Source organism: Thermobia domestica, chromosome 1 (assembly GCF_964235325.1).
Source record: "Thermobia domestica chromosome 1, izTheDome1.hap1.1, whole genome shotgun sequence".
NCBI classification, from domain to species: domain Eukaryota; kingdom Metazoa; phylum Arthropoda; class Insecta; order Zygentoma; family Lepismatidae; genus Thermobia; species Thermobia domestica.
Genome location: NC_137454.1, coordinates 205,210,118 through 205,312,809, shown reverse-complemented (window position 1 = coordinate 205,312,809; position 102,692 = coordinate 205,210,118). Strand labels below are relative to the sequence as shown.

At 35.5% G+C, this 102,692-nt stretch overlaps 1 protein-coding gene across 1 annotated transcript; it reads right to left on the bottom strand.

Annotated features, from left to right (window-relative positions):
• Positions 1–235: 235 nt before the first annotated feature.
• Positions 236–102,318, bottom strand: LOC145693182 (exportin-4-like). Its single transcript, XM_081768954.1, has 22 exons — positions 102,163–102,318; positions 94,854–94,959; positions 87,141–87,319; positions 80,643–80,750; positions 75,796–75,912; positions 74,893–75,049; positions 72,084–72,208; positions 63,942–64,099; positions 49,947–50,121; positions 45,666–45,842; positions 39,148–39,240; positions 36,191–36,353; positions 35,859–36,039; positions 31,156–31,315; positions 27,752–27,921; positions 27,381–27,549; positions 25,709–25,826; positions 22,699–22,874; positions 20,002–20,182; positions 12,632–12,978; positions 5,073–5,165; positions 236–533 (listed from the first exon to the last, which is right to left on the bottom strand). The coding sequence occupies exons 1-22, from the start codon at positions 102,289–102,291 to the stop codon at positions 339–341; spliced, it is 3,477 nt and encodes a 1,158-aa protein (XP_081625080.1). The 5' UTR covers positions 102,292–102,318; the 3' UTR covers positions 236–338.
• Between the last annotated feature and the right edge of the window lie 374 nt (positions 102,319–102,692).

The window sequence follows — 102,692 nt, the reverse complement described above, 5'->3', positions numbered from 1 at the left end:
ATTTTATATGGATCCTATTCGTAAATTTGTGACACACTGGAATAAATGTTTGAGTGTTTATGGTGATTTCTTCTTAAACACAAATGCTGTGAAACACTCATCATGGATGCCTTTACATTGTATATAAATGACAGTTAAATAGGACTTGCTTGCAAACGGACTTCAGTTAATCATACCATATATTTTAGGCACATGGATTTTAAATGCAAGATAAGAAGTAAATAAAACACATTAGTAAGAATAAAGTAGACAACTTATAATTATTTTTACGCGTAATATACAAAATACATGACAAATAAATGCGTTATTTAGGAAAATATAGCAAACAGATGGCAGTCTTATTTTACAAGTAAAAACCCACGAACATTTACAATAAATTTTTCAAAGTTATCTCTAAACTTTGCTTTGTTCTGTCTTTCAGTGTTTAATGGAACATTAGCAGTAAGATCATTAAAGGCTTTCACCAGCCTCTGGGCTATCAATGGATCTTGTTGCATTTGTAGCAGATTCTGAACCAATTCTTGATACAAATCCTGAAAAGTAATAAATACGTCATTATATTCGTAAGTACAAAGTGGAATAATTGGGAATAATTCAAAGAGAACAATGGTGAGTCTTTAAAGTTTTCGGCAATTTGAAACAAATTGGCGATGGAATAAGCAATATCTTGAAAATATTAGGTTTCTCTTGAAAGGATAATATAGTTAACTAAGTTATTTATACTGAGCAACGAATGGTAGTAATATTCTTGAAGACCATAGGGAAAAGCAAGGAATGTCATCACCAATAAATGTTGAGAAACAATTCTCCAATACATTTAACAGAAAATGTCCAAAAATGAAACATATACTAATCGATAGACCTTCTTGAGCTTACCACAATGATATGTGTGAATGCAAAATCTCATTAGTAATTTTCGAAAGGAAAGAAAAAAAAAAAAAAAAAAGAGAGAGAAAAACTAATTTCCTTGTAAACTATAAACATTAATGTTATACGAAAATCAACTATGCCAATATTTTTTTTTATAATACTAAATCGGTAATTGAAAAAGTGAAACTGGTACTTTAAATTCTTCATTATAACATTAGCAAGATGACAATCATGGTATGGTTAATAAGATGTAGCTTACAGTTATCATTAACTCTCAAATATTAATTTAAAATTAATATATATATATATATATATATATATAGTCGTTGATGGATCGAGCTGAACAAAATTTTATGGATGAGAGTATATTTTCATTCGTATATTTCAAGAAAATAATAATAATAAACGAACTTCTATAGTGCTAAAAAGTATGTCGTTTGGTGTCAACAATAATTGGCCGTTTCATGTTGCTGGAAGAAATTGCTATTTACTGTATATTGTATACGTGGCACAATTAATGGGTGAGAATTTGCCAATTGTACTTATTGTTGTCTGTCTTTTACTAACGATGATACAAATGCTCCTTCACACACAAACTACGGAACAGTACAGGAAATAATCATCTTTCTGTCACAACAGAAAGATACCTAAAGTGACCATCACATCTCAAAATTAGCTTTTTTTTCCCCACAATTATGTGACATTCCTTGCTTTTCTCCCTGCAGTCTTTTGTTGTAAATTTTTTCATATTAAACTTATATCAACTTCAATTTTATTAAAATACTTGTTGAGAAAAGCAATATTTTTATTATTATTTAGAAAGTAATAGCGTGACATACACTCGTACTCATAAATTAAGGATAATGCGGATACATGGTGAAACAACGGTCTGGTGGACGGTTTTCGGTTGGAAATCACCTCGGGATATGACCATGCAGTGCATTTGACCATTCGGTGCGGTCGTCGCACGGTGGCTCTGGCAGCAGTCCAAATACGCAGAGGTGTATTGGTGCATGTCAGAGTACGGTGCAGCGTGTAAGTGTGCAGATGTTGTCAGACGTACTAATGGTGACTTGGTATTGAAAATGGCTCAAAGAACACATATTGATGACGTTATGAGGGGTAGAATAATAGGGCGACTGGAGGCTGGTCATACACAGCAGGTCGTAGCACGGGCCCTCCGTGTACCACAAAGTGTGATCTCAAGATTATGGCAACGATTCCAGCAGACAGGAAACGTGTCCAGGCGCTACAGTACGGGACGTCCACAGTGTACAATACCACAAGAAGACCGATATCTCACCATCAGTGTCCGCAGACGACCACGGAGTACAGCAGGTAGCCTTGCTCGGGACCTTGCCACAGCCACTGGAACAGTTGTCTCCCGACACACAGTCTACAGACGACTGAACAGACATGGTTTATTCGCTCGGAGACCTGCAAGGTGCATTCCACTGACCCCTGTTCACAGGAGAGCCCGTAAAGCCTGGTGTCAAGAACACACAGTACATGCTCAATGGAACAGTGGTCCCAGGTTATGTTCACGGACGAGTCCAGGTATGGTTTGAATAATCATCCAATCATAATCTCGCCGGGTTATCATCAGGCGTGAACCAGGAACCAGATACCAATCCCATAATGTCCTTGAAAGGGATCTGTATGGAGGTAGTGGTTTGATGGTGTGGGGTGGGATTATGATTGGTTCACGTACACTCCTGCATGTCTTTGACAGAGGAACTGTAACAGGTCAGGTGTATCGGGACGTCATTTTGCATCAGTATGTTCGCCTTTTCAGGGGTGAGGTGGGTCCTACCTTCCTCCTGATGGATGACAACGCATGGCCCCACCGAGCTGCCATCGAGGAGGAGTACCGTGAAACAGAAGATATCAGGCGAATGGAGTGGCCTGCCTGTTCTCCAGACCTAAACCCCATCGATCATGTCTGGGATGCTCTCGGTCGACGTATCGCTGCACGTCTTCAAACCCCTAGGACACTTCAGGAACTCCGACAGGCAATGGTGCAAGAATGGGAGGCTATACCTCAGCAGCTGCTCGACCACCTGATCCAGAGTATGCCAAGCCATTGTGCGGCCTGTGTACATGTGCAGGAAACAGTGGCGTTGTGTAGCACATGTGTTTCTCAACTTATCACCAATACCGTGGATATCACCAATACCGTGGATATCACCAATACCGTGGTATAGATATGTTTCGTTTGTTCGTATGTTGTGTTCACTATGTGCCTATGCTATTAGCGCCAGTTTTGTGTAGTGCCACGTTGTGTAGTACCACAATCTGCAATTATCCTTAATTTTTCAGCATGAGTGTAGTTTCGCGAACTATCCACTTTAGATTCATCAGACACTATCGTATACCCCACATTTAACTTTGATTTATACAAAATATTGAATTCATGCTGTTCTGAAAGAGAGATACACTCTTTAAAAAAACAGAAAATTCATTAACTGTATCCATTATTTTACTAAATCCTTAATCATACATATCAGGTGTTATTAGTTGCACAAATTGTCATTATCATTCAAGTTCATCCAGTGGAAGTTCTTGAAGGAAGTCATGCCAGTAAAAATTAAAATTTTATCACTACATGCTGAAGAAAGAAACTTACCTAATGTTCTAATTACTGTACCCAAGAATTAGAATATTAGCTAAATTTTATTCCTTTATCTTGTAGCGATAAAACTTTAATTTTTGCCGGAATCATTTCCATTAAGTGTTGCCACTAACTTAATGAAAATAAAGATTTGGAGAAGTTATTACTAACAGTAAGTGTAAACGGATGCGAGACAGGGGTTTCCAAATATGACAAGGAATATTAAAGACAATTTAATTTTACTAGGGAGAAAGCTAATCTAGTGCATATCTAGTTCAATACAGAAATGGTCATCGTGCCCGACGAGTGTTTTACTGAAGAATAGTATTTGCACCAAACAATATGGATAAAAAAATTATGTTTTATATCTTTTGTTTACTTAGTTTTCATAAACATGAGGAAAATAACTAGTTAATAGCAAAATAATACATTTAAAATAAAAGGTACGCACCACCGCACTAAACTTTCTCGTTCTCTCTTCTTAAATTGAGTCATATTATGCCGTAATTAATACGAAAACACTTATTTGCGTTAAATAAGATCACTTTGTACCTTGCTCATGATATCAATCACTCTGTAGATACTAAACGATGCCTTCTTCCCGATTGTTTATTAGTTGCAGAGGCATGGATTTTATTCTACTTTTTTAATTTTTTTTATTTTGCTACACTGACATCTTTTGAACTAGAACACTTGTAGAACGCCTTACTTAGTTCTCAACCAAGCAATTCCCTCTGAATTGTTGGTTGTCTACCGATCAAGGACGTGAAAAATTGGAAATATCAATGCACTTTTGTTCGCTGTAATACCTACACCTTTCACTCAATCTCCAATTCCGATTTGCCACCTGCTTAACTTATTATGTTGCAGTCATTTGGAACCACTCTAAATCTACATCTAACATGACAGACGCCAAGACTGTGGATAGTGTTGAGTGCGAATCCACATCTCACCCTACTCATATCACTTATTGGTTAGCCTCAAAACTACATCAGTGCTGGCTGATACATATAAATTACACATTCGAGATTTTTGGAACAGTTTGGATATAATCTTACTTTCGTTTCGCTGACTCTAATTGCCTATCATCAATGTGTTTCTTTCGTATCCCTTTTCAAAATCCAGTTTCCTGTGGAATGCAACTTTTACCACGATTTAATACATTGTTAATTCGTCTATCGGAAACGCAAAACCCTTTCACTCTGTAATGTATCCTTAGTTTGACTGCAGGAGCATATGGTCTCAGAAAGAGAACAAATGTACCCCTCCTAGAAAAATATAATTTTTGGCGAAATGTTCGCACGGACGTCGCTTGTAAACTGATAAACTGTGCTACTTAAACCCGTGTAACTCCGGCAAGCAATAAGCTGCAATTTCGCTCTGAACATTACTACTAGACGGCACTGAAAATACATACGTATATATAATTATTTCTTTCTTCTCAAAGCCAGAAATGGCAACACCACTCGCTACACTTACTAACTTATCTTTACCGAAATTTTACAAAGTCTGGCTCGACATTATAGGAAAGTGACTTAAGAGACTTACGTAAATCCAAGCGGATAAAAAGAACAAAATTCCTATTACTTACCTTGTAACAACATATGAGGACGTACAATGCAGTACTAGCGTTAAACAGCAGATCTGAATTAATTTGTTGAGACAGCAGAAGATCTAGGAAGACCTAATAAAAAGAAGTAAGAGTCGGATTTTATCTACAATATTATTTAAACATTGCATATGACAAATATTTCAAAACTTCTTTTGAGAAGCAGAAACATTATTAATGTGATATAAAAGTACCGTACATCAACTACATTATATATATATAAAACACAATCAGGGCCGGATTTAGGGGGGTGCAAAGGTGCACGTGCACTTTAAGGGAAGTTTTGCAAAACCAGTAGTTTAAGCCAATTTTCTAAAAGTTGAAATAAAAGGATTCACCGAGAACAGACACTTAGCTTTTCCAGGTCATTTCCTAATTCACACCAAAGATGCCTAAAGGCATTTAGAAAATTCCAATTCAATTCAAATTTACTGGTAGTTATTGGTGCACCCCCCTCACCTGGATCCGACCCTGTACACAATATAATTTACCAGTAACACGTGAACAATTTCTCGTAATACTCCACTCCTGAATGTACGACAATTTCTATGCAAGTTCCATCACTAAATGTCTCAATCTCTCATTGAAAGCTTATACTGTTTACATCATGCTGTAAGGAGTTTTCATTTTCTATCACGATTTGCTTTACTTAATTCATGGCGTTTCAAAACCAACTTATTGCTTTCTTCATCCGAACTAAAGTACAATTAATACTGTTTGATAATTACTGGGGAAATTCGAGCTAGACCAGAGGAACGTACAAAATACACACTTTTAAATCAATCAATTACTTCACTTTAGCGCAACATACACTGGAGTATACGACTGGTACGAAAGAAACACAATTTAAGTTTAGTAGCAACAACATGAATAAAGTTTGAAGTCCCGTTCAACACCGAGACTACATGAGCCGAAGACCTACATTCGGGTCTCTCGAGTTGAGTTATTTTGGGTTTAACGTCCTTTCAGCACCAAGACTACTGATTCACGTTGACCCGAGTCAAAGATGCGTACGCTAATCATATAGCCATGATTATTACAGAACACCGATTAGTTAGTCTGAATATTATTTGACCTCTAATGAAAAAACAAGTTGCTTATGAAACACAGTTAGGAATAAATAAAACAAATCGTGTGTGAAAAACCAACAAAGTTCACGTGAAAACTACCATTATGTTTACAATGTAATCATTCTTTATGTTCACCACCTCCCACATTTGTGGAAGTTGTCATACAGTATCAGTGCACTCATATCTGCTAATGATATGGAAGTATCTTCCTATACCAAGAACAATCGCTTCTCGGGGAACTTGCTGTTTCCTATGCAGTAGCTCTTTCGTTTTCCCAAGAACGTCACAATCCCGCGGACTAACTTCAAACGAGATTGGCAGATACTTCAATATTTACCAATGCCAACGGCGAGACACTATAGCGTCAGAAGTGTCATTCGACACACTGAAATGCAAGACGATAGAAGTTACTGCCAACAGATGTCATCGCCTTCTCTTAAGTAATACACAAAGGTGGAATACCAGAAAATGACATTAGTATGCAGTATTTACTATCTATCGTTCAGGTATTGCATACACAGTATACCACCATAGGCACCATTATACAGCCCAGTGACCACCGCCTTGTGCACAACCAACTTTCTTTAGACAAGGAGATCTGGGCTGCTTCCATACAGTTGACTGCCATTTCGAGTCTGGTAAGTAGAAGAGAAAGCCTCAGATTTCATCTCTAATGATGACTGTTTCTAGAAATTCTTCATCTTTCCTCTGGTACCGTTCCAGTAAGTACTGTGCAAAGACACAATGGTGCCACTATTGCACCTCAGACATTTCATGAGTATTCAACGTGCTGCGATTTACTGATATCCAAGAATGTCCTGCAGAATATGGAGCACAGTTTTATACAATATATTTGCGTCGGTGGCTAAGTCAAGCATAGCTCATCAGCTATTAATATCTTTGCTGCGCACTGATCAAATGATGGTCCATGTATACTTAGTTTCCTTCTATTGAGTTAAATTAATTATTTTCTGGTATCAATTAAAACTTCAGTACTATGTCTCTAACAATATAATTTATTCACTTGCAATAACATTGTTGAAACTTAGCAGAAGAATTATATTATGATTGTTAAGAGCAACAAATTTCATGCTCAATTCTAACAAATGCTTAATGATAATATTGGAAGCATATTGAATCGTTGAGAGAGCCCACTTTTAAGGGAACTTTAAAATAAAAATAAATTGTATACGATGATTCACTATCATCATCCTCGGTGCGGTATGAAAAAAAAAAAAAAAAAATACCGCTGCTTAATGAACTATAAGATGAAATTTGAATCTCATTTCTAGAAAATGAATAATTATCTACAGAAGGATATGTATACAAAATACAGAACATATATATTGTTGGTATACGTAACCAGTATTTCCGATTTTAGTGAGTATACTTCATACTTGTACAAGTTTGATCACACACATGAAGTTTTTCATACACTACACCGAGGATGACGGTAGTAGATAATCGAAATCGTATGCATTTTATTTTAATTTAAAGGTCATTTAAAGGTAAGACTTTTTAATTCTAACAAAACACGTCCAAAACATTAAATTATATTCTTTAACAAATTTCTGTCCCAAACCACTTAAAAAAAACTGACGATAATGCCCTTATCTTTTTCGAGTAACTATCATTCATATAATTTTTTTTTTTTTTTTTTTTCGCTTTCCACCAAATTTATACTTACATTGAGAATTTAGACACTGAACGCGTTGGGTACGCAAATTATGTAAAAATGTCATATTTCTTCCTAGTGCTGCTCTGATAATAATGTGATGATATGCGGTGGGTCCCTACCATATTCATCTGATCATTGTATTAGTAAACTGTAGATGCCTTCTTATTTAGAACATCTTGTAAATTCTTTAATTATTTAACAATTAAAATACTATTCAACAATTAAGAAGTATTTGATAATTACTCTCGAGAGTATCAGTCACTGATAGTACAGTCTGCTGGCGAACAAATGAAATGTTCACTAGTAGAACTCTACAGAAAGTTTAAAACGTCTGTAAATTGCCAAATTAAGTACATAATGTTACACTTCTAAAAATAAAGTTATACAATAAGGTAGAATCTTCGAACTACTGAAATGTAACTATGATGGTGGATATATGTATAAGGGTAAGTACATCCAATCACTTCCCATCCAACCACACATCTTTCACTTTTAGCTCGGTCCTCAGCCACATAGATCACATGAATTATTGTGCTTGAGCATCACAATTATTAGATTATTAAGAATACCTATAACGTTTAATTAGATGTTATATGTTAAATGAATAATAATAATAATAATAATAATAATAATAATAATAATAATAATAATAATAATAATAATAATAATAATAATAATAATAATAATAATAATATCTAATTCAACTGTCACAGATGTCACTGGGTTAGTCAAGACACAACAATCCATGCACAGTGAATAGCTGAGTATCGACTTCAAGAAAGGAAGATATGTGACTACATGGCTAACGACTGGGCAGCATAGTGTTAACAGCACCAGCAGCGTAAGCCGAAGACCTAGATTCGATACCTAGCCCAATCTTGCACTTTTCATTCGAACACTTCGTTGAATATCAAGCCACCTATGGTTTGCAACAATGGTGAAATGAAGTTCTGTCAAAGAGTCGTTGAAATTATCAAAATAATTATAATGTCAGAAGAGGTAAAGCCTTAACACAAACGAAACCAGCCTTTTTCTGGCAGGTCTGAAGGGTAACATAATTCAAGGGAAGAACAGGTCGGTCTTTCTTGTGTCTCCTGGTGTAATGGCAAGTGACTAATTCTTTATAACGGTAGCCACATTCGACTCTCTGAGTCCACATGTGGCCTATTAAAAAAAAAAAATCAACAATTTTATCGCAGGTAAGAAAAATTCTGTAATTCCACAATAAGCTTCTTTCACAATGAGAACTACTTCTATTCCGAACATGGATTTACTCTTCATTTATATTTCTCTCTTGTTTTGGTAATGTCACAATTTTAAGAAATAAATTAATCCATAAATTAACTAACTGTCCCAAAAATACAATTTACTCGATTTATGATTAAGGATCACTCTGAATAAAAGTCGTAGCTTTTAGCAGATTTTTGGGAAAATGTATTTGCTCACTCGCGATTGGGTAAAATAATCTCAGGATTCATCCTGTGTAAATACTCGTGACGACCGAACTAAACAGAATCAAATTCTCAATACGAATCATTCTGTAACTAATGATTTAAGGAGGTTTAAGCAACAGAAACGACTTAACTTCTCTGGAATCAAACACGGAACGATCAGAAGAAAACGAACGTACCAACAACTATTTGGACCTTCCAGTTAGAACGACAATTCTGGTTGCTTCTGATTCAACAGCCACATAAACTGAAGAGTGAAACACTCCACTCTCTCAACTACGTTAACACAAAACGTGCTAACATTTATTCTGAGCCAGCTGTTAGAAACCTGAACTCCAACTATGTGGGCTTTGTGGTGAATGCGGGTGCGTGGGTTCTCTCAGAGTTCTCCTGTTTCCTCCCACTTTCATCATTCCACCATTATTATCCGACTTAATATCATCACCTCCTTTAGACTTGGAGCATAATCGTGAAAAAAAGAAAAACCGAAGAAGACAATAAATTTACAATAACATTTTAATAAGAGGTGTGTTCAAAAGTTTCGAGCCGAGAATGCTGTATTTGGTTAAAAGTGTCAATTAGATACTGACTCCTTGATCCGCGATATGCTCGTGGCATCGTCCCGAAACACTTGTTTTTGGAACCTGAGAATCGTCTCTACTGGGTATCCTCAAGCGTTTGGGAAAATTTAATGCAAACTGTGCTCAAGTCGTTCCATTATAAATTGAAAATCTAACAATCGCTCACTACACGTTCGCCCTTACAGGATGACTGCTCGTGACTGATGCTTTCTGCACGTAAGCAAAAATTGACACATGCATATAAATGTCTACCGACGAACGGCTCCCGTACTTCATTTGTTTACGCCGGGTTTCTCAACCTAAGGGTCGAAAAATGAAATGATTTTTTTAAAGTTTAACGTCCCACGGTTATGCCGGTTAGGCTAAAGGAGATGATGATAATAAGAAATGAGTGAAATGGTGGAATGAAGAAAGTGGGAGGAAACGGGAGAACTCCGAGAAAACCCAGGAGCACGGTGTTTGTCCACCAAAAAGTCCACACGGCGCGAGCTGGGGTCGAACCAGGGACCCCAAGCACCGGAGAACCTTCCCTAGAGGAATCACCAAAGTAATACATGGAAGTCGCGATGGGAGGTGAAAAAAAGATAATAATTAGGATCCAGTAGCGCAACAATATATTTTTAAAGATGCTGAATTTCGTATTAAGATAAACACATTTTCATTTCCATAGTTGTTGTCGAATAAAGCAAAGAATATTAAACAAAATTTTAAACAAATTAAGAATCGTTTAAAAAATAATTGGAATAAATTTGTATAGTTTCAGTGTATAAACAACTGTAAGTGATAAGCAACAATAACCAAAAATACTTATTACAAATCGAACATTACTTACGGGGATCGCTGGCAAGAGATTGTGACATAAAGATAACCAAGAAGTTCTGTCGCTTTTTCACCCACCACCTTCGAACATCGATATGTCAGCTAGGACGTACCTGGAAGATCAAAGATAGTCCCCATCAGCATCGACGACCTTCTGCTAACGTTCTGGAACGGTAGAACATGGTGGGCTGTGAAGCGAAGAAGGTATCAAGTGCATTTTGCACCTCTACTAGAGATTTATCCAAGGAATGGAACAAATAATAATCCGGGGAGTATGGCGGATATAACAGTGTTTTCCATTCAAGGCGTAGAATGGTGTCCTGGGCCATCCTAGCTACGTGGGGCTTTGCGTTGTCCTGTAACAGTAGGACCCCTGTGCGATTCAGAAGTGCTGGCTCCAGTTTTCAGTTTTTCTTGAACACGGCTCAATTGCTGACAGTACACAGTTGTATTGATGCTCTGACCAGCTGGTAGCAGTTCCCGATGCACGATGCCACGAGTAGTCCACCAAACACACAGAAGGGCCTTCTTCTGGTGCAGTGCTGGTTTCGGCTATTTAGGAACTGGTTCTCGGGATGCTAACCAATGATGACGGAGCCGTGGAGCATCTTACAGGACCCACTTCTTATCACATGTTAATACCCTGTCCAGAAAGTTCCTTCCTCAGACGAGACAGGAAAGAAACACAAGTGTCTGCTCGCGTTGCTTTCTGGTCTGGAGTCAAATCATGTGGGACCCATCGACGTAACTTGTAGTGCTTCCCAAGTTTATGGAGGTGCTGCCGAATGGTTTCTCCACTCACACGAAACTGTACTCCCAGTTCCTCCCATGTCTGGCCACTGTTCGCCTCGATTGTTGCCTGCAGATCTTCATTTGGTACATGTGTTGGTCTTCCGGTACGTGCTGCGTCTACAAGTGTTTTGTCACTGTCCCTAAACTTGTTAAACTATCGCTGCACTGTCCGCGTACTCACGACACTCTCACCAAAAGCCTGACATATCTTCCGCCCCGATGCAGCGGCGTTCGACGCTAATTTGAACTCGTACGGCATACACGCCCTTATGACGCTCTGTGGAGGTCCCATGTTCACTTTGTTTTTACGCAGTTCACGGTGTTACTTAATTGCCACAACTAAGTAATATGTTGGATATACCCACACCAACCACTTCAACTTATCTCCATTCGCATTTAACTTACGGTGTGAGGGCCAATTGAACACAGACCTCCACAAAAAGCGACAGAACTTTCTTAGTTACCTTTATAAAAAGGAGTTGAATTGGGAACTACTTGCGCTAGAGTATTGAGAAGGCAATCAGAAGACAATTCTAGAAACTGATCTCATGGAAATGGGTAGGATCAAGCTAAGCAATATCCTTTAATAATGTTTTATTGTAGATAAATCGATAATTTAATTGCTAATTGCCGTATCTAAAATAACACTGAAAGCTTTTATCTCGAAAACACTTCTGATAGGGGATTGAAAATTCTTGCCGTTTATGACAACTGTACATGTTGGCAACGAGCCTGCTTTGCAACTGTGGCGCAAAACAAACACCATAATGTTCGAGGGATCGATCGTCAATGAAACCTTTTTATGTCGATAAACTTGAAGAAGAAAATGTTTTGTTTCGAAAATTGATTTACTTAGTTTCGTGAGCAGATAGAAGACAATGAGGTGTAAGTTAGCTAGAAATATTTTTCATGATGGTTCGCTTTCTGAGGTTTAATGGGGCTCACCTCTACACAGAAACTATTGTTAACTCAAAATATATGAAAACAATGATTGAGCAATTTTTTAACCTACGAACTAATAAAATAATAATAATAATAATAATAATAATAATAATAATAATAATAATAATAATAATAATAATAATAATAATAATAATAATAATAAACATATGAAAAGAACTCGTTAATTAACAAGTAGATTTTATTTTACCTTCAAAAACGGTTTCAGAGCTTCATATACTGGAGTTCCATTTAAGTTCGACGTATAAATATGAGATCCTAACACCACTATAAAGTCACAACACAAAGTTGTAACTTCAGTGCCAAAAGACGATAGTCCAAGTTCTAAAGAGGCTAACAAGTTCTTGAACAAGTCCTCAGGTAACTGACATATTTTTTCGGGATAGATTTCACATACAAATGTGATCATCTTAAAATACTGTATACACAACGAAGGAAATCTCAACAACTCAACGCTCATTAACGGCATTATAACATTAAGTCCATACAAACACACATCAGCAGCAGACATTGCCTGTTCCCCATCTGCACTGCTATCTGCAATACAATCAAAAGTTCTTATTAACAGAGACAAACAGAAAATTTAACACAACACAGAAGAACAAACAGTACAAACTGTGTTCAAAGGAGCCTGCTGTTAATGTAAAAATTGTTGTTCCTTTTTTTAAACATAAATTCACATTACCTAGTACTCTACGAACAACTGAAATAAACTGTGACATCGTACGATTGTGTTAGACTTTTTTTTATTGTATAATAAAAAACTGTGCAAGACAGACCAACAAACAGAAATAATATTATTGATACTTATTTTAAAGAAAAATAAAGTTCGCTTTCTCACTGCTTTTATCTTTCCAATATTTGAATCAGAATTTAAGTACGTAAAATACTTTGATATGATACAAAATGTTTATTTACTACAATCACCATCAGTACTAATGAGAGTCTAACAGTACAGTTACGTTATATGTCAATGCTGCTACAGTACTCCATAAATCATCGATGTAGACGCAATCACGAACCTACCATAAGATTCCCTTCAATACTAATACTAGTTATAATTAAGGGAAAAAGAAAAATTAAAGAAAATGAACAAGTTATCCACAACATCATCGAAATTGTTATTTGCTTACTTTTATTCATGTTTGAACTGTATTCGTATTGTGGAAAAATTAGCTTGTTTTCGCCCCAGGAAATTTATCTCCAATAAACGAATTCTGGAAATTTATTCGTTTCGGGCGCTAATATAAAAGTAAAACGAATTTAACTGCAAAACAAACAAATAAATATAAATTAAATAAATAAATAAATAAATAAACAACATCCGAATGAGAAAAAAAAAGTAAGCGTCAAATGTCATGCAAATGATTTAATGGAAACACAATCTTCTTCAAATAATTGTGAGATCGTGATATCCACTACCTTAAAATGAAGTAAAATCTTTCAGTTTAACATCTCACGATTATACTCCTTAAGGCTGTTGCTACCTCTTTGTCAAGTCGAGTTTTCCCCTATCTAATAACATTGGAACTTTTTTCGAATTTTTCTCAGTAAGCAATGAACAAATCCCTACAAAAATTTGCATGGAGTCAGGTCAATAATAAAGGATTCCTTATATGAGCTTATAATTTTACTAAAAGCCTCCAATTAAGTTATTCATTCCCCTCTTTTTTTTTTCATGTGAAGATTTGCAACAGTGCGATCTCTCTTTCTTCCTGTTTGTGTTAGCAGCGTGCGAGAAATCCGGGCTAGCCATTTAAAACAGGTTTTAAAACTCTGTCCATAACGCATCTGCGGAATGAATGTTTCTAGCCCTGTCGCCTTTTTCAAGGACAGATTTATGGCACTCAGGAAGAGTGGGCGCTCTTTATTTTCTTTGCTGAACCTATTGCTTTTAGTATATTCGTCCAGTCTTATTGGAAGTTTTTGCGGTTACTTTCAAACCTAGCAAGGTGCCTCTTGCATCTCGTGTATTTCGAAGTTTTAGATTTAGTGATTGGTTATACAAATATAAATTAACAGACGGCTGTGATACCAGATCAATCTCCTGTGTGGAATAATAATAATAATAATAATAATAATAATAATAATAATAATAATAATAATAATAATAATAATATTATTATTATTATTATTATTATTATTATTATTATTATTATTATTATTTGGTCTAGGAATTAATTCGTGCGGTTGGTACGCACACATTAAAGCTGTAGTACAAACACAAAATACATAAATACCTTAAGAAAAATATTGTCCATCGCTAGCCACCACTTTCGCCCATCTGTCAGGCAATGTACGGATTCCGTGGCGAAAGAAGTCCTCATCCTTGGAAGCGATCCAGTCAGAGACCCATGTTTCGATATCTTCTGAAGAAGTAAACCGCTGTCCAATCAAATCGTTGTTCATGCAATCGAACAAGTAGTAGTCCGAAGGAGCAACGTCTGGTGAATACGGCGGGTGGGGTAAAACTTCCCATCCGACATTTTCTAAATAGGTTTTGACCGGTTTTGCGACATGTGGGCGAGCGTTATCATGTTGAACAATAAGTTTATCATGTCTGTTCTCCCATTCTGGTCGTGTTCTGGCCAGAGCTTGCTTCAAACGCATTAATTGTCGTCGATAACGTTCTCCATTCATAGTTTCACCCGGTTGCAGCAGCTCATAGTACACCACACCTTTCATATCCCACCATATGCACAGCATAACCTTTGCACAGTGAATATCTCGTTTTGGTTGTGATGGACCTGGTTCACCTAGGCCTTTTTTCGTTTAGGGTTCTCGTAATGGATCCACTTCTCATCACCCGTAATAATTCGATGCAGAAACCCCTTTCTGCTCTGTCGTTGAAGCAGCAATTCGCAAATGGTTTTTCGTCTTTCAACGTCTCTGTCTTTCAATTCATGTGGAACCCAATGTGACATCTTTTGAATCATTCCCATGGCTTTCAAGCGTTTGGAGACTGTTGTTTGATCAACGCCTAATGCTGCTGCAAGTTGTTCCTGCGTTTGACACGAATCCTGCTCGAGCAATGCTGTCAATTCTTCGTCTTGAAATTTTTTTGGCTGTCCAGCTCGCTCTTGGTCTGCCAAGCCGAAATTACCACTTCTAAACCGTGCAAACCACTTCTGACACGTTCGCTCAGCTAGAGCATGGTCGCCATACACTTCCACCAAAATACGATGACTTTCAGTCGCACTTTTCTGCATGTTAAAGTAATGCAGCAGGACACCCCGCAAAAACACTTTATCAGGCACAAATTGCGCCATGTTCACTTAACTACAAACTGGTGTTGTTGACGCTTTAATCCACTGCCCTATACTACGAACGATACGCGATGACAGGGGTTTGCAACACATGTGTGGATACACGGAACTGTGGGACGCTCCGTTCGTTGCGCCATCTCTTGTCCACCCGCACGAATTAATTCCTAGACCAAATATTATTATTATTATTATTATTATTATTATTATTATTATTATTATTATTATTATTATTATTATTATTATTATTGGGAATCCGTGGAACAAGAGCCTGTAAGGAGCAGGGAATCTCGGTGCGGCTTTGACACTAGTAACCTAGTTAAAATGTGAGGTCACCCCATCGGTTCTCCCTTGCCGGTAATGCTCGTTTCCCTGCCGCCTTTAGCGTGGGAGATCCTTATTCGATTCCCGGCGGGAGCTCATGTGGTTCGGAATCCACGTTAATCAGTAGTTTCGTTTCATATAGCCTCGCTGCTGAAAGGGACGTTAAAATCAATTCATTGTTTCCGTGCCGACACCAGCTGGGTTGTCACATTGAATGCACTAGCGCTCTTTCACTTTTGTAACCTCACGGAAACAGGTAAACCAGTTAAGGTAGCATTTTGGACTAATAATTATAATTATAATATGTATCGCTTTAACAATTTTGAATACTATTATAGAATTTTTATCCTAAATAGTAATAATTTTTTTTTTTTACCACATGCGAAGAAAATTTAGAAATAAACCTTCTTTTGTTATACAAATTTGTTCTTACCGTGAATGCTATCGAATTCTATTCCTAGTGATGACAAATTTTTCGGTATTGATTCAGTATCGCGAATCAATTGGGAAATTGAGGAACTGACCACACATTACCCTTCTTACAGAGCGCATTTGTAGGAGAAAGTGAACTGTAGTATCAGGGATTCTTTTATTACACAAGAAAGACATCTATACATAATGAAATAGGTACTTTTAATGTAGATACAAATATCATTTTCTATTATTATAACTTTTCGAAATATGAATAGGAATTTATTTCTTGGTTACAGGATATAGTGTAACCTGATAATAATAACCTTGAAACTTACGCATTCTACACATGGAATATTTATTTCCAAACGGTGGAAGTGAAATTTTATATATGGCTACAACACATACAGTATTATACAAATAGTACAACATATATTATTAACAGAATAATTTTAATTTTATACATTATCTTTTGATGCTTCATTTTAAAATACAGGCCTTACTTTTTATTGAAGTACACCCGTTTGTCAATGTCATACTTATTCAACTAAAACATTTTCGCATGAGTATAAAAATATGTGATGGAATACTGTTTCATCAAGCTATCACATTAATTAAATTCGAGTCGAGACAAAAAATATACAAGTTAAAATATACACACACATCAGGGAGAACATTATGACTATCTACCTAATTGTCAGTATGTCCACCTTTGGCACGGATAACAACGGCGACACGTCTTGGTATGGACGCAATGATCCTTGGTAGATCGCTGGAGAGAGTTGGTACCACATATGCACACAGGTCACCTGATTCCCGTAAATTCCGGGAAAGGGGCGATGCGCTCAGACGTCACGTTCAATCACATCCCAGATGTGTTCGATTGGGTTCAGATCTGGCGAGTTGGGCGGCTAGCACATCACTTGGAATTTATTTTTGGGAGAATTAGTTTTAATGAGCAGCTTTTCCCTCTTTCTACCTTTGATTTATTGACCTTTGAAAACAACAGTAATAGATGTTCTTCTCGTACAAGGTTTTTAAGAGATGAAGAAAATATTATACCGTGTGCCCAATATAAACGTAAATAGGAGCCCAAAGGTAAGGAACACCCGAAAATGAGACTGCTTCAATGCGGCCGAATTCCAAGATAGATAGATAATCAATTTACACGGTAGCATGTAATGCATGTCTTGATCAATGAGAAAATGAAACTTCTACAAAACTAAGGTCAAGTTGGGCAAATGGCCAATTTTAGGGTTACCATATTCTGAAATGTCAAAATGTGAGCATACTTCTACGTGTACTCCCCTTCTTACCTGAGTAATATGCGGAAAGCTTATACTAAACACAATAGTAAGAAGTAGAGTCCCGGTGTGATTAGATTTAGCCATGTTCAAGACAACGAAACAATTTGATCAGGAAATGTATGTGGATGGAAATTTTAACTCTCAAAATGCGGACATATCTGTAAAAATGCTAATGTATGGTAACCTTACCCAACGTACTTAGAGATGTGGGCAAATTAACAGTCTTATTTCTGTAATATGAAATCTGTGGTAGTTTCCATTAAGTTTCTTGGAGTTTAATTAGTATAAAAGTGCGGAACATTTTTTTTTTTTTTTTTTTAAATAGTATACGAAATTGTGACTATAACTGCAAAGGCAGTTATTTATACATATGCAGTAATTTATATTATGCATGAAATATGATAATAATGCATTTGAAATTTGTTTCAGGTGGAAAGAAAAGACAAAGAACAGTTATCGGATACAGATATAGTGATTATACATAAAAATCTGCTCCTAGAAACGCTTTAGTAAATAACGTTGTTCAATACAGATTTTCTAATGGAGTTATGAATAACCATTTTTAGACAATTTTAGAGTGCTAAACACGAAAATAGCACTGAAAAAGCGAGATTAGTTTTTGTTTTGAATTGTCGCGGAGAAAAGGGTGAATCTAAAAATTACACTATTCTCCAAACTTTAGTAGGTATTGTGTAACGGAGACATAAGCAGACATTATTGGATAAGGGTGCTGAAGACGAAAATGGCAAAGGGGTTTCTTGTTTTGATGTTACAGAGAAAAGGGAGGAAACGGAAATAATGGAAGGTTTACGTATTTTTCCGACTTTCATGTGGGAACTTCACAAATTCTGCACATTTTTCAAAGCCACGCATATTATGGCCTTTGTACTATTTTTATATGTTTTGTATGCCACTTTATTCAAAAAAATTATAATAATAATAATAAAGTAATATTCGCTTTCGTATACACTAAAAGTATCTTTATTCAATAGAGACAGTTCGCTTCTAATTGCTTACAACTGTCTATCCATGAACGGGGGAAAAGCTAATGTAAAAGAAGAATGGATTTGTTCTCATTGTTTTTCTTTCTTTTTTTCTGCTTTCAGCAAAGAAAACGTACTCCAACGCCTCCTCACTGAAATGCCATAAATATGTCATTCTTGAAAAGGGTCCCCTCGCAGCTGTGGACAATGTTCAACCTCAAAGTAACCCTCCGCAACCTGCTAGAAGAGAGAACCGAGTGTCGTCAATGCGTTGTTGCGAATCTTCACATGATAAAAAAGGGGGGAATGAATAACTTAATTGGAGGCTTTTAGTAAAATTATAAGCTCATATAAGGAATCCTTTATTACTGACCTGACTCCATGCAAATTTTTGTAGGGATTTGTTCATTGCTTACTGAGAAAAATTCGAAAAAAGTTCCAATGTTATTAGATAGGGGAAAACTCGACTTGACAAAGAGGTAGCAACAGCCTTAAGGGAGTCGGATGATGAAAGCAAGTGAATGATGATAGAAGTATTGATGGAATGAGAAATGGGAGGAAACAGGAACACCGAGAGAAAACCCTCAGACATGATATTTTTTCCCACAAACTTACTTGGCCAGGGATCGAACCAGAGGTAAGCGCTCTACCACTGACCCACACTGACCCAGTGTACCTTTCGCTTTACCTCAATATTGTCTGCTTAATCCAAAGACTGAGTGAACGTAAATTATCTCGTACCAAATTGTCTCTCCTGAAGTGTTTTAAAATTGCTTAAAGTCATACCAGGAAACTAGCACTCCATAAACCTTCGTAAAAGTAACTCCACTTTTTTTTTAATGTTTAGCCAAATATTACAGGTAACTCACCACATTGAATGTACAGATAAAGTAAGCCCAATATTTAATAATATTAGACTCTGTAATCGCCACAAATCTCACATATAGTGAACCTAATTATAACAGATTCCACCATTTATTTATCGAAAAAAAAAGAACATCAAAAACATAGACTATTTCAATGAGACTTATGATTCAGTTATTACTCTTCTTGCTTTTTTCTATATTTCCTTCTACTAAACAAATCTAATAACTGTTTCCATCCCAATATCTCCAACTATTCTACAGAAATATTTTGGAGCAGATTCGAGTTTACATAAGGATGTTTCAAGTATCTACATGACAAAAATATTTCTAGTTTAGGAAAGGTTTTAAACTATCGTATGCTTTTAGAAATTTTGTGAAATATAGTAAACTAAATAACATTGCTTACCAATGGGACTTAGGTCAATGAAATCTTTGGATAATAAATTTGTAAGTAATTCCATTAGAAGAAGAATATCACGAAAAGTATCCTCTTCTGCTGTTGTTTCAAGACTGTGACGTCCAATATTGCACCTGGCGTAAGTTTGAATCATTTGCAAACAAGATTCATACATTCTCTTACTGTCTGCCTGTAAAACACAAGCAAAGTTTGTAGTATATTTGCTGATAGATGTTATAAGATACATAATTCAAGTAAGATACAGTCATACCTTATATCTAGAATTTTTGTAACTGACAGTTTCAGTGTTCACTGACACTGTTTTCAGTGACGTCTAACAATTACTGAAGTGCACGCATTGCTAAGGTTTCTCTCTGACTGGAACTTTTTCGAGAAAGAAAGAAAGAAAAAAAAAAAAGTAAATCTCAATCCTTAGGTTATCTATTTTTTTTTTCCAAGAGAACTTTATAAGAAGAGAGGAACCTTAATACTGCATCCACTTTAGCAATTTTCAGTCACTGCAGAAAGTGTCAGAGAATACTCCAACCACATTAATCACAAAAATTCAAAATGCAAGGCAAAACTGTTCGAAGTTTGTAATAGTTTATAACAAAAAGTATTTTTAAACATAAAAGCTTTTAAACGAAATATTTTTCATAACATACGTAATTGTTTATCTTAAAGCAGTTTCGTCCAATTCATTTTCGTGTACTTATTGATTCGTTCATTCTTCACGTAAAACACCAATTTACACTTTCATCTTTGTGCAATTACAATGCACCATAACACATAAAAATCTCCCATCACTTAGTCTTTTTGTTATTGCGTGTGTGTTCAAACAGTGATGTAATTATGATGATAATATTTTCTGAAACTCTTCAACACTGAAATCTTGCTGGCTTCATTTACTCATGTATATTTTCTTATAATAGACACAGTAACATTAACTAAACGGGGTAGGGAAAATAAGTAACTAATCACTTTAACCTGTAATTTTTAGTCTTAAAAGTTGAGAAGTTTATTCCACAAACAACAGCACAATATCCTGCATCATATATACGGCCATATATTTCTTTAAGTAAAACGTAGCCTAAATTTGGCTACGTGGCGTACGGCTGTTATTGAAGTTACGATTGACAGTGAGTAGTTATATGATGAGAAAGAGCAGGTTAATAGCGCTGAGTGATGTGCCGAAGATGGATGAAACAACATGAAATATAAATGGCCGAAAAAGTACTTTAAAAACTTCGAGTAAAATACCTTGAGCAGCTTTTGTTTCTAAAACACAGCACAGACTTTAATTACATTTTGTACACTTGATTGTTGAATATCCATTACAACAACGTCGGCTTTTAGGTCTGAACTAGCTGAAATGACCGTTCTTCACAAAAGGGAGAATAAGTTTATGGAAAGTTGTTGAACCTCTTCCCTCCTTAGAAATGAAAGTGTAATGATAAAAATTAGTAATGTCATCTCTTTCCCCTTTCACTTCCCATGTCAATGGGGCTGAGTTTGGACTTAAACGATATTGGAAGTGTCACTGTTCATCTCAGCGATTCCGGAAACTATTGATTGGATACCAATATCGGTATTTTCGATTATCTTTAAGTCACCCCCTCTCCTTTCCGCCTCATCTCGTATTACCTTCACGCCGATAAAGTGATAAAAATCAAAGTTATGCCATGGTCCATTCATGTACCAAAAATCATAAAATTTGATGCAGTGGTCTAGAAGGAGTTGGCCGCCAAACATCGTTACAATGATTTTTATTTATATAGAAATGTAACCTGCCCCTCCTCCTTTAAAATAAAAATTTTCAAAAACGTTGGGACATGTTTCCCCTTATTTTTAATCATGAATTTATATATCGAATTTCATCTTCCTAACTTGAAAGTCTCGTTAGATACTGTATTTTTTTGGGGGGATAAATTTTTGACCCGGTCTACCCTCCGCCTTTAGGATAAATATTGGAAAATTAATATGATAAGAACCTGAATTAAGACAGGCTCCACTTACGAAAGAAAATAATCAAAATCGGTGGTCCAGCAGCGGTGTAAAAGGTAAGCGTCAAGCATATATATATATATATACGCAACGCCTCCTAGCAGGTAACAAAAGAAAACATGTGGTCATACTAGATGAAGCATATATTTCTACTATCTAATGGTATTCAATTATGGACTACTATCTACTATCATAGCGTTGACGAGGGATGCCGATACTTTGTCAGCACTGCAGATTAACTCTCCCAAAGGGGTTCCCAGTTGCCACGAGATTTGGGTGCGCTACGTAATTGATGGTCCATAAGGTTAAAAAGAAATATGAAGGTAATATGCCTTACATACCAAGGTGGTGCCGTCCCCTGGATGTTTCACAGTTACTTTTCCTTTCTTCTACTTCTTCCTTTCATCTCAGAGAGCATACGTAGAAAAATGAAGAAATATCGAAATAGCAAGATAAGAAAAAGAAGAAGTAAGAAATGTAAGAAATGCCCCACGTTCATGTTTAGACTACTTGATAGTTTCTTAAATTTGGAATATATTTAATCTCTTGTTGTTAATTAAAGTTACAACAGTTCAAGGAAAACCCTTTGCTTCCATCCATTATATCCTTTTTAAACGTTTAGCAGACCATAAGCATAAATTAAGTAACCGCTTCGACATTCCGAACAAAATAGTAACAATGCACTGTAACATACTTACTAACCTGTGTCAAATAACAAAGCATTCCTCTAGCACATTCACAATAGAATTCCAGAATAAGTTCTACAACTTGACTATAATTATGGTATACACCAAGAAGAGAAGCGAACTCCGATATCATTGGGAAAAGAAACTGGAATAATGACTGAACAGTTTGTACTTGTGCTCCCTGCGCAACACCTGAAAAACGAAGAATTGTCAAAATTGATTTCTGATTATCATTATAAGGCACTCCATTAATAAAATAATTGTGTCCGTGGGTTTATGCAGAATTTAAAAATTCTACTTATCAAATACGGGGAGAATATAATTTAAATTCATATTCTTTTCAATACTCACAACACCGATAAGCACTCTATATATACAACAATATTTTCACAGATGTCTAATTTTTACAAATTATAAATGGGCTATACAACAGTTCAAAGTGTATCCTTTACACCTTTTCAGATACAATGAATAATTTTATTTACAAGAATTGATTCCAGGAACTAAAACGGGAAGAATTATTTCACAATGATTACGAGAAAATAAAATATATAAAAAACAATTAAAGTTCCTGAAATCCCTATGAAAAGAAATTTTGACATTTGCTTTAAATAAATATTCTTACGCCTAAAATTTTTACGTATTATTTGTAAGACTCTCAAATGTAGTTTTTGGAAGTTTATCCACTTCCAAACAGAAGTTTGAGAATAGAAATAATGAGAATACGTATTATATATATATATATATATATATATATATATATATATAGATAGATAGATAGATAGATATAGATATATATACACGGGATGTTAATGAACTATACCGACAAACTTTAAGAGATGATTCCTCACATCAAAATAAGAGAAAAAAAAGTTCATATGGACCTATGACGAAAAGTGCATAGTTTCAGAGCTAGAGCTGTCCAAAAATCGCGAAAAAGTTAAATTTCAAGAGACCCTACTTCGAATTCGAGAGACTGTGGATAGTGGTCCTTATCCACGTAAAGGAAGCCATGCATACTCAATCCAAAAGTGCATATTTCATCAACTGTCAATAGGTGTAAAAGGTATTTCCTACAGGGTATAATTCTCAGATATGTTTTCAATAGCGTTTTTAGATATACCCTGATTTCAAGAAGGGTCCCAAGTAGACAGGAGGTAACCCTTCACAACAATGGACATCCAATGCTTCGGAGGGAAGTCGGAAGTGTTAGGAACCGGGAGCTTCATGTTTGTTTGTGTTCGCAATAACGTGTGATGATATGTATTTCGTCACGGTATATTTCACGTTTTCTTCACTTATAAGCGTGAAAGAAAACATCGCACCATGTGTTTTCTCGAGTACGAGAGACTGTGCTGCTGACGATCCTTAACACTTTCGACATCACCCTAAAAGATTCCGTGTTCACTGCTATCAAGGCTTATCGTTTGCATACTTTGGACCAATCATAAAATCAGAGTTTATCTCAAAATTCGGTTGATGGAATGTCTGGGAATTTCACCCTGCAGGGAATAATCCCTACACCCACTGAACATTAATCAAATAAACATTTTTGGATTGCGTATGCGTGGCTTCCTTTACGCTGATAAGAACCAGCATCCACAGTCTCTCGAATTCGAAATAGGGCCTCTTGAAATTTGGCTTTTTCGCGACTTTGGACAGCCGTAGCTCTGAAACTATACACTTTTGGCCATAGGTCCAGATGAACTTTTTCTCTTATTTTGATGTGACAGTTTGTCTGTATAGTTCATTAACATCCTGTACATTTACGTAAAAATATATGCTCTTGCTATAACAAATAAAACTAAACGTAATTTTAAAAAACCGTTGTAAAATATTCTTCAAATATCCGCATTATAATACAAAGACGTAATTATTAAAAAAAAAAAATAAATAAATAAATAAAAAATAAAAAAATAAAATAACGACACTGGATTGAAGGGCCCTCAAGCTCCGATTTTTTCCAGGAGGTTGACTTCTTTGAGATAGCATACAATAATACTAGTTAACACATAAAGATGTCTTTGAACTAACCATAGTTAACACAGTAATATATATAGTCTTTGAAGTAACAAAACCATAACAATGAGGTTATGATTTTTAAAAAAGTTTTTTAACTTTTTTTTTTTTTCCAAGAGAATTTAGCTTCTTAGAGATTAAGTAAAATGCTATTAATTAATATTATAACACATGACATTTTTCAAGTAACCGATATCGACAAGGTGGGTAATATTTTCTAAGAAAATGTTTAAAAAAAACAAGTGAACGCGCCTGCTTGCAGACGATATTCAACGGTATTAACTAATATCCTAATATGTGAATTTCTCTTTCAAGTAACCGAAATATGACAAGAAAGTAATAACTTCTATTATTGGACCTAATATCTTCTACGTAAGACATTTATCTCTGGATGTTTTAATCATTTGAAATATTTAACCCTCCAGATTTTCACTTATACATAAAATACTATCTTATTACACATAATATACCATTTGATATCATCTTCAAGACGAAAGATGACCTTGTTTCTTTTTATATCCTAACCAAAAATTTTAAGGAGTAAACATTTCTTAAGAAATTATTACCGATATAATAGAATTTGGTGGTTTCATACTTGAAGTCACATGACACGATATTAATGTATATGTAGTTTTATATCATTTATAGGGTGACGCACTCACTTGAGTCTTGCTTGTTTTCTACTCAAAAATCTGGTCTAGTAGCTAGCCTAGTAGAGCGATCTAAAACACTTTGCTGGTGATCACAAGATCTGTCTGTCGTAGGTTCGATTCCCGCTAAGGTTATAGGTTTTAATGTATGTATTGCCCTTTCACCATTCATTTCATAATCAATGTAGTTTAAACATTATCAAATGTTTTGTTTACTCAACATGCGAACGGCATCCAAATAATCCAATAATTAAAACACAAGAACTTTAAAAAATAAGTGCAATAATCTTTAGAAATAGCTAGATCCATTTTTCGTGTACGTAACTGTAAATTATAAATTATTTTGAATGCACTCACCAATGAAAGACTCTAAAATATCAACAATTTCTGCTTTGATAACTTCCTCGTGAAAGTTTCTGCTAAAGCTTTCTTGGCAAATAATACTTTTGAACTTGTCCTGTAATGGCTTCAAGACCTAAAAAATAACGAACATAAGTACATAAGTGCATTCAATTGCTTTTCAGTCTGGGGGATGAGTAACAGAAATAATTTATTTTCGTAGCACTCAAAAATCAACAAAAGATTTAGAAAAGACGCCTTAAACAGGACTCTTCATTGCTAACATGATACACAACGATGTTAATTACTACTATTTGCTACCTACGTGATAAATACAAAGATATAATGCACCTTTATCTTCAAAAAACAAATCGGAAAAAATACTAGTGTAACCTACAAAAGATCAGGTTACATGAAAATAAACTACCAAAATGTAATCCTCTTTTACGACCACTACGAGTATATTGAAATGAAGAAATCATAGGCCCTACATCAAATGTAGGTAGATATCATAGAGCGTACTACAATAAGCTTTGTAAAACATTGAGCCTGAGTGATTATCAGCGTTGTCAGGTTCAATTATAAGCATACTTTCAATTATGAGCATACTGAATTTAGGTTAAGTTACTAAAAAATAAGAATTATCATGCGCATTTGACTCAAGAAGAGCAATTTTACGAATCTGTGGTTACGTTTATATCATAAATAATAATAATAATAATTCAATTTTTATTTACAGCAGTGTTTTCTATTTAATACGTAGTGAAAAATTCACCGGAATCAATCAATTTGATATACTCATGAATTACATTAACAGTCAGCGTATACGAAGAAGAAAACAGTACATTCGGTTTCAGGTGGAACTTTCATTTGAAACTATATTGGGATCAAAATAAAACAAGATGCATTTCTAGTATAAGTTTTTTTTTTTTTTTTTTTTTTTTTTTTTTTTTTTTTTTTTTTAATTAACATCATGCGTCAGTTAGTACTTCAACATACTTTTAACGTATCACACTAAGTTTTGTCTTGCACACTAATGGAAACGAGGAAAAATACAAATACATATTGAAACAAATGGGGCAGCAGTCTAAAGAAACTCATGCGCTAGGCACTAATGCACCATCACTAAGCAGCCCATGTGACGCAATCTGGTATTGAAACTCTATATGAACGCAAGCACACTGTCATTGCGTCGCCGAGACCAGATTTTACACTGGCAGTATCAGCAGTACCTTTAAACCATTGCTTGAAATTTTATCTTTAAAAACCATGGCTTGAAATTTTATCTTTAACTCCACACATACTTGCAAATACAGGAGACATTGAAATAACTTTAAGCCACTGTTAAAATTTCAATAAATTATCTTCGCTTGGAAAATCTGTTCTGCTTTGTTTCTAAGTATAATTTTAAAAAGCCCCTTGGCTATATGATATATATTTTCCAGCGGAATTAATTGTAATACACACAATCCAGTTTTTTCTTTCTTTCTTTTGGGTTACGAATATGAGTCAGAAGGGTTTATTCTAGAAATGAGATTCACGATCTGTCAATAAAGTGAGTACTCTATGGACTATTCAAGCTTCTTGTGTTTATCTCCTCGTAAGTTTATATTTCTACAATACAGACGAACAATTAAGATTAATTTATGAATTGATTTAAACAAAATAATTTCTAAATATCAAGAGTTACCTGTGTCCAATACTCGACACGTGTTTGTGCGTCATCAGTAGCTGCTCCAACAAGAACTAAAGCTTTTAATAATCCTCTTTTAGCGACTTCGGGAAATCTCCCTTTGCTAAACTGCGACTCGATTTTCACGAGATTCCACAAGCGTTCGCTTTTCAAAACGTATACTCCTCTGGAACAGACACGAATTTAAAAATTGAAATTGAAATATGATTGATTACAAAAAAGTTAACATTGTTTTACTAATATATTTCAGAGCGTTATTGGTCTTAATTAACAAATCACAAAATGCATTGCACACAAATAAGGAGAGTGATAGAAGGAGGAAAATATATGCATGCAAAAAATAACTACTGTTATACCATGATACTCACTTTTCTCTGACATCAACCAAGGCAATCAGCAGATTAATTGTATCTTTTATGACACCCGGTTCTGAAGTAAAATTCAGCAAATTACACTCAATTTTTCTAAGTAAGTAATCCGTAGTCCAAACTGCTCCTTGAGAGTCTTTTCCAAAAGCAGCAACAATCGCAAGGCTCATCTAGAAAGTACATATCAATTACTGTACGTAATTTTCTCGAATTAATATACATAAAAATGCATTGACCAGCCAGAACATAACGATCACCTAGCTAATATCTGTTATATCCACTTTCGGTTCGTAGAACACCAACAATGCGGTTTGGTATGGAAGCAATGAGATCTTGGTAGGTGGCTGGAGACTTGGCGCATCACATCTGAACCCACAAGTCACTCGTTACTGTAAATTCTGCGAGGAGGCTATGATCTCGAATCTGACGTTCAATGATATCCCGAATGTGTTTAATTGGGTTAAGGTCAGGTCAGTTTGGGGGCATTGTAGCAATTGAAATTCACCGTGTGCTCCTCGAACCACTGCAGTACAACGTTGGCCTTGTAACAAGGAACATTGTCCTGCTAAAAGATGCAATTTCCAGCTGGAAATATGGCCGACATGAATGAATGTACGAAACCAGCAATGAGCCATTATGGTGTTCTTAAAACGCACTACTGGGCCCGCGCATTACCATGTAAACGTTCTTCAAATCATACTGGAGTCACCAACAGTTTGTCATCCTACTGTGCACGTCTCGGGCAGCTGTTCCGTTGGAAGACGACGGATTCTGACCTAGGCATCGATGTGATGAAGGCAGTATCGTAAGTCATCGGACCATGCAACGTTGTATCATCGCTCTGCAGTCCAATGACGATGAGCGCGTGCTAATTCCAGTCGTTATCTATGATGTTATGCTGCTAATATTGGTACTTGTATGGTATGTCGGCTGAGAAGGTCCATATCTAACAGTGTACGGTGAACTGTGTGTTCAGACATACTCGTGTTTTGCCCATAAAATCTGTTAACGCCTGCTAATAATTGTGCCACAACTTGTGCCCTATTCTGTTATACCATCTTCGATAGTTTTCGACGTCCGACATCTTTAGTGAGGTGTGGCCGCTCTAGGTTTGTGGTTTGGTACTAGTTTCACATTTCTTTTCTTTTATCTTAGAAAGACATTAACCACAGCAGATCGCAAACACCTCACAACTCGCGCTGCTTCCGAGATGCTCATTCACAGTCGTCTGGCCGTCACAATCTGGCCCCTATCAAACTCGGATATATCGCGGGCCTTCACCATTCTATACACAAGTATCACGCTGACTGATCGAGTGAGATCTCTGTCACCGCTTGGCGAGCGATTCTGCTGTACTCTCTCCCTCTTACTTTAGCCCAACGACTTCGTTCAAAGTGTAGCAGGTAGTCATAATGTTTCAGCTAGTCAGTGTAAAATACATGTTTATATTTAATTAAGATACATACTGAATAGTGGAAGGTCATTTATTTAAGATTCGAAAGTCATGTCAAAAATGTTTCAAATTGAGGTCATAAAATAAATATAGAATTTTCAACTTCAATACACTTGTAGGCGCATATTTGTAACTAATCAGTTCCTGTTTGGATAAATCTCTACATATTCGAACAAGCCAGTACGTACGGCAGAGCCCAGCGTTGCGCAGTAAACATAATAAAGAGCAGATTCATGTGATGAACTATGATTTAGAAGTGAAATACTATGAGCACGTAAACACGGATTTGGAACTCCACTCCTTTGTGACTTCACAAGTAGAGTAAATATATGTCTAATGAACATAAGAATGAACGGCCTGCAACAGCAGTAACTCCTGAAAATAATGCTGCTGTGTAAAAACTAATCAGAGAAAATTCAAGATCAAACTATCAAAAGTTAGAGGAAGAACGGGAGATTGAAGTGATTTGCATGGTTATTTGAAGGTTTTAACCCAATCCATATACAGTGTGAGAAAGAAGACTGTTGCTGTTCCTTATTTATAATAATAATTATTATTATTATTTTGCAAGATTAAGTTTGGTGAAAGTGGTTTTTGTTGATCACGAAGTGTGCCAACAGTTCATACACAACAGGTGTACTTTCCCTAAGGTTTCGAGGTATTAACGTAAACGTTGACCAAAGGCAGAGATTCGTGGAATTTAGCTTCACTACAACACTATCTTACAAATGGGTGCTCGGACATATGACTTAACTGAAAAACAAGGTGCAACTATAATCACATTTCCTTTTCCGTCGGAAGGGGCACCAGGCGATTACTTTGTTTCAAAGATTTAACGAAGGACACAGAGGATCAAGACAAACAGTGCAAAAATCGAGGGTCTTTCTAAAAGACTGCTTAAAATGCATGTTTCAAGGATAAACAAGTGTACTGCTATGCGTTGGAAGAAAAATAAAAATTTTGGCAAGACTCAATGTAATTCAAAATAGGAAAGAATCGTAATTCGGCTAAGAATAAAGGTAACTTTTGGTAGCAATAATGTAAGTCCAGAAATGAAGGAGAATCGCTAGAGGATGATCTAAAGAAGTTTTTTCAGATATATACAGTAATGATTGTGTATATATATATATATATATATATATATATATATATATATATATATATATATATATATATATATATATATATATATATATATATACAATCAAGAAATAATTATCCAGTTCTATCTGAGGTACGAGTAGTCTTACTGTCAATTAAAAATAAGTCAAGTTGAGTAGTGATGGTGGTCCAGTCACAAAATTTTAACACCATACATATCCAGCAAGAAAGACCCAATTCAGGTTTTCTCTTACAGAAGTTGCAGTCTTCTGAATTACACCCGAACACAAATATATAATCTCAACAGAAATGAAAAAAATACTACTGTAACATTTTGAAACTGTTAGGTTGAAGAAGTTTGATGGGTACACTGTGTCTGTATATAAATACATTAATAGCTCAAACTGTACGTTCCATACTTCAATGTTGCAAGGATTATTAGCCTTACAATAGTCCAATGCTGTTAAATACAGTGTCAGCGCTTTTATGTGTTCATGCAAACAGTGAATTATTCCCCTTGTGTATGACTCTGTATCAACCCTTAAGTTTGATTCAGCGTTTTATAAAGCGGAAGTTTATCGAACTGGAATACCAAAAAAGGGTTTGTGATTTATATATATATATATATTTCACTATAAGTACAACAGTTTTCTGTATGTATAACACATTAATGTGTTCTTGACTTAATCTTTTATTATTATATTACGGAAACTGTAATTTTAAATGTAAGAATAAAATTGTTGGAGGAGTCCAAAGTTCGATTTAAGTTTCTACTTTATACTGTCTTCTTGTTTCACTCGTATACCTTAACACTAGACGCATACGCTTAAAAATGAGATGTTTCAAATACCTCAGCGTAGTAAGTTTCGTTAGGCACAAGGTACGAAAGTGACCATCGCCTCAGAAACCACATAATAGTAGAGGCCACTTCTGGACTAAGTAGGTTTGTAAGCTTGGCTTCTACAGCTCTCGTTTCAACTTCAGCAAGACGAAAGACTGCAGCTACAACCCTGAAAATAAATAAATTCAACAATTCAACATTATTATTAGTGTTTAAAACACACACACAAAAGATGAGACATACTTCAACAGACAGATCTCATTGGACTGAACACAATGATATGAGTGAGTATAAATTCACATGCGTAGTTTTCGAGAAAATAAGGAAAACTTTAATATATATATATATATATATATATATATATATATATATATATATATATATATATATATATATATATATATATATATATATATATATATATATATATATATATATATATACAGTGGCGTATTTACGATTTTGTTTCGGGAGGGGCTTTGCCTGGAAATGTGAAAATTCTGCAAGATATTTCATTTACTTTACTATACTAAGTAAGATTTCATATAACTAGTCCAGAAGTGGCCTCTACTATTATGTAAGGTCAAGTCATATGACCATAGTAATCCGGGAAGAGTATTAGATTTGTTGCTGACAAATTTGGATAACAGTTCTATGCATTTTGACATCCCACCACTGACTAAAGTCGATCGCTTCCATCCCCCATTCATGTTTGAGTGGAAAATTATAGATAGTGGCAAATATTGTCCCGTTCCTCAGTACGATACATATAATTTCAAACAAGCAAATTTCCTAGGTATTTACAAGGGCATTAGAGAAATTAACTTAATAAATAATTGCAGTAACAGTGTCAATGAAACCACTGACCATTTATATAATTTAATTTATTCTGTATTTAACGAGCATGTATCTAAGAAGTCAATTGGTTGTAAACAAAATTATAAGGATCCATGGATGACGCGCGAGAATTGAAAGCACTAATAAACAAACAAAAAAAAAAAAAAAAAAAAAAAAAATTGTTAAAGCCAAAAGAACAAATGATGACGTATGGTATCAGAGATATTCAGACCTAAGGAAACTTGTAAAAAAGAAATACATTGAAGCAAGAAAATCTTATTATTCAGATTTAGAAAATAGTATTTATAAGAACAGCTCATATTTTTGGAACGTTTTTAAAAAGTCTGACTGTAAACAAGTACCAAAGCAAATAAATTGTAATGGTATGCTAATTCGACACTATTGAAATTGCTGAAGCATTTAAGGGTGTATTTTATAAAGCTTTTAACTTAGAAGTAGGTCAAGAGGTACTGCCTGAGAATATCGTTAGTAATAGTGCTCTAATCGGAATTCCTACCGTTACTGATTTAGATGTAATGGAAGCAATTAAACTAATTAAACCGAACACTACTCCAGGTCCAGATAATATTCCTTATTATGTAATAAAAGCTTGTGCAACCGAACTTTCAGCTAATTTAGCAAAAATATTTAATGTTTCATTACGTACAGGTGTGTATCCTTCAATGTGGAAGCAAGTATATGTTGTTCCGGTATATAAATCAGGTGATAGACAGATTGCAAGTTACTACAGGCCAATAACTCTTGTCAATGCATTCTGGAAGATATTTGAACTAATTGTCCATAAACACATATATTTTAATGTAAGAAATATCTTAAATGAGTCTCAACATGGTTTTTATAAGGGCAAGTCAATTGTAACGAATCTAATTCATTTTACAGACTTTACCTATAACGCACTGAAAAATAAATTGCAAGTCGATGCAATATACATAGATATATCAAAAGTTTTTGACTCTGTCAGTCATAAGTATCTCATTAGCAAGTTATCAAATATTGATTTGTCACCTTTGTACACTCGTTGGTTTGAAAGCTATCTGTCAAACAGAACTTACGAAGTTAAAATCGGACCTGTACATTCTAGTGTAGGCTATGTAAAAAACGGAATACCATAAGGATCGCCCTTGGGCCCTCTCTTATTTTCTTTATTTTTAAATGACCTGACAGAAAAAATAAAATACTCTAAAATTCTCCTATATGCTGACGATATGAAGTTGTTCAGATTAGTCAACAATGAGTTCGATAATTATTTACTGCAACAAGACTTAAATGCAGTAAACACGTGGTGTAGAAATAATTTTCTAAAAATTAACGATAAGAAAACAAAATTTATGACATACACCAATAAAACTCAATATTATGTCAGTAAATATGAGGTCAACGGTGTACAAATTGAGAAAGTAAACATTATTAAAAACCTAGGTATTACATTTGACAGTCAGTTAAAGTTTTCTAATCATATAAATTGTATTGTACAAGGTGCCAGAAGGATAATAGGTTTTATTTTTAAACAGTGGCCTGTATTTGAAAGAGATAAAACGTATGTATTTCTATATAAATTACTTGTAAGACCAAAATTAGAATTTGGTTCGGTAATTTGGAACAGCATTTCTAAAACTTTGACAAACAAGATTGCATCTGTGCAAAAATGTTTTATTCGACTGCTATGTTTTAAAATGAAAATGAGCTATTACTCACATAGTTATGAATATTAAATTGATTATTGGGGTTTAGAAAGCCTTATGAATAGACGAAAAAATTTCGACAGAGTATGCATGCAAAAAATACTAGATAACATTTATATCAGTGAATATTGTTTACAAAACATAGGTTTTAAAGTGCCAAATCATAGCATAAGAAATACCATGATTTTAGTTCCTCTGAATTGGAAATGTGAAATTTTAAAAAGATTGACACATTCTTTAAGCTCATTTTAGACTTATTGTATTAAACAATGTGAAAGTTTTATGTGATCTGACTGATAGTTTTTAATCAATGACGTTTAGAAACATTAAGCCAAATGTAATTTTATGACTGCTGTTCTTAGCTTCTTGTTGTTTTAGATGGATGGAAAACTTGATAACTTTTACTGCGTTGACAAGGAATTATTTCTGCTTAACTGACTTTTATCTACATTGTGTTTTATATTAGTACCCTTCTTTTTATTGTTTTCTTTCTTATTATTTATTTTTAGCAGTATCATTATTCCATTGCATACTCTGATACCAAGTGCTGTATTTTTGCCAAAAGCTGTTCGCAGCACTAAAATAAAGATTATTATTATTTCGGGGGGGCTTAAGCCCGGAAGCCACCCCCTAAATACGCCATTGTATATATATATATATATATATATATATAGTGAACTTAACAACCGATACTGCACAAAAACCACGCAACCTATTTAGATGAAACCAATTCTGAAGTATATATCGCCATCAAGCTTTTCATTATAACACTACGAAGATAAGCCCTCACTGCTTATCTTGTAACTAGCGCGTGCGCCTTTGATGCGTGTGGTCCCTGGTTTGGTTTCAGGAGGGAGAGCATAAAAATTTAATTTCATTATCATTCCAAAAACCACACCAAACCATTTGGTGTAACGGCCCATTTGTGAGCCTCTCCAACGCCATCCGCTAGCGACCTGCTGAACTACGTCCAGTCTAGCGGCGAGTACATGGTCAGCGCGCTGTGATGCTCTGTTTCTAACAGGCGCATCAGAGCTTTCTAGACCTAGTGGTCGTCATATCTTGTTTTCACGTGACTCCCCAGTTTGCCTCACAACGCTGGGTGGACGCCAAAATTGGAAAGTACCGGCCGGGAATCGAACCCGAGACTACGCGGACACGAGTTCAACGCTCTAACCGCTAGATTACGGTATTCCCCTTTCACTACATCAAATATCCATCTCCTTTAGCCTAAAGTGCATAACAGTGGAACATTAAACTTTAAAAAAAAAAAAAAGTAATAATAATTTTACTTTATTAGAAAGATGAAAGTATACACTACATGCTTAATAAGATATAGCTCAAAGTTAAGATCGGCTTTTAAACTTTAATTTTTGATTTAACTACAATATTGTCCAAAGATGATACAGAATATCAATCGCTAAATCATATCGAGCTGAACAACATGACATGCTTGAGAGTAAATTCCCATGCGCAATTTCCGAAAAAAACGAATGTATCCAGCGCTAAAAATATATCGTTCGCTGCCAACAATAATGCATGGTTTTTATTCCCCTGGAACAATTTATTTATTTATTTAAGTACTATTTAAAAAAACACCCACTGTTAACTGACAGATTGTGGCCATTATTATCTGTCTTCTAACAGTGATACATACTGTTAACAGTTACCCATATATTATTTGTAAATAAATAAATAAATAAATTTCTTCTTATTATTATTATTAGTATTATTCAAACAGTGGACCCTTAATATACTATACGGCATAACGCATTCGTGCCTTATGTTTCGGATACAAGTTTCAAATTGTAAATATTTGATAGTTAGAAAGGAACTTTCTCTCTTTAGCAACGATGTGATAATAGCGCGAAGTATAATTCTTTACTTTCCACGAAGGATGTGGTCGAAAAATTTGATAATCCTTATTGCAATCTTGTATACACCTGGTTTATTTTCCTCAAAATAATGTAACCATTTCAATAATTATTAAGAATTTAAGCATAAGAAGTTACTCAAAAATCAATTGGAGCAACTAGTTGGAAGATGTGATTTTACACACCAATTTATAACTTCAATCGCTTTCACCGAACAATTTGCTACTTATGGGTTATCAACTCTTTCGACCACACCTCTCACTTAACGAAGAATGTAGCTGTTACCAAATGACCTCACCTAACCAAATGATCCGAAGATTCCTCACATCCAGGTATATCTGTGACGCGACAATCTGGAGATGCCAGCAATTTAAGTGTTAGATCCACATTTACTTGCTCTGATTGAAGAATGCTATGATGCATTATTTCGGACGGAATAAGCGCAGTTTCTCCTTCGTTATCCATCGAAACGACATGCCCTAAAAGTAAACAAGGATGACAAATTGTGTTGTATTCATATGCTACTGCTATAATTTGTATAAACTGTTAATTGATATTATATAGTACTATATTGTAGAATAGAACACACAACAGAATAAAAATCTTATTTTGTCAAAGAATATTACTTACCTGCGATTAAAACCAGCCAATGAATATCTTCGAATAAATTATCTAGAATGCTCGTATCAGATATATTTATCGCTGTTGTACACATTCTCTCTAACAGCTCGCGAAGATGACTAGTTCTCTGTTCTAGCAGTTTTGCTAGCAAAGGCAACGTATGACTTGGAACCTGGAACAAAAGACATGTTCTTGTCTTTTTTTCAAATAGTAATCTTTTCATATATACATGCAATAATTGCTAAGAAAACGTCATTATAAAGCTCACAAAGAGATTGTTTCCGAACTATGGTGACAATTTTGAGATGCATCTACTTCAGGAAATTACATGATGCCACCATCGGTTATGTTCTGTTTGTTGGCTTTGCATTCTAGCTATTGCCCGGCATCAAAGCTTCCATTGGAAGAGGCTGATGCGCAGTGTACATATGCCCAGTCGCAATTACTTCTCCTTACAGAATTTCCTCGAGCGCCAATAATGTGGGGTCTCCACTGTGCCACGGTGCGTTTGCGAGTCAAAGGCGCAACAGTCCATCGGTGAGGCATTTAGAAATTTCACTTATACGTAAGAAGGAAATGGCATGGATATCAGTTTCTTCTGCCGTAAGGAAGAGGACCGTCGAATAAAAGGTACGGCTTGATGCAGGCATACCGACTTGTTTTCCTCTCACAGAGCGTTAATCTCATCATAATTGGAATTCATCTTGGTATCTTTGGCTACATGGTGTATCTTTAACTTTCCATTGCAACAGAATAGACCAAGAAACCCTAGCTAACACTATGCTAGAACTACCAACTTCGGAAGTCTTTAACACGTTCTCTGTTGAAAATTGTACTGGCCTGTTATACACATTGAGGTGTATACAAACCTAATGTGTCAGGTACGACTGTTAACAAGCGTCTCTGAACACATTCATTTCAACGCTTCTAGAATCCAAATCACGATTGATTAGTCTAAATTGTTTTGGAGGATGTTCCAACACGGTTTGCAATATCTCTCTGTGTATCTGGGTTCTTCCCTATGATGAGAACCTGCACTTTCCTGATAGTAGCTGGCGTACTTCTCGTAGCAAGATTGGAGTTAAATCGTTTTCGCTCTACAGAATCGCCCCATTCCTCGCCGTTCCTGTCCCTTTTTAATACACACAGTGAATTCACGTTGCCTGCATATCTTGACTAGGGCACTGTATAACTGTGTTTGCCATAACAAAGTATCGTTATGTAGCTTTCTCAGTGGCAACATTTTCGTGTTTGGTGGCATTCCACTACACGAAAATTTACCATACCTATCAGGAATGAACTGAGGCACAATGTATTTAAACTACTGGTGGTCATTCATTTCGCGCTAGGCGGAGCTACTATTGCTTGTCAAAATCATCACTTAGATCGGAAACTATCTCTGGAGAAACCTCAAAAGTAGAGAATACGGAAAATCAAATTGCTAAACTTTAAAATAACTAAAATAATAAAATAACGCATTCTTCTTGTAGATATTAGCATATGAAATAATTAATTTCCTTCCAGTATTAATCGGTTGAAATATGTTATTACGTTATTAAAATGGATCTCCATAACAGCATAGACGGGAAAAAATCCGCAATTACATTAAAATAAAATAAAATAGAAACACAAGAATACTCCTAAGTTCAAGCACTATTTAATTAGAAATGTACTTTTAGGATGAACTGACTCTATCTATTTTGAAAATGGAACATACTAACCACTCCATAGACAGGTAAACGGTTCCTCTTCATAATTCGGATTAAATGTGTTCTTTTCCAAAAGGACTAAAGTACTCGCGACAGAATAGAGGTAACTATAAGGTTAAAAGTGAAAATAAGGTGACAAATAAAAACGCCATTACTACTTTCCCATTACAATTTATTCTATCACTATGTACCAATAAACTCATAGGTGACCACATTCCCACATCCACCGCGTCATGAACAACCACACCATTATCTTGCACTGTTATTTTGTTTCCGTTTTATTATTATTATTATTATTATTATTATTATTATTATTATTATTATTATTATTATTATTATTATTATTATTATCGAATAACTAACAACGTAACCGGAAAGATTCCCTCGTCATTTATTTAATGATTATAAATGAACTTAATAGTATTATTATTACTTCTATTTATTCGAATATTCCAGGCTTCGTTAACTTGCCTATTTACAGTATTATCCCACGTAAATATGAAAGCTTCACCATTCAAAATATTCCAGGTTTCAGATTAACGAAGACTGGAACATAATTAAGAAATTCAATTGATTTCATTGAAACTTGGGCTATTTGGAAATCCTAACTAACTTCGATTGTAATTGAAATAAGCAATATATTAATCTTATTAAGTACCAGGCAAGTTTTCCGATGAGTAGCAAGAGCAAAATGACACCAAACGACATGCACAATGTATACAGAAACATAGTCACCCTAAAGATAGCTATTTTTAAATAGTGATCAAACAAAATTCTGATTAATGATCTATAGAGATTTTCATTTTAACTTTGTGTTTTACTTCAAAAACCTACATTGTACTCGTAAATTATTTTGCCCTTTCGAGAAGGGACAAGATTTGGTTAAAAATATAAAGAGAAATCTTGTAGAAGCCTATGGTACGTTCATTTTTTAATTATCTGTAAAATGCTCCAGCGTAGATTTGACATGATTACCTTGTTGAAGAATGAGGAATAGCATGCATTAGTAAGAATACATACCAATGATATTACTCCTTGATTATTAAAATTTTAATTCAGTTGGATATCAATTTCGGGACCTCCCGAGCACAATAACGCACAACACTTGTGCCCCCGTTCTACACTTCACTCTACTTCACCACGTTCTACACGTCTTGAAAAATTCTGAACTTCTCTCAGCACAAACAATGAAACTAATAGCTATATTTCATTCAATCACAGCACTAAATCGAAGAAATAAGAATGGATCAGACCAACCTGCCTTCCAAATACACCTATTGTTTGCAACTGTTCTTTAAATTTTATTCTATCATCTTCTTCGGTTTCCTCTATGTCTTCTGCTTCTGGTCCCTGAAATTTAGAAGAAAAAGTAAGATCAATATGAGCAGCATAAACAATAAGATAACTGACGTCAGAAATATCGACAAAATTGAATTTCTTTTTACTTGTTTAACATCGTATTTAAACTACTTTACACTGATATGAGTGGTTATACATACACTCTTCTTGAAACTCCCTGAAACATAAAAACAAAAAGAGTGGGTTGCATTAGTTTTATTTGCACAGTCCTCCCCGCTTGTCTAGTGACTAGCGCGAACGCCTTTGGTGGACGTAGTTCCGGGTTGGATTACATTGAAATTTGAAGGCATTACGGTGGTTAGAATTCCACCTTAAACTATAGGCCACGTTTCACATAGTTTCGATGCTCAAAAAGAACGCTAAATTTCATTAAACAAACTTTATTTCTACAAGTCTTATCTTCATTTCCAGTACATGCAAAGTTTTACACAGCTTTAATTCCTCCAAGGAGCAAGGAAAAAACTTAAGACAATGCAAGATCTTTTCTAACTCACTGGATTCTATTGGAGCCTTGCAGCCTTCCTGCAATGATAAATACTCATCATCATAACACCCGATTACAGCATCTTGCCAGGTCTGGGTAGGTACATTAGTCTCTCTAGCTAGTTTTCACTCCATTACTCTTAATCCTATACCTTTTCTAATTTTATTCTTCTGTTTACATCCTTTTGTACTTCACGAGGCCAAGTAGAAACTTTTTTGGGAAAACGTTTAATTCCTCCATTCTACCAGGGAAGCAAGAAAGTTCGTGCGCTTTTATACTATGAAAGAAAACTGTCAATTACAGGGTTTTAACGGTTTATTTATTCGGCAAAATAGCCTCCATTTGCTTCTACAACCTTCTCTCAGCGCTCAACAAGCTTGTAAATGCCAGTTTTGTAGAATATTTGTTCCCGAGACTCGAAAAACTCAGCAACTGCATTTTTGACGTCTTGTTCAGTCTTGAACTGCCTGCCATGCATAAAGTTGTCCATGGCCAAGAATAAATGGTAATCCGAAGAGGCGACATCCGGGGAGAAGGGAGGATGAGGTAGAAGCTCCCAACCAAGTTCTGAGATTACCTCCAGCATCTGTTTTGCGGTGTAAGGGTGCGCGTTGTTCTGGTGATAGAGCACACCTCTTCTGTTCACTAGTACTGGCTGTTTCTGGGTCAGTTTGGTGGCTATTATTCTCAGTTGTGATGAGTACACATCTTTGGTAATTGTCTTAACACGTTCCAAGAATTCGTAGTGCACGATACCGTTTGTAGTCCACCAAACACAGAGCAAAACCTTGCGTTGATGGATGTTCGGTTTTGCAGTCAAAGGCTTCGGATCATTCGGTGATAGCCAATGGTATGACCGTTTTTTATTGTCATACATGACCCACTTCTCGTCACAAGTTAATATACGGTCCAAAATTGGACAGATTTTGTGTCTCGTCAACAAAGATGAACAGATATTCAGTCTTAGAACTTGGCTCGTAGCGGTCAGGTGGTGAGGGACCCACTGACCCAGTTTCCAAGTCTTCCCCAACTGATGCAGACTTACCCGAATGGTTTCCCTGCTTACCTTGAATCGGTGAGCAAGTTTCTCACATGTTTGACTGGAATCATCTTCAATAGCGGCCTTCAGGTGGTCCATATCCACTGATTTAGGCCTCCCAGAGCGAGGCTTATCTTGCAAGGTCTCGTCACCAGTTGAAAAGGTCTGTAACCATTTTTGTGCTGTACGTTTGCTTATTACACCCTCTCCGAACGCAACACATATTTTTCTAGCTGCTTCTGCACCATTTGTCCCCAATTTAAACTCGTAAAGCAAACAAGCTCTAAGAACTTCATTTGACACTGACATGATCACGAGCGATTTTTACATACTAACAAATGCGTTGTTGTATTCACCGTGGCTGATGCGTCAATGAATAAGCTTTCCCAAACAGTCAAAACTTTCATGCTACGGCGACATATGTCCCCGTATGTCCGACGGGACGTCCCCGACTTCATTTCTACTGCTGATTGGCCTTCTAGCAGCCCGGACCTTAACCCGTTGGACTACAAACTTTGGGCAGTCCTTCAGGCAAAGGTCTGCCATAAACGGCATTCATCTGTTGACAGTCTGTAACAATCCTTCCCCAGAGCAGTGAACAATCTCCCCATGGACGTGGTGCGTAATGCCATTGATCAGTGGCCGGACAGACTTCGTGCCTGCATCAAGGCCAAGGGGCGGACATTTCGAAAAATGATTCGTGCGTCAGGTGTACAACATATCAATGTAAAACATGACCAAAATAAATTGCCTTGGTGTTAATACTCTCTGTGTTATTCACATTCAAACCTGTGACAGTATTTATGATATATACAAGGTGAGTGAAAATAAGTGTTACAAGCCAATATCTCGCGAACTATACATCAAATAAGAAAAATGTTAAGAGTCAATGTATAATACAGAGGGGCCTAAAAATGAGTCAAACACGAGGTTCCCCCGCCCCTCATTTTAGGGGGAGGGGGTGTAGGTGAAATTTTCAAATGGGAACATAGGTCGAGTGATACCTCGTTCGAAAGAGCTTGGAAAATTGAACAATTTTTATAGGAAACAATTTTTGATATGGACCACCGTTTTCAAGATGCCCCCCCCCCCCCCAATAGTCCTGTAGCAGATAAAATTTCCAGTACTTATAAATCTGAAACGGCTGAGTAGAAAATTATGAAACAAAAAATGAAAAAGGAAAAAGACATAGGCAACGTAGAATGGTGTTGTCGCGGTGTCCCTAGGCCCCCATCATGGGGCCCCGGGACCAACTTGAAAATTTCAAATGGGAATATAGGTCGAGTGATACCTTGATTGATAGATCGTGGAAAACCAAACAGCTTAGTACAAAATTTGTTTACATTTCGGACAAGCCTGTTTCAAAATGGCCGCTGGAAATGGTTCCTCATTCAGATACAACGCGCAGTGTTCAATCTGAGTGTTACAAGTCAATATCCAGCGAACTATCCATCAAGTAAGAAATATGTTAAGAGTCAATGTACAACACAGATAGGCCTAAAAATGGGTCAAACACGAGGTCCTAATTTTGTACTAAGCTGTTTGATATTTCACGATCTATCAAAGAAGGTATCACTCGCCCTATGTTGCCATTTGGAAATTCCACATACACCCCTTCCTCCAAAATGTAGGGCGGAGGAACCTCGTGTTTAACCCATATTTTAGGCCGTCTGTATTGCACATTGACTCTTAACACTTTTCTTATTTCATGCATAGTTCGCGGGATATTGGCGAACAAGGAAGGTATTACTCAACCTATATTCCTATTTGAAATTTTCAAGTTGGTCCCGGGACCCCAAGATGGTGCCCTGGGGACACCGCAACAATACCATTCCACGTTGCCTATGGATTTTTCCTTTTTCTTTTTTTGTTTCACCGTTTTCAACTCAGCCGTTTCTGATTTACAAGTACTGGAAATTTTATTAATACAGGACCATTTTTGAGGGCCATCTTGAAAACGTGCCCCATATCAAAAATTGTTTCCTACAAAAATTGTTCAATTTTCCAAGCTCTTTCGAACGAGGTATCACTCGACCTATGTTCCCATTTGAAAATTTCACCTACACCCCCTTCCCCCAAAATGAGGGGCGGGAGAACCTCGTGTTTGACTCATTTTTTTAAGCCCCTCTGTATTGTACATTGACTCTTAACATTTTTCTTATTTGATGTATAGTTCGCGAGGGATTGACTTGTAACACTTATTTTGACACACCCTATATATATATATATATATATATATATATATATATATAAAATTTAAATTACAGTTACATATCATAGACTGAAGAGCAGAAAATGGAATCAAGATAGAAGACAGAAAGAAATAAAAACATCTGGATGATGTACGAGAAGGCTATTGCAAAGTGCCAGAATGAGATCGAAAGAAAATATTAATGAGACACGTGAATTAGTAAAAGTGTAGATGTGGGAACAAGAAACTCACTACTGTAAAATCCTCTCTTCCTAACTTCCTTACACGTGAATTAGTAGAAGTATAGATGTGGGAACAAGAAACTCACTACTATAAAATCCTCTTTTCCTAACTTCCTTACTCAATATCATTTTTCTCCATTCCCTATAGAAACTAATGAATCTTGCTTCGCTCATGCACAACTCAAAACATCATCGGAGACCAGAAACGCTTCCATATCCAACCCAAAATGGTTTATCAACGGCATCTCAACTCTCACGCCCACATTACGTAAAAATCGTGTTTATGTCCTCATCTGTATATATAAAAATTAAATTGATACTGTATGTCGTCTTTTCACCATAAAACGGCTGAACCGATTGCAATTAATTTTTGAACATAGCACCTTAGTCGAGCTGGATTTTTTATTATTTCACTTTGGTAATCAACTATTCACAAGTTAAGATAATTGATCACCAAAGTGTCCATTGTATTGCAATGGAGCTAACTCCTCATTATTGCGGCTAGTCACTCACTGTGCATATGAACTGAATTTAATTTCCATAGAAACTTGTACAGACGTTGTAAGATACAACAATCAGGCCAACCACGTTGTTTATATTTTTCATTATTGCGTTGAGTTGAATTTCAGTTTAGCGTCCCTTTCAGCAGCGAGGCTATTTGAGACGTGGACCTACTGATTAACGTGGAATCCGAACCACATGAGCTCCCGCCGGGAATCGAATCATTATTGCGTTATTGCCCTATTATTTACATTTTTATTTTATTTCTCCTATATACGTAGGCTGATTAATAAAGATTGATCATCAGTATTTATAAGGTGAATACAATAGCAAGGCACAGAGAGCAAAACACGTCCGCGTAGTGGAAGAAGAGACAAATAGATAGAGCAAGTTTGAAGGCCATGACGTCAGGAACGTTGGCAGCCGTTCAAGCACATGCAGTTTCAGTTTTGCATAAAGCAACATGGAAGTGACACGCGAAGAACAGTACAGATATTCTGTTGACTATCTTGCAAAGATCAACGTTTCGTGTGTACCCCCATCCTCCATATAGTCCTGATTTAGCAACTTCTGATTTCTTCCTTTCTCAAACTTTGAAGAATCATCTCCGAGGACGGCGTTTCGCATGTTCAGGGGCAATCGTTAAACCTGCGGAGGCGATTTTGAAGGATCTGTCCAAAAATTGCTTCCAGCATGTCTTTGATGACTGACAAATGTTGTGACAAATGCATTGCAAGTGATGGGGACTACTTTAAAAAAGACCATCTACATTTGGAGGATTAGTAAGGTAATTATGTTTTATTCATTTATGATCATTCTTTATTGATCAGCCCTCGTATTAATTTTTCTTCGTGTTAGATCTTTTTCAGACCATGCAATTTTCAGTTAGAATGTTATTTTTTTCGCTGATCTCAGAGAAACAGGCTGAATGAAACTTCCCAAGATAAGCGACTGAAAAGATTATCATTATTTGTGTACGGATACTGTTCTTAGGAGGCCAAGATAGGATTTATTGTATTAGTAACAATTATAGACAATTATAATGTTCGCGATACTTGACCACCAAAGTGTCTATTGAATATCACTGGAAAGAAGATGGGCACTCCGGCCAGTGCAACAACAAAAAAATTGCCAATCTGTTCAAATCATTTTCAACTTTCATAGATCAATCATAGTTTTTAAAGATTTTTATTATTACTTTCACTTGCATTTAGATCTATTTATACATTTATGAAAATGCCAGCCAGAAAAGGTCAAATCTTGAACATATCTCAGGAGAAGCTTATCAAATGAAGGTAGTCCGCAAAAAATGAGCACAGCTCGATTACAAGTCGCCGTTTGATGTCGGAGAAAACTAAATCACAGAATGAAAGCAACACAAACAGTTGAACAATGGCAAAACAAACTGACAGTAGAATTTCAACAAATTAAAGACAGACCAGATTAAGATGGGCCCGTTATCGAAACATAGACGTTCAAAGACGTTTTCGGACGTGGCATTCCTATATTATGTTCAACCAACTTTGTTACATCCAGATCTCTTTGCTATCGGTGCTATGTAAGTCACATGCACACTTGCAATGCTTTGAAATCAGAAAGTGAAACAGTAGAAATGCATTACTCCAAAGGGAAAGTGACACTGCCAGAGATGAACGCACTTTTAACTGGCAATCATTCACAATCAAAGTGTTTTATCACGAACAGAAAACCATAATAGCTAATTTTACATTATATATCTTGATACAACTAACTATAAAAAATAAGCAAGAAAGGAATTTCACGAACGACCAAAGAAACCGTTACCTTTGAGAGCTCAAGTGTGACATTGTTAAACATTAAATAAGATGTTACATAAAACTATTTTACTACCTTACGAAAGGCATATTCGCTCTTTCCAAATGTATAAACCTACATGCACTACGAAAGTTTTAAATTTTTACTAATAAAAAATAAACTTACCAAACCTCTTGTACCATCAGGTGGTGAAAGGTGACACTGTAAGTAGGAATTAAGAATCTGAATTGAAGACTGTTTACAGTATTCCTTTGGCAAAACTTGACTATCATGTAAAAGTGAAATCCACGCTTCCAACATATGATCAAATGCTTCCATATATAGATGATCTTCTGAATGCATCTGGAAATAGAAATAAAAATAAATAAATAAATAAATAAAGCAGAAATATGACAAATTTAAGGATTTTGTATGTAGCCGAAGTATATTTAAGAAAGGAAAAAAAAAATCATTTTTCTACTACTTGAAACTGTTCAAACTCAGGGGCAGCTTCGGTTTACCACATTCTCCCAATGCACAGTGGTCCGAAACGCCGCAAAACCTGCGCAAAAATCCAAAATGTCAAGTACTGGAGTATGGAGTATGAGTAGCATACACGTTTAGTCCATACAATAGTGCATTCAAAAACAGCATTAAGTATTTTTTAAATACGAATAGAACGAACATGTAGAGAAGTAAAGTTCGTGTAATGTGTAATTAGAAGTTTGCTGTACAGGAACTGGAAGCAATACTACAACACCACTCAGCGTCTCCGTTTAAGAACACAAGTGAACGAAAAGGGAAACCCCATGAAACAGAAACTGTAGGGAAGTAGCAATGAGAGGAAGTATATAACTGCTCTCCAGAAACGAACCTGGAGGAATAATGTCATATACAATCTTAGCATATAAGTAGTAGGAGAAATTGACTGTAGTGGTGATAAATCGTTGAATTATAAAAAAAATTACCAAGAGGTACCAGTAAGATTCCTGCATAGGTGTGAAGGACAACATGTATAGGTAACGTACATAACAAAAATTGTTGCACATGTTTGCACATTTTCAGACTAGTCACCTGTTAACATGGGTCAGTACATAAAACAATGCATAATTTGACCCATACTATATCCGCATTATGTACTGTCTTGACACGTTTCGCTTTTCATTTGGTCTTTATCAGAAGGAAGATAGGTGAATTACTAAACCGCACATCGTTCGCTGCACTTTCGAGGGAGAATGGTTTGAGAACAGTATGTATAGGACGTGCAATAGTGGAACTTTCTTTAGCTTCAGTTGCCAGCTCCACAAATGGTAACTTTGCAGGTGCATTAACCCAATCAGAATATCGTTCAAGAAACCTATCAACCATTCTGGAACAACTATCTAGTCCCTGGAAAATCTTGGTGCAAAACACTTTGATAGCTGTCTTTATCTCTTTGCACTTTTCTGCATTATCCTGAATTCGCAGCTTTCCTATAATGTACTCTTCCAAGTGTCCTTTTTGTTCAGAATGATGTTTGTCAGCCTTTACCCTCATTACGTTCAAAAGGTATCTTCTGGTAGGCCTAAACGCCATTATTCCTGAAAAAAGCAGATAATAAACACCACTTTCTGAATTTAACAAGCACAAAGACTAATGTGTACAATATCAAAGCAATTAGGCCTGAAAAGAAAATCTACATTAGATTGCGATTTCCACTGTTGCACGTCCTATACATACTGTTCTCAAACCATTTTCCCTCGAAAGTGCAGCGAACGATTTGCGGTTTAGTAATTCACCTATCTTCCTTCTGATAAAGACCAAATGAAAAGCGAAACGTGTCAAGACAGTACATAATGCGGATATAGTATGGGTCAAATTATACATTGTTTTATGTACTGACCCATGTTAACAGGTGACTAGTCTGAAAATGTGCAAACATGTGCAACAATTTTTGTTATGTACGTTACCTATACATGTTGTCCTTCACACCTATGCAGGAATCTTACTGGTACCTCTTGGTAATTTTTTTATAATTCAACGATTTATCACCACTACAGTCAATTTCTCCTACTACTTATATGCTAAGATTGTATATGACATTATTCCTCCAGGTTCGTTTCTGGAGAGCAGTTATATACTTCCTCTCATTGCTACTTCCCTACAGTTTCTGTTTCATGGGGTTTCCCTTTTCGTTCACTTGTGTTCTTAAACGGAGACGCTGTGTGGTGTTGTAGTATTGCTTCCAGTTCCTGTACAGCAAACTTCTAATTACACATTACACGAACTTTACTTCTCTACATGTTCGTTCTATTCGTATTTAAAAAATATTTAATGCTGTTTTTGAATGCACTATTGTATGGACTAAACGTGTATGCTACTCATACTCCATACTCCAGTACTTGACATTTTGGATTTTTGCGCAGGTTTTGCGGCGTTTCGGACCACTGTGCAATGTGGCAAAAAATACAATTAATATGTATCAAGAATAACTGCTATTTCGATTTATGGAAAACTAAGGAAAGAGTTCAGTCTTCGTAATAGTACCTTCAGCTTATTAAATTATTAAAATTGACTACACACAATGTAACCTTTCTAACGCGAAATGGGGTTCAACTGGACCCCAGCTCTTATTTTTAATATATGAGAAAACAGTATTTTGAAAGATATCGATTTATAAATATTATAAATGTATTCTACTTCATGATTAAATAAATAATATTTCCCATAAAGCAACCAATATTAGTATTAAAAACTAATACATCCATTTAGGTGACACCTCCTAGTATTTGGTATAAATAGTAATAAATGTTCTTTGAAGTTGGCAATAAATGTAGAGAAATACAGCATGAACACAAAAGTAGTCTCTGATTTTAAGCTGTCGTATCAATAGTTATATGAATATTTTTGGAGAAATTTTGTCGGAACCTCAGTTAAGTCAAAACATTTTCACATCTTTCTTTTCAGAATCACTAGTTCAAACTTAGGCAGAGGTACCCAGAGGGCAGTGATGTCGAAAATGGAGTTTACTCCACAGCAAAGAAGCTGATACACGCTAGAACTTGCCAAAAATGTTGTGACATGCAGCGTTTATTTAAACGGAACTTTGATGTTGATCCACTTATACCAAAACTCCATTGTGAAGTGGCATAAAACATTCAGTAAGACTGGAGCATCTGTATTTTTTGTGTGGTGTCAGAGCGTCGAGTGAACAGTCCATTTTTCTTTGAGGAACAATTAATCACAGGTGAAAGCTACTTAAGAATGCTACATGACTGGTTAATTCCTTAACTTGCTGCAGAAGGAGGTATACATTATACAATAAGATGGGGAATCTGGCGTCATCTGTACGCAGTTTTCTGAACGACAACTTACCAAACTGATGGATAGGATGAGTTGGATCCAATGATCAGCATTTTGCAAGTTGCTCTGAAGATCACTGGACTTAACCATGTGCGACTTTTACCTTTAGGGGTCTATCTACCTCCACTAACCCAAAACCCTGAATGATCTTGAAGAACGCACCTGTGCAGCTGCATCACATCGGGTATGCTTAAGGACGTGGTTGGAGTTCCATTACCGTCTCCATGAAAGCCGGTAACAGGTACAGCGCACATCGTGTTCGTGATTCTAATCAAAATAATTTAAAAAAAACTTTTTGAGTTTATGTAAATATTATAAACGTTTGGGCAGGATAGCCCTTGCGGTACTATAGTTAATGAATTTCGAAATCATAATATCAAACTGACTATTTTTGCCGACTGACATTGGCTGTCGTGTGTTTACTTTTGTCATATCCTTTTTTTAAAATACAGTTTTTTTTTTTTCCAGTATTTAATGCATTAAGTGTACGTCAACTCAATCTGGTTTCTGGATTTCATAGATCCAGTTAATTATATACGTAAACTGCACCTTAGGTGTTATTTAACAGAACAGAAAATACCTAACTCAACAAACATTAAAAAAGGTGCTTCAGTAGTTTGTGTGTCGAATGTCCTCTTTTTCTACTTGTGTTTATCTGATTTTTGTTGTGTTAAAATATGTTATCCAATTTCTTTACGATTACTTCTTAATGGCATTGACGTGTGCAGCTGAACCAACGAAAATATTAGAGATATGAAAACTACTCTTTTACAAAATTATTATTATTCTAGTTTTCCATATACTGTTTCTGCAAAAGAAAAATAAATGAATCTATAAATAAAAATAAAATGCATTCAGAAATGTTCAAAGGAATCATAAAATATTACCTAGGAATAACATTTTTATTACTGTTTCTTGACTATCCTATAACTTCTGTATATTTCTACTTCCGGTCACAACTACTGCACTATACTGACCAGAAACACTAATACGTATCGTATAAATTATAAGGTTGGATTTCCGTGAAAGTACTTTAAAGTGGGATTCTAATATTTGAGCTTGCACTTAATAAGCACACTTGTTGACTTCACAGAACAACGTACAAAGTGAAATAAGAAAACTTACAGCTTCTTCCTGTGCAGCTTTCTCCGCAAACTTGCACGACAAATCAGTCAGCTGTTCCAGAAATGACTGCAATAAATCTGCCGGGAGTCCGATAATTACTGTTGGTGGAAAAAACAGAACAAGCTTCCTTACAATGTTTGATATTCCCAGAGCTTCTTTGTCCAGAATGTTAACCCTATACGAAGTAAAATAAAACACATAGAGTTCTTGAAACAAACAAAGCTATAAATATTATTTCAAGCTATAAATATTATCATATGGTTCAATTTTCTTAATATATATCAAATAAGAGCAGGAAGCATCTTACGTTTGGTATCAAATTATTAATGAAGGGGGGGGGGGATATTGCAAAGACTGTGTATTTATTTTAATGATGTGCATTACTTCAACAGAAACATGATACTCAAGAGTATCAAACAAAAACATCAAACATGTTTCAATTATTTTATCAATACTCATTATTTCTATTTTTTATTATATTTTTAACAACATTGCTGATATTTTGTGAGACTTCGAGAAACCGTAATCCGCTTCGCTTCTGGGAAAGTTATGGAATAAAGCCCATGTTAAAATACCATTCCCCGTTCGAATTCGAATTTTATTTTCTGTCAACCTCTTTTGTCAAAGAGAGACTAACGAAGCACGCAAACTCTTTCATCACAGTGTTGTAGAAAGGACTTCACTCTTTCGTTTATGACTAAATAAAACGGTTATATCAGGATGGGATATCTCGACGCAATAGATTTAATTTGAACTACAAATCGGTGCATTTGTTACATCGATAGACTTACGCTTTGAAATACGTTGGGCTTTGTTCTTATGCGTTTTCTTAACGAACTTTTTTGATTCGTTACTTCTAATCTTCGCACCAGAACAACAAGGTTTATGAAAACTACTTGTAAGTATACACACAAACTTTTCTGATTTTCAAGATACCTGATAAAATATATCTACTTATAAGAGCTATAGGACACATATAGAAAAGTGACACCTTATGACTCTGTGTTTGTTACTTTAATTGAATATTGTTTTCCTCTCTGGCAACATCTTCAGCACCATTTCTATTACTGCGTTACCGGATCCTTATCTTTATATCTCTTGTTGTAGTTTTTGTTTTGTTTTAAAGAACAATTTGTGCAGAGTATTCCTTAGACTTAATTTCGGCCTTTGATTACCTTGAATGACTGTCCTTGTGTTTACAGTCAATTCGCTACTTTCAGAAAAAAAATATATTGTTAAAATTTATATTTAAGGGAAATTTCACAATATGTCATTAACTTATTGTGGTTGTTTCTAAATTTACTTTAGTTTGCTAGAAGAAATGTCACACAATAAGAGTCCAACCACTTAACTTCTAAAAATCACAAAGTTTGCGGAGTGTTAAATCTGCCAGCGAAATTAGTGTTCACAACAGCCAGAAAGTGAATTGAGGGACAACCATATTAGATCAATAAATTAGAGACATGTTGTGGAGTTCTGCATAAATATTAACAATAGTATTTTCACACACACACACAAAGTGAACTGACTATAAATAGCGAGATAATCATTAAGGGTAATCAAAAACAGAAATTAAGTCTAAGAAATTCTCTGTACGAATTATTCTTTCACAAAACAAAAACCACAATAAGAAATGTAAAGGTAAGAATCAGGTGACGCAGTAATAGATATGGTGCTGAAGATGTTCCCTGAGAGGAAAGCAATATTCAATTAAAGTAAAGAGTACGGTGGGACCAAGTAAATCACTTTTCTTATACTTCATGCAAGTTTGATTTTACTGGAGTCATGTACTTATAACCGTCACTAGGTTATAGAAGTTTTTTGTGGACGCTCTGTATATTTTGGAAAGACAGTAATATTTTTTTCGATTTATACTATATTCTGCGACGCCAATAAGTTCTTTCTTCGATGGGAACAGTTTTCTTCCTACGCAACAAGAAAAAGGACAAGGAAGTCTTTCATCGTTTATTCATATATATATCTAAAACGCTATTTTGTGGTGAGAACATTTCAGTGAGCGACGAAACTTCTCAGTGTTTCTCCCTGACTTATTAATATGCAAAAACTATGTTCTATGGTGATTTGGAACTGAATTACGTGTATTATCTAATCATTTATGGAAATACTGCGATCTAGAGCACATCAGGCGCAGAAACGACTGGATGGCACCAGCCATATCGCTTTAGCAGCCCGTTATCTAAATGTTCCCACAGTCAAGTTATCGCAATGTCTTGTGCATCCTGGCCAGTGGACTAACATTAACGTTAACTCTTTTTTATGTTTTATTTGCATGTACATACAGGTGATTTAACCTGAGTGCTTTTGAGAATGAACTGCCAACATTGATCAGTGGCTCATTGTAGCTCGTATCTCAAACCTCTAAGTTCGAGATGTGTTACTCCAAGTTTCGAGGCAGCAACCACACAAGTCGCGTCGAGCATCAAGTATAATGTTGTGGTAAGGGGTATACGTTATTAGCCACTAGCCAATGACTTAATCGTGGCTAGCCCCAATCAGTAAGTCCTAGGTTCACATACCTTGTGAGTCAAAGTTATAAACGTGCCCTCCAACATTATCATTCCACTTTGGAGATTACCTATTTTTACTGAGGATAAACGTCAACATTTGAGGATTGTTTGGAGCAGCAACTATATTACTTCCTGGGATTATCCAGGCGACTTTTCCCCAGTGCTAATCCCCCAAGTGCGTTAGTGGTGTGAGAAAAGTATATCTAGTGAATCATCTTTATCTTCAATCCTAATACATAAAGTGACAAAGGGCTAAAGTATAATGAGAAAGTAAAGTGTGATTTTATTAAAGGAAATAATTATACATATGCAGTGTTGAGTGTTGTGATTATTTTTCTAATCCGTTATTTTTTTCTTTAAATAGTATTTTAATAAATAAGCATAGTGTCGTTTAATCCAGTGTGTTTTTGTTGTGGGTATGAATAATGTTTGTGTGTGTTGTGGTCTGAGTGACCGTCTGATCGTCCGTGAGGTTTTCGAGACGAGACATCCGAACCTCTCCGTGTCTAATAACCATCTCATTATTTAGACGAGCAGGCAATTTAAAGATAATTTTGTAATCCCTTTTAGGAGATGTCCTTCAACGCCTTACCCAGGTAAGTCCAGGTATCCGGAACATACTCATTGATAGGACCACGGAGGACAGACCCCGGAAAATAGTTATATAAATAAATGGTACAGCGACCCGATACCAGGCGATCACAGAAAATGCCGCCCGAACAGAGACAACGAATCGATTATAGAAAATGGCGACCGAACCAGTGACCAGAATCGAGACGGTTGATGCTCGAATACTTATAACATCAATATTTTAATACATCATTTCTTTTCAGCTTAGTACCAGGAATTTGAAAAAAAAAAAAAAATTTCTTTTAGGTGACTCTAATCATGTTATAGTGATAATTTATATCATTTTGTTCAAAATGGTAACCACAGGAAAAAAGAAAACAAACAATAGGCAACTTTCAATTTATTTTCAGCTACCACGAAGGAAAGGCAGAACTACGCATTTTTTTAAATCTTTCTTTCAACTGTTAGGTGATCAACATGTATTAATTTTCCTTTCCTTTTGTTTTCAGACTGCTACGTTCAGCGAAAAGTAGCTATCACGTTTTTTTTTGTTTTTTGTTTTTGTTTTTGTTTTGATAAGACAGCCGCTGGATTTTCGACCACCTGTGTTTATGTTTGCGAATAACGGATTCTTTCCTTTTCCCATTTGTTTGCTCATCCTCATACCTCATACATTCAGCTAAGTATTAGAGTTGCAAACCTTATTAACAACTTACTTTTAGTTTAATGTCATTCATTTTTTATTTAAGATGTTTGAATTTCAGACTTTTAATAAATATTTACACGCATCTTATATGCGTAGGGAAATTGCATTTATCCAAAAGCAATTTGAGTTAGTGGCGTAGCTCCGCATCCCCAGCTAGTGGGAAGATACTTTTGGCCTTATAATAGAATCTTTTATTGTTTTAAATTTATTTTTATTTTAATTTTATTTTATTTTTTTTTAGAATCCCTTCCCACTTTCTAAATTCTTAAATGTGTTACTATATGTGATTTATAATTAATATTTGATTTTCATTTTAGAATCTTTAAAAAAAAATGTATCGAGATGCCCAGGATAAGAAAATTTTTAGTTGTTAATTATATATGCATTTGTATATTTGTAATTGAAATTTAGTAGTAATTTCATGCGTGGAATATGAAACTTTAATATTGTTTTTTTTTTTTCCTTTACAGTAACCCGTAACTAAGCATGTGTATTCTTAGGTTAATTTTTTTCAGTGTATTTTATCGTCTAGTAATATTCCGGTGAATATTTTAGTGTTTATGAACCGTAATTATATTATGTGTACTTGTATGGTAATATGAATTACAAGATTAGCCAGTTTAGAAGTTATTCTAGCCCCTTCATCAAGCATATGATTCACGCATTCATCAAAGCCGTCTTCCGCAAAATATATTTCCATTCTTGGCTACTCTCTCCAGGGTTTCCTCAAATTTTTGTAAACTATTTTCCCGGACAAGTTAGTTTAATTATTACGTTTTTTTCGTAACTCCATTACATTATACAATGAAAAACCACACTCAAAAATTCTATCATTCTACTTTTAAATTTCTGTAATTCCTGAATTGTCCTTAAACTTCCATGCTTTCGACTCTCCGTCATATTTTAATTTGCAGCATATTCATTTGTTGATCACTAACGTACTTGACAACGTGTTTCTGTACCACACAGCTCTTCCCTTGGTAAATCCGTTCAATTTTTATTCCTTGATGTTTCCACTATTTTTTTTTTCTGCTTTTAATCCCCGTGACCAAGATTCCAGGAGAGAGTCGAAAGCTTGGAAGTTCAGGAATTACAGAAATCTTATAGAATGACCGATTAGTTTAGTTAGATACCTAAACTAAAAGGGCACTAACTTTCTCTTAATTAGGTCGACCTAGAAAAATGTGTTACCAAATATATATATTAATCGGACTATGCGATGAGATATGGAATTATACGAGAACATATACACAGTATTAAGACTATCAGCTGTTGAGGATTTTCACGGTTCAACTCTAAAGACTGTCATTAGATATTGACAAAATTTATATGGAACCTGCCAGAAAGCATACTCTTTGGAATTAAAAAAAAAAGAATGATCAAAATTAGTACATCCGTGTTGAAGTTATGCATGAGCATGTACATAATGAAGTCGGTTAATTACGATATTAACGCTATCAACCGTTCAAGTGTTTCATGGTCTAGCTCCGATGACTATAATCAGATTCTATTGAAATCTATATGAACACATTTTTTAAAACAAAAAACAAATCAACAAAATTGGCGCACCTATGTCGAAATTATGACTAATCATACACATAATTATGGACTGAACACTGTCAGTCATTGACAAATTTCATGGTCTAGCTCCGAAGACTACTGTTAGATCCTCATGACATTTACGTGGTACAACCAGAAAAGAATACTCTTTCAAACAAACATAAAATCATTAAAATCGGTGCACCTGGGTCGAAGAGTTATGCTTGAATATACGCTCAACATACACACACATATATATATAGGGTTATTACAAATGATTACTCAGGTTTTAATTAAATATTATAACTTCAAATATTTAATGCTCACCTATTTGTACCAATAACCAATTGTGGTGGGACAGTAGCCCGCTTAATTATTTTTTAACACGCTAGGTGTCCGACCTAGTAAAGGTGTGTGGCACAGGAAGAGGGGAAAGAATTTATATGCAAACATATGTAAAATCCTTTCCTAACACCTTTACCTTCAGGAATGTATATATTTTTATAAAAAAAATATTTACTTTACTTTCAAATAATATAAAAAAAAAGAAAATTTTGAAAATTAGCCGGTAGAGCAAAAAAACTGTTTACTTTTTATATTTTTGGAAGCGTGAGCTCCATGTTTAAAGTTTGGTATTCCTTTTAGACTTTTTTTGACACGTGGACTTATGACTTATAACTGCCACCTTTAGGTATTAAAGAATATATGCTTTTATGTGATTACCATAAGATTTTGAAATATTTGGCATTGATGAAACCAGACTTTATTAACCTGAAAAAGAACAGATAAGTAAATTTGGTACTTACCAATACTGATGAAACAAACGGCTAAAAGACAACTACTTCATATTTACTAAAATGATGAGGTATTTATTTTAAAACACTACCACTTGCACACTATTTGATATATATATATAACTTGGCGATTATATTTGAGATATTTAGGAAAAAAAACGAAGTTTTTTTTTTTAAAGCGAGATTTGAAAAAAAAATTATATAGATATATAGTTTAGCGCTGTAGATTTTACTTAGATTTTACTGTAGATTTGAGTACTTTATAAGAATGTTATTTCACTTTTTTATTTTATGATAAATTGCACCAAGTTACTGTTTATTGTGCTTGCAGTAACGATGGTTTTACAAGTCTTTATATGAAATTTCTTAATAGTAGCATTTAGGCTTTTAACAAGTTCTTTTTGCCTGTTTTATTTTAATGCTACAATAGTGAACCGAAGCATTTACAAAGTTTATACATTGTGTGTTTATTTGGCACTGAGGAGATTGAAGAAACTTAAAAAAAAACTTGCTCTTAAAAAAATGAAAAACTGAGTTAAAACTTGCTTTTGGATACTGATATTATTATAGATGCACATTTAATGTTTAGTTTGCAGTAATGTTTTTTTTTTTTTTTTTTTTTTTGTTTTACATTATTTTATTAGGAAACTAAGAAAACTGAAAAACAATTTTTTTTTTCTGTAATTTTGAATTGAGCAACCATTATTAGTAAAGACACTGTTTAAGTTAACACACAAAACACTTTTCCTCCAGAGAGAGACGAAAAACGAACCGTGTTGTCCCAAATGCGGAACCTTCAATACCTTTTACTAGAGGCCCGCAGAAATTTATGCAAATATACTTTCCAGGTCGATCTGTAAGTACTGGATGCATTTTTCCTGTGTAATAGCAAGTGGGTGGATTTGCCTTTTGGCAAATTGGGCATGAATTACAATACTTGCGTATTGATTGTTTTATCTTAGGCCATACATAATTTTTACTGAGTTGTGGGACTAATTTACTGGCTGACAAATGGCCATTTTTATTGTGATAATATTTTAATAGAGGATTTATTATTACTTTTGGTATACAAATGCGTACTCCTAAATTATTTCTTTTACATAGTTTTCTGTTTAAAACTTTATATGAATGGTATTTTTCTCGAACATGTTTAGATCCAACATCTCTTTTTATTTGGGATTTAATGCTGCCATAGAACGAGTTAGAAGTTTGTAATTTTGGCAACATTGATATTAGATTTTTTAATTTACACGGAATTTTTTCAAGGATGCTCATTAGAGATTTTTTCAAAACAGGTTTGGCATTGATATTAAAGTTAAAATTTTCATTAGGTACTCCAGTTAGAGCAAAATAATTATCAAGATCGAGAAGAAAATTATAAGTGTTTGTTTTATTTTCAGTGCCTTGATAACTAGGCAAGCTTAGATCCCGATGAATATAGGAATTCATCGCTGTTGCTAGTTGTGTAGACTGACTATCAATATTTAACACAGATGTTACAGGTTGCATAATGGCAGGCGAAACTATTGTATTTGATACAGTTTGAGTACACGATGGTAAAGACTGTTTTAGTGGAATGCCTGTGTTGGATACTGATTTTTCGTGATTTGATTCCAAGTTTAATCTAGAAGAAATCATTTCTTCTATTGCTTCCATTTTTTCATTTACTCGTGTATTTACACTTTCAATGTTCTTGCGTAACTGTTCGGTTACATTTGCTTGCACTGACGTAATGTTCGTAAGTTTTTTGTCTACATTTGCCCTATTTCTCTCTACTTGATTTAATACACTTTGATTTTTTTCCTTTAGACTAGCTAATTTAGTGCCTACATCTATTTTAATTTTTTTGATAATTTTGTTTGTGCTCTCAAGGTTTCCGGCTACCTCTCCTAACGCTCCGTTTAATTGACATGCAGTACGTTTAAGATCATTACGAAGCTGTTGTTTTGTACTCTCTAATGATCTGTTGAGCCTACTTTCCAACTTTTTATACGCATTCTTTAAGTTATGCCTAGTATTTATTACTTCCACGTTATTGTTTTTTATTTTCGAATTCAGTTCCGAAATTTTATTATCTAACTCTTGATACGTTTGGTTTAACTTCGTCCCTAATTCCTGCACTTCTTTTCTAATCTCTACATGTGTGTTTTTCATTTTTTGCTGTATCTCAAGCTGTGACCTGTCTATTTTGCTGTTCAATTCTTGTTGCATTTTCTTCAGGAATTTTAGTACTGGGTCAATATGATCCCTATCTCTATTGTCTACTTTATCTGTTTTTGACTTATTACCCTCCATGTTACTACTGCTTTCTACATTAGTATTTCCTATCTCTTCTTCTATCCTATCTTCTATTACATCATTCATAAGGAACGATGAAGATTGCTCATCATTTAAATTCCTAAGCTCTTCCATTCTTCTGGCTTTTAATTTTGTAATGACCATCAATTCCTATTGTAATAGTGAGTATCTTAAAATAAAAATTCTCTAAAATTATCTCAACAATATAATTTTTCTAAATTTATTTTCCCCCTTGAACTATGAAACTTTTTTTTTTTTTTTTACACCAATACTCTTAGTTAACACACATATATAACATCATAAAAAACATTTATAATAGCAATCAATGTTTTTGGAAAGTATTTTTTTTATTAGGATAAAATATTAAGCAACAAATTTATACGAATCTACTGGTAATCACACTCACTACTTATGCGTTTTATTCTGAAGCATAATCATTGCTACTACGCTGATGTACCGAATTTGTGTAAAATAACTCTGGACAGAAGCGTAGTAATTGCCCCACGCTGGGCGCCAATTTATTTTGTGGTGGGACAGTAGCCCGCTTAATTATTTTTTAACACGCTAGGTGTCCGACCTAGTAAAGGTGTGTGGCACAGGAAGAGGGGAAAGAATTTATATGCAAACATATGTAAAATCCTTTCCTAACACCTTTACCTTCAGGAATGTATATATTTTTATAAAAAAAAATATTTACTTTACTTTCAAATAATATAAAAAAAAGAAAATTTTGAAAATTAGCCGGTAGAGCAAAAAAACTGTTTACTTTTTATATTTTTGGAAGCGTGAGCTCCATGTTTAAAGTTTGGTATTCCTTTTAGACTTTTTTTGACACGTGGACTTATGACTTATAACTGCCACCTTTAGGTATTAAAGAATATATGCTTCTATGTGATTACCATAAGATTTTGAAATATTTGGCATTGATGAAACCAGACTTCATTAACCTGAAAAAGAACAGATAAGTAAATCTGGTACTTACCAATACTGATGAAACAAACGGCTAAAAGACAACAACTCCATATCTACTAAAATGATGAGGTATTTATTTTAAAACACTACCACTTGCACACTATTCGATATATATATATAAAACTTGGCGATTATATTTGAGATATTCAGGAAAAAAACGGAAAGTTTTTTTTTTTTTAAAGCGAGATTTAAAAAAAAAAATATATAGATATATAGTTTAGCGCTGTAGATTTCACTTAGATTTTACTGTAGATTTGAGTACTTTATAAGAATGTTATTTCACTTTTTTATTTTATGATAAATTGCACCAAGTTACTGTTTATTGTGCTTGCAGTAACGATGGTTTCACAAAAGTCTTTATATGAAATTTCTTAATAGTAGCATTTAGGCTTTTAACAAGTTCTTTTTGCCTGTTTTATTTTAATGCTACAATAGTGAACCGAAGCATTTACAAAGTTTATACATTGTGTGTTTATTTGGCACTGAGGAGATTGAAGAAACTTAAAAAAAAAAACTTGCTCTTAAAAAAATGAAAAACTGAGTTAAAACTTGCTTTTGGATACTGATATTATTATAGATGCACATTTAATGTTTAGTTTGCAGTAATGTTTTTTTTTTTTTTTTTTTTTGTTTTACATTATTTTATTAGGAAACTAAGAAAACTGAAAAACAATTTTTTTTTCTGTAATTTTGAATTGAGCAACCATTATTAGTAAAGACACTGTTTAAGTTAACACACAAAACACTTTTCCTCCAGAGAGAGACGAAAAACGAACCGTGTTGTCCCAAATGCGGAAAACTGACCATTACTTCCCTTTGCTCCCTGCTGTTACTCGCTTTTTTTTTTTTTACCCTCGTTCTTTTCTTTGGAATGTTCAGACCCCTTCAAGGTTGGTGGCCTTACAACTTTTTTTTTTTTTTTTTTTTTTTGTTTATTTCCATTTACAAAGTCAAGGGGATCGTTTTGCTGAGGGTTTTCTTGCTTCTTATAACAAGCAAGCGGTTTAAAATTGGACAGTTTACAAGTTTAATTAATATAAAAAAATGTTTTTTTAAAATACACAAAATAAGAAAAAGAAATGAAATGTTTAAATTTTACGTCCCATGGACTACACAAAGTATAAATACGAATAGTTATATATACACAATTATTTTTATGAGATGTGGAGTTGTATTTTTTAAAAAAAAATGAGTTGTGTGGCAGTTTCCAGTTATCTGCTCTTAAGCAGGCTGACGGATTAAACCCACCAATACCAGAGATATAGTTTTTGTTAAGCGACTAAAAGAAGTTTTAAAACAAATACGAGGGGCGTGTTGGAAATGGAATAAATATATACTTTGCGGCACTTTAAAAACAGAGTTACTTTTATTACTGTATGATTCTTTATAGACACACATATTTACCAAAAGAATTAAATATTTAAATATTAATGTTTATTGGAAATTAACATATTGATATGCAAATTATATTAGAACGATATGATTTAAATATGAAATAATTTGCATACGTAGTGCAAAAATTCCTTTCACAAAATCGAAAGAGCATACTTTTAAGTTTTGTTTATGTCATTGCAGGTTCCGCTGTGACTTACCAGGTGGCAGGGTTTTAAGTATGCAAAATGGCGAATAATCAACAGAAAGCATTTTGTGTGATGAAATATGTGAAGACAAAATCTATCACCACCGTGCAGCGTGCGTTCCGAAGACAGTACAACATACAACCACCAACCCACCAAAGCATTCTGCGATGGTATCGACAGTTTAAGGACACAGGCTGCCTCTGTAAAGGAAAAAAGGTCCGGGCGACTACCTGTCTCGGAGGAAACAGTGGAGAGCTCGAACGTGTATGGGCTGAGCTTGACTATCGCATACAAGTGTGTCGTGTAACACGAGAAGCGCACATAGAATATTTGTAATGATAGGTAAGAAACTAGAAAATGTGCTTTTCCAAATTATGTATCAATAATCATTTTGTATTTAATACTTTGTAAAATATGAATCGTTTGTAATAACCCGCTGAATCATTTGTAATAACCCTGTATATAAACGGGTCGAATTGAGAACCTCGTCTTTTTTAAGTCGGTTAAAAAGAAGTATGTCTCAGTTCAGCAAGTCAGAGACGCCACACCCTGTGTAAGTTAAAGAATTCAAGATGTTGATTTGAGAGTTATAAACTTAACCACAAATCATGGCACAACACACCTTGATATAATTTAATACATCTGTAACCTATTATTCTATATTATTATATTGTATGCTCTCTAAATCCCAAATCTAAAGAGCATAATCGTGATACCTTAAACTGGAAGATTTCACTTCATTTTTCTAAATCCCAAATTGCATTCATTATCGAAAATGAAATGAAATCTTTGTTTAACGTCCCACGGTTATGCCGGTTAGGCTAAAGGAGACGGTGATAATGAGAAATGAGTGAAATGAATAAAGTGGGAGGAAACGGGAGAACCCCGAGAAAACCCACGAGCACGGTGTTTGTCCACCACAAAGTCCACACGGCGCGAGCTGGGATCGAAGCCTTCATTATCGAGAACGACTACTTACTTTCCATGACATTAAAGAGCTTTTCAATAATTTCCCCTGACATTAAAGAACTTTTCAATAATTTCCCTGATTTTCCCTGACAAAAATCGAATTCCCTGATTTTGCAGCTCTGTGGAAAACCTGTCGTCACTTGTGCACACAGCAATCATTGAAAGTTCCCGTTATAATCCATCATCATTTCTCGATAAACTGAGTCTGTATTATGCGCTTTCGCCTGCAAAAATCGAAATATATCATGTAGTGGACCTTGGCGGGCGCTTCAATTGTACTCGATATGGTTTCAAGCCCGCTACTCCACAATGATTGAAGATCAGAGTCTGTCTTTTGGTATAGAGGAGGTTAGATCTCCAATGAACAGATCTGACTAATCCGTGTTTCGCCGTCTCACGTAGCCCTCCTCTGGTGGCATAATGGAAGTTGAAAAAGAAACCGTAGTCTTATATCGGAATCCCTTAAGATTAGAGACATAAAATTTGACGTGTGGATTTTCGTATGTTTCATCGTTTTTTGATATTTGCCTTAGAAGAGAAGAAGTAAGAACAAAAGGAAATAGAGGCTATAACTAACATAATAAGATACATATATATACAGGGTATAACATAAACGCATGGCCAAAGGTGACGAGGTGATTGCGGACATCCAAACAAGTAAAAATGTTCCTATAAACATGGGTGCGATGCTGCTTCGTTTCGGAGATACAGGATCTTCAAATGTCTAGTCCCTCAAATGGTTCATTAAGGGAAAGTGAATGGAAATGTTCAGTTTTACAGGAGTAACACAACCAAGTGGAATTATGCTTGAGCAAATACATTTACACTAATATAGAGAATGAAACTAATCAACATTTGAGGTTATTTGGTTGTCAGTGTTGCCAACCTGGTACAAAGTGTTATGTTTTTAAATAGCACTAGACATTCACACAAAGTGGGCAGCATTGTTACCTAATATCATTACTTTGTGGCTTTTAACATTTAATTACTTTGTGGGTTCATACGTAAGTTATTCTCATGTGCATTCATCTGTAACAACACAATTACGCTTTTTTGCAAGAGTTGTAATCTATGAACCATTATTTCCTATTGTGGACCGTTAATTGACTTCACACGTGTACGCCTTGTCTTTCGAAAACGATGTGGAATCTGCCCGATGTTTAAGAACGTTTTGAAGTTAGCAATAATATGCTAACGTGTTGATGTCTAGTGCTATTTGAAAACATAACAGTTTGTACCAGGTTGGCAACACTGTCAACCCAATAACCTTAAATGCTGATTAGTTTCATTTTCTATGTTAGTGTAAATGTATTTGCACAGGTATAATTCTACTTGGTTGTATTACTTCTGTAATATTCAACATTTCTATTCACTTTCCCATAGTGAACCATTAGAGGGGCTCGACATTTAAACACCCTGTATCTCTGAAAAGAAGCGGCATCGGACCTATGTTCATTGGAAAATTTTTATTTATTTGATGTCCGCAATCACCTCGTCACTTTTGGCCATGCATTTATGTTCCTATGAACATGGGTCCGATGCCGCTTCATTTCATATAGTATATTGAGCTGGAGACATGAAGTTCGATGTTTTGGACTTTTAATCTAAAATAATTACACACATGTCTTTGCATTTTAAGATGTTTGACCTAGAATGGAACAAAAAGCGGAGGAAGTGCTTCCCTAAGATTCCCATATGAGACCTTCGAATTTTTCGACTTCAGGAGAATTCCATATGAAAGGTATACAAGAAAAAACTCAAAATATTGCCCACAGTAACAAGTGGGGACATCTGCTAGTATGGTATAAAAGATAACATTATCATGCATATTCTAACGCTACAATTTTCGGTATTACACTAGTTACTGAATTTTAATTTTAAAAGTGGCTACAAAACTTAAACCTCTTTTAAAATTAATTAAATAAATAAAATTGACAAAGAAGTTTCTTATAACAATACTGACAGAAAATTAAAGAAAAAAAGACAAAAGTATCAAAAGCTCTATTCTTAGCAATATTTACCAAGGCTTATTTACTTACCCTCGAACCAGCTTAAGGAAATTCTGCATATAGTTGGATATGTACTGTAACCTAATATCCTTATCGGACACCACTGTTCCGTTTAAAGAGGCTAGCTGCATTAAACAGATCATTGAATGATGTGCTATGTCAGTATGCTCCCTTATCTTCCAATGTATCTGTTACGAAAGTAAGTTATATCGTTAAGCGTAGTACTCTTGTTCCAATGTCCATTCAAGACAAAAAGAGTATATCAAAATATATTTGTTAGAATTAATACTAACAATCCATATTAAGTAATTTGTACACATTATCATTTTTTAAAATTCTATTATAAAAAAGTACTCTAGCACTATCAATTTCTATGAAACAATTCTTTAGTCAATTAATATTCTGGTCAATCGTTCTGAAACAGCTTCAATATTATGACCTTATGTGGTATAACACAACCAGCGAACGAGTGCGGGCGGCCGGTTTTGGAACTAAAATGCAAGCAGCAGTGTTTCTAACCGGACTACTTGTAATCAATCTATCACAGTTCTGTAATCAATCTATCACAATTTTTTCGTTCTTGTTCGTAATAAACCACTTCACGCATATGCTCAAGTCAGGGGCGGAGCGATCGGGGTCTTGAGTAAGAAAATTCTTTTGCATTGACATCATATTCGGATGTACTTCAAAAATTAGGTGAGAGAGAGAACTGATAATCTTTCACCGCCACCCTCCTAACCGTCTCCCCAGGGGTCCTGGGTCCACCCCCTGATTGAGATGGTACATAAAGATAATTTTGTCTAATCTCTGTCATTATTTAGCATGGTTTAGTCATTAAAAAAAAAAAAAAAAGATATTTCTGCCACATTTTGAAAACTTTCAAATAAAGTTTTCAAAATGTGGCAGAAATATAGTTTTTCTTTTTTTAAAAAAAATATACTAAACCATGCTAAATAATGACAGAGATTAGACAAAGTTATTTTTATGTACCATCTCAATCAGGGATGGACCCAGGACCCCTGGGGAGACGGTTAGAAGTGTTGCATTGACGGCGGAGAGGGAGAGATTAAAATGGGGTGCCTGATAATTGAAGGTTCCTTATAACTCCGTAAAATTCAGACGGAATCTCTGAATTACGTAAAAAAGAAAACATACAAAATACATCTTCAGGGTAACTCTTACAGCCATTACGTTATTCTAAGATTAATGTTACTTCTGAAATTGATTAGAGCGAATATGTATTTGAATAACAAAATCACTTTCATAAGTTTTTCAAAGTATCAAGTTTGAAAAGAACGAAGTTTGTCTTCCATTGTTATCTCATTGCTCAAAGATACAGGTGATGAAGTAATTAGCTGGAAATCAATTGGCCGTTTCTTACATCAATTTATAAAGAAGATGAGTGCCAATGTTAGATATGTCAGTTCAGTATTTTTAAAAAAGCCACCCAACCTCTTGCAACCATACTTACACTTACACTTGAAATAAAAATACAACTGAATAAAGACGACTGACTTTGCCTTTGAATTTCATATGTGAATAACAATATAGGACTTTTCAGATAGAGGACAGGGAGGAGCAGGTTTTATTAAACAAGACCGTACATCTGATATGTTTGAACTATAGGCAACTTGTGTTTACGGGCTAAACTCGGTCCTCTGAAGTCAATCGACAAATACCTTTAAGAGGTTCAACAGAATAACGTATCAGCATTATTATATACTACAGACACAAATATAACACTAGGCTCCCAAGTTTCAAAATTATATTGTGTGTGAAAACAGTTAGTAGATTTAATTCTTTGTGACCTTATAGCAGAAACCTGAGAGAAATTCAGTTCGTCCAGAGGTAGTTTCTTTCCTCATAAATAAAATTTATTGTGTGCTGAAGCAATGATACTTACTCTTACACTACCCATACGCTGATGTTTTATCAATACTTTTATTCGAACTCTACCAAAGGGCTGGATTTCTATAATGATCCTAAAAGAAGGGTGCACTGAACCAAATTGTACAAATCAATCCCTAAAGGCAAGCTATCCAATCCCATAAATCTTTAAAAAATGAAGGAAAAATTTCTTCACCTCCTTTTCCTCCAAAGGGTTCACATTTCTCGAAAAAAAATGAAATTTCTTTATTTTAACGTCCCATGATTATGTTGTTTATGCTAGAGGAGACAGATGATTAATGAAAGTGAAGGATTGTAAAATTAAATTTTGTTCTCTCAATAGAATCAAACCCAGAACCACATACAATAAAAGCACATGTGCTGGCTAATAGACCAGCGGAAAGGACTTTCACAGTTCTCGAGAGGAAACGTTTCGAGATTCCTCCCTGGCTAAAACTCGAAAAAGTAATTTATTTGTCAATCGATAAACATACACTTAAACAGCAGCATCATGAGCCTTAACCTTAACTTGATTTAAACTTACAGTTACAAGATATTGCGCAAAACTTTAAGCTATCAACCCAAAATTAATCTTTTAGTCACTGACATGTCATTCCTGCGTTTTACAGGCTGCTACTGTTTTATAATGAAATCGAATAAAACGTAATCATTTTTTATACAATCTGCTTAATACACGGTAGAAGCTCACTGAATTGTCAACTGTGCTATGTTGTTCTTAAATTGGTAATTTCCATTCATAAATCACTATTCACAATACATCTGCATTACTTCAGGGATGGTTCACTACAATACATACATTTTTTATTAAGTGTAAAGAGATTAGACTATGCACAACATCTAAACTGCAACTTTAAAAAACCGTTGGATACACTGCAAAGTGAAACTCTCCGCTCCCCTGTCCCACCGCGCTTGCCAAGAAACTGATGTAAACACAACAGCAGCGCCATCCTCCCAAAACCGCACTGCTATCCTGGTCAGGTTATAATATATTTATTATTTTCTGGTAAATAATTCATTCATTTATATATGAACGAATTGCTTATCAGGAAATAATGAAAACAAAACGAAAACACAAGTGCTTCAAGTAAATGATTCATCACATACAGAAGGGCACATTGATTGATTAATTGAGGTATTTAATAGGAATATCAGCGCGAAGGCTACTTCTCTCCTTATGGAAAGGTCATTAGCGAACAGCTGCTTCTCATTAAAAAAAAACTACCACAATATAAACAATTATTACAAATAACTTCTAGAATGATGTGAACCGAATACAAACTAGACGAAACAGCAGAATAAAAATTAAAACAGAGGCCGTGAAAAACCTAAAAGAATAAATCAGAAAACAGAAAACATGCAACGCGGAAAGTAACTAACGGAACAGTAATAACAATAAAACAGAACAAATAAAAACATGAAAGAAAAGTCTAAAATAATGTTAATTATTTCAAAATACTGTAACTAAAAAGAGGATTTTTCATCAAAACTTTACTAATATTATTAGGTAGTTAGAAACGTTCTCTGAGATCTGAGTATTTTCGAGATTCTGTAAGAATGTACCTAATACTCAGTGAGACGATATACACTTTACAATACAGACAGTTGATATTGTGCAATACATGCGAATGTGTAAGATGAGTGTATCCGATACGTAGGATCACGTCATACTGCCCAATATGTTTTACAGAATGAAATTTATTTCGTTGTCCTAATTCCAGTTCACTTGCTAGTGCGAACGTATCCGTTGGACAAATTAACTGCAGGAAGTTAGTGTTTATGTGTAATATCTGCCAATACGACGTTCTTGGGTGCTATGTCACTACGCTCGTTTCCCCGAATTTCGATGGTGTCAGCTCGATGTGTCAGCTAAACAAGGTGTGGCACACTAAATACTGAGCTATCTTTGTCCGTTACGAACAGTCAACAGAAGACTCATTTTTGTAACCATCCGTACACACCTTAAAATTGCAGTAGCAATGATCTGAACTCGACTCTTCTTGGTATTTCTGAGTATTTGTGTTCTCTTTGATAAGAGACGATAACTGGAGGTTGAGTATTGGCGGAATCAATAGTCATTGTGGAACAGCATACAGAACAGCACAAACGCGCAGTCTATAAAGAGACGATTGAATTTCGCGATGGATTCTTGTAAGTAGAAACGTTATCATGACAGGAACGTTATCGTTGCAGGAATCACAAAACCATCACGGTCTGCTCTATGCATGCTTCCGCATTCAAGAGTTTACGGTATGGCAAGTCTGCGCGCTTGTAAACACTTAATGCTTATGCACACCAGTGTCCACTCCCTGTATCGCACTTGGCATGAAAGTTCATTAAAACATCTCTATACAAGGTACCATCATCACTTGCGTCAGGGAAAAGCATGACTTCCGTCTCACGAACAATGGATAACGGACAGAGGATCAGGTGGAATACCATATGTCGAAAGGGTCACTCTTTCGGAGCAAAATGATGATTCCCATGACCTAATGTACCCTAAAACGAAGAACTGCATCACTTCGACTACACGCCTCCTACGGCTACCTTCTGCCCTAATTTCGGCATGACACACTCATAGTCATTTTAGTTTGAGGTGCACCTATTCCGCCCTGCCGTTCTACGATTACAGCATCATCACTACTGTAATGTAGTGTTCACATAGTCAAAGGATTGATTATCTTTGAAAGAACTCTTACTGAAATTGCTGAAGTGCCATTAACACTTTCGCCTGACATGTTTAAGGAAAATACCAGTTAGGAAGACAACCAAAGAATGGAAATCAAACTTTCCTAATATTTGCTTTGCAGGTAGCGAAATCTTTCTCAAACCTCTTTCAGTTGTCTGATAGCTCATTGTAAAGTATCTTAGTAACCTAAACACTATCAAGTACAACAAATGAAACTAATCAAATTTCAAGAAATGAAAGAAAAAAGTGAGGATGGGTTCTGTATATTCGTATAATTTCTGGTGTAAATTATCTCAATTTGTTAACAATAGTCAACAAGCAGATACTACGCATAATTACGTTTCTAATTTGCTTCCACGCATATAGGGAAGTCCTGTACAATATGAATTTTTATAATATGAAAATATATTTCCTCACTTATTATAAGCTCAATAATTATTTTATTGCAGTACTTTTAAAAGACAAATGTGGAAAGCTATTAGCTTGAATGCAATCAATTTTCATTTAAAAACTCAGGTCTGTATCATGTCTGCATATCAAAGAATAAACTCTGATGTGACGACAAAATTAACTTATTGAATGGAAAGTAACTAGCGAACCATATTATGATTTATTATTTGTGTATATTTCATACTTCTTAATTTGCATTTCCATTCAGATTAATTTAAAATAATTCAACTAGTAGTATTTCAAACAAGGAAAACTTGAATTCAAATAATAACGTTTCTCTTGGGGAGATTGTCAGTACAAAAAACTTATTGATAGTTTGGGAAGCCTAAAATCATCAGTGCCCATTCTTCGTCGTGTTCCTCGAGGAGCAAGACATGCAGTGGCTGAAGCTCTTATTGAAATTCTCCAGAAGATTGTAACTTCAAATAATATTGAAGATTGCACCGAACTCCTAATATTCCCATACATTACTCTTTGTATGCCTACCCAATCCGAAAAAAACTCTAATTTCACCACATGGGTGAAACAGAGAGTTCAACTCTGGTCAAATAGCTCTCACGACGATAGAACGAACTCAAACAAGTTTACGACAAACAAAGACAAACGCAACAGAAGTCTTAACAAATCACTTAACGACATCTTCATTAAACATATCGAAAATAAACTCGCTGATGGCGACATATATGATGCTGTCCGACTTCTCATTTCTGAGGATTCTTTTGCTCCATCAGATCCTGCTATTTTAAGATCCTTAAAAGAAAAACATCCTCCGCACTCGTATACATTTACTGCACCCAATTTAGCAGATCATATTACAGTTAATAAAGTTTGGTCCAGCGAGTTTTTAAAAGCGCTCAAATCCTTCCCTTCTGGTTCAGCTGGAGGAATAGACAGCATGTGCCCTTCAGTTCTCAAGGACTTAGTTCTTTATAACATTCATGACTCTAAAAATCGCCTTACCAAGATCACTTGCGAGTTTCTCTCTATGATTTTGTCAGGAGATGTACCCGTAGAAATAAGGCCAATTTTCTTTGGAGCTTCTCTTATTGCACTGAAAATGAAATGTGGAGAGATTAGTCCAATTGCCACAGGAAACATATGGTGAAGACTTTCTTCTAAAATAATATGTGGGAGAATTAAAAGTCAGTTACTTCAACGCCATTCTCCACACCAACTAGGAGTAGGCATTCAACATGGGGCTGAAGTTGCAGCACATGCTGCACGTATGTATTACTCCCACCCACATCAAAAGCCTAAAGCCTTCCTAAAGATTGATTTTAAAAATGCTTTTAACGAAATAGACTGGAATGCAATGTTCACTGCCGTTAAGGACAATTTTCTCCAACACTATAAATACAGATCTAAATATATGGTACTTGGACGATGGCAATATAGCTGGAGACCCGATTACCATACTAAATATATTAAATGATATCGATACAAAGGTATCTTTAATAGGCTTCCAACTAAACTACTCCAAATGTGAGATTAGCTTCCTGGAAACACCTCCAGAACAGACAAATATATTTTTCACCATGTTTAATAAGGCGGCTCCTCCAAGCATTCAATTAATGACGCCTTCAAACGCTTTTCTCTTGGGTTCTGCCCTTTCTTCTGAAGCAAGGAAAGCTTTATTAATTGAGAAGACTGCCAAGTTGGAGAATTATTTCCAACGATTGTCATTAATGTCAGCACACCCAGCTTGCTATTTATTAACAACTTCTTTTACCATGCCAAGGTTGCTATATTTTCTACGGTGTTCACCATCTTGGAGAGAAGATGATTTACCAACGTTTCGATAACTCCATCAAATCTGGATTGGAATCCATCATTAATTGTTTTCTTCCTCATAATGCATGGCTACAGGCTTCTCTTCCGATCAGATTTGGAGGATCAGGCATCCGACGAGCCTTAGATATGGCTATTCCCGCCTTCTTGGCATCATTCTATGGTTCCAAATGCCTAATCGAATCGCTTCTCCAACACGATATAATTTCTCACGGAATTCCTGAGATTGAGGATTGGTCAGCATTAGTAGGCTTAGAATAACCCGAAATCAACTCCAGATCAAAACAAATCACATGGGATATGCCTATCATTAAATCACACCTCTCCTTTTTACTCCAGTCGGCAGACAACTTAGAAGACAAAGCCAGATTAATCTCTGCTTCCTCCTTAGAAGCAGATGCCTGGCTCAAAGCCCTGCCTTCGCCCACGCTCAGCCTTCACTTAAGTAATGAATGCTTCCGAATAGCCATTGCGTTACTTCTAGGGGCATATATATGTGAAGACCACAAATGTCAAGCATGTAAGAGTGAAGTAAATAAAAAAGGTTTACATGTCCTTTCATGTTCCAAGGGCGCAGGTAAACATTCTCGCCACTCAAATGTTAATGACATTATAATGAGAGCACTAATCTCAGCCGGTATACCTGCAATAAGAGAACCCATTGGGTGTAGCAGAACGGATGGAAAAAGACCAGATGGGATGACTCTGTTATCGTAGAAGAGAGGTAAAGCGGTAACTTGGGACTTTACATGTTCAGATACGTTCGCTCCTTCCAATCTCCCCTTTTCTTCGATTCAGGCGGGAAAAATAGCCAGCCGAAATGAAACGGAAAAAATGAGAAAATACAGTTATCTTGCGGAGAAATATCATTTTTGTAACTATCGGTATTGAATCCAGTGGTGCATGGGGCAGAGAAGGTATTAACTTTATAAAAGAAATAGGCAGACGGATCACGCAGTTATCTGGCGATGACAGAGCAAGCACCTTCCTCATACAAAGAATAAGTATGGCAGTTCTAAGAGGCAATGTCGCCTCAATACAGGGTACCATACCCAAAGGCAGAGAACTGGAAGAAGTATTCCTACTGTAAGAATATATTTATTCCATTATGTTTTTATTTAATGTTACCATTTTATGTTCATTCAAACATTTTCAATTTGTTTGTTTTTCATTTTGTTTTGCTGCTTTCATCAGTGTAAACGTTTTAGGATTTGCTAGATTTACCTATTGTGTTGTTAAGCTTAGACTAAAAATATTGTGAACACAGAATATTTGTAAAATTTCGTATTATGAAGAGTTTTACTGAAATAACTCAGTTCAGCTTATCATTTATTACATACCTTGAAGAACAACTCTACAACATGGGGCTGAAGGATAACTTCTTTCCACTGGGGGCCGGGTCTAAAGGCAGGATTTTGGTCCGCTTCAAATACAGCCTCAAATACTCCTATCAAACGCTTTGGTAGTACGAATATGTTAAAGAAAATTACTAAACAGCAGTTTGACAATAAAAGTGGCACATTTAAAAAAAAAAAAAAAAATAATGAAAAATATACATAAACAGAATTTTGAGTGGTATTCAGTGGAGATTTCTTAAGAGAACGCCTTTGACCAAGACGACCAGTTTTCAATTTCCAATGGAGAATCACTTTGTTTTTGGTTCCACATTAACGTGTACGTATGGTATGGTATAAGTCACCATTGCGAACACTTTGAACATCTCCTGTGATGTGTCTGACGAACGTACGTTTGTGTCTTTCCGCACGTCGATATCTACTGTTCCGAACTTACTGTTTCTAAGCTTTCAGTCCTCGCTAACTCTACCAATATGGCAAATATGTTATATATTCATAGCTCTGTTTTTGCTTACCTAGTGTCAGGATTCACCTTCCGACATTTGTTGCATTAATTAATACCCTATATATATGGGGTACGGGCATATAATTTGAAGTACTCACAAACTACCTCTATAAAAATTATTGTGGAAGTACCGTAATATTCTAAAACATGGATATTTAGATAGGGCATATATTAGTCCCTAAGTGAAGTCTTGACCCGACTACGGTAGGTCTCATAGTTTTAGAGCTATGGACCTTTAAAGTTCATTTTTTCATGTTTTCGGCAGCCTGTAACTCCGAAAGGAAGCATTTGTGCACCCAGGTTGGTTCATACTTTTTGTCTTATCTTGGTGTCAGGAATCACATCCCAAACGTTGTCGGTGTTGTTTTGAAACACCCTGTATATATATAAATTCAATAAAATTAAGACAAATGATCATGTATTAGTAGAAGCAGCGTCGTTAACTACCTCTTTAACAACGAGGACGGATCTGTAAGTAACGCAATTTTCTCACGCAATATTATACTGGTCTGGGACGAAAAATTGAAACAGAAGTAGTTTGAAGTTCGCACTGTAGTCAGCAGTTGTTCGATCGGCTGTACTTCTAGCGGTAAATGCATAAACAAAGAGGCTGCATGTGTTACAGTCGTCTACCTGTAAAAGGCAATCAGGTGTAGCTCGTTTTTACTGGTCAAACGGACAAAACTTCAGTAATAGGGAAATGAAGTGCGTGTATGGAGAGGACTCAATGGACCGCTGCAACATTTCCAGTTGGTGCAAATTCTTTGAAAAGGATCATATGAACCTTAACGACTTGCCATGCGCTGCACGTCTAGTAACAGCGTCAAAGCAACAGAATGTCATGACCACTGAGGAGACAATTCGTAATGATCTCGAATTCATCTTCAAACATTGTTCAACATGTTCAACTTTTCGTACAGTACACGGATGCTCGGGTGAATGAAAATCTGAATTTCGTAAAGTGGGTACTCAGTGGGTACCAAAGCAGCTCACAGACATCCATAAAGGGAAGCAACTGATGGCATGCCTGGCAACACTGAAACACATTTTTCTGGAAGGTTTCGTTACAGGTGATGAGTTCTGGGCGTACTACATGCCTGAAACAAAGTGGGCATCCATGGAATGGATACATGCCGATTCCCCACGAAAGATGAAATTCAACATGATTCGATCTGCGAAAAACGTGCTTATGACTATATTCTAGGATGTGCAAGAAGCTTTACTGATGGACTTCCTAACATGAGAAGCCACTGTGAATCCTGCACCATATGAAACAACATTGGCACAGTTATATTACGCGCTTCGTGACAAATGCTCCAACATTAATGCTAGAAATGTCAAACTCCTTCATGACAATACACGGTCCCATGTTGCTGCTAGTATTCGAGAAAACCGAATAGTTTCGGTGGGTGGTACTCGAGCACGTGGTTTACAGGCCTTATCAGACATCTTTAGACTATCATCTTTTTGGCTCGATGGAAAATTTCTTGGCTAACGTTACAGTTCCGATGACGGCGTCAACTAGGTTGTGTGTAGATGCCTATACTCCCAAAAGATGGACTTGTATAAACAAAGTATTTTTAAACTTGTTGGGTGATGGGACAAATATGTTGAGAGACTTGGTGGGTATGGTGAAAAGTACCTATAATATGAGCCTTTACTTATATATTCTGTATATATTCTCGGTGTGTTACATTACAATTTCTTCAACATAAATTGTTGTGCGTTCTTACTGATCTGCGTTCGCATATCATTCAACATATTAAGTATTGGACATATTATGAGGGAAAAAAAGTATGTAACGTAGTAAAACGCGTACTTGTAAACACTAAATTTTCCTGAAGCATCGGTTTAAAATGTAGATATCAATAGATGTCGCAGGCAAGTGAAAAAACTATTATTAGAATAACCCACCTTAAGTATAAGAGTATAATGTCGAAAAATGAAAAGAAACCATAAAACACACAAAATACAACAAGGTACATTGCATAGGACTTGAAGACATTCCAGTTATATTACATGCTGAAACTAATATGGAAAACATAAGTGACTATTGTTAACTCTTCGTAGAGGTCCACTAGTGAAGGCAGGCTGATTTCTTGAATTAGTAGAACTCTAGTGTATACATTTGAAATTATGTAAATCCGTATTCTTTATGTCCAACGGCATTATGCATCAAAATGCTACAAGATTTACATCAAAGAACATTTTAAATGTTCTTAAATTCTCCACTTATTATTTTATTATTAACAAGTATATAGTTCGAAAGATGTTGGTCTAAAAGGATATAGTTAATGGACACGAATCCCCAACTTAAAATGCCTTCACAAATGGTGAGAAGATGCCTGTATAAAGTCAATATCTCTCTTGAATAGGGCGTCTCCATCTTCACCAATTCGTCCAACACTTGTACACAGAATTGGAATATCCTTTTCAAATCTGTTGCCTAAAAGCAGAGAATAAGATAAATTTATAAAATCATACATATTAATTTTTACACGTTACTTTAATATATAACAGGAAACAAAATCACAGTACAGGATAGGATACAGGAATTCAAACGTAAACAATAGCAGAAAATTACATTATTTCCACACTTCAGTTACTTCACTCTACCGCTTTTAAAGTGATCGTATCTCCACTGGGACTTAAATTTAGGTTTTCATGATTTTTTAAACAATTTATTCAGCATATTTGACTACATATATCATTCTAAATCCACAGAATAAGTTAATATCAGAAATCAATACGTCCTTCTACGGTATTTCACATAAAAACCTCGCCCAATGGAAGGAATTGCTAACCCTAATCTATAGAACGCAGCTGAGCTTGTACTACTGCACTCTTTCCCTCGCAGACATTGGCACAAGTCCTGAGTTTTGGAAGCTACAATTTCAGTGCCTAAGGCAAGTTTGAAGTTAAATTCTCAGATTAAGAGGAAGAGAATGTATTTTCAATTCTTGAGGTATGATAGAATAAGCCTTTTGATCTCCTTAAACATTGGCTAAAGAACTCAGAAGATGATTAATAACGAATCAAATGAGCTAGGAACAAAAAAATTATATTAATGCTTCTCATTTATATTTAAATCATCTAAAACAACTCCAGTTGAAAAAAAAATGTTCTTTACAATATAGCTAAATTGAGTTCGTCAATTAGGAATTGAGACATTTATCATACGTAAGTTTTTACCTCAAATTGTTTCTTGGCCTTGAAGTGTGTTTCCCAAGTTAAGCCAACATCCGAGGATTTCATTGTTGTCGCATACTCTTGCATTAGGACAGAGATTATGTTGCACCCAACTATTTGCTGAAAGAAATAATTAGAAAACTTAATAACAAGTTTCCACGAACGAGAGGAAAAATACAAATTAAACATAAATAATAGAGATAGAAAGAATGGAATACATATCATACTTAGAGCTCAAAACAAATCAATGCATTTCTTAGAAAATGCACATTAAACATTTAGAAAAGAAGACAGCTCCAACATGAGGTAATTTATATAGCTTCATAACTATCATTTGATGTATTTATGTATCGTCTGGGAACAATTAAACAAATAAATAAATAAATAAATGAACTAACTCACTCATTCACTCACTCACTGACTGACTGACTGACAGACAGAGAGAGAGAGACACACACACAAAAGAAAACATTTGTAGTACTATAACAGGCCAAAGAACAAATAAATAAAAACTTAACAAAGTATATGGTATGAAACATAGCTAATCCAAATTTACACTAAGTTACTAAAACCATAGCTAATCCAAATTTACATTAAGTTACTAAGAAATGAAAAAAATATAGAATCAATCAAGATATTTAAAACAAACAGAAAATACTTCTGATACCAACATGTGGAAGAAAACATTGCTTTGGTAATAAATACAGATCAACGCGACTTAATATAAAACTGCTGTTCTGAAAGCGACCTCCTTTATGAGCTATGGCTCATTTGGAACTTTCAGTAGACATTAAATACCTAAATTCTCTATTTTATTCTCTTCTTTTAGTTCTTTACTCCTTTTCTGCATTCTATTACTTCGCAAATTTGTAAAACTAATTCAGACTTCTTGCTTTCTTATTACTGAAGCGAGCGTTAGCGAAGCTTCTACCATTCAACTCGATTGGCATTTGTGTGTCAGGCTTCCCAACATTCACTCTGTTTTCTTCTTCTAAGCCTTTTCCCCAGTTAGTTAGGGTCGGCTTTTCCGATCGCTGTCCACCATCTGTTTCTATCTTGTGTCATATCCGCTATGACACCATACTGCATCACATCGTTCTTAACACACACTTCTTCTTTGGCTGGCCTCGGGCTCCTTTCCCCCTCTCTTCTATAGCATCTACTCGATGAGCTACGTACTTCAAAGGTCTTCTTCTTGCAAGCCCAAAACATCTCACAAGTAAAGGTTCTCTCCCAAGAATCGGGGATCCGGAAACTGCGCATATATTTAGAGGAGGGCCACGAAGGAATACTGGTGAAATATGCCGGGCCGACAGCAAAGGATAAATCCAATATGGCCGCCCGAAGTTCATGCCAATCGACTTTTGCAAGCAACCTCTCATCCACTTCCCATGGGCAGATTGACTTAATATTTTGCAGATTGATACATGTATGAACACTATACATCTATTGGTTTAAAATTTCGCGGACATTGACGTATTGAACCCAATATGGCCGATCAAAATGTCAATGTGTTAACGACTCGTGTCTGGAAAACGACTTGTACTATGGAAGTACAGTATCACTAGACGTGTACGAAAAGCATTAAACGGTTCAAAATATTGCCATCTGAAAACCAATATGGCCGAACAAAATCCTGAACGAAATAGTTCGTACTACAAAAACGAAATTTGGTATAAAGGTCCATTACCACTAGTAAGTGAGGAAAATAATACAAATGGATCACAATTTCTACATCGTGTATCCAATATAGCCGCGAAATACGCATATAAAATATACACTGTGGTTTCGCATGAAAATCACGTACAATTCATTGGGACAGATTTTGCAGGTGAAATGCCAGTAAGTTAAAGATGTTGCCACTGCCTGTGTTATCTGTTTGAAGTGTTACACGCAAACATATACTGTTCATTTGGGAAGGTCTAGAAGCACTAAAGGTATACCACATTGACTTGACACCTAGTCTCCCATTCCAAGCGCTGCAATCGGCTGAAGGAATTCCACTCTTATTCGTCATCCTCTCACTCGCTTAGCAACAGCTGAACCCTTATTGGCTCAACGCATGGGTGTGAGCTTTAGTTCGCATTTTTGCCACGGATCAAAACAATTTGGCAGCACAATAGCCACAAACGTCCTATAATACGCGTGTTAAAGTTTCCAAACCATATCATATATAACAAAACTCGCCCTTGCCAACACTGGCACCGTGACTACAAAGGTAACATCGTGGTTTACGATCCAAGGGTTCTATGTTCGAACCCGGCGCAAATCAAAAACATATTTTGTTCGGCCATATTGGTTTTCAGATGGCGATATTTTGAACCATTTAATGCTTTTCGTACACGCCTAGTGATACTGCACTTCCATAGTACAATTCGTTTTCCAGACACGAGTCGTTAACATATTGACATTTTGATCGGCCATATTGGGTTCAATATGTCAACGTCCGCGAAATTTCAAACCAATAGATGTATAGTATTCATATATATATCAATCTGCAAAATATTAAGTCAATCTGCCCATGGGAAGTGGATGAGAGATTGCTTGCAAAAGTCGATTGGCATGACCTTCGGGCGGCCATATTGGATTTATCCTTTGCTGTCGGCCCGGCATATTTTACCAGTATTCCTTCGTGGCCCTCCTCTATCTAAATATGCGCAGTTTCCGGATCCCCGATTCTTGGGAGAGAACCTTTACTTGTCAGTCTACTTTCTAGCAGCTTTTCCACTACTAGTCTCACCTTCACTGTTCTCCTATCACTTTATTCTTAATTTTGTCCTTCCGCGTCACTCCATATATTTGCCGCAGCATCTTCATCTCCGCAATATGCAACTTCTGTTCCTCTCTTCCTCGTCGTCCAACACTCTGCTTCATATAATATGACAGGTCTCACTACTGTTTTGTAAACTTTTCCTTTAAGCCGTATTGGTACTTTATGGTTACACAAAACTCATGCCGCTTCTCTCAATTTCGTCCAATTGCTGCTAATTCTGCTGTTTACATCTTCTTCTATTCCTGCATTTTCCTGCAGAATTGATCCTAAGTACTTGAATTTCTTCGTCCTTACTACCTCTTTTTCGTCAAGTTGTATTCTTGTATTCTCGATTACATTTTCCCGAAAGGACAATGTAAATATTCTGTCTTAGTTCTACTAGTTCTTGTTTCCAATATCCTATTAAAAAGTCGAGTGAACAGTGTATGGAGCTAAAATAAGTAAATAATAAAAAAGAGGTATTAACATTCTCCCTTTTCTATTTTTTCTTCTAGCTACCGTTCCACGGTAGCTTATATAAAATTCATATGGTCCTGATTTTTTTTTTTTTTTTTTTAACTTTTTCCGTAATCGCCAGTGCTTGGAATTAAAATCAATCATCAGTGAGCGGTGAATTATGCTCAAAATGTTGGATCACTTTCCCTACCCTCCGATTAAAAAGTATGATCCAAGATATCGTTCATAAAAATATTAGATCATGAAGGAATATGGCATATACTTTTTGAGGCTTCGGAATCATTTGCACTACTTGGATTTAAAATACATGGAGAATGAGAGAGAATCTCCCACCCCCACCTCAAGTTAAAAAAAATAAATAAATAAAATCTATGATAACTTTCGTAAATTTTATTCGATTTTAACACAATATGATGTATGCATTTATTGAGGTTTCCATATCATATCTACTCTTACAGTTGAAGTCAATCAAATATGGAGACTGACTCACTCTCAACCCCACCCCGCCTCCGCCCACCACATTCCAAGATTTAAATAAAAATTCTACAACTTTCGTAAAAAAATACAATTTCGTCGAACAGCTCCTGAGAAAATTTTCAATTGTCTGAATTGTTTGCAGTTAAAATAAACCAATAATGAGAAGAGAGTTTTCGCCAATTTTATAGAACATTGTGTGTGTTTTGTCGAAGATTTGAGATTTACTTCCACAGTTTGTGAATGAAATTAGTGAGAGGAAAGATCTCTCGTTTCAAGAATGTACAGTATCACTAGTTATTATTGTGTTGTTATTAGTATTTTAACATATATTAAATGTTGTAATATTAAGGCAAGCAGAAGAAAATACAAACGTAACTGTATTTTTTTTAAAAATAAATGAAATCTTTGAGTTTTATGTCCCACGGTTATGCCGGTTAGGCTAAAGGAGACGGTGATGATGAGTAATGAATGAAATGGTGGAATGAAGAAAGTGGGAGGAAATGGGAGAACCCCGAGGAAACCCACGTACATGGTGTTTGTCTACCACAAAGTTCACTTGGCGGGGGCTGGGATCGAACCCGGGATGAACGCCCTACCACTGACCCACCGTGGCCCTTATAACTTTATTTAAAATTATACGTTCGGAAGTTCAATGTGCTGCTGCTACAACTAACAAATTATACGTACTTAATTTTTCTTTTCTTTAATAAATTATTTAATCTTATTCAAGAATTACTATGAATGTTACATCTAGAAGTGGATAAATATACTTACAGTTACATAGAAAAAATAACATTCTAAAATGTTAAACTCTATTAATGTTAAGTGCACTTACACTAAGCTTAAATTCTAAAAGAAGAACGTATACACAAAGTAACCCCTCCAGAATTATTAAAACATGCTACTAGGGCAATATACGTTACTTAGGAATAATATTGTTCCATGCGGCTTAATTCCAAGATAGACAGGTGGCTACCTCACATAATAATAAGTAATGTATATCATATGGGAGAACGCAGTCTACAAAAATTAGGCCAATTTTGACAGATGGCAAAGTTAACAGATTTTATTAAGCATTCATATCACAATAATAATAAAGGCGAAAATTTGCGCATTCGAGGCTAATCAATGAATTATTACATACTCTTGGAGGGTCTCCACTGAGAATAAGCTGTTCTACTTCCGTCAGAATTTGGCCTCTGTCTGTTCCAAAATCTTCTACGCTGGCTCGTTTTACCATTATAGCAATAACCTTTAAAAATAAAAAATAATAAAAAAAAGATACTGTTAACTTGTAACTAATGTAAAACCAATTACTATTACAGTATTATAAAAGACATACGCTCAATGAGGATTACGCTACTGATTTTCAAACAAAAAATCTCAAGAAATTAAATCTTGAGAATAGCTTGCATGATACTCCACAACATAAGTCATCCTACCACATCTTCACTTTATGTCCTCTAATTTCATTACAAGTAACGGGATGTTGCCAAATACCAAACTCATATAGGAATAAGGACAGTTGTTCAGACACTTATGACTTTTCTTTATAATGAACTACATGCTCTGCAGAGTAGAGGAGACAATGCACTTGCATGCTGTTTATCCACTACTGAACTAATACGATGTGAAACTGACCTTGTAGCTTTGTGTAAACAATGGGTATCATGCAGCTTAACTACCATGCTTTATTAATTAAAGTCTTGATATTTAAAACTTTTGGTAACTAGACAATGATACAGGTAAGTCACTTTTGTGTTAATTCAGGGATTTTTCCAATATATGCTTTTATAATCAAGCAGACAAACGAAGAATATCCATTTTATCATTACTTCGAAAGAACTATTTCACTCATCTGATTATTTTACTGAATAAGTATTTCAGAATCACTCTGATAACTTCATCAGATCCAAATAGTTGCAAAATGGAAGTGTGAGTTGTTTTTACATCTTCGTAAACATAATGTATAAATTCAGTGAACCTGCAGCTCATTTGTATTTGTGTGTGTGTGTTCCTTTTACAGCCGGTTGACATCAATATACACAAACTTTGCACTAAACAAATTTTCTACTTTTTAAAATTATAATCAGTAATACACCCTTCCAAACTATTTAAATATAGGCACTTCACGCAACAACTCCGTTGCACACGAACAATTCATATAAACCATTAAGTAGGCGCCATGTTTAAAAGTCACTTTCAGAGGTCAGCGTCGTCAAATCATTACTAGGCTGTTTCATTTCAAATCATACAAGGGTGCCCATCGACCATTTTGAATTCTTATGAAAAAAATATATGTTAAAGATGGACATGGCCAGAATAAGGAAACAAAATAGTTTTGGTCTCTGATGATTTGCAACAGTGTTGCAGCCTCTTAAAAAATCACTACAGATAGTTACTTTCGGAGCAAAGTGAGAAATTGGCCTTTTGAAGGTATTATTAAGAAAGAACAAAAAGTGTCAGAAACCTTTTTTGTTGCTTCTTTTATACTATGTTTTCAAGTCTTCCAAACCATACCAAACACAGACATTAGAGGTGTAACATAAACCGTAACAAAATCGTTGAACTTGGAAAAAACTTTGTTGTGTACATATTTCGGATATTTCCTGTGCCTAAATGAAAACACACAAGATTTGTTTTATGCTAGAAATAAATACTATCAAAACATGACATTACAGTAAAAATATTATTTCCTACCTATCTGTACACCACAAGTGAGAATTTAGCATGAAAAAAGTGAAAATTTCAAAATTGGACTATTTTAGAAGTTAATATCTCAAAAACCCCATCTTGAATTTTCATAAAAATTACACAAAGTATGCACACAACACTGTTTTCAAATCCTGTGAGGACAGACTTGGTAATATTTTTCTGGGAAGAGAGATAAGAATTTTTATATTGCACCTTACACAAGTTGTGAAATAATAGTAAAGATGTGAACAAAGTGTGGGACTGGCAACACTGCTTTTGATTTAAATTCCACATCCAAGGTGATATCACCATAGTAACAATGTAAGTATAAATTTATTGACCAAGGACAGTTAGATAAAATCTAGTGTCAAAAATACGTGAGTAGCAAACAATTGGATCATGAAAAGGGTCTGTCATGCTGACATTAGCCACATTCAAAGAGAGGCCATTGCTGCTAGGAAAAGATCAAGTACATCCAACAAGTGATACTTTGATCTTGTACTTTGATTTTGCAGAGAACTGGATGGTTGTGTTGCAGGAAGAGATCCAAAGTTATTATTGGCAAACATCCCAAATGTCAAAAATCAAACGAAATTTTTGAATTTTACGTCCCACGTTTATGCCGGCTAGGTTAAAGAACACGGTGATGATGAGAAATGAATGAAATGGTGGAATGAAGAAAGTGGGAAGAAACGGGAGAACCCCGAGGAAACTCACGCACATGGTATTTGTCCACCACAAAGTTCACTTGGCTCGAGCTGGGATCGATCCAGGGATCCCATGCACCAGAGGTGAACGCTTTACCACTGACCCAAATCTCAATATTCACATGTGTTGGATACTTTTATGGTACCACACATAGCTTTGCAGTAGTCAGTGATGACTCGACTCATGATAGTGCACATGCACTATGTGCTGTCTAGTTGATCATGGGTGAAATATCTGCACTGTGTGATGGACACGCGTTTTCTACGCAGGTATTTGTATCTCCGAGTGCAGCCTCCATTTTCAAAAACAGATTTCAGTTATTTGAGCTACAACGCATGAGTGACAACGTTACAAGAAAGTGGCTATTTTCAGCTACTGGGCATGGAAAAGGCCACTGTGATTGTTTATAGGCGGATTAGTAAACCACTGTGCAATTAAATTTAATCTGCAACATAGCCTGTTGATGCAATTAGAGATGCAAGAGGATTCGTTGAAATTATCTCTACATTCATGAAGACTCGATGGCAAAATTTTCTTTGTCTTTCTGCGATGAGCTTTTGTAAGTAAAAAATTTTCTGCAGGAATTAAAAAAAAAAAAAAAAAAAAAAAAAGGATATACTATCATATTTTTATTACAGCGTTACATGAAACATCGTAAACAGTTTTCAGCGGTATCCCTAGTTATAGTTACAATTCGTGAAGTCACATTTTTTGAAAGAGTTTTGCTAAAACAAGCATATTTAAAATATTTATGATACGATACGCCGTATTTTGTAATGAAAGCAGTTTTAAGGATTTTTTTTTTTTTAATATCCTGATGGGGGTCCATTTAGGTAAATGTATGTAAGCTGGTTTGTTGTTCCAGTATCATCTCTAAGTCCATCCTTTGCTGCTAGCCTTTTCTCCACCACACTGAATCCCAGCATTAGTAACCACTGAATCCCAGCATTCACATATGGCCTCAGACAATCGTAAACTCAAACAAAACATCATTAACTTTACTGCAAAAGAGTATTTATCTCGGAAATCTGTTACTGCAACTTTAAAGAAAGTCTTCAATTAAAAAAAAAAAAATCCTTCATTTCTTGAGCTGGTTATTAAGTTCTGCACAGATTTAATGAAAAGCTTGTATTCAAAATAATAATAATAATAATCTATCCTGATCTATATCTATCAAAAACTGAAATTGGAATATACTCACAAACTCAAAGAAGTTTGAAAGAAGACGGAAAGTCCTTCTCTGCTTGCTCAACGGAAACGTTACTTCTTGGAAAAAGTTACAAAAAATACAAATTAAACAAGAATTCTGACCTAGACACTATCTGTTTCAAGAAGCTTGCCTCAGCATCAGACTCGTGTGTATAAACTTCAAATTGCTCCAAAGAGAATTTAAAAACTTTTGGGTATTCTTCGAAACTATGTTATTAAAGCAATATCAGCCTCTTTTTCCTCTTGTTTATCTTTTTTTTTTTCTTTCTTTTTTTTTCCACAGCTCAGAATTTTTGTAATGATGGGTTGGTCCATTAATGGAATTCTATAAAAATGACCGGTTTTACATACAGAAGCGATCATTTTTGTTCTTAAAAAGTTATCTGGTAACACCTTTATGTTGTGAGCCATATTATCAACACTTACAATCGTGCTAATTTCTGAAAGCTTGTTCATTTGAAGCTTTAAACCAAACTCAACGAAGTCCATGAAACAGTAAGTGTCCCAAGGTAAATAATTGGTATTCTGCACAAATTTGGATACTTTACTCAACAATCAGTAAGTATTACTTAATAATAGAATGACACAGATATTGTATTTTGAGAGAAGTCGATCTCTTAGAACAAAGTGATCAGGACTTTTTTCACAAACGCTGGCAAAAGCTTCATAATTTGCTTTTTCCTCGGACGATTTTTCTGCACAGGCGCGGCAAATTTTCTGCGATCACATCGCAGATTGCGGTATGTTCTGCTATGGGGTAAGAAGAATACAACATTTTTGTTTTTAGACGTGTACTGTCGAAGAATATCGTTCAATTAAAAGGAAAGAGTAGGTAAATGTGAAACCGGTGACTGGAATTCAGTCCAGCCACTTTTGGATTGCATCACATGAACTTTCCATTGCCAGAAGAGCTACTCATACAAAGAAACATCTTATTTTTAGTTTCGTATACTGCAGGTCCGGATTAAGGGAGGGGCTTAGGGGGCCTCTAGGTAGACTGGGGCCTCCACTTTGATCAAAATCTCAACTGGCTATCTAAAAAGAATCATGAAGATACAATCACCACCATAAAATCAAATATGACCAAAAATATGAAACATATTCTCTTAACTTTCAAACTGTACTTTCACAGAAACGTATTTGAAGAAGTCACCAGGGGCCACATTTTTTTGTAGCCCAGAGTCTCCACATGGGTTAATCCAGCCCTTGTATACTGTGATCAATTTATGTGTACGTGATTTTGTATCGTGTGTATTAGACAATCAGTGGTGGGTGGGGCAAATAAAGCACGTATCATTCAAACTGGAAGATGTTACGATCTCTCTTATGACTCCACATGGTACTGCAACTGGTTTATAATGGCCTCCAGTGCAAAATCTCTGTAGAATTCCCGTAAGAAGTGTACTACTCAAGATGGATTCCCTTATTTCTACTGGACGCTCTCCTCGTCTCCACAAATTTCCAGTATTCCAACGTTTTTGCACAGCTGTGATACACTGGTGAGTGTTTACATAAAATAAGTCTTAGTAATTACTGAACTTGATCTTGATCAATATATTGACTTAAATTGTTACTATGATGATATAACACCTTGGATGTGGAATATAAATCAAAAGCAGTGTTGCCAAATCCACACTTTGTTCATTACTTTACTATTATTTCACAACTTGTCTAAGGTGCAATATAAAAATTCATATCTCTCTTCGCAGAAAAATGTTACCAAGTCTTCACAGGATTTGAGAACAACGTTTTGTGCATGCTTTGTGTAAATTTTATGAAAATTCAAGATGAGGCTTTTGAGATATTAACTTTTTAAAATAGTCCAATTTTGAAATTTTCACTTTTTTCATGCTAAATTCTCACTTGTGGTGTACAGATAGGTATGAAATAATATTTTTACTGTAATGTCATATTTCCATAGTATTTATTCCTAACATAAAACAAATCTTGTGTGTTTTCATTTAGGCACAGGAAATATCCGAAATATGTACACAACAAAGTTTTTTCCAAGTTCAACGATTTTGTTACGGTTTATGTTACACCTCTAATGTCTGTGTTTGGTATGGTTTGGAAGACTTGAAAACATAGTATAAAATAAACATCAAAAAAGGTTTCTGACATTTTTTGTTCTTTCTTAATAATACCTTCAAAACGCCAATTCCTCACTTTGCTCCGAAAGTAACTATCTGTAGTGATTTTTTTAAGAGGCTGCAACACTGTTACAAATCATCAGAGACCAAAACTATTTTGTTTCTTTATTCTGGCCATATCCATCTTTAACATATATTTTTTTCATAATAATTCAAAATGGTCATGGTACACATTTGGCTATCACGTGTACGATTTGAAATGAAATGGGCCTACTGTGAACTTCTAAGATTATTTGAAGATCAAAGGAATACTTATTTATATTTACAACGCAGATCTCAGTGTTCCCTGAAGAGAGATATTATGAATAATTATTTGCAATATTTCAAAGCCTAATCAGACTTAAGTCTTAAGTCCGATTAGGCTTGAAATATAAATATGTCCTGCTATGTTTGTTTAAAAAAAGATGATGGTTGTATCATCTAACTGTTTATCTAAATTATTCTTACTCAATGTAAATTTCCTTCCCCTTATGTAATACGATTCAGCGTTTGAATTTGGATATTATATTTAGTGATTAGTAATTTTAAAAAATCAAGATTTCTATTTGCAACTATATGGATCAGGGTAAACTTATCCAGTTCTTAACTAATTACTTAATAAATAATACTTAATTATCTAGTAAAATTCAACTAGGTGTCATTGTTTGTACCATTTTCCTTTTAACTATTATCTACATTTTTTCACCATTTCTAAAAGTTTAAAGGAATGGTTTATATATCACGCTACGGGTAAACTTAGGATTGATTAGGAAATATAACCCATCCTTTCCCTGTTTCGACAGAGAGTCTCTTACCGCTTCTTTCACCTGATTATTTCGTATAAATAAAGATATAAAAAGATTCAATAAAATAAAAGTAAAACAGCTGTATGGAAGACTTACCTGCAATAATCGTTCCCGGACGAAAGGTGGCAATGTTGACGTCTTCTGGATTACATAATGTAGTAAATATTGACGAAGACCGATTACATCTTGCTCCTGCAAAAACGGCCACTCTCGAACCAAAGCATCTTTTAATAAGCATGCTGCCTCAAATAATAAATATTCTGAAGAACTTGTCTCTGAAAATTTAAAAGAATAAGTATTAATATTATTGTATTTTTCTGCATTTATATCATTTTGCTTATACTTGGTTTTTAAGGCATAAAAGTTTTATGAAAGAATTTTAAATCATATTATATATAAACTTTCCTAGATAAATGCTTATATTTCCTTCTATAGCTAATGTTAATTTTTAGATTATATTAAATCAATATTTAATAAGCTATCATCTGAAAAGTATCCGATCTTGTTCTTCATGCGAAAACAAATGAAGTACACGAGAGGTCCCCTGGTAAAGGCAGTCGGACACCTTTAAGCAACCACATGTACATCTTCCTGTGTATAGAGATTGTACGTAGTTGTCAAGTCAGCCTTTGAGTTTCATTGAGAGCCACTCAGATCTTCACAGTTGTACTCATTCTCCTTTAAAATTCCCCACAAGCAGACAACAAATGGTATAGGATCAGCGGAATGCGACAGGTATGAAAAGTCAGTCACGAGAAATGACTCGTTCTGAAATAATTTCCAGTAGCATAGCTAAAGATTCTCGAGTGATATGGTTGGTAGCTTCATGCTGTTGATATTACTGTTTATTCATGTGAAGACTCCTTGCACGCCTTCTCAAGACCTGAAAAAATGATCCGGTCATCATGTTCCTATATGTTCTTGAGTGGTGGTAAGACAGCCGTTTTCTTCATTTTCAATGACACTGGGGCTTAATATACCATATGCTGTAACGACACATCATACCATCACACATGCATTGTGTAGCTGTTTCTGGATGATAACATCTTCGCGCTCAAAAGAACAGAAAAGATTTATCTGGCGATTGATGATTTATCTAGCTCTCCAAGTGAATGTGACGTCTGTTGGAGAACTACACATTGCTCAACAAATCAGGCTCCTCATATACCGTGGACAAAGACGTTGCACAGTACACAATTCGAATGTTTGGTTTTGTGAAGCGTTCTCCAAACTATATCCGGTACAGAAAACCAACCATGTCCTAAAAAATCGGCAAACAGATATATCGCTGACGTTCAGTTTCAACTCCTCTTCGTCCGGGCTGAGAATCCTTGATTTTCATTTGTCGAAATATAAAGGTAACCAAGAAAGTTCGGTCTCTTTTTCACCCACTATCTTCGAACATCGATATGTCACTTAAGAAGTACCTGAAAGATCAAAAATAGTCCCCATTAACATGGACTATCTTCTGCCAACGTTCTGGAAGGCCATGGATTCCATTGCGGTAGAACTTCATGGGCCGTGGTGCGAAAAAAGTATCTAGTGCATTTCGCACCTCTACTAGGGATTTCGACTGGCGTCCTCTAAGCTGATTGTCCAAGGAATGGAACAGGTGATAATCGGACGGTGCAATGTTCGGGGAGTATGGAGGATGCAATATGTTTTTTATCCAAGGCGTAGAATGGTGTTCCGGGTCATCCTAGCCACGTGGGGCTTAGCGTTGTCCTGTAATAGGATGACCCCTTTGCGATTCAGAAGTGCTGAGTTTTTCTTGAACACGGCTCAACTGCTGACAGTACACAGTTGTACTAATGCTCTGACCAGCTGGTAGCAGTTCCCGATGCACAATACCGCGAGCAGTCCACCAAACACACAGGAGGACCTTCTTCTGGTGCAGTGCTGGTTTCGACTGTTTTGGAACCGGTTCATGGGATGCTATCCAATCATGATGGCGCCATGGAGCTTCGTATAGGACCCATTTCTAATCGCATGTCAACAACCTGTCCAGAAATGGCTCCTTCCTCAGACGAGAAAGCAAAGAAACTCAGGTGTCTGCTCGCGTTGCCTTCTCGCCCGGAGTCAAATCATGTGGGACCCATCGACCTAACCTATAGTGCTTTCCAAGTTTATGGAGGTGCTGCCGAATAGTTTCTCCACTCACACTGAATTGTAGTCCCAGTTCCTCACATGTCTGGGCACTGTTCGCCTTAATTGCTGCCTGAAAATCTTCATTGTGTACATGTGTAGTCTTCCGGCACGTGGTGCGTCTTCGAGTGTTTCGTCACTGTCCTTATACTTGTTAAACCACCCTTGCACTGTCCGTGTAGTCACGACACCCTCACCAAAGGCCTGGCATATTTTCCGCCTCGCTGCAGTGGCGCTTGATCCCAGTTTGAACTCGTACAGCATACACACCCTTATGACGCTCTGTGGAAGTCTCATGTTCACCCTGCCCTTACGCAAGTACACGGTGTAACTTAACTGCCACAACCAGGTAGTATGTTGGATATACCCACACCAACAATGGACCTTCGCCTTATCTCCATTCGCATCCAACTCACTGTATGAGGGCCAACTGAACACAGACTTCCACAAAAAGCAACAGAACTTTCTTGATTACCTTTATAGTTACTGGCCAATTAGACTTCCATTCTGTTGACATAGTACACTAGCAGAAAGGAGAAATTTCACAATAGACATCACTTTTGTTGTTACTGGTCGTCTTGTTAAATCTCTCTTGGAATTGATCTGCCACCCTTTCCACTATCACGATGTGTAAACAACCCTTTCGTTAGTCTAGTTGCTAGCGCGCGCATGGTGGATAGAGTCCCGTAATCAATGCCCTGTCGGAGAACCTTGAAATTGGAACGCATTGCGATTATTGGATTTCAAATGAAAGTGTAGGTTCAGGTCTCATACAGGTTCAATGCTGAAAAGGAACGCTAACTCTCACTACCAAACTTACGTATAAACGAAAATAGTATTCAACTATGTGTACTTTTTTCTCTGTCGACAGACCCTTTTCCAATAATAACTGCACATGATACCATCTTTCTTTTGAGTAAAAATGCCTTCTAACATACTCAGTGACATTCATAACTTGAAATTTCAGTATTTATGAACAGAGCTCTCTAAGTGTACGGAGTAAGAAGTGACTTCACAACTTTAATAGTGTTTCTGGATAATATTGTGTTCTCCAAGTCTTCCAAAGATATTATGTTCGAAGATGGCCATGTAAGGTAGCACAGGCAATTAGAAAAAGGTTACTTACGAAGATTCCAGCGGGAACTGAATTATGTAACTATAATTTTTGGATACAAAGTTAGTGAAGGCTATTTATTATTTATCTACTTTTATTACTTGAAATACGTGCGTTTGGTACTATGTTTCGTCGACAAATACACATACTGTATATTTGGAGTATACTGTACTTTGTCAAGCTCTCGTTTTAAATCCTTTCCTGATGCAATAAACCTCAGTGTTTCCACTGTTTCACTTACACAATGCTAAATTAATTACTCGATAGTCTTAACACTTTTGTGTGTCTGAAATATGAAAGATAAGCCTGTCAGTAATTATACCTAAATCTTCTTTACTTGCATTCTTGTTGCAATATTTTCTATATGGATAGATCATGTTAACTTGGAAGGAAATAAGCTGTTATTATTATTATTCGGGGTCCATTATAAACACTTACGGACTCTCAATTTTATCATGGTTCATTATAGTTTATTATTTGATTTTTCTCTACATACATACACACACATGCACAACGTCCTAGCTATCTTCCCCCTTCTTAGTCCTAATACTCCAGCTTCTCCAGTTTCATTCCTAACCCTTACATTGTCAACATAGAAACAAACAAGAGCTTCCTCGTGTCTATGTAAATAGTGTACACACCTTTTGCGTGGGAGACCCAGGTTCGACTCCCGATGGAGGCTGTGGTTCGGATTCCACGTTAAGCTGTAGACCCACGTCTTATATAAGTTACCCTTGTTGCTGAAAGAGATGCTAAATTCAAATCTAACTAGTAAATAAGTAAATCATTCATGAGCCTAATGGATCGAAGCCGTGGACACTAGCGAAATCAAATATACGCCGTCTGCAAACTACAGAACACGGTTTGAAGAACGGGAGAAAATGCACATGACAGGAACAACTCGCAAAAGCAGAAAAGGAAATGTACAGGGTTGCCACAACATTTTTAAAATCATTTTCCATGACTTTCCAGCTGTTTTGTACTTATTTTCCATGACCGCTAGATGAAAATTTAAAATTTTTTACGGCCTCCACCATTCCCATAGTTGCCCAACGCACGCCTTATTTCTTTTCTTTCTTTTGTACACTTTACAAAATATATTCACATGCATATAACATTTGGATATAATATGTTTTGTGTGAGAGAAAGAAAATGATCACTATGCAGTCTAAATGTTTCGTTAAGTATGTGTTTTAACATGCGTTTTAAGAATAATAATGATTCACTTTTCTGGATACAATAAGTTTTGTATGAGAGCAAGAACAATTCTTGTCTTGAATGCTCACTATGAAGTCTAAATGATTTGTTGTGAATGCCAGTAGTTTACTTTTTCCCTTCGTTCTCATTTTACCTGCCATTTTTGGGTGTTTATTTTGCAATTTTGCCAGCCATTTTCGTGCATTTACTTCGGGCTTTACTAATGCCCTCTCTCTCTTCTTGTAGTTTCTGTAGTTAATTTACAATCCTAAGTTTATCATTTTTCTCTTTCTTATTCTCTGTCTTCTGCTTTCGTGCTTTATCCAAAAAACTTCCATACCTCTACCTTGCTGCTCGAACAAATCACAACATTTTACTTGTAATAGTTATATGTTCTCTGCCACCGTGAAACTGAATAGCCTCATAAACAGTTCTCTGTGCTATGATAATTCATTATAATTGCTGGATCAAAACAAGACATTCCTCTCACTTTAGGATATTGAAGGGGACTCTCTCTTTCAACTTGTCCACCATTTTCATTCATTTACACTCATTCCGAAACTGAAAAACACTGACATCTTTTTCACCTTTGACTTCTTTTAAAAACTTTTCACACTCGAATCCAATGTCTACTTTGGAGGCAAGAAGCAAGGCATCTGACTCTTTATCCATGTGTACAGCATGCAGCTGCTTGACAGCAGTAGCTTCTTTCATTACTCTTGGTTTGACAATTCGAGCCATGAGGACCGTCAACAGATGCAAAAGCTCTCCATACAAATATGGAGACAGTGGATCCGAAGTCTGGAATCTTCTCAAAAGGCCTTGGCAATAACATGGGATGGTCTTAAAGAAACTCAATTTACATTTCAGAAAGGGGTCCCGCATGTGCTGAGTAACCCTTTTGTATGGCTCAGAATTTAATGGTTTTGTTTCATGAATGTACTTTTTTACATCCTCAAATATTTGCAATGCCCTTTCAGTGCATTTTTCATTTTCCAGCCATCTTGTTGCGCAATACTTTTCATAGGGAACATCGAACTACCTGTAACTGCTGTATATTCCCCACGTCTTGCTGGTGAGTTATTAAAAATATAGTACAAATCTCTCAGAAATAAGTTCACCTCCCAACCAACTCCTCGCATTCCAGTACCAATATCATAGCGATCTCTCCGTCAGAGTTTTATCTCTTCGTCGTGAATACCCCCTAACCCTTATATGCATTACAACATTAACCCTCAGCGAAACAGTAAGTCATATTACTTCTTCTATCATCACTGGGTTGTTCGTATGTTGTAATTTCAAGAAGACTTATTATTATTATTTTCACACAAACAAAAACTATGTACTACTACCATTACTAAGATACCCACTTAGTCTGTGAAAAAGTATTAAAACAGCAAAATAATTTAAAACATACATCTTCATACAATTTTCCATGACTTTTATCCCTTTTGACCTTGTTTCCATGAATTTCCCTGACCACTTTCAAATTCCATGACTTTCCCGGACTTTCCAGGTCTGTGGCAACCCTGATGTAGTATTAAAATGATGGTGAAGTAGACACTAAAAGTACTACTGCAAGAATAAATGATGATTGGTGAACAAAATTATTTCTTGTCTGGAGAGTAAAGGGCAAGAAACCTAGCAAACGCTTTCACAAAAAGTTGTGTGAAAAAATCACGGTAAAACTCATAATAATTCGTACCAAGCCTTTAACTAAGCTGATATTGTTCAGAATCTTAATATATATATAACGTGACGTACCAAATAACATATGCGGATTTTAATGGTGGTATTTTGAGGTACCAATGTAGATTAAAAGTAGTCTGTTCAAACAGGGAGCCAAATTTTGTAAACGAAAGTTCTGATAAGATTCGGAATGTATCTAAGAAAATAAACTTTTGTTTGACTCCTCTAATATAAATAAAATAGTTTGTTTGTGTGGCTGTGTGCGGCATGGGGACCAGACAAGTGGACCGAGAGTTATCAAATTTTGGTCACGGGTACCTTGGTCCAAGCCCCAGACCAAGACGAAGCGTTTTTTTAAAAATTTGATTACCCTCAGGGGGGTCTCAGGGTGGGGAGGTACGGGCATTTAAAAGTAGTAGAAAATGACCGATATTAGTGTCGAATTTATAGTTTTCGCGGTCGCTGAGATCAATGGTGACACTTCCATTAGCGATGACTTTCAAATTCAGCTACCATTGTATGCTGGAGGGAGTTACCGAGACATGTAAAAATAATTCAAAATGACAGATATTAGTGTCAAATTCCTAGTTTTTGCGATTGCTGAGATGAAGTGATATTCCCATAGGCCCTGACTTCCAAACACAGCCTCCATTGGCTCGGGGCCAGAGAATATATATATTTTTTTAATTTCGAACCAGGGGGTCTCATTGGGCATTTACCGGGTCTATAAAAGTAGTAGAAAATGATCGATATTTTTTCCCTTTCGTTGTTCAGTTTATTTACATAGATATTTTATCTGACCCGTGCGAAGAATGGGTATATCAGCTAGTTGTTCTAGAAATGGTATTAAAAATATATTCACACTTGTACATAGGACACTCTAGCAGTTGATTTCCCCAGTGTATTAAAAAATGTGAGAAATAAATTCTGCATTACCTATTAAATCATAAAGCCTCCAACTTTCACCAGAAAAATGCAATGGTTCAATCATACAGAAAGCAACATTCGAAAGGAAATTTCATAACAGTGAACCAGCTTCGGAATGTATGCAATGAAACAAGAAACCTTTGTTTCAAAGACTTTCCGAAACTGGTCCCTTTGCCTTTAAAATGATGTGAGAGTATAATGAGAAGAAGTTTTCGTAAAGGAGTAATCTCAAGACTAAAGTTTATGGAGAAGATATTCCGAACCTTATATTACTACTATTATTATTTTCTTGCGTATATCAATGTATGAATTTTAACTTATTAATTTCTATAAAAGAGGCCAAAAATTGTCACCTGTGTGATGTGTCTTGAATAATGAGGTTTGCAAAATATTGTAGAAAATTACCTTAAGACGCACCACAAAAGTAGCAATTCTTGTGTATATTTCAAATCTCCATAAAAACCTACCACATTCAATTACAAGTTCTCTTTCTGACTTATTCTTACCTAAAATCGAACAAAAGTTTTTATTATTATTATTATTATTGCTAATTTCTGAATAAAAAGATCGCCATCTTTTATTTAAATTCAACTCCGGTAATGATAGACACTTCTGCCGTTTTGGAAGCTCAAAAAATCACCACTAATGCCTCATGCAACTTGTTCTTTTTAAGACTGTGTACTATACGAATTAGTTAAAGATTATATATATAACAAACATCTAACATTACAACTTACCTAAAATATGTTTGCAGAAAATATAAGGTGACTTCGTCTTTCTAAAATTTAGAAACACTGCTTCCGCTGAATGTCTCTGCTCTGGAGTAACAATAGATGGTGGTGCCTGCAATAAAAACACTAGTAACAATAAACGTACAACACAAGCCAGCAAAAGGGGCCGCGTTAGCTCATCTCTGGTGCGTGGGTTCCCCTGGGTTCTTCCGCTTCCTCTCACTTTCTTTATTCGACCATTTCATTCATTACCTCCATGCACAATCGTGAAACATTAAACTTTACTACATCATTTGGGTACGTGTGGTAATGGTAGATTATTTTTAAATATTTACAGAGGTTGTTTCCGATCTATATTGGCGATTTCGAAATGCATCAACCTCAAGAAATTCCATGATGACATTATCGATGATACTCTACTTGCTGACTGAATTCTGATTATCACCTGGCATGCAGTGTAGACTTGTCCAGTCATAAAAGTCCTCTTCCAAATCTTCCAGAGGCTGTCAATGTTGTAATCTTCGTTGTGCCAAAACCTGTTCGAGGAGACAGGTATAATAGCTCATCGGTAAGGCATCCACTAATTTCATTAGAATGCGGGTGAAGGGAATAGCAAGGATATCTGTTCCTTTTACCATTTGCTGTTGAAGGAAAAGAACCGTCAAATGCATGGGCGTCTCTGGCGGTGGGACGCTTCCCCCCCCCCCCCCCCGTTATTTTGAAGTACGAAATATTTAATATTTTAATCTAATTTAATTTATATACTAACGACAGAATAACATATAAATAATAATAATTATATTCACTTGGAATATAATATTCAGGCTGTGAAACTATTATAACAAACCAGGGGGTCTCATTATATGTTAACAGAGTTCTTGATATGTTTCAGGGAGTCCCTGAAGGTAAGATGAAAGGTAACAAATTGAATCGAAGATAATAAACAGGATGGACTAGGTTAGTGTTCGATAAATATTATCAGTATTAGGTGGCGTTTCCAATATGGCGCTACCTATAATAGAGTGCAATCTATAATTGAAACCAGACAGATATTAACATTGTTTGTACATTGTGGTGCTTATTAAGTCAATTTGGTAATGAAGGAAAGTTGTAAAGTTTCTGCCGTTTCGAAAAACACAATGGCATGGGTTCATGAGTTAGGTGTCTTGTTTTTTCAACCTGTTACAGCACGAGGAAAGTTAGTTGCTGTACTTGAATCTAAATCTGAAGGTCCGATAGGCACTATCACTAGAATAAAACCACTTTATTCTATAAGACGATTATACAGATGTGACCAGATTCGAGAAATTCTTGGTAAGTATGATATTATAGTAGAAACTCCACATGATATTTCTGAAACGGAAAGCAGTTTACAAGTGCTTCAGGTCTTCTAGCCCATTTTGAAACTGGCACAACGCTATTCGGTCTTTTACTTGGAAAGAAAATAATTGGAATGCTGGAACTTCTGATTAGGTCATTCCAAAGTCGAAAATAAACTGTATCAGGCTTAATTAAAGGTGTCGAAATTGTTTCAGAAAATATTCAATACCTACGCAACGAAGAATGTTTTGAAAAAATAATGCAAGAAGCTAATACGAAAGTAGAAGAAGTAGAATTTGAACCCCATTTCATTGCCAAAATGAAGAGAGTACCAAGGAAGTACACAGCGCCGGGAGATGATTGGGTTCCTGAAGACGTCAATGTGTAGTATACGAAACAATATTATGCCATCATTGATGCAGCTGTGAAAGGCCTAGAATCAAGATTCACTCAGTCGGATTTCCTGCGTGTTCGGCTACTAGAAGATATGCTGTTATCAGCTTTAGCTCCCTAGGAACAAGTTGGCATACTTGAAAATTATCCAGAAATAGATGTCGCGTCATATTTTCTTGAGGTGAAAATGATTCTGCAGAAGACTGGTGTGTCTTGTGTCAGTGATGCTGGCAAAGTATTACGAGAAATGGAACCAGAAGTTCGGGCTATGTTTAAAAACATTGAAAACTTATTGTGTCTTTTGATTGTGTTGCCAGTGTCTTCATGTGAAGCTGAACGGAGTTTTAGCTTCCTTCGAAGACTGAAAACATATTTAAGGAACATAATGACACAGGAGAGATTGAATCATGTTATCATCTATCACACGCATCATGATTTACTGGACCTTCTCAGCCTATGAGCAGAAGATTTATTGCAGCTAATGACCATCACAGGACGATCATTAGTTCAATCACTATTAAAAAATTCGTAAGTAGAGTAGATTAAAATGATTCTGTATTCCTTACGTCATTGTATGTGTGATTTTGCTCTTTTGTGTGTATTTTTTTTTTTTTTAATTTTATTGTCTAATATATTATTAAATAGCTGCAAGATAATTTAATTTTGTTCAGTCTATCACGGATATCTGTTTAATAAATAAATAAAAAAGTAGACGTAACATAATCTAAAATTCCACTGAGGTACTAGCATTTAAATCATTCCTTTGATGCCCCCCATATTTTACATGCCAGAGACGCCAATGGTCAAATGAGAGTTATGGTTGGGTGGCATCCAATCAAACCCGATTTTCTCCTTTCCATACATACAAGGAATATCATAGCAAAGCCAAACAATAATTGGAATTTCTGGGGACAAGATATAACCTTTAGCTTATCATTACAACAGAAACTAACATGGATCCCTGAATCCCTTACCAGTCCTTTCCTTACATTCATGGTACCATATTTGGAAGTATTAACAGAAAGTTCCCTGTAGTAATAGTAAGAAAAAGGTCATTACATTTATTTGTGTGTGTGTGTGTGTGGTGCACATATGCCTTATCCGGTGGGACACTTCCTTAGTGCTCATAGGGCTGTCGACAATTGGTGCGGTACTCTGTAGTGTGTTCTGGCAAGAAGTTTTGAATACGTCTCTTCCAACACGTCTCCAACTTAGATCACAATAAACTATAGTCTTGAAGAAATGTTCCAGATTGATCTGCAATACATTTGTGTACCTGGGTTCTTAATTGTAACGAGGGCTTGTATTCGGTGAGTAGATGGTGTACGGTCTGTAGTAAGACAGGGACTGTATTGTTTTGTCCTACAAGAATGAACCCACTCCCTGCCTTTCCTGACCCTTTTGATAAACGTCATATGTCTTTCTTGTACATGGTGAATTCATGTTCCTTGCCCATCTTGACTGTGGTGTTATAACTATTTCGCATCGGAGAGCGCCATTATTAAGCCGGTGATCTTCGATACGAATGTTTACCACACTTATCGCGGATAAACTGAATGTCATCCACTTCTAGGCTGACTAGAGTTAGGAAATCAAGAAACGGGACATACAGCACACTGGCATTATTTTACCATTAACCATGTAGATACAGTTATTGTATGTCATTATTCATGCCAGTGAGGAAGAAACTTCCAGCCTTTCAAAAAATTCACTTTTATTTATTTAACTTTATTTCAATTTTAAGTTAAGCATTACCTTTTAACATATATGAATTTCTATTACAGAAAATGAATTCTTACTGGGGAAGAGTTGCACTAATAAATGCATATCGACTTTAGGAGAGCTGAGTATAACTACAGCGTATGCACATATAGCGTAAAAACTGTAGTGCATAAATCACGAATTAATTTAAAAATACAAACCAAATTGTGCTAGGTAGTAAGTTACTAAAAAGAATGAGCACTATCTGACCGAGTCAGGGCAGGAGCGTCAACGTCAATAGGTATACGCATAAACAAGAAAAATAGGAAACACTTTATATGACAAAAACACGTCTTGCATGTAGCACAGCCTTGCGATACTTCTATGATCACTTTGTACATTGCCTTCACATGGCACTTAAAATTGTATCTTCCTTATGGGGTATTACGTGGGAAAGAGCACACCTTCCAATTTGTTTCTCTACTTTATTACATATGTAAGAGGTAAGATCTCGATATATCTTCATTACTTCTACAATCCTATTGTAAAATTAAGTAGCCTAACAAATTTCGCCTGTAGATGATTTTACAAATTTATGCCTCCATAAAATGGGATAGCACCCAAAATTTTGCCCCGTCTCACCACACTTCATTAAGATGCAACTTTCTTTTCATTAGTTTCCGCCCTCACTCCCGTTTTTCCTCCATTACTGCAGCATACTAGTACACGTAATAGATTGGTTAAAAGATAGTTGCTTTGAAACACTGTCATATTATATTCTATTGCCTGTTTACCTAACATCCCATCAATACGCAAACCCATATAGTCCAGAATTTAACTTCGTTCTTCTCCCTAATAATCACCCTACTCAACATTTATTATTATTATTATTACTTTGACCAGAAAATTCACTGGAACCAATTAATCTGACCAGGTTCCCGGAGTAGTTCACGAAACATTTTCCAAGAATGATTCAATCATTAGAGCAGTTTAAGAATCAGTTCTTCGAAACAGACAATCTGGGATGGCATTCTCTTCAAATCCATCGACGGTTCCAGAGCTGGTACTGTGACTTATAGTCAGCCGTTGTAAACAATAACTGAGAATCACAGCTAACACCCTAACCTAGCAAGCGATTTGGGTGAAAAACTAAATATTACCCGACAACCCGTTATAAGGAACCCACTCCACGATTACTCCGGCATCTTTGGCAAATGCTTACCAAACTGCTCCAGGAATCGGTTTAGATGAATCAATTCCCTAACAACCGTAATTCATTACTTTCGCACAATGTGCATTACGGTAAGGGTGCACTTTGCGCAGAACAAGTGATTTTGTCACAGGATGTGGCACTGTTAGGAATAGGATCGGGTTAGCTTACGGTTAAGGAAATTTGGACCCATTTTGTTAAAAAAAAAAAAAAAAAAAAAAAGTGTAATTCTTCGTATTGCTATTTATTGTGAATCGGTTCCTATGAATGTTTTGCTCCAAGTGAACTTTGCCGTGCATTAGCAAACAACCACAGATAAAATTAACAAACTTTAAATTCAATCAAAAACCAGCTTTTAAACTAACCTAGTCCAGAATAAATACTTCAAACTATTCATAATTTTCAACTATTTTTTTTTTTTTTAAAAAAAAAGAAACAGAACATTAGTAAAATATAGAAAGCTATTTTTCAAAACTACATGGGAAACTACTTCCTCCCAAACCCCCAATAAAAATGAAAAAAACTTGCAAAAATAAACAGTATCAACACACGTTTCCTAATTTTAAAAACAATAAGAGTGAAAAGCGAGCATAATTATAACAAACAAGTGGAAAATAATAAACATTCACTCTTACTGTGGATCGGAAATACCATCGACCTCAAGTTTGCTGTAACACAATTAAACCACACAATGCGGCAAACCGATAACAATTAATGTCCGAATCTAACACAAACTTATTTTTTGTAAAGACGAATTCAAACTCTTAGCCTCAAATCTATTAAACGCTTAGTGAATTTCATTTACTATCTCTACAGTCACCATGAAACAGAAACTGAAGTACGGCTTCCACAAATTTGACAACCAGCATACAAACCTAACATAGGCCTACTGACTACAAGCAGATACGAACAGCTAACATCACAGCAGCAACGTATCATATGACTGTGCATGACATACAGATGCCTAGTGAAGAAAATAAGAACTACCTCAACTCATCTTGCAATATCGCACAAAACGCACAAACAGTTCCAGCAAGTGACTGAACCTATAAGAACTGGTTCCAGTTACTGTTCTAGTCAAAGTCTTATCCCTACACTGATGACCCTTATTACCTCTTTTGTTACTCTCATGCTGGCATTACATTTCTCCGTTTAGTATTTCGAGCCCGCCATCTGCGGCAGTTTATCCATGTGTATGTAATTAGATATGTTCGAAGATATTAGGTCAATTCCCTCAAATTTAAAGGTTTCGAAGAAACCTATACCGAAGTTATTGATAATGAACAAGATAAGAATGAAGTATTTCTGCCACTACTTGAGGTTTATTTGTTTCTGTGTGTTCCAAGGACGTGGGGTTACATATGGTACTTACGATGATTATGTTTTGTATAGACTTACAAGTACTATAATCAAAGAGAAAACTAGAATTTTTGTTTAAGTTTTTGAAAGAGAAAAATTTTTTAAAAAGGAGCAAATCGAGCAAGGATTAGTAAGTTAGGGAAACATAATTGCATGAAAATAACGTGAAACATACACCAGCCCATGCATCTCTTTACCTACCAGATGTTTTGTATGGAAACGAAAATGTTAAGTTTTAGATCCCTGCACTTGGATTAAGAGCGGAAGTGATTAAATCATTTGACTCATCCATAACAATTACATAAACACTAGCTAGCACTATTTAAGCTAGCAAGGATATACACCTGTTTGACTGTAGAAAGACCTTCCAAGCTTATGCAACGGAACTCGAATGTACATTTGAGTTTTTAGTTTCCGAGTGGAAGAAAAACGACGTAAAGTCGAAGATAAAAGTTCGCCATTCCAACCAGTCACAGCATTTCAGTTTTGCTTTAGCGTTTGGAAAGTTTGAGTGTTAATGTGCTAATATATTTAGGATATAGTATACGTAAGACCGTCTGAGTTCCAGAAGAAGCTGGACGCTCATACTTTTAGGGATTATTCATTGAGTATCTACGAACTTAGAAAGGGGGTAACAAACCCACTTTCATTTACTTATCCACTGATACGAAAATAAAAAAGAACGTACCTATTTGCCCTTGTACTTTATATGCTATAGCGCATTACATTATATGCAACAAGGATCTTGGTCTGCATCATGATATAAATTTAAAAATATTTAACATTTTTCGAATCGAAATCAACAAAATTTATTCTAGAAAGTAAAAATAGAATGTTAAGCACATATAATGAAGACAAGGCAGTGATTTAATTTGGTAACGTATAAATATATAATATGAAGTATCCTCGCGCACGGAAGACAGGGGGTTCTCATGTATACTATTACCTATATTTAACCCAACATTTATATAAAATTGATCTGTGATCCCATCTTATGATTTTAGCAGCATTTAGTGCAAGGCAGTTTGATGTCAAACTGCAACAGGTATGAACATAATTAATAATTGATATTAATACCCGAAAAATGTTTAAAAAATTAAATGCTGCAGCTATTTGTAATTACTTTTTAATGTATTTATGTGTATATTTTTTGTTTGTGTCTTCCTTTTTCATATGTTTACATCTACAATAACAAAACATTAAGACAGTAGAAAATTCGTATGTAGAATATATCCTATTTCAGAATTACATCCTCCACTATAGGAATATATTCTACGTATTGAAGGACAGAATAAAGTTTTCTAACACACATTTTTATTTTAAAATACATACGAGCAAAGTTCTTGCCGCATCCTCCAACTCTTGCACCGCTCTATCCGCCATCACACATCTGCCTGGCCCTGGCGACAAGTCGAATGGCGATGAGATATCGATTTTTTCTTCTTCTTCTCTATTTCTCATTTTGAGACGCAGACGACACACATTTTAACCTATGTCCGTATCGGCATTCTATCATAAAGCGTATAGAATTGAACCCATTTCGTAATATTACTGTTCTCCTTCATGATTTTGATAAATATGACAATAGAGATTTCCACTAAATACTGATTTAATATTTAGATTTAAAATAAATATAAACAATTGACATAAAATGTCTCGTTATAAAAAAAATGTTAACATATTTCGTTAAATAATTTTCAAGTTTAGAGATATCCCGTCTTATGCAGAGTTGTTTTGACGTATGATTAACATCATACTAAAAGCCAAACTACTGCAGGAAACATTAGAGACCTGCACGGGCCGAATTTTTCGGCCCGAGCCCGGCCCGGCCCGATAAGTTTTTTAAAATTCTTGGCCCGAGC

What these genes read in the sequence shown, in the direction of transcription:
- LOC145693182 (XM_081768954.1), bottom strand. Translation starts at nt 102,291, where the DNA reads ATGAGAAATAGAGAAGAAGAAGAAAAAATCGATATCTCATCGCCATTC. An exon ending in TTGGTTGATGTCAGAGAAAA is followed by an intron (nt 27,550 to 27,751) that starts GTGAGTATCATG and finishes TGTCTGTTCCAG; the next exon opens with AGGAGTATACGTTTTGAAAA. An exon ending in TCCTCATATGTTGTTACAAG is followed by an intron (nt 534 to 5,072) that starts GTAAGTAATAGG and finishes ATTACTTTTCAG; the next exon opens with GATTTGTATCAAGAATTGGT.